The sequence below is a fragment of the Engystomops pustulosus genome, chromosome 2 (assembly GCF_040894005.1).
Source record: "Engystomops pustulosus chromosome 2, aEngPut4.maternal, whole genome shotgun sequence".
NCBI classification, from domain to species: domain Eukaryota; kingdom Metazoa; phylum Chordata; class Amphibia; order Anura; family Leptodactylidae; genus Engystomops; species Engystomops pustulosus.
This window is the reverse complement of record NC_092412.1, coordinates 34,993,162-35,111,752: the sequence shown is the minus strand read 5'-3', so window position 1 is coordinate 35,111,752 and position 118,591 is coordinate 34,993,162. Positions and strand designations below refer to the sequence as shown.

The 118,591-nt window shown below is 43.5% G+C and overlaps 1 protein-coding gene across 1 annotated transcript; it reads left to right on the top strand.

Annotated features, from left to right (window-relative positions):
* The first annotated feature begins 29,630 nt into the window (after positions 1-29,630).
* CWF19L2 (CWF19 like cell cycle control factor 2) lies at positions 29,631-108,233 on the top strand. Its single transcript, XM_072134227.1, has 18 exons — positions 29,631-30,059; positions 30,982-31,092; positions 31,744-31,863; positions 33,266-33,376; positions 35,919-36,038; positions 45,124-45,217; positions 46,744-46,859; positions 47,933-48,588; positions 56,215-56,311; positions 60,021-60,119; positions 68,076-68,201; positions 68,472-68,609; positions 77,000-77,212; positions 85,446-85,562; positions 88,361-88,516; positions 93,489-93,569; positions 107,324-107,425; positions 107,970-108,233. The coding sequence occupies exons 1-18, from the start codon at positions 29,967-29,969 to the stop codon at positions 108,108-108,110; spliced, it is 2,691 nt and encodes an 896-aa protein (XP_071990328.1). The 5' UTR covers positions 29,631-29,966; the 3' UTR covers positions 108,111-108,233.
* Positions 108,234-118,591: the final 10,358 nt, after the last annotated feature.

Genomic DNA, 118,591 nt, shown 5'->3' with positions numbered 1-118,591 from the left:
TTCTTAGCTGAAAGGAGTGGCACCCGGTGTGGTCTTCTGCTGCTGTAGCCCATCTGCCTCAAAGTTCGACGTACTGTGCGTTCACAGATGCTCTTATGCCTACCTTGGTTGTAACGGGTGGCGATTTGAGTCACTGTTGCCTTTCTATCAGCTCGAACCAGTCTGCCCATTCTCCTCTGACCTCCGACATTAACAAGGCATTTCCGCCCACAGAACTGCCGCTCACTGGATGTTTTTTCTTTTTTGGACCATTCTCTGTAAACCCTAGAGATGGTGTTGCGTGAAAATCCCAGTAGATCAGCAGTTTCTGAAATACTCAGACCAGCCCTTCTGGCACCAACAACCATGCCACGTTCAAAGGCACTCAAATCACCTTTCTTCCCCATACTGATGCTCAGTTTGAACTGCAGGAGATTGTCTTGACCATGTCTACATGCCTAAATGCACTGAGTTGCCACCATGTGATTGGCTGATTAGAAATTAAGTGTTAACAAGCAGTTGGACAGGTGTACCTAATAAAGTGGCCGGTGAGTGTATATATAAAATGGGAATGACTTTTTGTCTTCTCCTCTAGATTTCTGCTGCATTGGTCCAAGATCAGTCATTGTGACAAGTCTGAATTACAACTTTCTCTTCTACCCTACAGTTCCTAAAATTGTTTCAGGAAATGATCCTGTGCCCTGGCCACATGTTGGATTTGGTGGTTGGGGATGCATGAACTGCATGTAGGGTAAGAAGGTAGGTGTTCTCCTTATGGAGAGATTGCCAATTAAGGCCACCTTAAAGGCATGTGGAGACTTAAAGCCATAGATGCTCCACTAGGGAATTTTTGGAAGTATGTAAATATGTTTTCCAAGGTGTTAAATGGTAAACAATGGGGCACATTTACTTGCCATCTGCCGCGATTCATGAAGACCGCGTGCCCAATTTCCTGCGCGTGTCGCTTCCCCGATCAGGTCTGCCGGAGTTCACCATCTTCCTCCTGGTGTATGTAAGTGCAATAGCTGCGACACAAATTGATTTGTTAAATCCTGCTCGTTGTCCGAATCCGTAGGATCGTCTGTCGACCCGCCCCCCGACTTGTGTCGCATGAAAGCCGGCGCGATTGTGACACAATCTGATCGTGTGCGACCCAATCCCCGGCACAGTTCCCGAAAACGTCAGAAAACCCGACCGAAATGCGGCCGCGGGACCTTAGTAAATAAGCCCAATTGCCTCCTTTTGCTACCTTGAAAGGTAGCCCCCTTAACTCCAAGTATGACCTACAAGAAGTCTAAAAACATGACGTGGGATTAAGCCAAACCAGTATATCTATTCCATAAGGAACAGACTCCCAACTGTAGACAGCACTGTTTGAACCTGGTTGGGCTCCTCAGTACTGCGTAGGGTACTGGATTGGCTGTGAGAGAGGCTATAGACTTGGGTCAGATGGTAGGTGTTCCCATTTGAACTGCATGTAAGAATTGTTATATTGTCGGCGCAGCAGTTCAGGCCTACCTATGGGAAATCCTTGCATCATTTTACTGTGCACATCCTGTGCAATGTGTTCAGTCCATTGGGTCTGCAACACCCTCGCCGATGCAATGGCGAGGTAGTGCTTGCGAATACGTCCCACCTGTAGGTAACACCACATTACACTACATGATCCTTATAGGATCAAGGGGAAATTGCAGTGGTTAATCCTGCCTGGCACGGCAGAGGTTAAGTATTTTGTATAATGCAAGATGCTATTGACCAATGTCTGTGTTACATCCTGTCACTGTGCACTGAGAGGTAATTGGAGGAGCAGCCACCACCTGACCAAAGGGAGGTAATAAAACCCCCTAGCCCAGAATGTTCTAGAGGAGACTCTCCCCAGAGGAGAAGGAGAGAAATCTCTCTCAGGAGAGAGACCGGTCCTAGTCAGGCCCTCTGGGTCTGCAGGACACAAGCAGAGAGTAGTTAGCTGAGCAGCAGCTCAGAGTCTCTAGCATACCAGACCAGTGCAGGAAGAGCCTAGCCCCTGCCTGAAGTGGAAGATTAGACTAGAGCTAGTGTAGTGAGGAAAAGGGGTATCATCCTACCTTCAAGGGTGATACCTGAAGAGATCCAGGACCGAGCTGAAGCCTCCTCTAAGGACACAGCTGCCTCCCAGCCTGCCCTATACACCCAGGCTGGTGATCTACATCCTGTGGCTCCCTCCAAATACCTCTCCAGTACTCCACCTGTTAAAGACACGTTTTCTGCAGTTCCTGCCGGTTGCAATAAACGAACTGTAAGTTGTTTTCTTCAACTTCTGTCTCCGTCTGGTCCCTGCTACTACAACTACCCTCATCACCGGCACCCTGTCCATCACCCAGAGACTCACACTCGGGACACTAAGGGGTTGCCCCAGGGAGATCCGCTATAGCAGCCTCTCCCTCATCTTTTCTTGCCAACACCACCCTGCTGGAGACCTGCCAGGCTGTAGGACAGCCCTCCGGTTCCCCCGTACCAAGCACCGTGACAATAGCGTGCTTAGGCCGCAACCGCCAGCCACTCCGGTACCGCGGGCCCCGGCTGACTCCAGGCCTCACATCAAGGGCTAGGCCCCGGTGGGGGATGTTGCAAGTGGCGTCACGAACAGGATATTTACTTCTGTGCCTTATCCTGGCACTAAAGACTGTACTTTATTAAGAAAAAGACTGTGCTGCCTAACCCTGCTGCCATCCGGGTTTAGGCCCAAGTACTTGTGTGTTTCTGGACTGAACTGTGTTATACTGCTGCCATGTGCTGTCGAGCGCCGCTCCAGCACTCAAGAGGTTAATTCCTGCAAGAACTGTGTCAGCTCTGCTACATCCGGCGCGGCCGCGTCTGAAGCATTTTACCTCACGAAACTGTGGCGCAGCAAGTAATTCCAGCCCGCCAAAACTTTCACTGGCGGGAAACCCAGAGACATCGCTAAGCTCCGCCCCTGCGCGTATGGCGCGAATCCTGCCTCACCGCGCTGTGGCGCAGCAGAAAATTCAGCCCGCCACAACTCCTGGCGGGAAAGACTCAAGCTCCGCCCTCTGGCGCGAAACTCTCCCGCGCTGCAACGCCAGTGAGAGCCCACGAGGTACCTCAGAGTCAGCGCAGCCGCCATCCAGCATCAAAGAGGTTAATCGGCCATCTTGGATTTCTCCACGTGCTGTCTCCTGTCCTGCCGACATGCTGCACAGCCTCCGAGATGAAGAACCAAGTGTCGCATGGCCTGCCCACGAGCCTCGGGCACCTTCATCTGCTGCACCGCTTACTGCTGTCTCCAGTACGCAGTCTCCAATGGCGGATTCTCCACAGCGGCTGCCTCCTCCGATTCCGGACCTCCTGAGGACCACCACGGATGTGAGTACCATGGCCCCCAGGGCCTATATCACAGTGACTGTTACTATATCTCCCTTAGCCCCGGCTGGGGTACAGTCCGGCCTCCCTGCAGAGGGTCAACATCTCCCCATAGGAGGCCCGGCTATAAAAGGGACTCTCTTAAAGGGGCCTGACCCCTTATCTAATGCTGCTGATCGTCCTGCGGAGTATCCAGGACCACCTGCTAAGAGGCCCAGGCTGTCCGGTGAGAACGCCCTGCCAGCTACAGAGGTTACCACCGCCAGCGGAACAGCGCCCCCAAGAGCTACAGGTCAGTCCAGGAACAACAATCCTTCAGCTGTCAGCAGTGAAGAAGTTACAGCTCCTGCGGTCATCATCATGCGCTCCACAGCGCCCCGAGCTACAGAAGGTCAGCCAGAGAAGTGCCTGTCTCCTTCCTTTGCTGAGATGCCTGCCGCCGCAGATGACCTCCCTGCTGTTCCAGCTCCAGCTTCTGGGTGTCCCATGTCAGCAGTTCCAGTTTCTACCACCAGATGTCTTCAGGTGACAGATCTCAACACTGCTCTCTTCACCCAGGCTGATGATGTCCATGCTGCAGTTCCTGCTTCCATGCCTGCAGCCATTGCTCTTGAGCAGAAAGATTAACCCCTGATGGGCTGTAGCCCACTTCAGGTACTGCACTATGTACATATTGTGTATATTTCTGTCCTTACCCCAAAGAGCCAGAGACTTTCCTGAGACTCTTACCCTTATTTATCTCAGTCAAGAGATTATACACTGTCTTGTGCTATGATAGCACCCTTCCTCTGCCACAGCAGAGAGTTTCTTCAAAGGACACTGTCCCTCTACACAAAGAGGAGACCCTTTGTTTTCTTCATTGCACTTTTCCCCCACATCAAGGGCGGTACCCAGAAGATGGACTTTGTCATTAGAGACCTTCTGAGAGACTTTTGCCAGATACTACCAGGGAAAAGTTGCTATGTCTATTGACTTATTATTTTGCACTTAATGCCTTCCTTTTTAGGTACGGACATTCTGTTTGCACTTTTTATGCCTTTCCTTTGCAGGAAAAGAGACATTTACTATCGTGCTACCCTGAGTAGCCTATCTACTTCTGTAACGTTATGTTATAAGATGTGTACCCATTGGGCTGCTAAGCCAATGTGAATTTGCTAACCTGTTGCACACTGTCATATCTGCCAGTAGTCTGCATTAACCCTTTCATAGGCTTTTCAGGTTGTAGTGTGGCTGTGTCGGACCGTCTTTTTGTGTAAAACACTGACCGCTACCTGATCCCTCAAACTGAGGTTTGCACGTGGGGGTAGTCCGTAAACTGCGGGTCTTTAGGGGACCGGGGGTGTTACACAGATAGCACCTGGATGCCACTCATACATGGGTAAGGTTGTCAGTCAGGAGGTACTCGTGTCGCATATGCTCATGCAATGCAGATAGACACCATATAATTGCCGCCAGGGAAGAAGCGTTGATCAAACAAATATACAGGCCTTGGTGCAAGGAGTGGATTACAGGACATGACACCACACCTTTCCTACTGTACAGTTCGGTTTAATGGCGTCAGCGACCAACTGTCATACAGATCTTACATATTTTTGTCTTAGTCCGACACCAACCCAGGTGCCTGTCTCCAGGACCATGGGCGGTTTGTCCCTACACCTCACATAGCCTGCACTTCCTAGAAGTGCCTTAGCCCCCTCTGTGCCCCAAAACATCTGTAGTCGAGCCGAGGGCGGCTCTTTCAATTGCCCCCGGGGTATGCAACACCCTCGCCGATGCAATGGCGAGGTAGTGCTTGCGAATACGTCCCACCTGTAGGTAACACCACATTACACTACATGATCCTTATAGGATCAAGGGGAAATTGCAGTGGTTAATCCTGCCTGGCACGGCAGAGGTTAAGTATTTTGTATAATGCAAGATGCTATTGACCAATGTCTGTGTTACATCATGTCACTGTGCACTGAGAGGTAATTGGAGGAGCAGCCACCACCTGACCAAAGGGAGGTAATAAAACCCCCTAGCCCAGAATGTTCTAGAGGAGACTCTCCCCAGAGGAGAAGGAGAGAAATCTCTCTCAGGAGAGAGACCGGTCCTAGTCAGGCCCTCTGGGTCTGCAGGACACAAGCAGAGAGTAGTTAGCTGAGCAGCAGCTCAGAGTCTCTAGCATACCAGACCAGTGCAGGAAGAGCCTAGCCCCTGCCTGAAGTGGAAGATTAGACTAGAGCTAGTGTAGTGAGGAAAAGGGGTATCATCCTACCTTCAAGGGTGATACCTGAAGAGATCCAGGACCGAGCTGAAGCCTCCTCTAAGGACACAGCTGCCTCCCAGCCTGCCCTATACACCCAGGCTGGTGATCTACATCCTGTGGCTCCCTCCAAATACCTCTCCAGTACTCCACCTGTTAAAGACACGTTTTCTGCAGTTCCTGCCGGTTGCAATAAACGAACTGTAAGTTGTTTTCTTCAACTTCTGTCTCCGTCTGGTCCCTGCTACTACAACTACCCTCATCACCGGCACCCTGTCCATCACCCAGAGACTCACACTCGGGACACTAAGGGGTTGCCCCAGGGAGATCCGCTATAGCAGCCTCTCCCTCATCTTTTCTTGCCAACACCACCCTGCTGGAGACCTGCCAGGCTGTAGGACAGCCCTCCGGTTCCCCCGTACCAAGCACCGTGACAATAGCGTGCTTAGGCCGCAACCGCCAGCCACTCCGGTACCGCGGGCCCCGGCTGACTCCAGGCCTCACATCAAGGGCTAGGCCCCGGTGGGGGATGTTGCAGGTCCGTCCAACAAACGGGTCTATTTCCCAGGGTTGTGCATGTTCATCTGCAGACAGCCTAAAACTAGTAATAGCAAACAGCAACTTATGTTAAACACTGCAACCATAACCATTTTATTCTTTTACATGGCTTTATGATGTCTTGTTTGAAGTGTTGTTATTTTGGGGGGAAAGGGGTTCCTATAAACCACTTAGTAATTTATAACTCTGGGTCATGGAAGTGGATGACACAGGAACAAAGCTTTGTAAAAAGTGATTTTATTACACAAAAATTGTTAGTTATTCTGCATGGTGAACACTGCAAAATTTATCATGTAAAAAGCCAATACCAACATTGATGTTATTCTCATTACTCCCCAGAAATAGTTAACAAAATGTAATCCGTAAGTGTCATATATGCCCAAAATTGTTCTATTAAAATCTACAAATCGTCCTGCAAAAAACAAACCCTAATACGATAATAATAATTGATGGTAAAAGTTATTGTAAGGGAAAATTGGGGAAAAATATTAGCTTGGTCTTTAAGGCCCAACTAAAGGGTTTAGGAATTATTATAAAATGTCCCGGAATATCGGATGGTTATATAAGTATTTCTCCAGTGGATACAAGAAGGAATGAGGATAACCTGGATGTGCTCTGCTGCTTTCCTTTTCTGGCTGTCAGACATTCACCATCTCTGGGGACATCACACTAACCGCAGCCAACATCTTATTAAGTTCCTGGATTTTCTAGACGAGATTCTATTTTGTGCATTTTATTTTCTTGATGACTTCCAGATGCTGCCGCGACGTAACCGCCGACCTGGCGAGATCAGTCAGGGGAATCCATAGGGTGTTAATGATTGCTTGTTCCGTAAAAGCCAAAAACACTGGGAAATACGTCACCGTTTATAGTTTGCTTTTACAGTATGATAGGAGCAAAGATAACGGAACAATGAAGGTGAATGGCGCACGTTTACTTTGCTTTATATGACAAAATGTTAAATCCTCGGCATTTGGTGTAATATAATCAAAAGTGCGGAACTGTGCGCATTATATGACGGCCCATTGAATATGATTGGTAGCTGTAATATCTCATTTCCCCTGTGGTGGCGCTGCAGGGGAATTGAATATGTGCTCCTAGGCTGGAGCGTAACTAGAAGAGGCTGGGCCCCATGGCAGACTTCTGAATGGGGCCCTCTAACCCGGTTAAAAAAATACATATTTCGTATCCCATATACAGTAATATACTGTATCCCATATACAGCCCCCCAGCTTAGTAATATACTGTATCCCATATACAGCCTCCCAGCTTAGTAATATACTGTATCCCATATACATCCCCCCAGCTTAGTAATATACTGTATCCCATATACTGCCCCCCAGCTTAGTAATATACTGTATCCCATATACAACCTCCCAGCTTAGTAATATACTGTATCCCATATACAGCCCCACAGCTTAGTAATATACTGTACCCCATATACAGCCCCCCCAGCTTAGTAATATACTGTATCCCATATACATCCCCCCAGCTTAGTAACATACTGTATACCATATACAGCCCCCCAGCTTAGTAATATACTGTATCCCATACACAGCCCCAGCTTAGTAATATACTGTATCCCATATACAGCCCCACAGCTTAGTAATATACTGTACCCCATATACATCCCCCCAGCTTAGTAATATACTGTATCCCATATACAGCCCCCCAGCTTAGTAATATACTGTACCCCATATACTGCCCCCCAGCTTAGTAATATACTGTACCCCATATACATCCCCCTCAGCTTAGTAATATGCTGTACCCCATATACAGCCCCCTCAGCTTAGTAATACACTGTACCCCATATACAGCCTCCCAGCTTAGTAATATACTGTATCTCATATAGAGCCTCCCAGCTTAGTAATATACTGTACCCATATACAGCCTCCCAGCTTAGTATTATACTGTACCCCATATACAGCCCCCCAGCTTAGTAATATACTGTATCCCATATACAGCCCCCCAGCTTAGTAATATACTGTATCCCATATACAGCCCCCCCAGCTTAGTAATATACTGTACCCCATATACATCCCCCAGCTTAGTAATATATGTATCCCATATACAGCCCCCCAGCTTAGTAATATACTGTATCCCATATACAGCCCCCCAGCTTAGTAATATACTGTACCCCATATACAACCCCCCCAGCCTAGTAATATACTGTATCCTATATACAGCCCCCCCCAGCTTAGTAATATACTGTACCCCATATACAGCCCCCCAGCTTAGTAATATATGTATCCCATATACAGCCCCCCAGCTTAGTAATAAACTGTACCCCATATACAGGCCCCCCAGCTTAGTAATATACTGTACCCCATATACAGCCCCCCAGCTTAGTAATATACTGTACCCCATATACAGCCCCCCCAGCCTAGTAATATACTGTATCCTATATACAGCCCCCCCAGCTTAGTAATATACTGTACCCCATATACAGCCCCCCCAGCTTAGTAATATACAGTATCCCATATACAGCCCCCCAGCTTAGTAATATACTGTATCCCATATACAGCTCCCCAGCTTAGTAATATACTGTATCTCATATACAGCCCCCCAGCTTAGTAATATACTGTACCCCATATATAGCTCCCCAGCTTAGTAATATACTGTATCCCATATACAGCCTCCCAGCTTATTAATATTCTGTATCCCATATACAGCCCCCCAGCTTAGTAATATACTGTACCCCATATACAGCCCCAGCTTAGTAATATACTGTACCCCATATACATCCCCCAGCTTAGTAATATACTGTACCCCATATACAGGCCCCCCAGCTTAGTAATATACTGTATCCCATATACATCCCCCCAGCTTAGTAATATACTGTACCCCATATACAGCCCTCCCAGCTTAGTAATATACTGTATCCCATATACAGCCCTTCTAGCTTAGTAATATACTGTATCCCATATACAGCCTTTCTAGCTTAGTAATATACTGTATCCCATATACAGCCCCCTCCCAGCTTAGTAATATTCTGTATCCCATATACAGCCTCCCAGCTTAGTAATATACTGTACCCCATATACAGCCCCCCAGCTTAGTAATATACTGTATCCCATATACAGCCCCCCAGCTTAGGAATATACTGTATCCCATATACAGCCCCCCAGCTTAGTAATATACTGTATCCCATATACAGCCCCCCTGCTTAGTAATATACTGTACCCCATATACAGCCCCCCAGCCTAGTAATATACTGTATCTCATATACAGCCCTCCAGCTTAGTAATATACTGTACCCCATATACAGCCCCCCAGCCTAGTAATATACTGTATCCCATATACAGCCTCCCAGCTTATTAATATTCTGTATCCCATATACAGCCCCCCAGCTTAGTAATATACTGTACCCATAAACAGCCCTCCAGCTTAGTAATATACTGTACCCCATATACAGCCCCCCAGCTTAGTAATATACTGTATCCCATATATAGCTCCCAGTTTAGTAATATACTGTATCCCATATACATCCCCCAGCTTAGTAATATACTGTACCCCATATACAGGCCCCCCAGCTTAGTAATATACTGTATCCCATATACATCCCCCCAGCTTAGTAATATACTGTACCCCATATACAGCCCTCCCAGCTTAGTAATATACTGTATCCCATATACAGCCCTTCTAGCTTAGTAATATACTGTATCCCATATACAGCCTTTCTAGCTTAGTAATATACTGTATCCCATATACAGCCCCCTCCCAGCTTAGTAATATTCTGTATCCCATATACAGCCTCCCAGCTTAGTAATATACTGTACCCCATATACAGCCCCCCAGCTTAGTAATATACTGTATCCCATATACAGCCCCCCAGCTTAGGAATATACTGTATCCCATATACAGCCCCCCAGCTTAGTAATATACTGTATCCCATATACAGCCCCCCTGCTTAGTAATATACTGTACCCCATATACAGCCCCCCAGCCTAGTAATATACTGTATCTCATATACAGCCCTCCAGCTTAGTAATATACTGTACCCCATATACAGCCCCCCAGCCTAGTAATATACTGTATCCCATATACAGCCTCCCAGCTTATTAATATTCTGTATCCCATATACAGCCCCCCAGCTTAGTAATATACTGTACCCATAAACAGCCCTCCAGCTTAGTAATATACTGTACCCCATATACAGCCTCCCAGCTTAGTAATATACTGTACCCCATATACAGCCCCCCAGCTTAGTAATATACTGTATCCCATATATAGCTCCCAGTTTAGTAATATTCTGTATCCCATATACAGCCCCCAGCTTACTAATATACTGTATCTCATATACAGGCCCCCCCAGGTTAGTAATATACTGTACCCCATATACAGGCCCCCCCAGGTTAGTTATATACTGTACCCCATATACAGCCCCCCAGCTTAGTAATATACTGTACCTCATATACAGCCCCCCAGCTTAGTAATATAATGTATCCCATATACAGCCTCCCAGCTTATTAATATTCTGTATCCCATATACAGCCCCCCAGTTTAGTAATATACTGTACCCCATATACATCCCCCCAGCTTAGTAATATACTGTATCTCATATACAGCCCCCCCAGCTTATTAATATACTGTACCCCATATACAGCCCCCCAGCTTAGTAATATACTGTACCCCATATACAGGCCCCCCAGCTTAGTAATATACTGTACCCCATATACAGCCCCCCAGCTTAGTAATATACTGTACCCCATATACAGCCCCCCAGCCTAGTAATATACTGTATCCCATATACAGCCCCCAGCTTAGTAATATACTGTACCCCATATACATCCCCCAGCTTAGTAATATACTGTACCCCATATACAGGCCCCCCCAGCTTAGTAATATACTGTATCCCATATACAGCCCCAGCTTAGTGATATATGTATCCCATATACAGCCCCCCCCCAGCTTAGTAATATACTGTATCCCATATACAGCCCCAGCTTAGTGATATATGTATCCTATATACAGCCCCCCCCCAGCTTAGTAATATACTGTATCTCATATACATCCCCCCAGCTTAGTAATATACTGTATCCCATATACAGCCCTCCAGCTTAGTAATATACTGTACCCCATATACATCCCCCAGCTTAGTAATATACTGTACCCCATATACAGGCCCCCCCAGCTTAGTAATATACTGTATCCCATATACAGCCCCAGCTTAGTGATATATGTATCCCATATACAGCCCCCAGCTTATTAATATTCTGTATCCCATATACAGCCCCCAGCTTAGTAATATACTGTACCCATAAACAGCCTTCCAAGCTTAGTGATATACTGTACCCCATATACAGCCCCCAGCTTAGTAATATACTGTATCCCATATACAGCCCCCCAGCTTAGTAATATTCTGTACCCCATATACAGCCCCCCAGCCTAGTAATATACTGTATCCCATATATAGCTCCCAGTTTAGTAATATTCTGTATCCCATATACAGCCCCCAGCTTAGTAATATACTGTATCCCATATACATCCCCCCAGCTTAGTAATATACTGTATCCCATATACAGCCCCCCCAGCTTAGTAATATACTGTATCCCATATACATCCCCCCAGCTTAGTAATATTCTGTACCCCATATACAGCTCCCCCAGCCTAGTAATATACTGTATCCCATATATAGCTCCCAGCTTAGTAATATACTGTATCCCATATACAGCCCCCCAGCTTAGTAATATACTGTATCCCATATACTGCCCTCCCAGCTTAGTAATATACTGTACCCCATATACATCCCCCTCAGCTTAGTAATATACTGTACCCCATATACAGCCCCCCCAGCTTAGTAATATACTGTATCCCATATACAGCCCCCCAGCTTAGTAATATACTGTATCCCATATACACCCCCCAGCTTAGTAATATACTGTACCCCATATACATCCCCTTCAGCTTAGTAATATGCTGTACCCCATAAACAGCCCTCCCAGCTTAGTAATATACTTTACCCCATATACAGCCCCCCAGCTTAGTTATATACTGTACCCCATATACAGGCCCCCCCAGCTTAGTAATATACTTTACCCCATATACAGCCCCCCAGCTTAGTAATATACTGTACCCCATATACAGGCCCCCCCCAGCTTAGTAATATACTGTACCCCATATACAGCCCCCCAGCTTAGTAATATGCTGTACCCTATATACATCCCCCTCAGCTTAGTAATATACTGTACCCCATATACAGCCTCCCAGCTTAGTAATATACTGTACCCCATATACACCCCCCCAGCTTAGTAATATACTGTATCCCATATACAGCCCCCCAGCTTAGTAATATACTGTACCCATATACAGCCCCCAGCTTAGTAATATACTGTATCTCATATACAGTCCCCCAGGTTAGTAATATACTGTACCCATATACAGCCCCCCAGTTTAGTAATATACTGTATCCCATATACAGCCTCCAGCTTAGTAATATACTGTATCCCATATACAGCCCTCCAAGCTTAGTGATATACTGTACCCATATACAGCCTCCCAGCTTAGTAATATACTGTATCCCATATACAGCCCCCCAGCTTAGTAATATACTGTATCCCATATACAGCCCCCCAGCTTAGTAATATACTGTATCCCATATACACCCCCCAGCTTAGTAATATACTGTACCCCATATACATCCCCTTCAGCTTAGTAATATGCTGTACCCCATAAACAGCCCTCCCAGCTTAGTAATATACTTTACCCCATATACAGCCCCCCAGCTTAGTAATATACTGTACCCCATATACAGGCCCCCCCAGCTTAGTAATATACTTTACCCCATATACAGCCCCCCAGCTTAGTAATATACTGTACCCCATATACAGGCCCCCCCCAGCTTAGTAATATACTGTACCCCATATACAGCCCCCCAGCTTAGTAATATGCTGTACGCTATATACATCCCCCTCAGCTTAGTAATATACTGTACCCCATATACAGCCTCCCAGCTTAGTAATATACTGTACCCCATATACACCCCCCCAGCTTAGTAATATACTGTATCCCATATACAGCCCCCCAGCTTAGTAATATACTGTACCCATATACAGCCCCCAGCTTAGTAATATACTGTATCTCATATACAGCCCCCCAGGTTAGTAATATACTGTACCCATATACAGCCCCCCAGTTTAGTAATATACTGTATCCCATATACAGCCTCCAGCTTAGTAATATACTGTATCCCATATACAGCCCTCCAAGCTTAGTGATATACTGTACCCATATACAGCCTCCCAGCTTAGTAATATACTGTATCCCATATACAGCCCCCCAGCTTAGTAATATACTGTATCCCATATACAGCCCCAGCTTAGTAATATACTGTACCCATAAACAGCCCTCCCAGCTTAGTGATATACTGTACCCCATATACAGCCCCCCAGCTTAGTAATATACTGTATCCATTATACATCCCCCCAGCTTAGTAATATACTGTATCCCATATACAACCCCCCAGCTTAGTAATATACTGTATCCCATATACAGCTCCCAGCTTAGTAATATACTATATCACATATACATCCTCCAGCTTAGTAATATACTGTACCCCATATACAGCTCCCCAGCTTAATAATATACTGTATCCATTATACAGCCCCCCGGCTTAGTAATATACTGTACCCCATATACAGCCCCCCAGCTTAGTAATATAATGTATCCCATATACAGCCTCCCAGCTTAGTAATATACTGTACCCCATATACATCCCCCCAGCTTAGTAATATACTGTATCTCATATACAGCCCCCCAGCTTATTAATATACTGTACCCCATATACAGCCCCCCAGCTTAGTAATATACTGTACCCCATATACAGGCCCCCCCAGCTTAGTAATATACTGTACCCCATATACAGCCCCCCAGCTTAGTAATATACTGTACCCCATATACAGCCCCCCAGCCTAGTAATATACTGTATCCCATATACAGCCCCCAGCTTAGTAATATACTGTACCCCATATACATCCCCCAGCTTAGTAATATACTGTACCCCATATACAGCCCCAGCTTAGTGATATATGTATCCCATATACAGCCCCCCCCAGCTTAGTAATATACTGTATCCCATTTACAGCCCCAGCTTAGTGATATATGTATCCTATATACAGCCCCCCCCAGCTTAGTAATATACTGTATCTCATATACAGCCCTCCAGCTTAGTAATATACTGTACCCCATATACATCCCCCCAGCTTAGTAATATACTGTATCCCATATACAGCCCTCCAGCTTAGTAATATACTGTACCCCATATACATCCCCCAGCTTAGTAATATACTGTACCCCATATACAGGCCCCCTCAGCTTAGTAATATACTGTATCCCATATACAGCCCCAGCTTAGTGATATATGTATCCCATATACAGCCCCCCAGCTTATTAATATTCTGTATCCCATATACAGCCCCCAGCTTAGTAATATACTGTACCCATAAACAGCCTTCCAAGCTTAGTGATATACTGTACCCCATATACAGCCCCCCAGCTTAGTAATATACTGTATCCCATATACAGCCCCCCAGCTTAGTAATATTCTGTACCCCATATACAGCCCCCCAGCCTAGTAATATACTGTATCCCATATATAGCTCCCAGTTTAGTAATATTCTGTATCCCATATACAGCCCCCAGCTTAGTAATATACTGTATCCCATATACAGCCCCCCAGCTTAGTAATATACTGTATCCCATATACTGCCCTCCCAGCTTAGTAATATACTGTACCCCATATACATCCCCCTCAGCTTAGTAATATACTGTACCCCATATACAGCCCCCCCAGCTTAGTAATATACTGTATCCCATATACAGCCCCCCAGCTTAGTAATATACTGTATCCCATATACAGCCCCCCAGCTTAGCAATATACTGTATCCCATATACAGCCCCCCAGCATAGTAATATACTGTATCCCATATACAGCCTCACAGCTTAGTAATATAGTGTATCCCATATACATCCCCCAGCTTAGTAATATACTGTATCCCATATACACCCCCCAGCTTAGTAATATACTGTACCCCATATACATCCCCCTCAGCTTAGTAATATGCTGTACCCCATAAACAGCCCCCCCAGCTTAGTAATATACTTTACCCCATATACAGCCCCCCAGCTTAGTAATATACTGTACCCCATATACAGGCCCCCCCAGCTTAGTAATATACTTTACCCCATATACAGCCCCCCAGCTTAGTAATATACTGTACCCCATATACAGGCCCCCCAGCTTAGTAATATACTGTACCCCATATACAGCCCCCCAGCTTAGTAATATGCTGTACCCTATATACATCCCCCTCAGCTTAGTAATATACTGTACCCCATATACAGCCTCCCAGCTTAGTAATATACTGTACCCCATATACATCCCCCCAGCTTAGTAATATACAGTATCCCATATACAGCCCCCCAGCTTAGTAATATACTGTACCCATATACAGCCCCCAGCTTAGTAATATACTGTATCTCATATACAGCCCCCCAGCTTAGTAATATACTGTACCCATATACAGCCCCCCAGTTTAGTAATATACTGTATCCCATATACAGCCTCCAGCTTAGTAATATACTGTATCCCATATACAGCCCTCCAAGCTTAGTGATATACTGTACCCATATACAGCCTCCCAGCTTAGTAATATACTGTATCCCATATACAGCCCCCCAGCTTAGTAATATTCTGTATCCCATATATAGCTCCCAGTTTAGTAATATACTGTACCCATAAACAGCCCTCCCAGCTTAGTGATATACTGTACCCCATATACAGCCCCCCAGCTTAGTAATATACTGTATCCGTTATACATCCCCCCAGCTTAGTAATATACTGTATCCCATATACAACCCCCCATCTTAGTAATATACTGTATCCCATATACAGCTCCCAGCTTAGTAATATACTATATCACATATACATCCTCCAGCTTAGTAATATACTGTACCCCATATACAGCTCCCCAGCTTAATAATATACTGTATCCATTATACAGCCCCCCGGCTTAGTAATATACTGTATCCCATATACATCCCCCTCAGCTTAGTAATATACTGTATCCCATATACAGGCCCCCCCAGCTTAGTAATATACTGTACCCCATATACAGGCCCCCCCAGCTTAGTAATATGCTGTACCCTATATACATCCCCCTCAGCTTAGTAATATACTGTACCCCATATACAGCCTCCCAGCTTAGTAATATACTGTACCCCATATACATCCCCCCAGCTTAGTAATATACAGTATCCCATATACAGCCCCCCAGCTTAGTAATATACTGTACCCATATACAGCCCCCAGCTTAGTAATATACTGTATCTCATATACAGCCCCCCAGCTTAGTAATATACTGTACCCATATACAGCCCCCCAGTTTAGTAATATACTGTATCCCATATACAGCCTCCAGCTTAGTAATATACTGTATCCCATATACAGCCCTCCAAGCTTAGTGATATACTGTACCCATATACAGCCTCCCAGCTTAGTAATATACTGTATCCCATATACAGCCCCCCAGCTTAGTAATATTCTGTATCCCATATATAGCTCCCAGTTTAGTAATATACTGTACCCATAAACAGCCCTCCCAGCTTAGTGATATACTGTACCCCATATACAGCCCCCCAGCTTAGTAATATACTGTATCCGTTATACATCCCCCCAGCTTAGTAATATACTGTATCCCATATACAACCCCCCAGCTTAGTAATATACTGTATCCCATATACAGCTCCCAGCTTAGTAATATACTATATCACATATACATCCTCCAGCTTAGTAATATACTGTACCCCATATACAGCTCCCCAGCTTAATAATATACTGTATCCATTATACAGCCCCCCGGCTTAGTAATATACTGTATCCCATATACATCCCCCTCAGCTTAGTAATATACTGTATCCATTATACAGCCCCCCGGCTTAGTAATATACTGTATCCCATATACATCCTCCCAGCTTAGTAATATACTGTATCCCATATACAGCCTCCCAGCTTATTAATATACTGTATCCCATATACAGCCCGCCAGCTTAGTAATATACTGTACCCCATATACAGGCCCCCCCAGCTTAGTAATATACTGTATCCCATATATACCCCCCCAGCTTAGTAATATACTGTATCCCATATACAGCCCCCCAGTTTAGTAATATACTGTATCCCATATACATCCCCCTCAGCTTAGTAATATACTGTATCTCATATACAGCCCCCCAGCTTAGTAATATACTGTACCCCATATACAGCCTCCCAGCTTAGTAATATACTGTACCCCATATACAGCCTCCCAGCTTAGTAATATACTGGACCCCATATACATCCCCCCAGCTTAGTAATATACTGTATCCCATATACAGCCCCCCAGCTTAGTAATATAATGTACCCATATACAGCCCCCAGCTTAGTAATATACTGTATCTCATATACAGCCCCCCAGCTTAGTAATATACTGTATCCCATATACAGCCTCCCAGCTTATTAATATTCTGTATCCCATATACAGCCCCCCAGTTTTGTAATATACTGTATCCCATATACAGCCTCCCAGCTTAGTAATATACTGTACCCCATATACATCCCCCCAGCTTAGTAATATAATGTACCCATATACAGCCCCCAGCTTAGTAATATACTGTATCTCATATACAGCCCCCAGCTTAGTAATATACTGTATCCCATATACATCCCCCCAGCTTAGTAATATACTGTATCCCATATACAGCCCCCCAGCTTAGTAATATACTGTATCCCATATATAGCTCCCAGTTTAGTAATATACTGTATCCCATATACAACCTCCAGCTTAGTAATATACTGTATCCCATATACAGCCCCCCCAGCTTAGTAATATTCTGTATCCCATATACAGCCCCCAGCTTAGTAATATACTGTATCCCATATACATCCCCCCAGCTTAGTAATATACTGTATCCCATATACAGCCCCCCAGCTTAGTAATATACTGTATCCCATATATAGCTCCCAGTTTAGTAATATACTGTACCCCATATACAACCCCCCAGCTTAGTAATATACTGTATCCCATATACAGCTCCCAGCTTAGTAATATACTGTACCCATAAACAGCCCTCCCAGCTTAGTAATATACTGTATCCCATATACAGCCCCCCAGCTTAGTAATATACTGTATCCCATATACAGCCCTCCCAGCTTAGTGATATACTGTACCCCATATACAGCCCCCCAGCTTAGTAATATACTGTATCCATTATACATCCCCCCAGCTTAGTAATATACTGTATCCCATATACAGCCCCCCAGCTTAGTAATATACTGTATCCCATATATAGCTCCCAGTTTAGTAATATACTGTACCCCATATACAACCCCCCAGCTTAGTAATATACTGTATCCCATATACAGCTCCCAGCTTAGTAATATACTATATCACATATACATCCTCCAGCTTAGTAATATACTGTACCCCATATACAGCTCCCCAGCTTAATAATATACTGTATCCCATATACTGCCCCCCAGCTTAGTAATATACTGTACCCATATACAGCCCCCTCAGCTTAGTAATATACTGTATCCCATATACAGCCCCCCAGCTTAGTAATATACTGTACCCATATACAGCCCCCAGCTTAGTAATATACTGTATCTCATATACAGCCCCCCAGCTTAGTAATATACTGTATCCCATTTACAGCGGAATGGCGCTGTGTCTCTCCGCATATAAATCGCGCCTGTGCGCCTTTTAAAGAGACAGGCACGATTTATTTAGCCCACTTTAGAGCAGCGAATTTCGCCGCGCTTTACAGGGATCCGCATTCTGCCGCCTGAGGCAAGATTTTCATCTCGTCTCATGGCAGATGCAGCCCTGTATCTAACTATCTATCTATCTCATATCTATCTATCTATCTCATATCTATCTATCTATCTCCTATCTATCTATCTATCTATCTATCTATCTATCTATCTCATATCTATCTATCTATCTATCTCATATCTATCTATCTACCTATCTTCCATCTATTTCCAGAGCTCTTGTTCAGTTGTATGAACCTGTACAGAATGACAAGGTCCAATATTGCTATAGGACTGATTCTATATTATTGTCTACTTTGTGATACCTAAATTGACTTTGCCTTTTACACTGCTAAACGTAGTGTAATCTTTTGTAATTCCTTGCCAAACCCCGCTGACATAACTTGTCATTCTACTTGAAAGGTGTCTTGTAGAGAACAAAAAGGAGGGACAAAATAAGTGTGAATGACCTTTCCAGAGATTGATTGCAGACCAGAGCCCGGAGACCTGCTGTTCCATACGTTCAGAGGCCTGCTGCTGGTGGAGATGGCGTCTACAGCGGTGTAATAAAGCTTCAAGGCTTCTGCAGATAAATTACGCAGGTTAGAAATGACTAAAGTAAGGCTGTAGATTTACCGAAAATGCTACTTTATTCACTGCTAGTTATTTATAAAGTGTTGCTATACATTCTCCCATGCAGTACGCCAAGAAAGCTTGGACCTTGGTTGGAGTCAACATGTTAGTATAGCTAACCCAGCACTATAGCACACAAAGATATAAACTCCTATAGAAATATATTCTGGAAACAGAGAACAAATAAGTAAGATGCAGTGAATGCTTATTATAGGGTCGGCTCCAGGTTTCAGTAGGCCTCTGGGCGACAGAGCCTCAGTGGGCCCCGTTGCAGTAAACTCATTAAAATTTCTGAAACTCCTGTTCCCTAAAATATTTATTAGTTTAACATACTGTTAAGTCCCTCATGGGTATTTTTTTTCATCCCCCTCATGGTTATTTTATATAATGCCCTCATCACCCCTTATGGATTCATTACATACAGCCCTCAGCACCCCCATGAATTTCTTATGTAAGTCTAATATGGCACCCCCAGCAGCTCTGGGCCCTGGTACTTGCCCAGGTATGCCCTGTGCTGGCTTTCTCAAGCTTGTAGGCTTGAGAAAGCGCCACACAGGCGCGAAACGGCCCGTCGCTTGCCGCAGTCTGCAAGATGTCCACGTCTGTACTCTGCACACTTCAATAAATCTCCTGCACGAATTTGGTGAGTGCCGTCCTCTTACTTTCTTCATTATAGTGGTATGCCCTGTGCTGGCGCTGACCCTAGCCAGTGGTATCACCATTATTAGGATGTAGTTACTTAGAAGACCATTTCTCAAATAGCCCAAAGTAGATATTTTATCTCAAGTTCATGACTCTCATCTAGGGTAGAGAAGGTCTACAAAGAAGCTCTCACTCATCAGGACATGGCGTGTCTGTGCATTACATCAAGAACCCATTGATATATTGTTATGATCAGTTTATCATTGGATGTCCCGCAAAACATTGATGGCCTTTGGCTATTTAGCTATTGACTTCACCCAAATTTAAAACCATGTCTGCTCTAACACCAAAGTCCTTCCGAATCAGGTCTTCAACCTGGATAAACAGTGGCCACCTGCAGATGACATTGTTAATTGAAAGAAGGTATACATATTCTTCGTATGCTGTCGGCCTGGACCCTTGTCCCTGTTCCGAATTGTTCTACTCCTAGCCCAGCTCCTGACTGACTCTTCTAAGAAATAATGTGGGTTTTTTTTGCTACAAAATGTACTCCATTGTTCAATATTTGTCATAGTGTTGGTAGAAAATCAGAATGTTTTTGGATCACACATACTACATATTACACTTTCTTTCTTTTATACTAAAAGAGGTTACATTTTCCCTGTATATATAGAACGGAGTAAGTAAATCCAAGAAAAGAGAGAGATTTCCAGTTTGTGAAGGTCCAACATAATTCAGGCTGTGCTTAGACATCTTTTAAAGATCGATGAGTTACACGTATGATCGTCTACGCATTTCTGCCAGTTCCCTGCTCTTAATTGTGTCCCATGTACAATCTTTCTTATATTTTCTAATAGAGGAATGCAATACCACAGTTGTAGATTAATGTTCTAGTGTAGATGTTACCCATGAAATGTTATTTTTCCTCTGGCTTGTAGCCTATGAAATATTTGCTTGGAGACTTGTCTGTTGGCTGTATTGGTAGAGCGAATATGTTTAGCTGAAATGTGAAAAAAATATCTTTAGCCCTTGTAAATTCCCTTTTAGGTAAGTTACATAGTACATGTAGGGGATGGCAGCTTGTAGCGTACAGCAATGTAGATTTTCTACAGACGGTCCACTACTTAAGGACACCTGATGTACAAATGACCCCTGTTACAGACGGACCCCTCTGCCCACTGTGACCTCTGGTGACGCTATCTGGATGCGTTACTTTAGTCCCAGACTACAATGATCAACTGTAAAGTGTCTGTTTTAAAGCTTTATTGATAATCCTTGTTCCCATTACAGAAAAAAAAATTTAAAATCCAATTGTTACTGGGGCAAAAAATGTTTTTTTTCTGGAGCTACAATGATCAAATATACAGTTGTGACTTCCATACAAATTCAACTAAAGAACAAATCTAAAGAACCTATCCTGTACATAACCCAGGGACTGCCTGAAATAGTTTTTAACAATCAGTGACTATTCTCGAGACTTAAAACCTGGGTGGTTCTCCCACAGCAAGTTCCATTCCTCCTTGCAGGAATTAAGGAGGATCCATTATTCTTCCTACCCAATCTAGCCACTGCCACTGCCACAAATTTGGCTTGGTATCAGGAACGGAGGCCTCGTCCACAGCCTGGCAGGTCTCCAGCAGGTGGTGTGTGCAAGAGAATGGGGGGAGAGGCTGACAGAGTAGGTTTCTTCCTGGGACAACCAGGGTAGATAGGGATCCCTGGTGAATGCAGTATGGGGTGCATGTGATGGTGTGCAGAAGGATCCAGGGATCACTCAAAGGCACGTTGGTGCAGAATAACTTACAGCTCTTTATTGGAACAGCGAACGACAGACAACGGCCTTAACAGCAGCAAAGGTTCAGCTGGTAAGAGGTAGGTGGTTGGAGCAGGTCCTCAGGAAGGTCTGCACGCAGCCTGGTAGTGTAGCTTCAGGCTGGGCTGGTAGGGATGGAACAGATTCCTACTGTGGACCTCTGTTCTGGTCTGGTTTAAGGGCAGCTTGCCTCAGACACTTCTGATTCCTTGGCTTAGACAGACTACCCCGGTCAAAGACCTCCTGGCAAAGACCATATGCTCCCACCCACAAGTGGCTTTATAACCTCCCCTTCCCTTGTGAGATAGCAAGCACTTGTCCAACCAGCTTACTCCTTCCTTACAGCAAGTACAGAGCATATAATTGGACAATGCATTTAAATCATGACCTCCAAGGCAGAAACTTACATCTGCATTTACCAGGTTTCTCATGCTAGAGACCTCCTAGGGAGGTGATCAGTTTCAGCAGGCAGCTCCTGACACTTTTGCAACACCTACCTATCCCATGCATCGGCAGGGGTGTTGCACATGCAGAACAAGTGCAAGTCTTTCCATTATACTTTTTCTCTGTGTAGTAGCTGGAACTTGTACCTGCTCTGTGTGTCCTGCCTTACCTGGTTTTGGCTCAAAATAACTGAATGAAATAACTTATGACCTTGGCCTGTTCTTGGTGCGTTTTTTAACACAATGAAAATTCATGCTCTTTTGCATGTTCACCATGTGCTTGTCTGGTTTTCATCCATTTTTCTTACTTTCTCGAAGTTTAAGGTATTAGCATTTTCACACACACCAAGAACGGTTAAAGAACGCACCATATGACCGCATCCTAAGGTGTTCAGAATAAATATCTTTTACTTGTTCTACCTCGGCAGATGCCATAACTAGTTCCAACACCTCAAACATCTGATCCAAGTTAACTTGTTCAACTAACGGAAGAACTTGTGGTTACAAAGAGCAACTTCCAGCTTCATCTCTCAGTGTAATAACCTCAAAGATGCCTGCAAAACCTGAATTATTTATTTGCGGTAAAACATATTGGTCTGTGGTATAAAAGCAGCCTGTGATCAGTGAAAATTGCTCACTTAATGGAAACTGTTATGTGCAGGAGTCAATGACAGGTCACACCAATAGCCTGCAATGAATATTGGATGTCTCGTGGCAAGAAAAGCCGTTTCTCCAAATGATTTTTTACTGAAATAACAAGTGTGCTTATATTTATGTGTTCTTTTACAATATATTATCTGCTGTCAGGGCATGTGAATTGGGAGGCTTTCTGCTGGGATTTAGATTGTTTAGCTAAATTTGTTTTTGGAAGGAATGAGGACAAATGGCCGACTTTCCGCTGAGCAGTGGCAGAGATCGGGCAAAGGAAAAAAGACTAAAAGAAAATTGCTGATATAATGTGTTTCAGAGGAAGAGAAATACAAGTTGGTAACGTAAACAGTTTGAGGATTATTGATTGATTTTAGCTGGAGACATGCAATGCTTCACTAATACTACTGTATCGCTACCGGGAAATGTCTGCCCAATACAGCAGTGATATTGTAGATGCCCCCACTGACAAGTGGTCAGGACTGGCTTTAGATAAAGTATGGCCCCGGGCAAAACTACAATTGGCGCCCGAAAATAAAACTATTTTATCAACAGTCACAGTCAGTAAGAGGCTCCTTTAGCCCTGCACAATGATAACACTTTGTATGTTACACAAAGTAGTAGGTAAGTATCTGTAATATGGGACTGTAGGAGGATGTTATAGGAGAGACAGATGATAGGGAGATGAATGATATAGATTTAAAAAGACAAAAAAGGGGCACATTTACTTACCAGGTCCCTCGGAGTTCCCGAAAGTGCATTGTCCGCACTCTGCCGCGATTCACTTAGATCGTGCGCCCCAATTTCCTGCATCTGTCACTTCCCAGATCAGGTCCACCGGAGTTCACCATCTTCCTCTCGGTGCAAGCAAGTGCTTGGCTTGCAACACAATTTTGAAGTTAAATCCCGCGATTTGTCCGAATCCGTCAGATCGCCCGCCCCCGATTAGTGTTGCATAAAAGCTGGCGCAATAGCGCAAAAATCCGATTGCGTGTGCCAAAAACCCCTTTTAAATCCCTGTAGGCGGAAAACGGAAATCGTACTTCTTGCGTTCACCCAACATGGAGCGGTAGGTCCAATCATAACGCCCAATCATAATTACGGTCAATCCAATCAGACCCCCACTCACCAGACATGTCATTAGTGGGAAAGTTTCTTTATAGGTGAATTCCTTAGAGCAGTGGTGGCGAACCTATGGCACGGGTGCCAGAGGCGGCACTCCGAGCTCTTTCTGTGGGCACCCGGGCCAGTGCCCCTGCACACCAGACAGGACTCAAAGAATTTTCCTGCAGTTCCAGGCAACTTGGAAGCAAAGATGTTGCTTTCAGTCATATTTTAAAGTGACTTACTTGGCTACTTGGGAATGTAGGAAGAGGGAGAATGTGTAGACGGGGCCTAATTATATCTGAGGGACTTCCTGCTGGTCCCATGATTCTGTGTACAGAGGGACACTGGAAAGAAGCTACAATGATGCAAATTTTCCCTGCTTCTTTTTACTGTGTTGGTGTCCTTAGGAGGCCAGTATGATTGAACATTGTTGAAGAGCAGGCAACAATAAGTTACTGCTTTAATTTTCGGTTGGCACCTCCTGATAAATGAGGGTTTGGGGTTGCAGTTTGGACACTCGGTCGCTAAAAGGTTCGCCATCACTGCCTTAGAGACTGGCACCTTACAAACTGAAAAGGCGAAAGTGGAAAGGTTTGTCTCTAATACTTTATTATTGCATGCTTTTGTCTAGTGATTTGTCCTCTGTGAGTTGACTCCTTACTTCGTCCGGATTTAATGTCATTTTCCATTATTTTACCATTCCAGGAACTTCATTTTCCTTTTTAATTGGATTCTGAAATATTGTAAGATTTCTAATGGACTTAACCCTCTTCATATAACTCTATTATTCAGCTTCATTTTGCCAGCGACATCCACAGGGAGGAAAGAAACAACACAGGAACGTGTGATCTCATGTGGAAGGAAGAATCTCTCAAAGGTGACGACTTTATTGATTGCACTGGGCAGATTTAGAAGCGGCCGTAAAAGTGATGTATTAAGTCTAAAATGTCCTGGAGAAAATGGTGTTTTATCTGCATTTCTGACTAATGATCCTCAAATTGCTCAATCGCACAGCTTGAAATAAAGGTGGGGGGTGGGGGGGGTTTAGAGATGTGAAGGTTTGAGAGAAAATGCGTTATACACAAAAGATTTGATAAAAATCACTTATCTGGGATGTCTAGAGAAATATTTGATTCTTAAAGGAAATTGTTCAATGACAAAGCTATTTGCTTCATTATTCAGCGATTCAATGGAGGTTTCTCTCCTGTGCATTCTGTCATTTCCATAATAGCTGATGAACTGCGCCTCCGGATGACGGTGTGGACCTGTGCGCAGAGCTACGTCGCGATTTCATGGATTAGTTGAAAATGTAATGAGATTCCTTGGTTGAGGGACTGGGACATTGATTGTGGTCTGATATGTTTTGAATATTAAGCGAAGTCACGTTGCGCGCAAGAAAAAAAGAGGTAATTTGTTGTGACAAGTTGTGCGCCCGCCTGTCAGCACACGGCTATTGAGCACATTGTACTAGTGAATGGTAAGCTCATTGCGTTGTATCACCACTGAGGGATCCCATTTTAGCTTCTCTGACGTTGTACTCGAAGCTTTACCTAGAGAAGCTCAGCAAAATTGTCTCTAAAAATCCCTAGACGTAAAGAGGTCCTATATTAATAACCAAAATTACCCAAATTTTGTAAAAAAAATAGTTAACATACCTGGAGCCATCGCTGTTGCTTACTGTGGCTCAGTTGCTTTATTCACCTCCGCCATCATCTTTTTCCTAACATGACTTCTCTAAGCCACAATTGCGGATATAGATGCACGGTCACAATGTTTCTGTTCAGGGTTCGAATTCAGCCTGCGCAACCTGGATTTGTTGCCGGATTAGTGGCCAAACATCCAATCCGGCAAATTGCCTCTGCTAGCAACTAGCCATGGCTATTTATTGGCCAAAACCAATCCATTAATATGTCCGGGTCAACCCAAACCCGATCGATAAACAATGGGGGTCATTTACTAAGGGCCCGATTCGCGTTTTCCCGACGTGTTACCCGAATATTTCCGATTTGCACCGATTTTCCCTGTATTGCCCCGGGTTTTTGGCGCACGCGATCGGATTTTGGCGCATCGACGCTGGCATGCACGCGACGGAAATCGGGGGCGTGGCCGAACGAAAACCCGACGGATTCGGAAAAAACGCCGCACTTAAAAAACCAAAAGTGTCGTGGAGCTTGCACTTACCTTCATCCAGGATAGGCCGGTGTATTTGAGTGCGTTCCGATGCTCTTCAGCGCAGCAGCGCCACCTGGTGGATGTCGGAGGGACAACCTTAATGAATCCCGGCCGGACCCGAATCCACCGCAGAGAACGCGCCGCTGGATCGCGAACGGACCGGGTAAGTAAATCTGCCCCATTGTGTCCGCTCAACTCCAGTTGTCTAAAGACGTTGTTGACTATTGTAAAGGAAACCTACCATGAGGAATCAGAAGTAGATCCTGGAACCTAACCTTGTTAAAAAACTTTATTTTATTAATATGCAAATTAACTGCAGAGGCTACTAGGGCATGGAGTAGCCTTAGCTCCCAGTGCCTGGTCAGGCTAGTACACGCCCCAGTAGCCTCTGCAGTAAATTTGCATATTACTAAAATAAAGTTTTTTTAACAAGTAAGGTTAGGTTCCAGGAATATTAAATTAGAGACTAGGGCGGAAGCAGGCAGGAGGAATCTACCATCACATCTACTTCCTCATGGTAGTTTTCCTTTAAGAGAGACCTAACCAGAAGATGAATAAAGCAATGTAGGCACCAGAAACAAAATAAAGGAAACAAGAAATGTTGAATGTTTATGCCTCTTGTATATTCAAGTTCTTTTTTTCTGGATGGATAGTCGCTTTACATGAAAACCTAGCCAAAGATTAGGAGACTATGAAACAAGTCCTGAACATTTTTCCTTGCAATGTAATCCAGTGACCTTAGAAACAAATTTTGAATGAGGCCTGGATGTGTTTCTGGATAGTAAAAAATATGAAATGTTATGGGCTATAAATTTTTATGATGTTGACTTGATCAAATAAATAATTTTCTGTAGGGCCATTTCTAGCTTTTGGGCCAAATTAGAGTACGGTGGGAACCACCCTTGATAAGTAATGCTGGGTGCTACAGGAAATTAAAGGATAAGTCTCTAGCTCTTGAGAATACCAGGGATGGTCTTTTCCTCTGAGCAAGCAGTGGGAAAGTAAGAAGGCACTAAGTGGTTAAGACATTTAAAGGACATCTAACACCAGGATGAAGGATTATAAACCAAGCACACTGACATACTGGTGTGTATCCTCTCTGGCAGGACCTGCTCTTATTTAAGCTTCCTATGCCCTTGTTTTTAAGTAAAAAGGCTTAAAAAATTATGTAAATGAGCCTGGGGGGTTTCGGCCAACCACTTATCTTCAGGGTAACAAAGAAATGGAAATAATAAAAAATATTCTCAATCCTTGACAGAGGTGAATCAAGGGAGGCTCCATATACAAACGACAATAGGCTGATCCCAGTGCATCAGTGGCTACTGTTGACTTCCTTCTAGTGTTGAGCCCTTAAAAAGCCCATAGGTTCCCCCCACAACTTCAAAGGACATTGAAATCTAGCACAGGATAACTGGAGAGTTTGGGACCTTGTCAAAGATTTTGAGGAGCCTATAATTGGTGGCTAGAAATCTGCTCTTTGATGTTTAGAAGCCTCTAAGCTTGGGTATAATGCCCAGGATTTAGGTTCTATGCTGGAGTGCAGGACATTTCTTCAAAGCTTCACGGGTTCCATCCAAGGTATAAAGCTTCTATTGATTTATCATTTTCTTTTTTGTTATTTTCCCAGCATTGTGTGACCTTGACTTATCTGAGGAACATCACTTTACTCAACCTCCCGGGAGATGAGTGCAATAAACACGGTATTACCTAGGAGCATTTACACTACTGCGGTGATGAAGGGCTGTCCTATGGCCCCTTCCATATCAGAGTGCCACTGACATCAGACCGACTGATGAAACTTCTTACCAGGATTTTCCTCCCCTACAATTACCTCCTTCAGTTTCTCCAGTTCATTCATTTGGAGCTGCCATCTCCTGGATTTCACAGAATAATTTTCCCCTCCGTTGCACTTGACCCAAATTTCGACCTACATATCTCTTATTATTATCCTGCACTCTATACAGCATCACTATACTATGAAGAGTGTCAATGGGTTACATGTACAGGTATTGGTTTCACTTTTTTTTTTACATTTTTGTAAAAGTAGAAGAAAAAAATGTATAAAAAATAAAATAAAGAATACAAAATCATCATGTTGATTTCTAGGGGGTTAAAATTAAAGAGGGGGGGATTTATGTTGCTGGAGGACGGGGAGGCTGCTGGGTGCTGCCGTAGCACAGGCGAAGGCTGCCGGAGGACAGGAGGAGGCTGTTGGAGGACAGAAGAGGCTGGAGGTGGCTGGAGGACAGGAGGAGGAGGCTGGAGGACAGAAGGAGGAGGCTGGAGGACAGGAGGAGGAGGCTGAAGGACAGGAGGAGGAGGCCGGGGGACAGGAGTTGGAGGCTGGAGGACAGGAGGAGGAGGCTGGAGGACAGAAGGAGGAGGCTGGAGGACAGAAGGAGGAGGCTGGAGGACAGGAGGAGGAGGCGGCCGGGGGACAGGAGGATGAGGCCGGGGACAGGAGGAGGAGGCCGGGGGACAGGAGGAGGAGGCCGGAGGACAGGAGGAGGCTGGAGGTGGCTGGAGGACAGGAGGAGGTGGCTGGAGGACAGGAGGAGGAGGCTGGAGGACAGGAGGATGAGGCCGGGGACAGGAGGAGGAGGCCGGGGGACAGGAGGAGGAGGCCAGGAGGAGGAGGCTGGGGGACAGAAGGAGGTCAGAGGACAGGAGGATTCTGGAGGGGACTGTGGGACTGGAGGACAGGAGGCAACATTATGAGGAGGATAGAGAACAGGGACCACACCATATGAGGAGAGGTGGGGGTAGGAGTACAGATAGAATTATGTGTAAGTTTGGGGAGATAAATAAAAGTGGAAAACAAAATGTAAAGGGAGGATAAAATTAAAGAAGGGGTTTTATATGTTGCAGATTTGCATTAAGGGGTATTAAACAGGTCCATGGGGGGGTGGTGGCCAAAGTAAGGGGCATTGTACTATGTGGGGACCATCAAGGTCGATATTATACTATGCTTGTGGGTGGGACAATGGGCGTGGTTTAGAAAAGTGGGAGGGGCTTTTGTCCCTCTTTCTCTCATCCCAAAGTTGGGAGGTATGGGTATTATATGTCACAGAGTTGCATTAGGTATTGTGGGTACACAGGGGGGTTGGCCACAGGATAGGGGTATTATACTATGCAGGGGTCATTATTATACTGTGTTTGGGGATGGAGAAAAGGGCATGGTTCAGGAAAGAAGGGGGGCTTTTTGTCCCAAAAGTCGTGAGGTACTAGATTGATCCAATATCCCCCAGATATTTGTTGATTACGGTACTGGCAACAATTTCTTCTTGTTGACATAGTTATTGTTACATAATTATTGTTATTCTTTATTGATGACATAGTTGTAGCAGAGATGAAAACATGTGACGGGATGTGAGCTGTAATACACCGTGTAGAATACAGATACTGTAGTGGAAAACATTCCTTGTAGCGTGTAGGGTGCACCAATATGTCTGCTACGGGGCTTCCTACTACTTCCGGGTGTACACACATGACAGCGCTCGGTGCGCTGGAACGCAGCACTATGCGGGTCACATAGAGTGGTTACAGCCGCTGATCTTGCTTTACGGCAGCGGACTCATGGCGGCCTACGGGGGCAGTTTTGAAAGTGCGAGGAGTATAGAGGAGAAGAAGGATAGTAAGAGACGAGCCCGAGAGGAGGTGTTGGCACAGGTAATGGCGCAGGGATGTAGTGTTATGATTGTGCCTGGCACAGCTACACCCCTGCCCTGCTCATATATAGGTACATAGGTGCCGGCTACAGGTTCTTATAGTAAAATCTCGCTGTCCTAGCTGCTAGGGTCATCTGACACTACATGGTGTTGTCACTATCAACTTGCCACCCCCGGATTCTACGCCGTTGCCCGCTGGCTGCCCCCCCAGACTCTGTGGTGCTGCCAACGCTCGCTGGCCGCCCCCATCCCGGGCTCTGTGGTGCCGCCATCACCCGCTGGCCGTCCCCGAGCTCTGTGGTGCGACCATCGCCCGCTGGCCGCCCCCGGGCTCTGTGGTGACACCATCGCCCGCTGGCCGCCCCCGGGCTCTGTGGTGACACCATCGCCCGCTGGCCGCCCCCGGGCTCTGTGGTGCCACCATCGCACGCTGGCCACCCCGGGCTCTGTGGTGCGACCATCGCCCGCTGGCCGCCCCCGGGCTCTGTGGTGCCACCATCGCCCGCTGGCCGCCCCCGGGCTCTGTGGTGCCACCATCGCCCGCTGGCCGCCCCCGGGCTCTGTGGTGCCACCATCGCCCGCTGGCCGCCCCCGGGCTCTGTGGTGCCACCATCGCCCGCTGGCCGCCCCCGGGCTCTGTGGTGCCACCATCGCCTGCTGCCCTACCCCCCAACCCCCACCCCATGGCTCTGTGTTGTCGCCATCGCCCGCTGGCCGCCCCCGGGTTCTGTGGTGCGACCGACGCCCACTGGCTGCTGCCAACTCGCTGCTGTCCTGCTCTGCGCCGCCGGCTACATGCCCTCCCCCACCCACATACACTCCACTACTTGCTATTGGCTCAAGAATTGTGAGCGTCACACATAATACACCATAAGTATCCTGTAATATACAAGATGGGTGACAACCTCCTGTCTTCAATTCAGGCTAAAGAAGACTATGAAAGAGAGGAGAGAAGGAAAGAGCAGAGACGATTGCGAGGAGAAGACACCTGGATGCTGAATGATGTCACTGAGCGCCTGGAACAGATAGAGCAGGTGATGTAGACCCACATATCGATGGGTGATGGGTTATAAGTGTACGCTGTTATTGTGCCCCATCCCTTCTAATAAATTTTGAGACTAAAGTCCGCCAGCAGTCGTGACCATACAAAGCTGCAGACAGTGTTGTATATTATCCCTTGGAAAACTGTGTAACTATACTTTTGCAGCAGGACATTTATATTCTAGGATTGTAGCAGGACTATAGCACTGTGGTGCACTCTTTTGTTAGATCTCTTCTTTAAACATGGCACAGCCCCTTCCTTCTCTGTTTTTGATGCAGCCAGCATCTAGTTAGGTATTACAGTGGAAGGGAGGGGCTGGGGAGCATTTTTAATGTAGAGATCAAAGAACACTGTAATACAAGGAGATTCCCTTAGTGCGCCAAGTCTAGCTGCAATCCTGGAATATGAATGCATTTTACAAAATCCTGCTGCTACTAACGCACGCACGCACGCACGGTTACACACAAATCTCAAGGGACAATATCTAACACTGTAGCTTTGTACGATGAGACCTGCTATTAGACTTCATTTAAAGGTATTTTAAAAGTGATGAGGGAGACGTAAGTGACACTAAGGTCCTTGATGACTTCCCATTTGGCTTGTCCTCTGAGCTCATGCTCTCATGTACTATGTGTCATTCCAGGAGACTTCAGGAAAGAAGAAAAAGAAGAAAAAAGACAAAAAGGCTAAGAAAGAAAAAAAGAAAAAGAGTCGAAAACCCAAGTCTGAGAAAAATGAAGATTCGTCGGCCGGTTCCTCCTCGGTGAGCAACTATGGAGGGGAAGGGGGGGTCGGTGGAAAGTATTTGTGCCGTGTTCAGTTTCATGCTGTAATCTAATTTAAAAGCCCTAGAAGTAGAGAGTGCGGCAGAGCTGTGAGAGGCCACCATTATCCTGCTGTAATTTCTCCTTCCAGCACCATTAATCCTACTGTGACAGACGGATCCTGAATAAATAGGAGGAGATGCTATCCCGCCATAGCCGTGCTCCCAGGCCTCCATTAAGGAGATTATTTCTCTAGCAGCGATGCAGAACTATGTACCTGCAAATCTGCCAGCACGTGACCTTGTCTCTGACAATTAACCTTGTCATTTGTCTCCGTCCCTTATGTCTTCTTAATGTTCTTATCATTTGATCCAAAGCCCAGGAATAAAAATTGCTATGTGGCGCTGAACAACATAACCTCTGCCTCTATAGACCACGTGATCGCCGCATGTGAAAATGGTGAAGCATTGCTGCTGGGGTTGATTCCCCTTGTATTTGAGGCTCTTATATCTTTAAAAATTGCATAAACTTTTTTTTTTTTTTTTACCAAAATAAAACTGAAATGTACAAAAAAAAAATACCTGTAAGAGTCCTTGCAGAATGCCAGGTGCTCACCAGGACCAGGTACCGGCAAACACCGGAGGAGGTGGGAGGGGTGAGTGCTCTTCACCCCTCCTCTCTACATCGGCAAATGAGTGGCCGTGCTGCTAATCTGCTGAAATATGGGACTAGTCCTATAATTTGTAACCTGCTGCACCATCACCGTGAGCCATAGAAGTCTATGACTGTCCAAATCGGGCAAACGGATCATAACCCCCATAATGGCCGTCTGAATGAGCCCTAACAATAATTTTTAGCTAGTCTCAAAAAAAAAAAAAAAAAAAGCCACAAAAATGTTCAATGTTCAAATAAGTTATGGACTGTAAACGGATTGGTCAGTACGGATAACCCCAGTAAATCAGCACTAGTACCTTGTAAAGCATATCCACTTTCCAGCTACGACCTTCTTTTTTTCTCAGCATAGCAACGAGGTGGAAAAAGTACGGTAAATTTCAGGATGATGAGTGATAGGTCAAGCTGTCCCAACTTTCCTCAAATCGTGCATCTTGTATGTCTTAGGATTGGGACAAATCTTATGAGGACCTCCCAACATGGATCATTATGTTGTCTGAGAGATACTTGACTTATCTGGTAGCAGCTTTCTCCCCTCTCAAAAGACATGCACACCTCAGCTAAGTGTGCAGAGGTGCAGCTGGGATACTGTAGCTGTTGGCTTAGCAAATGTTCATGTTAAAGGCATGAGCACCCTCAGGGTGTTATACATTCGTATCCATGGTTATTGATGGCTGATGTTATTTAGGTGATGACCAGTCTTTTACCATGTTATTTCCCTCTGTCTAGGATTCGGAGGGTGCATGGGTGGAGGCAGGTCCTGCACAGCCAGTGACTGACAAGAAGGCTTGGAAAATCCAAAAAGAGTCCCCCGTGAGGGAAACCGGAGCAGATGTCCAGGTACGCCTAGATGATGCACGGGAAGTTGGGGAATGTTGTATGTTTGAGCTAATTTTATTTCCGCATTCCATATTCTTTATTTCTAAGGTCGTTGTCTGACTGAGGGGTATTCCCCTCTTCCCATTGAGACAACATGCACCCTTGATCATGAAAAGCATACATGTGTATGGGGATAGAAGGCTTCCTGATGGTCTATCATAGTAAAGAAAATGATGGGTTTTGATGGTAGATTTTCTTTAATGGAATAAGACTGCATCATGCTTATAGTCTGGTACCTTCTGTCACTTCCCTTTACTAATCAAACATGAGAGCGACAACTGGGGAGTGCAAAAACGGAACTTGATTTTATTGTGTACATGGAAGTTACTTGACCTCCTTGATTCTGCACCAACATTTTGTACAGTGTTAAAATACTTGACAGCCTTCTTCCAAAAAACGCACCACATGGGGTACTTCAGTTCAGTCTGATTTAATTTAGTTAAATTATTATGCATAGAAATTGTTTGTACAGCGCCGAGGAGCACGGTGGTGCTAAATTATAAACAGATATTAAAGGAGATGGCCACTCTTTATTACATAAGTGCCTTTACTGCCTTGTGGCTAATCCCTGATGTTCATGAAGTGATTCAGCAGTCCTGCTACTTACTTTTGTGCTGTGCAGATTCTGTCACATCTCTGAGCACTGATGAATAGGAGGAGCTGCAGCAGCACAGTGATGATTTGTACTGCCCCATCTCCCTCCCCTCTTCCTGTCTGTCAGTGAAAATTAAGACATGGGCTGAGGACGGGCTGGAGCAGCAAGAGAGAGGAAGCTGTGTACGGTATATATGCAGAGGGCAGCAAGTTGAGAACAGGGAAAGGCTGAAGCAAAGATACAGGTAGAAATACATACAGAGGTTTATTTAAAAGTGGACAGCCCCTTTAGAGGTGACAGAGCTTCTTTACTACGAGAACTGTCAATCTGTGGAATAGCTGAGCTCAGGCGCTGGTCACAGCAGGGACAGCAGAGAGCTTCAAGAAGGGTCTAGATGCCTTTTTACACCTAAGTAACATTGATGGTTATGTTATATAGAATTGTTTCCCCTAAATCCCTTCCTCATCCAATCCCTTCCCTTCCTTGGTTGGACATGTGTCTTTTTTTCAACTGTTTGAACAGTGTCTGAAACCTTCAGTGCTCAGACACTGTAAATATCTGCTATGATATGCACGGCCTGGCCTTAGTATTTCTTATTGCTCCTATGGTATATGTATGACATGAGTGTACACCGCTGATCTCTAGCCCTGGAGGCATAAAACGCTTGCAGCCCTGTACCTGCGTCTTGTCATTCTGCTTACATTGCTGTTTATCTCTCCTGGCCTGGATTGCTCTTGGTATCTCTGTCTGTCACAGCGCCGAGGCCTCATTACTGAATGTAAATGTCCTGATACAGAAAATGAAGTTTCTCAAAAAATTGTCAAGTTATGTGGGTGTACAAAGTCTGATATGATTGCAACAAATATTAAGACAAGGCTCCTCTGCTGTCTATTGGCACTGACTGCTATTACATTTGATTTATTTGAATTGAGCCGAGATCAGGCTCATGTTACAGCCCGGAGGGGTGCTGGTAATGACCCCCCCCCCAACCCTGCTGGCTAATAAGCATATTTTTTTAAAAAATCTGCAATGGCTCCAGGCTTCCTTGTTGCGCCAATATTTCTGATCAGCGGACTCCGTGGACCACCGGGGGTTATTACCCCTTATGTTGCCCCCACTGGGTTTTCCAGTCTTCTGAGAGTACTGTCATAGTCATCATGGGATATCCCTTGCAATGATCAGCAAGTTATCAGCTGTCCTATGGATAGAGAATAGTTTGTTAGCTTGGTCCATCTTAAGTAGCATAGTTTAGCTTAAAGGGGATGTTCCAGGCTAAACTTATTGATTACCCATCCAATGAAGAGGTCCTTAAAATCAGTTTGGCGCATGTCGAAAGCCCAGCAGCCACACAGATTACAATTCTCTTTCTATCAGTTACTGAGAATAGCTGAAGAAAGCAGATGGCGCCGTCTCTGTGTAGTGGTCAAACCAGGTTACTGCGAGTAAGTTCAACAGATAAGCTACAGCCACTCGGTTCAACTACTATACAGAGAGAATTTGGAACTTTTTTTCCTGTGGAAATGTCAATTTTTTTTTGCCAAAAAACAGCATTTTAAGGCAAATCTGTCATCTCTAGAATCAAAGATAAACATTGGAAGTTGATTAAAAAGTTAAAAAATTGCATTTGTCCCGCTTATGGGTAAAAGTTTTTTGCTATTTTTTGGGTAAGGTGATATTCTCCCTTCCAGTTTGTATGGAGTATTCTTGCGCCGTGACTTTGGGTTTGTACATTATATATGACGTGCTGATGGGACCGGTCTTAAGATGCAGGCTCTGTCCCGCTGACGCGCCAGTCACTTAGGCACCTGACACTTCTCTTATGTGCGGCCGGCTAAAGCGTTTTACCCAGAAGACCAGAGATTGTCTCTATGTGTTGTAATGCTAAATGAACCTGTGCTTCCATTTCAGAGGGACGAGTGGATGACCTTAGACTTTATGTCTCTGAAAGCGACATCAACAGCCGCGTTAAGAGCAGAAAGACAGAAAGAAAAAACACTGGAGCGTGAACAAGCCGAAGCTGTAGAAAAGGTAGGAGTCATTCATCTGAGAGAGCGTGCGCCGTCTGTGTATTGCATTGCAAATTTGTACGGCCAAGTGTGATGGCGCTTGTGTAGATGGTTTGTAATTTCAAGTACAAGTGAAATTTAAAGGGGAGATCCACTTTCTTATAAATAGGAGCAGTGCACACTTAGTCAGGAGAGCAGCAGAGGGCCCACGGTACTGCGATATTTACCTATCCCCACTTGCCCGAAGCAGCAGCAGTTCTCTTCAACTCTATGTAGTGGCTGGCTGTATGTGGCTCTGAAGCAGGCAGACTCTATGTGACAACAACATTACGCCTGCTGGCTCCAGGGCCACCTACCGCAGGCACTGGTTGGGCAGGCACTGTGACTATTGGCCAAAAAGGGGCTGTATGGCAATTGGCTATTGATTGACATTGTGTCTATTGACTGAAAGCAGGCATTGTGACTATTGCTACTTCGTGAGGGGACTGTGAATATTTACCACTGTGGGGGGAACTTATTGGCCATGCCCGTGTCTCGGGTTATTTGACAGTATATTCAGCTTTATGGTTGTCCTCAAAGGGCTTATGGTAATGTTAAGGCCTAAGTTTGTGTAAATTCTTCCTTATGCTGTATAAATGTAACTACTAAACAGCTCTTTTAAGGCATCTACAAGGTTTATGTGTTTCCCAGTGATCGTTTGACACGCCTGCTCTGCACGTAGGGTTATATTTTCTTAGACAGGGATTCTTTAAGATAGCAGAGAGATGCTTAGAGTTAAGTTTGTAAAAAAATCAGCGTTTTCTGCGTTCTCATTGCTTGCTATATTCAGAGATCGCAATAACGCCTCTACAAGCGTCTATGACGCATGCAGAGGCTGATTTACTCTCCAAAAAACCCATCAAGCGTATAAATACGCTTGGTAATGTAATTGTGTAAGCGCTGTCTGGCTATCAGCAGTAGCGATGTGTGTAAGTGACAGAGCGGGCAGCGGAGCTCAGACACAGAGCAGTCACGTGCCCTGCACACTGCCCCACTACACAGCGGAGATGTATCTGCTCCTCCCCCGCAGAAGAGGAGCTCAGGCCACGCCCCCTCAGCACGGAGCAGTCACAGTCTTCTCCCAACTGCTCTGTGTCTGTGTGATATTGCATATAGGGAGCAGTAGGGGAATCACATTACACAGAGGGCAAGGCACAGGCAGGAGGACAGGACATGTGACCTTTACTGGGGTCTCTGCTCCTCCTCCCCTCCTGACCAAAGGTGCATGTTGTCATCTGCTGTGGTGGTCCTGTGCCTGGTGTGGTGGTCCTGTGCCTGCTGTGGTGGTCCTGTGCCTGCTGTGGTGGTCCTGTGCCTGCTGTGGTGTTCTCACAGGTTTGTGTGACTGACCTATTCCCAGGTAGTTCAATTGATAAATAGTGGTTACCTGAGCCTGACATAAGATGTATTCAATAAAGTACAAAATAGTTATGATTGAAGTTATATGCATGGGTGGACTGCATGGGACACAGGAGGGGACAGTGCTTGTACAATGGTCCCCAGAGCTTACAATCTATGAGGAGGGGGACACAGGAGGGGGCAGTGCTTGTACAATGGTCCCCAGAGCTTACAATCTATGAGGAGGGGGACACAGGAGGGGGCAGTGCTTGTACAATGGTCCCCAGAGCTTACAATCTATGAGGAGGGGGACACAGGAGGGGGCAGTGCTTGTACAATGGTCCCCAGAGCTTACAATCTATGAGGAGGTGGACACAGGAGGGGGGCAGTGCTTGTACAATGGTCCCCAGAGCTTACAATCTATGAGGAGGGGGACACAGGAGGGGGCAGTGCTTGTACAATGGTCCCCAGAGCTTACAATCTATGAGGAGGGGGGCACAGGAGGGGACAGTACTTGTACAATGGTCCCCAGAGCTTACGATCTAGGAGGAGGGGGGCACAGGAGGGGACAGTGCTTGTACAATGGTCACAGGAGCTTACAATCTATGAGGAGGGGGGCACAGGAGGGGACAGTGCTTGTACAATGGTCCCCAGAGCTTACGATCTAGGAGGAGGGGGGCACAGGAGGGGACAGTGCTTGTACAATGGTCACAGGAGCTTACAATCTATGAGGAGGGGGACACAGGAGGGGGCAGTGCTTGTACAATGGTCCCCAGAGCTTACAATCTATGAGGAGGGGGACACAGGAGGTGACAGTGCTTGTACAATGGTCCCCAGAGCTTACAATCTATGAGGAGGGGGGCACAGGAGGGGACAGTGCTTGTACAATGGTCCCCAGAGCTTACAATCTATGAGAAGGAGGAGGGGACACAGGAGATGACAGCACTTGTACAATGGTCACAAGAGCTTACAATCTATGAGAAGGAGGGGACATAGCAGGTCATAGTGCTTGTACAATGGTCACAAGAGCTTACAATCTATGAGAAGGAGGAGGGGACACAGGAGATGACAGCACTTGTACAATGGTCACAAGAGCTTACAATCTATGAGAAGGAGGAGGGGACACAGGAGATGACAGCACTTGTACAATGGTCACAAGAGCTTACAATCTATGAAGAGGGGACAGGAGGTGACAATGCTTGTACAATGGTCACAAGAGCTTACAATCTATGAGAAGGAGGGGACATAGCAGGTGATAGTGCTTGTACAATGGTCACAAGAGCTTACAATCTATGAGAAGGAGGGGACATAGCAGGTCATAGTGCTTGTACAATGGTCACAAGAGCTTACAATCTATGAGAAGGAGGAGGGGACACAGGAGATGATAGCGCTTGTACAATGGTCACAAGAGCTTACAATCTATGAGAAGGAGGAGGGGACACAGGAGATGATAGCGCTTGTACAATGGTCACAAGAGCTTACAATCTATGAGAAGGAGGAGGGGACACAGGAGATGATAGCACTTGTACAATGGTCACAAGAGCTTACAATCTATGAGAAGGAGGAGGGGACACAGGAGATGACAGTGCTTGTACAATGGTCATAAGAGCTTACAATCTATGAGGAGGGGACATAGCAGGTGATAATGCTTGTACAATGGTCACAAGAGCTTACAATCTATGAGAAGGAGGCGGGGACACAGGAGGTGACAGTGCTTGTACAATGATCCAGGCATTTCAAGTAAGGTATAAAATAAATAAATAGCCCAAATACCCTAAGGCTGTGTTCACATTGTATTGATACTCATTCTATTGAACAAAATCCTCCCCGAACCAAAACACTTGTGCTCAGTAAGTAGCAACTTTACTTCTTGCTAGTTATTGAACGCAAGTGCATTGGTCAGAAGGCTTCTGTTTTTGGGAAGGACTATTGCGCGATACACTTTAGTAAAAAATAAACAGTGTAAAAAAAAAGTGTTATGCCCTCAACCCCCCAAAAATAAATGAAATAAATTTAGAGGCGGCAGCCACAGCCTGCTCAGTGTGGGGAGGTAGGGGGTTTGGGACTGCTATTAACAATGTATACGACAAGGAGTTATATATTTGTATTACTGAAAATTCCATACTCCTCCTCGGCTAAAAATACTCCTCAAAAATGGTGAGAGGAGTATTATTACCCTTCTGGAAAAATGTTAGTGCGACCTCTGGCTATATTCGTTTTACTCACCTAGCGCCTATCTATTCCACCAGAACCAACTATCCACATCAATGCCTCACTTCTTCACTTGCTTTTGTACACACTTAAGTTAGTATGGTTACATAAAGTAATCACGTGTTCTATTCTGAAGCAAGAAATGACTTCTTATAAATATCTGAATCATCTTTTGTTTCTCTTATTTATCCTTCCGCTTGCTGCAGGGGACATCTCTCCTGACCCAGGCCCACCTTCATTACATTTTAAAATTTTACACATCAACCCTGTTTGCTTTATCAAGATTCGGTGTATCCCTTCTTCTCCTTTTCCTCCACCCATAACCCTTTTTTAAATTTGCCCTATGGAATGCCCGCTCTGTGTTCAATAAACTAGAATCTCTTACCTATGTCCTGGCTATCACTGAAACCTGGGACCAGCATGACTCTGCCTTCCTCGCTGCTTTGTCTTATGGTGGCTTACACTTTTCTCACTGCTCCAGACCTGAGAATAAGCATTAGGAGGGGTAGGCATACTCCTCACTTGTACTTTCCTGGTAATTCCCCCTTTATGCTATCTCAGATTCCCATCTTTTGAGGTCCGCAACCTCAGACTTTTCTGCTCATTCTCTCTTCGGGTGGCTGTAGTATACCAACCTCCTTGTTCACCCTACCAGTTCCTTGACCACTTTGTCTCTTGGCTCCCTCACTTTCTATCCTGTGAGATTCCAACCATCATCATGGGAAACTTTAACATCCCACATCTCTCCTCCTGCCTCTCAGCTCTTATCACTAGATACCTCTATAGGTTGTTCACAACTCTACCACTCATTATGAGGGAAACATCCTCGACTAGGTGTGCTGAACGTCTGTGGAGAAAATCATGCACATCTGCAGACTTTATATACTTCAAATTTATGCTCAGAATCTTTAACCCCCTTAATGCCGAAGCCACTTTTCACCTTCCTGACACGGCCCATTTTTTCAAATCTGCCCTGTGTCACTATAAGTGGTTATAACTTTGGAACGCTTTAACATATCCAAATGATTTTGAAATTGTTTTCTCGTGACACTTTGTGCCTCATGTTAGTTGAAAAATTTTTGTGGTATGTTTTGCATTTATTTATGAGAAAATCAGATATTTGGTGAAAATTTGGAAAAATTCGCGATTTTTGAACTTCAAAATGTTCTACTTTTTCCACACGTGAGTCATAACCGCAAAATAATGTAATAACTAGCATTCACCGAATGTCTACTTTATGCCTCAGTGGTTTTTTATGCATACTCTTATTTTTGTAGGATGTTATGGGGCTTTGAACGTTAGGTGCGATTTTTCACATTTTCATAAAAAACGCTAAATCCTGCTATTGAGGGACCTGCTCAGGTTTCAAGTCACTTTGAGAGACCTAAATAAAAGTAATACCCCATAAATTACCCCATTATAGAAACTACGCCCCTCAACGTACGTGAAACAACTTTTATGATGTTTGTTAACCCTTGAATTGTTTTACAGGGGTTAAAACAAAATCGGATGCAATTTTGAAAGTAACATTTTTTTTGGCTAAATGAATGTGTTTTTCAAAAAAGGAACAAATTCTCGGACAAAATACCAAAACGCTCCACAAAATTTGATATCTCTCCCGTGTATAACAATAGCCCATATGTGGTGGTAACCTGCTGTATGGGCACACGCCAGGGCATCGAAGGGAAGCTGCGCCACTCAGAGCACATTATGCATTGTCACTTTTTATTGGCTAACACCAGGTATATACCAAGCTCCAGGCTTCTCTGCAGTCTCATTGACTCTGTATATAAGATGCGGCTGATGACTGGTTCATGCAGCAGCATTTGTTTATTTATTAAATTATTTTATTCCATTCCCTTATAAAGAATGGCTGGACTATTATACAAGTTATACCTCTTGTGTCACCCCCTCATCCTCATAGACTGTAAGCTCTTGTGTCACCCCCTCATCCTCATATACTGTAACCTCTTGTGTCACCCCCTCATCCTCATAGACTGTAAGCTCTTGTGTCACCCCCTCATAGACTGTAAGCTCTTGTGTCACCCCCTCATAGACTGTAAGCTCTTGTGTCACCCCCTCATAGACTGTAAGCTCTTGTGTCACCCCCTCATAGACTGTAAGCTCTTGTGTCACCCCCTCATAGACTGTAAGCTCTTGTGTCATCCCTTTATCCTCATAGACTGTAAGCTCTTGTGTCACCCCCTCATCCTCATAGACTGTAAGCTCTTGTGTCACCCCCTCATCCTCATAGACTGTAAGCTCTTGTGAGCAGGGCCTCACTCCTATTGTTCCATATGACGGTTTGTACTCTGTAATGTAATATTATATTTGTATATGTTCCTTATGATTTGTACGGAGCTATGGAATATGGTGGCGCTATATAAAATATTTTTATTTACTGTTAGAGCTGTGAGACTGCCTCTTGGTACTAGGTAGTAGATTGGGATGGGTCTTTGATCCTGGGATCGTGATCTGCATTTTAACTAAAAGCTCCAGCAAATTTGGCTTTTCTGCCAAACAAACGGGGCAGAGTCTATAGCAACTCCACCTAAAGTCAGCTTTCGCTACCAAATATTGTCAGATATATTGGACTATGCACATTTTACAGGTATTGCACGGCTTGCACAGGTATTTAACAAGTGTCTGCACTGAGATTGTGTCACACGCGATTCTTTTTTGGTGCGGTTGCGCTGGCTTCCATGAGACACAATTTAGGGGGCGTGCCATCGGACGATCCGACTGATTTGGACCGAGCGTGGGATTTAACATTCATATTGTGTCGCAAGTTCAAGCACTTGCATGCACCACTAAAAAGATGGTGAACTTTGTCGGACCTGAGCAGGGGAAGCGGAACATGCAGGATATCGGGCGCATAATCTTTGTGAATTGCGGCACAGTGCATTATTGTTGGACATGTGCCCCTCAGTGATTGACAGGGCTTGTACAGATTATCCCGCCCACCCACAGTGATTTACAGGGGGAACCCTTGGTGATCCCTGCCACCCATAGTGATTTATAGGGGGAGCCCTGGCTACCCCGCCCACCCAAAGTGGTTGACAGGGAGAGTCCTGCTTACCCCACCCACCCACAGTTATTGACAGGCTGAGCCCTGATTACTCTGCCCACCCACAGTGATTGATATGGAGGGTCCTGATTACTCTGCCCACCCACAGTTATTGACAGGGGGAGCCCTGGCGACCCTGCCCACCCACAGTGATTTGACATGGAGGGTCCCCCCCCCCCCTCCCCGAAGTAATTGACAGGGAGGGTCCTGATTACTGTGCTCTTCCCTGTCTCTATAACGTGTGTATAAGTTAGATGCCCCAGCATATTGTTTGCCTGTGAATATGTACATGCCCCATGTGCCGCACTAGGAGTTAACCTTCCCTGGCATTTCTCTGTTGTGCTGCCTGTGAGACCAGTGAGCTTTAATATTCGTGCTGACAATATTTGTCTCGGCTCTTTCAAGGTCGTGCATCACACAGCCCGAATATCATCCTCCCGCCATCAGACGTTCCTCTCTGTGTATTTATCTGTTCTATCTCCATAACAGCAAAGCCGAGTAGTATTGTCCTATTACTGGAGACAGAGCGCCAGGACTGCAAGATTTATGGCATTTAAAAAAAAGAATTTAAAGGCAAAGTAAATTTACAGAATTGTACAGATTCTCCTGAAAGTGGAAAGGTCCCTTCTGCAAAGCAATGTTGCAGAATGTTACAGCATCCAATCAAAAGCCTGCCACAGACTTTACTCAGAGCAGAGGGGAGGGGCTAAGTGCACTTTAGGATGATGGTACACCAACAAATTGCCAGCTTTCTGACTGCACTTCCCGTATAAATGAGCTTTTCTGGAAATTCTGGTAAAAAAAAAATTCTTTGGGAATATAGGCAGACCCTGGCACCTGGACCTAAGTTGCTCCAGTGCTTCTGAGTTTTAGCCCTTTTAGCTATTAGGCTACAGCCGTGTTAAGTGCAGATCTTAAAAAAATATATATGTGTGTGTGTAAACCAACCAGAAGTGATTTTAAAGGGAACCTGTCAGTTAAACTAACCCATGCTTACCAAACTTATCTTTGATATCCGCTGTTATACAGCAGTACAACTATCCCTATATTGTTCCTCCCCATGCCTGGAAAGTTCCACTGTCTGACCGTAAAGTTGTCTCACCATCTATGCAAATGACTGTGAGTCGGATCATTGTCTTTCCTTTTAGCTGAGTCTGGAATATTTGTGTACTTTTAGCTCAGCCTTGTCACAAGCCTCCTGATTGACAAGGGATGTGCTTTCTCTTCAACTTAGTGACTTGGCTCATCTACCTCATTCCCCCTTCTCTTTTTGGATTTCGAGAGATGATGTCTGTGTGACTCGCTGAACAGAATTCCTAAAAGGGGGAGAAATGAGCGAATCACACTCGGCCAGCATCTCTCTTGTTCCTGAGGGAGGGGACAATGAGGTAGCTGAGATAGCAGGCCTAATATTAACGAAAATCTGGAGGTGCGGCTGAGCTGGAAGAACTTTACGGACTGTAAAACCTTTCAGGCAAAGGGAGGAACAATACAAGGATAGTTGTACTGGTGTGTAATAGCTGTTTTCAAAGATATGTTTAGCTAATGTGGCTGAGGTTAGCCGACAGGTTCCCTTTAAAGAGTATTCCCCAAATCTAATTTGTGGTATGTTTATATGCACTAAAGCTGTAATACTTTAGGGGTTTCTTCAGAGCAGACAACACCTTATTAATGCAGCTTATTGAAATGGGGGTGCGTTATCACACTGTTGTGCTCTAGCTCTCTGCATTGAACTGCTTCATACTCCCCTCACCGGGGGAGACTGTAGTGTTGAACTCAGATTTTGTTATAGCTTTCACTCCGAGGAAAGGGTGTGGAACAACTTAAAGGTAAACTCTTTGGGCTGTTTGCGACCCAGAAGGCATGCTAACAGTTTAGTGGTCCCAAACATATTTAGCTCACTTCACCTGTTGCCACAAATTAGAGAAAACTGAGTGGGAAGTTGCCGGAGATCCACTGGTTTTGGAACCACAGGTTTAGTGCTCCCAAACTACTAGACAGCCTACCTTTAAGAGCACAGCAGTGTGAGGACTGTCCGAGTCTTTCAGCCTGAAGAGCTTTCTACTCTCTGCAATGAACTGTTCCACAGCCCCTCCCCTCTGGTTTGAGTGTAAGTTTCCAATCAAAATTCTTATACAGCTCTTACTCTTAGCAGAGGGGAGGGACAGTGGAGCAGCACAGTGCACAGAGCAGAAAGCTCTTCAGGCTGAAAGAGCCCTTGCATTGCTGTATTATAAAGTTTTTCATAGTCCTGTTGCTACTAACAATAAACGCATAGATATTGTTACACAGATCCTCATGGACAATACCGAATACTGTCTACTGCTGGCAGATTCCCTTTCAAAATATATTTATATATTTTGTTTAAAAATCCGCCTTGTTGGTGATGTAGCACGTCTTGTTCTCCGCTGTCTATAAGCTTCTTATAATGCGGTCTTTGTGTGTTTTGCAGGAGAAGTTGCAGGCCAGGGAATTAAACCCGTTCTGGAAAGACGGTGGTTCTGGATTACCACCAGAGGAGGGGGATGTAACCTCAGTTACCAAAGGTAAAAGCAATTTCCATAGAAGCGGCTTCCAACATTCAGCTGTCTGTCGGTATATTTCACTGTCACATTGGAGATCCACGGGAGCCTTGAAAGAATAGAAATTGCATTTCTGCCGCCATAGGAAAGGTAGCGCTTACATTTGTCATCCTACATTAGCTCTCTCATCCCTTTCTTCCAAAATACAGGGCATTAACATAGCCGTATTCATCAGGAGTAGTTATCCTGATCTGCGCTGCAGTATGCTTTGTTAAAGAAAACTTCTAATTCGGGGATAAAAATTTGACTCTGAATTCAATTAAAGGGGCTGTCCATCCAATTCTAAAGTTTCCATCCTGTCAAGTCTCTATCACTATATATTACGTTGGTGAGTGTTGCTCATCAATCATTAGATTATCTGGTATCATAGACTCAGCTTCTCCACAGAGGGGACACAAACCCCTTCCTATCACAGTTACTAATAATTAGACTGGTTCCATTCACACAGTTATTACTAAGGAGCTCACAGATTTCCTGACTGTATACGTATGGTATAAAGACTATAGATGGAGATAATATTCGCAGTGCACCAACAGCACAGATGTTTCTTGCTTTAAATGGCTGTGTGATGCTGTGATGAGGCATCATGGGATTGAAGGCAAAGCAAAAAGTAATATAATATAGCATAAAGATATGAACACAAATACTACAACATAAAAACATGCAGTTTAGTCAGTACATGAGTCATCTGGGTTGGCCCCTTTAGAAAAAATCTTTCCATTATATGTATATGTAGCTGTATCTTTGCCTCCTGTGATAGCTGCAGCCTTTCCCTGTTCTCCCCATGCTGCCCTCTGCATATACACAGCGTCCAGTTTCTCACTACTTCAGTGCGTCCTAATGGAGCCACCTGCTGGGCCTCTTTCTCTCAGTCCATCTCACTGACGTGGGTGGGGGGAGCAGGATGAGTCATAATCTCCTGCAGCAGCTCATACTATTCATCAGTGCTCAGAGATGTAAACAAAGATCCACAGAGAGTTTGCAGACAGCACTAAAGTAAGTAGTAGCAATGCTGAAGAACTTGATGAGCATTCAGGGACAGTTATTAAAGCAGTAAAGGCAGATCGCCAGTCATTTAAAAAAAAAAAAAAGTGGCCAACCCCTTTAACTACGGAGCAATAAATGGGGCGTTAAAACTTACCAGGTGTTCAGTAGGCTTTCTCTAAGGTGAATTTGTATTGGAAAACAAACATCCTTTTTCAAGTTGTAGCATTCGTTGGACTGTCATCAATATGGGTTGGCGAGAGTTCTGACTCCCAGGACCCAAACTCAGTGGAACATGAGGTCCTGCAGCACAGAACATTCTTTGCAGGAATTTAGATTGTGCAGTACCAGACACAGCCACATGGACAAAATGAAATTTTTTTTCTCTTTTCTGAAAATCAATTTATCTATTTTTACCCAGCAGGAAGAAAAGTTTAGGAAATGTAGAACTGTGTAGTGAATACATGGAATTTCTGGAATAATATAATATTTCTGACTCCCTCCAGTTCAGCATGTTGAAGATGGTGGACTGAGTTGGCTGAAGAAGTCACTGCAGAGGATGAAGGAACAATCGGAGAGGGAGAAGCGAAGTCTGGAGGACATTGTAGCTGAGAGATATGGAGTAAGGAATAATTCTTCTTTACAACAGGGACTCTTACAGTTTACGTTGCCCTGTAATAGCACTCCTAACAGTATAACTGTTATACACGCCCGGTAGCCTTTTTGTTCCGCCTACCAAAATCTTCGGCGCGCAGCTCGTTGTGGCTGCGCGCCCTCGTCCGATGATTCTTCCGTCTGCGCATGTGCAGAACAGCGGACCCGCGGCTGTGCGGTCATTGATCCGAAGCCGGAGTCACTGCGCATGCAGCAGGAGCATCGGACAAGGGCACGCAGCTACGACGAGCTGCACCGCCGAAGATTTTGGTAGACGGAACAAAAAGCCACCGGGGCGTGGAGTAGCCGCGACGTGTGGCCTCAGCTCCAGCTACTCCACGCCCCAGTAGCCACGTACGGAAATTTACATATATACTGAATAAAATTTTGCTAAAGATTGCAGGGACGTGAGGATTAGCCCTTAAAAGGGCTTTCCTCAAGTCCTATAGGTCCACCTACCACCCTATCTACCTTTATAGGTAGATATGTGGTGGTAGGTTCCCTTTAATAAAATATTACGGGTCTAGCCCACTACTCACCCCTTGAGGAAGCTAAATAAAAGTGCATGTAAACCCTGTACTCTGATAATCTAAACACATTGTCAGCCCGCAGCATTTCATAGAACAGAGGAATCATATAGTGATAGGAGCAAAAACAGTAATAAAACTGAATTAAATTGCAAAGTATGGGGGTTATAAATTATCTTTGTGTAAACATCACTAGAGGATTAAAATTTTACAAATTTATTTTATGAAATATATAAAATAAATAAATACCATTGGTGACTATATAGGAAAGTTGCACCGTTGTACATACCCCTGTTTGTATACTGTTTTGGGTCAGGAATAATTTTGGTATAAACTAAAAACCCAATGCACCAATTCTTGTATTTTGGCTATCCTACCGTGGGGGTTGGGTGTAAGAACTCTGGTTCCCCTTGCAAAATGCAATATGCCTTTTAAATGGGTTTTCCACTAAAGTCCTTTTTCTCCTATCTGGCACCAAATATTGTATATTTCTATATCTATTTTTTATTACTAGTCTATGGAAATCTTCCAAAGCAAATTGGAAGCTGCTGAAAAAGCCGCATCAAGGAATTTCAAGGGAGAAGATGATGACAAAAGAGAAAGGTGGAGAAAATCTAAATATCATCCCCAAGACACGTCAAGATATGCAAAACCAGAAGGGTCTAGCAACGACGGAAGAAAACATGACCACTACAATGAAGATCACAGATCTGATAGGTCCTCCTATAGACAGAGTAGAGAATATAGTTCAGAAAAATCCAAGGAAGAGGGGGAACCTAGGAGAGACAGACCAGAATCGGGTCGTAGGGAATATCTAGCAAGACGCTTGCAAGAAGCTACTGATGGAAAGGCTGCGTCTTCGAGACCTAAGCATCAGTTCTTAAAACCCTCTGAAGATAACGATGAATCTCATGGTATGGGATTTAGACCCCCTAAAAATGACTCTGATACATCATCTCAGAACACAACAAAAAGTCGCTTTATGAAACCTTCAGAGGATGAAGCCCCACCATTATGGAAGAGGGCAACTTCAAATCGTTCTAGGGAGGAGAAGCAAGGATCTAGTAGGGAAGACCAAGACACTGGCACAAAAAGTGAGAAATCTCTGGACGTAACCTCAACAGTCCAACACCAGCCTTCTCCAGAAGACAGTCCACCATCATCCTCACGGTAAGTCCTCATGACCTTTCTGAATGTAGTTGTTGAATCGTATATCATAGAGAAGTCTGGACAGAGATCAGTCCTAATGGGCGACTTTCTAGGTGGAAGATGACCACCCACAACAGGGATTTTCTGCAGTCCTTGACGATAGGTTGGATCTGGCGTCTGTAAAGGTGGGAGGTCCAGCCTAGGGTGTGTAATGGTGGTGTGAGATAATTAGTCTGTGGTTAGAAGGTGGAGCTGAGTTCGGTATGTTTTAGTTGGTCTGAGGTCTGATTTGGGTTATATATACTATAGGTGATCTGGTCTGGGGTCTATATCCATGATAGGGTTGTCTGGCCTAAGGACTGTATACACTTGGACTAGTCTACATCAGTGATCTTTAGGGTCTGTTACCAGGATTGTCTTATTTTATGGTCTACTTCTGGATGAGGTTTGATTTAGGAAGTCTAATCTGGCATATTGCATGTTTTTCTATGGCTTTGAAGGTGTTAGCTGGAAGTGACCATGCAGCTGTATGTAATCTTCATAATTCAACATCTTTGCAGAGGTTCAGGACAATCTAAGGTCCTAATTCTCCACTGCTTATGGCCATAACTAATATGGCCAAGGCTTTGTTTCCTCTGGGCTGATGTATAAACTAAATGTATGATCTTGTAAGTGCTGTGTTCCTGCTTCGCAAGCATCAATTTCTTTTGATATGCAAATAAGTTACACCATGGGTATGGCAGTGACATTCGTGCACCTCCTTATGTCCAGTTTTGACCCCTATACCAGTGGTGGCGAACCTATGGCACGGGTGCCAGAGGTGGCAATCGGAGCTCTTTCTGTGGGCACCTAGCACAGAATTTACCGGATAGGACTCAAGCCTTCCTCCTCCCTCGGTGCTATTTTAAAGTGACACCTACTTGGCTGCCAGGACTACAGGAGGAGCGAGAAGGTGTGGACAGGGATGGATTATCGTTGGAGCTCCTGATTCTTCCTCTTCAGGGGACACTGGAGGGAAGCTACAATCCAAATGTCTCCTGCATTTTATTGTATTGGTGTAATCAAGTCGCCAATATGATTGAAATATGTGTGATATAGCAGAGATCAATAGGTTACTGCTCAAATTATTATGTCGGCAGTTTGCGACATAAAAGTGGGTTTTGGTTGTAGTTTGGGCACTCTGTATCTAAAAGGTTTGCCATCACTGCCCTATACTTTCAAACTCCACCTTGATGGGCAATGCCCTGTTCCTCCAAATAAACTTTATAAGAAAGTGTGCACAAAACTTTGTGACCCTACCCATGGTGCACCAAAATGCTAATTTGAATAGGAATTGCTTGCCTACAAGATGTGCTGGTTTGTTTAAATGCTTCCACCTCTTGTTGGCTTGTGCTGCACATGTGGACAAACTTGGTACGCATGCATATTTTGGAGGGGGAGAGGAATAGCTTATTCCTCTGTCAGTTGTGTAAGATGTATAGTCAATCAGTTTGTTTTTTGGGAGTTCCCAAAAACCCCCTCTAAGGATTATCCTCCCAGCAGGTATTGGTCGTCATGTCCTGCAGTCTCGTCACGTAACGTCTTAATATTAACGTCCTCTGTTAACACGACTCCTTCTATTTATTTCTTATCTTGCTAGATATATATTTTTTTTATCTGGTATCATTTTTCCCCGTCGTTGTTTGTAATAATTTCGGTACAAAGTGCCTCCATTAATCCATGCTTTCTAGCGTGCGGCAGAGGTCAGGAAGTTCTCTTTTAAGACCCGCCATGCTCTGAATAGGTTAAGAAAACAGCATAAAAGAGGAGTGCAGCTGAAAGCTTTCCTAATTGATAACCTCCCGCTGCTTCCGCTGGTTTTGCAAGCCCAAATCTCTGAAACCGACAGCGAGGAAATATATTTTTTACTCTCCCTATCAAACCGTACGGCTTCTCTGCTCTCTAGTTTCCTGCGGCTCAGCAGAGCAGATCTATTAGGTTTTTATCTTTTCTTCTCGGTGTGTGCGCGGCACACACAGCTAGACCGCTCCTCTGATATTAGCGGCGGAAGAGACGCCGTATAATGGAAGTCGCCCCCACTCCGGCCAGTAATGAACTTCTCTCAGGACCCATGACTTGTTTTTCATTGTTTCGTATATTTTACAAATCGTGCAGTCCATGCCAAGGACTGTGTATATCCAAATATGACTGTGTATATCCAAATATGACCCCAGTCCTGGAAAATCCATCATTTTCTCGTATGACAACTTGAAGCGTATATGTCTAAAATGGTCGCTGACCTTTATATTTTTATGAAGAATTGATTCAGTTTTTCCCAGAGTGCTTGCAGCGTTTCTGAGCTCCCTGAGCTTCATCGCCACTCACTGTTTGGTAGATTCAATAGTTTTTCGGCAGTGTTTGCCTTGCTTCACAGGAAATTTACCACATGATGTAGTGCTTCTAAACAAAGGACACTAACATGCTGGTTTGTGCTTTTTTTAAACCTGATCCATTCTTCTTTTTTCTTCTAATAGTGTAGTTTTTGAGAAAAACCTCTCTTAAAATTATGTAAATTGGCCTCAGGGGCTCCTGTCTACCTCAAAGGAGCCCCTTATGGCTCCGTGGTCTGATTATTTGCCCCCTCCATTCGGGTGTTTCTGCTGGTCTCATCCCTCCAAATGAGAAATCTGAATGGAGGCGTGAATAATTATCAGATGACAGAACCAGAAGGGGCTTCTGTGATATAGATGCTCATTTGCATCATTTTGATAACCTGTTTTCTCAAAAATAAAAAAATTATAAGTGTTAAAAAGAATGGATCGGTTTCAGGAGGCTCACGCCAGCATGTAACTGTGGTTGGTTTAGAAGACAATTTTTGTAATGGGTATAACTTAACCAGACTGGGTGTTGGGGGTGGGGGAGATATTACATAAAAATGTGTCTTGTTTTGATGTGTAATAAACCAACTAATAGGAGGTGTAAAATAAGACTTGACCGTGTTAAAGGGGTTCTACAGGAATCCTATGGATCCTAACAGGATAACCAAAAAAGTGTTAAGAGTCGTGAGGAAATCCTGCACCTTGCTTTTACTGTTTGTTTTTAGTCCCTCATGGGAGTCATGCGACCCACTTAGTTAATGAGTAGCCACCAAAGGTCGCAATTCTTTTATTGTCCACAGTCCCGAGGAGGTTGCAGTGGATCACGACTCCCAGGAACTACCAACTGGGCTCCTGATTCTAGTGTTGTGACCGACTCCTGGTCATTGGCACTTCTGGTGTGACTGAAAATGGCAGAGGTTACGGGACCCATTTCAGGCAATCGGCAGTGTCAGAAGCAAACATAGAACCAGTGACACCCTGAGCGAGGTCCCATGACCCCTGACAGTGCCAAACATCGAGAGATGCTGAGGGTGCTGTAACCAGCGCCACTGGCGGCGATGACAAGGACACCTAGGACACAACCAAGGCTGTGATCCCTTTATCAGACCTGAAAAAAATCCTACGTGCCACAAGTTTATTTTGTGTCAAAGCTCTAGAAAAGCCCCAATCTGAGAGTGACCTTCTTCAATCTTGTAGTGCCTTGTCGGTCCAGACACTTCTCAGCCGTCTCTCGTTTTCTCTCCTGACGGTGGCTGAATATGAATGATGCGTCGAGTGTGCGGTGATATGTGGTCGCAGCTGTATCACGTCCTCTCTCCCCTCATGACGGCACTAGGGACTTCCTTATGTCACAACAACCATGTGTGAGAATCTGTGAAATATTAGAGAGCCGCGTTGTTATGGAGCCTCAGCTATGTCAAACGTTACAGCTTCTATTAAACCGTGACAGGAAATTTATGGAGTTTGACAGCTTGAAGTTCATTGTGACCCAGTTTAAAATCCCAGTTAATCCAGCGCCTGATTTATAGGCTATTCTCCTGGCTATAAGGCAGCAGTGCTCAGTGTTGTGGCTGGACCCTGTATGTGTCGGATAAGAGGAGTCTTGTGAATTTCCTCACACACACACACCGTTTTTTCCTCAGGTGATGCAGCCATGATTTGGGCCTTGTTTACCTCCTGTATTTCTATGGGCTTATACATACAGTTGAGGATTTGTCAGCCCCAGCTCTGAGCTTGGCTCCCTGAGGTAAAACTCGGAGCAGGACCTATTCTTGACTGCTTACGGTCTTTAGGGCTGTGACAAATATGGATGACACAAAACGGGGGAGATGTATTAATGCGTCAGTCTTTAGTTCTCTGCCGCGACAGATTAATACCTGTGTCTGATGCTGGGTGATTTATCTGGTGAAGTATAAGACTGGCGAGTCCAACTTTGCACCTTATATTAGTCGTATTGGATTTCCTGGCACATGGTCTATTTTCTGGCCCTGGTTACCGAGGGCGACCCCTTTTCCGGACAAAGTCTAAAAATTCCTTAAAACCTTCCAACAAATATGGCACAGCATTTCAGGTGCAGATTACTCCAGTTTAATGGTGTAGACAAATCAATAAATCTTCCCCAAAGTGTGTCATACATTAGGCAAGGAAAGAGGGGAGTTATTAGGATAGCATGGTGTAGGGGGAACAGTGTAGCGGCTGGTGAAGCTACAACATGGAGAGGCTCTGGTTACAGAAATACAGATTCAGTAAGGATTTTATTCTATTATGAGGGTTTTTACGGATTTGGTAATGCTTAGTATGTAACGTTTTTGTGGTGTATGATTTATACATAGGATGGTCATTAGGAGTATCTTCTTTTTTTGTGTGCACTTTTTTTTTTTTTATGTTTAATCTGTCCCAATGTGGGACATAAACAAGTGATCATCCGGTGCATTGTTCAATGTAATATACTGCCATACTTGTGTATCATAGTATATTATATTAGTCAGCCTATGCATTCTGCTTTCAGCACGATCAAACAGGCATCTACTGAAGGAATCCCTCGGGTCCTTCACAGGACCCCATGGCTGACATAGAAACGATCGGCACCCCATGTACTTCTCGGTAAAACATGACCGTGTCGTCTTTAGGGCTAAACAACGAGGGATCTCAACTATCACAATCCCAGTTGTTACCATCGTAGCCCGACTGTCAAATCTACTGGAATCCATTGGTGAACCCGCACCTTATGACGTACAGTTACGTCAGGGTGCAGGAAAGGGTTTAAAGGAGTAATCTGGGGACTTTTTTGTCTATCTCTGATTTTGTATCTCGCTGAAGTACAGGCCTAGTGTGATTTGAAATATAAGATTTGTATCTTTTAATAAGACACCAAAAGCATGTTTCTAAATATTCTAAAACCACAAATAGCATTGTCTGAATTGACCTGACTCCTCTCAGGCTTAGGCTACATTCACAATGCCGTTGCCTACCGTACTGGGCAACGGCAGCGCACGGGGAGAGGAGGAGATGAGCGCAGCTCACCCCTGCCCCTCTCCATAGGAAGATATGGCACATGGCGCCGTACTATGGAGAAAGATAGGACATGTCATATCTTTTTCCGGGGTACGGTGCCGTCCCACTCCCGTTGGGAGCCGTGCGGCCATTGCCATCTATGGGGGACGTATATCAGCTGTATATACGTCGGCCGTATACACGTCCCCCATACGGCAGTGTGAATGTAGCCTTAGACTCACTCTTTTCTGCTCATTTGTACTTAACTTTGGAAGTATTTATTTTTTTCAATAAGTAAACCGGTGAGATTTTACATAACAGAAAGAATTTTAGAAAGTACATTTCATACCCTACACGAGGGGGGTAGTAGTTGTCACTTTAATCCCACCCCTTTGATAGGATCCAATGATCTTTTCTTCTGGTTTTTATGTTATGGCTGGTGGCTTTAGATTTATGATGTGGGGGCACTTTAAATCTGGGTTCTAGGTGCTGCCTCTTGTTTAATAATTAGCTATTAGCCGAGCTATTAACCTTGTAATTTTTCTCTAATTTTGCTCATTTAGGCGGCTTGCTGGCCGCAGTCAGTCCCATGGGGGCGTTTCACACACAGATTCATTACACACTAATTTGTTTGCAGCATCTTGCATTATTTTTACTCCTTGACGAGTTATTATTTTGTTCAGACATCTTTACTGCTGCAATGGCCCTCGCCTCGTTTTCCATTAAAACAGATTGGTGGAAATTCATCAAAAGTGTCCTGAGAGCAAAACCGTTCTAGTTGCTTATGGCAACTAATCAGAGCTCAGCTGTCATTTCCCAACAGCAGTTTATAAAATGAAAGCTGAGCTCTGATTGGTTGCCATTAGAAACTAGAACAGTTTTGCGCTCACACAGTTTTGTTAAATAAGGGCTGTTGTGTAGAGGGTCTCGGACCTTAACATGACTCTCTCTAGTGAGGTGCAACGTCCTGTCCCTCCATTGGAATAGTTTTATCCAGTAAAGAGGTTGTACAACAAGGATATATATCTGATTGATGAGGGACCAAATACTGGCACCTTGCAATCTAGGAACCAATATGGGTGACTGAAAAGTAGAGTTTAGAATTTGTGTGCAATACTTTGACCATTTAACCCCTTCCCGCCGATGCCCTTTTTCGTTTTTGCTTTTTCATTTTTTACTCCCCACTATCAAAAATCTATAACTTTTTTATTTTTCCATGTACAGAGCTGTGTTATGGCTTATTTTCTGCGTAACAAATTACACGTCAAAATGGTGGTATTTAATATTCCAATCCGTGTACTGGGAAGCTGGAAAAAAAATGTCTACTTTATTCTTTGGGTCGGTATGATTACGGAGATAGGTTTCATAATGTTTTCATACATTTACAAAAATTAAAACCTCCTGTACAAATTTTTTTTTTCGATTTTGCCATCTTCTGGTGCTAATAACTTTCTTATACTTTGGTATACAGTTTTGGGAGGTGTCGTTTTTTGCGACTTTTGATGAAGTTATCAATGTTATCAATTTTAGGACTGTACGACCTTTTGATCAGCCCGTGAGCCCTCTCCATGCACCCGGCATGTGACGTAGTATTACGTCACATGTCGGTAAGAGGTTAAAAAAAAAAAAAACTCCTTGTAGTACACCTAAAACTTTATGGGCCTGTTAGCATCTGTTAATACTATACATGGAGTGTATTATGGTGCTAGGGGTGTTGGAGATTATGTTGGATGAACAAATCTGTTTTAGTCATGGTTAAGTGTCGGGAAGTAAGAGCTCTCCTTACGGAGACTTTGCCAATTAAGGTCACCGTGTAGGCGTGTCGAGACTTATAGACATGGACGCTCCTCTAAGGGATTCTGGGAAAATATGCAAATACGTTTTATAGAATGGGATAAGGAAAAACATGCTTCTTTTATCTACCTTGTAAGGCAGCTCTCTTGACAACAAGCATGACTTTCAGGAAGCCTACTGCCATGATAGGGGATCTAAACCAAACCAGTTTATCTATTCCAGAAGATAGAGATTCCCAACTGTAGACAGTGCTGTTTCGACCTGATTGGGTCTCATCAGTACAGTGCAGGGAACTGGTTTAGCTGAGAGCGGTATACTGGTTTGATTTTAATCTTGCATCATGTCATAAGGCAGGTAAAAGCCAGGAGGCTTCACATCCCATATCAAGATTTACCTAATATTCTGCCCCCCGCACTTACACACACATTACAAAAACATTTAAGGAAATGGAAATGTTGGATGGATATTTTCAGTGTCTTGACTGCATTATTATTTTATTTAGATCAGAGACCCAACCACAACCCATCCGGATACTCAGTGAAGAAGAGATGAACAAGCTCGGCGCCAAGCTTGTGAAGGCAGAGATAATGGGGAATACGGTAAGTCCTCTTATACAGTAGGAGTCTTTAAGATCGCTACATTTTGGTATATCAGTCCAACAACCATATATTTGAAAGGAATCTAAGCTTGGCTACCTCCTTGCTGGAGGCATCTGCGGATAGCAGACAAGATGTAATGGACCTGAAGGTGGCACAGGAGCTGAATCGGGAATATGGCTGAGAAGTAGGACAATGGGTATCTGGTGAACAATGTTAAGGGTGAGGCAAGGATGTATCAATATCGGGATTTATCAGCACTGGAGCAGCATGTAGGAGTTGGTTTACCCAAGGTAGGGGTGGTCAGGGGGGAAATAGAATATGGGGTGTGGAGCAGGATCAGAAGATGTGTCCGCCAGGGCTAGAAACTGTCCTTTGGCCTGTCCATATCCAATCAAAACGGGGTGTGGTGTTGGATCTGGATGAGATGAGTAAAATTAGAGAGGGTTGTAGTTCACTGGTTTGCCTGAAGAGGGAGATAGTGTCATGATGTGGTTCAATATGGCTGACCATACAGTAGAGCAACAACTTCCTGCTGCAAAGTCTAGTGGAACTTTTTGACCCGCCCTCCTGTTTTGCAGCACGGTTACACTTTTTATTTTAATTCTTTTAAGGCCACGGGGGCAGAAGAAGTGCCGCAGATATCAATTCCATGAGACACGGAGTGTCCTGAGTCTCTGCACTTTTATCAATGTTGTTATTTCCAGCAGTAATAAAGACTCACTAGGGTGCAATATAAACTAATAATGTGTGCTGCGCTATCCGCACATAACCGCAAAATTAATCGCTTAATTATATTACAAAGTTGGCAGTAATGAGTAGATCTGTTTTTGTATTATTGCAGAATATCAATTAACCGTCTGGAGATTGATTATCCGCTTCGTATATTAATTTAAATGATGTGTTTTTTTTTTGTTTTTTTTTGTATTGCGCACATCTATTTAGGCATTCGGAGCAATGCGTGGTTATTATGTGCGTGGTTTCTCTTAAAATTAATGGGATCGATCAGAATTTTAAAAACATTTTGTTTGGCCTTTTCATTAAAAAGAAGTTAGTTAAAGGGAAAGTATATTTGTAAGCTTACCTAGAGAAAAAGAGAATGGGGCAGATTTACTTACCCGGTCCATTCGCGATCCAGCGGTGCGTTCTCTGCGGTGGATTCGGGTCCGGCCGGGATTCACTAAGGTAGTTCCTCCGTCGTCCACCAGGTGGCGCTTCTGCGCTGAAGTCCGCTGAAATGCACTCAAGTACACTGGCCTATTCCTGGTGAAGGTAAGTGCAAGCTCCGCGACACTTTTTGTTTTTTAAATGCGGCGGTTTTTCAGAATCCGTCGGTTTTCGTTCGCCCATGCCCCCGATTTCCGTCACGTGCATGCCAGCACCGATGCGCCAAAATCCGACCTTGTGCGCCAAAATCCCGGGGCAATACAGGGGAAATTGGCGCAAATCTGAAATATTCAGGTAACACGTCGGAAAACGCAAATTGGGCCCTTAGTAAATGACCCCCAATGTGTCGCCTCCTGGGTCACATATAAACTAAACAGATTTCCTTGTAGGTGAAGTGTCCTGCATGATAAGCCCAATGCAGTGCGCCTCCCTGTCACCCCCCCCCCCCCCACTCCCAATGCAGTCTGGATGAAACTCCTTTTTTTTGTATTCAGTATTTACTATTAAGAAGTTGAGTAACAACTAAACTGGGCAACATGACAGTCCCTAAAAAAGATTTCCCACAGTGCAGGGATACGGATATGGCGGATATGACGCTGCCTAATAAGCAGATCTACAGTATACCAAGAAAACTGGTTGACAGCCCATGGGAAAGATGTAATAGCTGGAATATCGCTAGTCACACTTCTCTCCCAGTAGCAGACAAACAATAAAAAATACATGTAAAAAAAAAAGCTTCAATTTTTGAAAACCCATCAATGATGTTGGAGAGGCAGAGTGATGGCAGGTCCCCTGCTGATGTGTCATGTGTCTAGGCTGGAGGTATTTGGGATGCATCACTTTTACTTTTATCTGTTAAGTTATTAATATATTTATGTGATTTTTATTCTTTATTGTCTGGATTTACTTCAATGGACAAAAATAGAATTTTTTTTTTACTTTTTTTTTTTTTTTATACACTTTAGTTGTGATTTGTGGTTTCACAAGATATAACCCATCTTTTTCTATGAGAAAATAGCAGGGAAAAACAACAATCAAGAAATAAAAATTACTAAATTAAAAAGTTATTCTTTTTGACATCTGGTTTTAATGAGTCAAGAAACATTGGCTGTACATTCCCTTTAACTTGAAATGTTTCACAGTTTTCCAATATACTTTCTGTATCAATTCCTCACGGTTCACTCAGCTCTGATTACTCCCTGTGATAAAACGAGCCGTGCGTCTGTGTGACATCACATGACCAGGGATATAACAACCCGTGCGTCTGTGTGACATCTCATGGCCAGGGATATAAAGAGCCGTGCACCAGGGATATAATGAGCTGTGTGCCTGTGTGACATCACATGACCAGGGATATAAAGAGCCGTTCGCCTGTGTGACATCACATGACCAGGGATACAACCTGTGCGCCTGTGTGACATCACATGACCAGGGATACAACCTGTGCGCCTGTGTGACATTACATGACCAGGGATACAACAAGCCATGCACCTGTGTGACATCACATGACCAAGGATATAACGAGCCGTGCACCTGTGTGACATTACATGACCAGGGAGGGATACAACAAGCCGTGCACCTGTGTGACATAACATGACCAAGGATATAACGAGCCATGCACCTGTGTGACATCACATGACCAGGGATACAACCTGTGTGCCTGTGTGACATCACATGACCAGGGATACAACCTGTGCGCCTGTGTGACATCACATGACCAGGGATACAACCTGTGCACCTGTGTGACATTACATGACCAGGGATACAACAAGCCGTGCACCTGTGTGACATCACATGACCAAGGATATAACGAGCCATGCACCTGTGTGACATAACATGACCAGGGATATAATGAGCCGTTTACCTGCGTGACATTACATGACCAGGGAGGGATACAACAAGCCGTGCACCTGTGTGACATCACATGACCAGGGATATAACGAGCCGTTTACCTGTGTGACATTACATGACCAGGGAGGGATACAACAAGCCGTGCACCTGTGTGACATCACATGACCAGGGATATAACGAGCCGTGCGCCTGTGTGACATTACATGACCAGGGAGGGATACAACAAGCCGTGCACCTGTGTGACATCACATGACCAGGGATATAACGAGCCGTGCACCTGTGTGACATTACATGACCAAGGATATAATGAGCCGTTTACCTGCGTGACATTACATGACCAGGGAGGGATACAACAAGCCGTGCACCTGTGTGACATCACATGACCAGGGATATAACGAGCCGTTTACCTGTGTGACATTACATGACCAGGGAGGGATACAACAAGCCGTGCACCTGTGTGACATCACATGACCAGGGATATAACGAGCCGTGCGCCTGTGTGACATTACATGACCAGGGAGGGATACAACAAGCCCTGCACCTGTGTGACATCACATGACCAGGGATATATAATGAGCCGGGAAAGTATATTGGAAAATTGTATAACTTTATATTACACAAACAATATATGTTTGTTTGTTTTTTTTCGCTGAAAGTGGACAACTCCTTGAACTCTCACTCTATCTTAAAACAGGAGCTGGCTGCAAAATTCAAAGCGCAATTGGATGAAGCTCGTCAGCAGAAACTTAGCCAAACACAAGGCCCTGCGAAGGAGAGAGGAGACAAATCGGAGGTAACTTTCACTTGGGAAAGCGCTGTACACCACGTATTGGCGCTATACATTTGCCGTGTACACTGTGTGTATTCATAGTTTTAAAGTAGAGTAAAAATTCTCTTTGTGGATAGAAGTGGCACATTGACCCTTTTATCACAGAGGTTTTTATTTCCACTATTTCTGATGCAGCTCATGTGTACTGGTGCCTTACATGGAGGTCATGGGGTCAGACCCCACCAAGAGTTAATATTGAATTGATAGTTCTCTCCGTCCTGTGGGAGTTAACTCTTGATACTTGACTGGTATTCTGGATTATGCACCTGATTTTGTGCTGTGATTTACAGGGCACCATGGATGTGGGATCTTTCCTTTTTTAAGTCTTTTTAGTAAAAACTTTTATAACAAGTTTTTTTGTTCACTCTGGCCTGGAGTCATTAGGATTCCTGTGTGAGGATCCAGCCAGGCGTAGCCTCCCAGATTACAATTGATTTTTGCATTACCTTGTTAAATAGAATGAATAATGTAATGGTATCGGTGGCGGGGGCGGCGCTACCTGCACTAGGTTCATCTTGATTATTGTGCTTTGGTTTCTCAAGCGTTTGGCTGCGGATGTTGTGGATGAACTACAAGTCACAGCCTGGTAATCTAGTGATAACAGAGGGCTTGGGATTTTTGTTTACTGCAGCAAATGTGTAAAAGTAAGAAGGTGTAAAACAAAAACAAAACACAGTGATATTTACCCAATGGGCCCCCCTCCTCTATCAATCAGGGACGGTGTAATAATAATAATAATTCTTTATTTATATAGCGCACACAGAGCTTGCCAAATCAGTCCCTGTCCCCATGGGGCTCACAATCTAATCAACCTACCAGTATGTTTTGGAGTGTGGGAGGAAACCGGAGGACCCTCAGTAAACCCACGCAAACACAGACAGAACATGCAAACTCTTTGCAGCCTAGGTGGGACTTGAACCCAGGTCCCCAGCGCTGCAAGGCAGAAGTGCTACCCACTCAGCCACCATGCTGTATACACAGAAATTTCACACAACCAGTCTCTGGCCACAATGGCGAATCAGTCGCAAAGTGACAGCGATTCTTCTGACCAACAAAAGACTTTTGCAGCCCCCCACGCTTCTTACCTACCTGGGGTTTTCCATGTTTTCCCCTTTTAAATGCATCTATTAGTTTGGAGTCTTGCAGGGGCTGTAGCAAGTTTGCAAGATAATGCAAACCCAAAAAAGTCGCTAACCCGATCACTGTTATAGTCCATTAAGCATCTACTTTTCTTTTCTGGTTCTGGTTCTTTTCTGATCTCCAAAGCCGGGTCACGTAGAAAGTAAATGCAGGAGAGATGCAAAGCAGGAAAAAATCTTCTTTTATTGAACATCTCATATAAGCCAGCAATACTATTGAGTGGAGCCCACGAAGGACCATCGCGTTTCAGGTTTACCTAACAAGCCTTTAATCATAGGGATTAAGGATTGCGAAGTGAAGCTGAAACACATGGGTCTTCCCAAATGTATTGCTGGCTTTTATGAGAAATCCAATAAAGAAGATCCTGCATTTACCACGTTTGCAAGATAAGGTATACCAAGCTGATTGGGGAGGGTCTAACTACCTGGGCTCCCGCTGATCACTTGAATAGAGATTCCGTTTTCACGAATGGGTGGACCGGTAGATTAAAGGGAACCTGTCACCACATTTTTCATAAATACATCTACTGACAGGTTCCCCAGAGATATAAGCTTGCCTGGTATCCAGGGAAATGTAGAGCTAGTCCAGGGGGGGGGTGTGTGTGGCATGATGTCATGTGACCAGGGTGACATCATCTCAGGTCCTTTAGCTTCCTCACATTAGCAAACTGTACCCCATTCATATATATGATCACATGAAACCACAGCATGCCTCCATGCAGAGGATTAGAAGTCAATGGAGGCTATGATTTCATGTGATCAGATACATGCATGGGGTACATTTTGCTAATCTTAGGAGGCTAAAGGACCTGAGATGATGTCACTTTGGTCACATGACATTACTGCTGAATGCTGAGCCACATCCGGCCCTCTAAGTATCTCTGACTGATCCGCTTTGGACTGGTGAAAAATGTCCCCTAGTTTTCTTATATATTATTTTTTTAGAATGGCCTTTCCAAATTGTCCTATGTCCTGTTGGGGTACAGTATATGTATAATAAATTAGCAGAAAAGTCTTCCAATTTTAATGGTATCTCTTAGCCTTCTTTTTACACTTGGGTGGTCAAGTCAGTTGAACCCTTGAAATCACTTGTTATAGATGGATGAAGTATACAGCAATTCTTCTGAGTAGTCTGAAGTAGGCCCTCAAGTACCCTACTCCGAATTTTAAAGCATCTTCTTCCATATAAATGAGTTACATTTTTTTTTAAAGTAAATTAGATTCTACAATAATTACCTCGAGGCTTCATCCTGCTAAAAAATTAATGAATCAATTAAACTTGTCTTTCATCTGTAATTTCATTATTTATTAGCGTTTAAAACATTGTTCTTTCTGGCTTATTACTTAGAGAAAGTTTTTGAGTTTGTAGATTGTGAAGAAGGGAAACTGCACCCCTTAAAGGGATAGTATCCCCTGGAAATAGGATAAAGATATACATTTTTTTGACTGCCCACTATACAAGTTTCGCTGGTTGATGGGAGAGACTTTGTTAAAGGGGGTGAGACTAGCTAAAATAAGAACTCCTTAAAGGAAACCTACCGCCACGGATCTACCTATAAAGGTAGATCGGGTGGTAAGTGCATCTGTATGAAGTGACGATAGCCCTTTTAAGGCTGCGCAGGCACTGCTTCGAAACCAGAGCTGCGCATCCGTGGGCCTGCTATTCTGAGCATGCGCACTGAAAATTTCTGGTAGGAGGATCAAAGGGGCTACTGGGGCGTGGAGTAACCTCTTTAGAAAATTTGCATATTCGGGAATTAAAGGTTATTTAAAAGATTACAGGGATGTAAGGATTAGCCCTTAAAAGGGCTATCCTCACGTGCTATAGATGCACCTACCACCCGATCTACCTTTTAAAGTTAGATTTGTGCTGGTAGGTTTCCTTTTAAAGCAGTTGGCAACTTTACCTCATGTTTTTTGTATTGTGTGTGCAAATGTGTGTGTGGGGGGGATATTAGGGTTTTTACCAATATACATCTATAAAAGGTTCTTTCTTGATATGTAAAGTGAAGCCTCCTGTCTTTTACCTCATCAGCCCTACATTCCTGACCATAAAATGGCCGCAGATGGAGGGTCATGTGATCTGTAACTGTCCTAGAGCAATCGCCCTGCCATGGTCATGATGATCATGAATATAAGATTAAGGTTCCGGGCAGGGCAATTGCTCATGGACAGATAGAGATCAGAAGACGCTCCATCTGTGGCCATTTTATGGTCAGGAATGTTTGGCTGATGAGGTAATCGAACAGGAGGCTTCACTTCAAGTATCAAGAAAGCAGAACTATTAATAGATGTATAATGGTAATTACCTAATATCCTGCCCACCACCCTTATACACACATATTACAAGAAACTTGAGGTAAAGTTGGCAACCGTTTTAAAAACTTCAGGGCAGGGGTGACATTACAAAACAAAGTGTATTTGTCCTGATTTGGCTTTTGGTTCCTTATTCGCACCAGTTCTTCGGCACGTACACCAGGCCTGAAGTGTTGAGAGGATCATGGAACCCACTTCGGCCTATTTGGGTTCTCCTTAGACCATGGGATGTCACTTCTAATGTCATAAGTGGTCTGATGAGGACAATGGTCATGTGACTTGGAGTCCAGTGACTTCCATCACTTATGTACCAAAGAGTGGAAGCACTGGTGCGACGTAACAGGTTAAGTACACTTGTTTTTTTTGACACCTCCTCCATGGACTTCCAGTGGTTTCCAGAGTTCCTTCAAATCCCAATTAAAGCAACACCGGTGTGAAACACAAGGCCTCCAGGGCAAATATGGTCGACGGCCCTGTGTTATCCAGCCTGTCACCCTAATACTTCACTGGTTGGAAGAGCAGCATAGGGGCAGGGTGACTCGCCTTTCCCCACTCCCCCGCAGCTACTGTAGTTGCCTTCTTCTTTACTCCTGTGTGCGATGGCTGTCCACGTTGGCTCAGAAGATGACATCACATCACGTTTGCCAGCTACAGAGCCAGCGCATATAAGCTCTTGGGGCCACGGGAAAGGTAAGTTCCGGGAGTACATGCACAAAAACGTCCTGTTTCCTGGACTCCCGATTGGTGGCTTTGTGTGAAGGATTTGGGGAAGTGGGCAGGAACATTAAGCAGGTTTAGATTTGAGAGCACGTCAAGCCAGATGCCACTTCTTATTTTAGGAAAAGTGAATTATTTTCTTCCTTTTTTTTTTTTTTTTTTTTTGCGGTTAAAGGCAATTAAGTCCCACCATGGAGCACCACAATGTTAATTGCTTATTCCTTATTTTGTATCTCCTGGAATCGTCTTGTGTTCATGGCGTGCCAAGATATGACCAAAGTAATTTAAAAGCATCTAAAAATAAATCACCTGCACTGAAGCTATTAGCATATCATTGACAGTAATTTACTCCGCTCTGCTCACTCACTGGTCCTTTAAATTATAAACCGCGCCGTGTGGGGAGTATCGGTGTGGAAAATTAATTCACAGTAACTGAGACTCGGGCACCGAAGTTGCTTGGCCCTCATCATGGGCAGCCATGATTACTAGCTATATTTGCACTCTGTATCTGACAATGGCTCCGTCACTTATTTTTAGCCTTAAAATTTTTTAAAGGGGTCCTTACCCTTCAACAAACTTTGCAGCAATCATTATGGGGCGCCACAATTGTGCAGTGGTTAGCACTACAGCCTTGCAGCGCTGGGGTCCAGGGTTCAAGTCCCATCCTGCAAAGAATTTGTATGTTCTCTCAGTGTTTGTACGGGTTTCCTCTCCGGGTACTTCGGTTTCCTCCCACACTCCAAAAAAAAGTCATTATGTGAGAAAGAACGTAATGTTCAAATCTGCTTTTTTTTTTTTTTTTTTTTTTTTTTTTTTTTTTTTTTTTTATAACTCTGCCCCTTAAGCCGAGTTACTGTTTCTCGGCTGTCAACATTTTTAATAGATTTGAAATAAAGATTTTGTGTAATTTTTAGAGACGAGACACTGGTTTCCTATCTTTTCATTTTTGTATGTTACTGTCTGTAATTTGCAGTCCTCTCTGAGCTTCCATTAGGAAAACCTAGCTGCTGTGATTCTCTCCTTCCCCCTACCCTCTCCATAGCACTTCTATGTAATCTGGCACCGCAGGGAGTTTCTGTCTGTCTTGCTAGCAAGATGTACATTCAATTTTTGTTAAATTATGTAGATTAGGAGGGAGGCTGATAAGTGCCTAAGTAAGAGAAGAAAGAGTCACTTTCCTCTGATAAAATATATTACTTGTTTGTTGTATTTGCCTGTAAATTGATAGATTGAAACAATGCTTGTAGAGGCTGATTTACCCCCCCAAAAAACACCATGCATATAAATACGCTTGGTGGTTTTCTGGGTGCTTGGCTGCCGGTGCTTGCTGCCCAGGATTGCAGCTGGCGCCTGCACCACTCTGCAACACCCACAATTTAGTGCCACCCGCTCCTCCCCTGCCGTGCCATCTTGCGGCTCCGATGGAAAGTCATGTGACCAGAGCTCAGGTCACATGACGTTCTACATCGCCCGCGGGCTGGAGTAGTGAGTAGCCCATCCCCATGGTTGTTTGCCCTGGCCCACCCTGTGGGTGGGGACTTGGGCCGGCAGCAGCCCTGGACCTTTTTTAAAGCGACCTTTTTTCTTATTGTCTTGCAGCTTCACATTTTTAATTTTGTTTTATTTTTTAATAAAAATTTTCCTAAGGAAAAAGAGTGTTGCCCGTGAGGACCACCTTTTATAAGAAAATAAAAGCCATCTCGCTGGCTATTGTCATTGTTCTGACTGCGCTATCTCCCGTGTGTTCTAGTATCCTGTGGATGGTGTCTGCTTCCTCCTTTCCTTGCATACTAAACACCTTCACCGCTGCCGAGTAACATATGTTTGTTTCTATACTGGCTAGGCTTTAAGTCTGTTATTTGGTCCTAAAAAGACACATCCTGTCATACAATCAGAGGGTAGTTTTTCCTCCTTGTACAAGGAGGAGGAGATAAGCTGTGACATCATCTATTGTCAGTAGTGATGTAATGATGGGTCAGTGGTATCTATATAGAGGTTATTGTACAGGGAGGGGGAGGAGATAAGCTGTGACATCATCTATTGTCAGTAGTGATGTAATGATGGGTCAGTGTTATCTATATAGAGGTCATTGTACAGGGAGGGGGGAGGAGATAAGCTGTGACATCATCTATTGTCAGTAGTGATGTAATGATGGGTCAGTGTTATCTATATAGAGGTCATTGTACAGGGAGTGGGAGATAAGCTGTGACATCATCTATTGTCAGTAGTGATGTAATGATGGGTCAGTGTTATCTATATAGAGGTCATTGTACAGGGGGAGTGGGAGATAAGCTGTGACATCATCTATTGTCAGTAGTGATGTAATGATGGGTCAGTGTTATCTATATAGAGGTCATTGTACAGGGAGGGGGAGGAGATAAGCTGTGACATCATCTATTGTCAGTAGTGATGTAATGATGGGTCAGTGTTATCTATATAGAGGTCATTGTACAGGGAGGGGGAGGAGATAAGCTGTGACATCATCTATTGTCAGTAGTGATGTAATGATGGGTCAGTGTTATCTATATAGAGGTCATTGTACAGGGAGGGGGAGGAGATAAGCTGTGACATCATCTATTGTCAGTAGTGATGTAATGATGGGTCAGTGTTATCTATATAGAGGTCATTGTACAGGGAGGGGGAGGAGATAAGCTGTGACATCATCTATTGTCAGTAGTGATGTAATGATGGGTCAGTGTTGTCTATATAGAGGTCATTGTACAGGGAGGAGGAGGAGATAAGCTGTGACATCATCTATTGTCAGTAGTGATGTAATGATGGGTCAGTGTTGTCTATATAGAGGTCATTGTACAGGGAGGGGGAGTAGATAAGCTGTGACATCATCTATTGTCAGTAGTGATGTAATGATGGGTCAGTGTTATCTATATAGAGGTCATTGTACAGGGAGGGGGCGGAGATAAGCTGTGACATCATCTATTATCAGTAGTGATGTAATGATGGGTCAGTGTTATCTATATAGAGGTCATTGTACAGGGAGGGGGCGGAGATAAGCTGTGACATCATCTATTATCAGTAGTGATGTAATGACGGGTCAGTGTTATCTATATAGAGGTCATTGTACAGGGAGGAGGAGGAGATAAGCTGTGACATCATCTATGGTCAGTAGTGATGTAATGATGGGTTAGTGTTATCTATATGGAGGTCAAAACTTTCCCCAAAAGCTCTTGGCCGCGAAAGTGTAGTAGACAATACATACAATCCTCTGGTATAAATGTGCTCTTCCCCACTAGATCTATCCTATGATCTCTCTGTGTGTCTTCTCCCCCGGTGGTCACCATCTTCCACGTCTTCCCTGTTCCACTGCTCTTTTATTATACTTTTCTATCTTTTCCCCTCTCATCAAACCCCCTCCCTGACTGGCGAGGCCTAATCATTTTGTTAAAGGGCAGAAACACACAGCGAGATTCATTAGCAATAAATGTTAAACGCCTCCTGCACATCTGAATAATTTAATATCCACTTCAGAAAGAAAAAGTCCGGCGCTGCCACTTAAGTACTTTATGCAAATGTTTAGTTCAAGCCGTTCCAACACCTTGAAAGTTTTTTATTTTGAATTTATGGAAATGGAGAATCGTATTCATAATCAATCACTAATGGGGGAGGACTGCCGGAAAATAAGCTCATGGTGGGACATGGGTGGACGTGTCGGGACTGTCTATGGGGTTGTTGAGTTATAGAAAGAAGATGGTGAGTTGTTTATGTGGTCTTTTTATGTGTTTTATTGCAGAGGTCAGCTGTTGGAGAGGTAAAAGAAGTTCTCCTGGTCAAAACTGACCAATCTGGGAGAGCATGGCCCGTGAACTCCATGTCGGATAATCCAGAGCCTCGGGGAGGAAGGCGGAAGAGACAACTGGTAAATTTTTTGTGTATTTTTTGGTTTGTTTGAATCACATGTATAGGCAGTTCCTTACTTAAGGACACCCGACTTAAACGACCCCTAGTTACAGACGGACCTCTCTGTCACATCTGGATTCTTGACTTTAGCCCCCAGCTACAATGCTTAGCTGTAAGGTGTCTGTAATGAAATTTTATTGATAATCCTTGGTCCCATCTTTGGTTATCTCTTATGTTTATGATGTAAAGTGATGGTTTTACTTAGACCGTGCATTACCTTGTGTCGCAGGTGGAGACGCACGTTGATAAAGAGAGGGTCCGTTACTTCGAAGATGATGACCAGCAAAGTCTCCAAGATCTGGTCAAGAGGGAAAAGATGGGAACTGCCGAAGATCAGAACAAACTATACCTGAGAATGGCAAGCAAGGTAATGTAGAAGTATATATTATACTGTATATAATAATAAGCAGTAGCACTTTACAAATCATAGGGGACATATACAAATAAAATAAGACCTTACACAGTACACACTGTATATACATGCTGTATATTAGAGTCTACCCAAAGTTTCCTGGGGGAGTGTATCCCAGATCCCCCCTTGTATAGGAAAGCAAGCAATGTTTTTACGACCCTCACCATAGGTTAAGATTCCGCTGTATGATTTTCAATTACCGGTGAAGTAACCCTTTTAAATTCAAGTAGTTGGGCCTGTTTTTTCTCGACCGGTCATTGTAAAAGAAATGCCTGTACAGGCAGTCCCCTACTTAAGGACACCCGACTTAGACGACCCATAGTTACAGACGGACCCCTCTGCTCACTGTGACCTCTGGTGAAGTCTCTGGATACTTTACTATAGTCCCAGACTGCAATAATCAGCTGTAAAGTGTCTGTAATGAAGATTTATTAATAATCCTTGGTCCCATTACAGCAAAACATTTTGAAACTCCAATTGTCACTGGGGCAAAAAAAAAAAAATTGTCTAGAACTACAATAATAAGATATACCATTTCGACTTGCATGCAAATTCAACTTAAGAACAAACCTATGGACCCTATCTTGTACGTAACCCGGGGACTGCCTGTATTTTGTTTGAAAATCAGAATTTGTCTCGGACACTAGTTTTCGTTTTCCAAATAAAAATCGTGGCCAACAACGATGATTCCCATCCCCTTAGTAATATCTATGGTTTGCCTAGTGGACCATGCATGTGATTTCATTTGGGCAGAAGGAGATGAGCAGCTGCCGTACATCTGGTGCCAAGGAAATAATCGGACATGAAAACATAACCTGTGCAAGTGTCCTTTTCCCACAATGAACTGGAAAAGGCGGAAGCAGGACCTTCCTCAAAATCTGTATGGGAGGGTAGATGGAGACAGGAGGAGAGAGAGCAGAGCGCGGTAGTTATTGCATGTTGTAGGCATTTCTAAAGCAAATGGTTTGGAACGTGTAAGGCCATCGGAGTTTCCCGGTTCCAGCCGAACTGCAGTGTAGGACAGGGCAGTAGGCGCAAGGGCTCATGAGCCAATCGGTGGCCTCAGAGACACTGATAGGTCAGTGAGGGTTCCAGTGACCCTCTGCTCTTCCAGCCCGGTTGGCCATGTGAAAGAACAGATGATAGGCCCCAGGAATCCTGGAAAACCTCATTATTAAATTATCTTAAATTAACTACCATCATGTTCCTGAGATAACTGGCAAGCACAAGGACTCATTGCAAGGTCGGTGCCTGCTCCTCCTTTTCAGAAAGTTTCCGGTAGGTGAAAAACTGATTCAATATATAATATTAGGTTGGAAAAGTTCCGCTCTGGCAGATGGTATGACTTCTCCGCTCAGCTACGACATCCTCGATTTATTCCCATCTTTTTCCTTGGCACATTTTGATGTGAGCTCTTTTGTTGGAGTCTAGGAAACATCAGAATTAGGTGAACAGGACCTTGCACGTATTTTACGTTTAAGTTTGGTACCTCCCCTTGAACAATCGTCTGTAACCTACGTTCCGATCCTAATAGTTGTGTAATGTAGCCTTGTCGAGAGACGTAACAGGACGTTAGATGTGGTTCTGCCGAGTGCACGTCTCCTCGGGTAGCATCTGTGTGGTTGTTGCTTATGATCAGAGCGGAGTTTGGCTAATCTTTTCTGACTGATGCCAAATGCGTGAAATCATTACTAAGTACAGATGTCTGGCTTGTCATGCATTACCCCTCTGTCACTGGAACGTGTCACAAGGTCTGTGCATGGTTCTTACTACATTAAATATCTTCTCCGGCAACACGTTTAGCCGTGACCTGACCCCAGATCTTCATATTGTCCGCGTAGACCTTCGCCCCACGTCTGTCGTCTTGAGATGCAGATGACATGAAAACATTGTTAGCAATAGATTATTGTATAAATGACCAGAATAGGCAACCAAAACCAAACTGCGTGTGTGTAGCCATCCGTATTATTATTGTTGTGGTGGTGGTAATTGGACTGGATCAAGTTGTCGTGGCTTAGCAGCTGCTACCCTTGGCAATCAACTATTGGCGCCCACTCAATAACACTTCCGAATGCATGTAATGTACAGGGAGTCTGTCAAATATTGACCATGTTGGGCGGCAGGCCAAGCTCACACAAGTGCGATTATGTTTATACAGTGTCTTATAAAGGGAAGGCTCCGGGTGATCGAGAGGGTGGGTTGTTCATCCCTTAGTGCTCTTTTATAAGTTATGGGTGATGTTATATCTAGCAAGAATATATATTACACAAAATGAACAAAGTAAAATACATGTATTGGAGAACAAAAAAAAGCAGTGGCAAGTCACAACATCACAAAACCATCACAAAACTCCATCTTGGTGTCATTACGCACAAGTAAAACATAAAGTAATAGGCACACAAAAAATGTTTTGTACCGATTTAAAGGACTATCTCCTTAAATTAGTGTGTTAACAAACCGCTCTGTGGCTCAATCAATATGGTGCAAGCCCAACCCAAAAACTTACCATGAGGAATTAACCATTAGAACTAGAGTTGATGGTAGATTCCTCGTACCTACCTCTGCCCTAGTCTGTATTTAACTAATCTTGGAACCTAATAACTTACAAATTATTATGACAAAGTATTTTTATAAGTCACCTGCAGAGGCTTCTGTGGCGTGCAGTAACTTTGTTGGCTCTTATGGAGCATCCCCAGCTCCTGGGTACTGGGTAGAGTGAAGAGATGCGCATGCGCCCTGCGTACCTGTGCAGAGCCTAGTGTCTTTAACCCCTGCAAATTATGCCACTGCCTCCATTGACTTAAATAGCCATGTGTGTATGTATGTATGTATAAGGCATAATAGATCTCCCCCAGATCTAACTTTGCTTGAATCAATTTTAAAAGTGAATATAAGATTAGCTCTATGCAGAGGGGAGGGGAAGGAGTGAGTTACTGTAATCGGAACAATGGGCTTCCATTAATTTGCCTCTTATTATCCTGCCCCCATTTTTCTCCAAATCTGATGAACTCTCCACTGATCATGGATATCATGGATATGCTCACCGAAGTTTCAGATTTTATAGAAGTCTATGCTGAGAGGAGGGGGAGCAGCGAGACACAGTAGCTAGGTCTTATCAGAGCAATGTAGTTCTTTCTTCGATAAATTGGCTTTGATCACCCCTCCCTTTCGTCTAAGTCTTCTTTTCACTCACAGCTGAACTCGGTCTCCAGTATTCAGAGGTTTCACTGAAGTGTCAGATTTCATAGAAGTCTATACAAAGGGGAGGGGGAGCAGGTAGTCAAAGCAGCTAGGTCTTCACATTTTAGCAATAGGTTACAGATAAAAAACACAGAGGAGAGCTCCTAGTGAATCACAAGTCGCATTATTTATGTAGATGGAACATGATATATTAAATTTTATTCTATTCTATCTAGAACGGTGTTAACTCTAATGTATTGGACAACTGTAATAATTCTTCTATAAACAAAACTTGAAATTAGATGATATTGTGGTATATTTTCTATAGACCTTGTGTATATACAGCTGGGCGGTCAGGTAGACATATACATATATACACATCCATTTCTCTCCTCCATGTGGGTGTATAGACAATAGGAGCTCTGTGAATACACTGTGAGAGAGGCTGGAGGGAGCCATGCATCTCATAGTTCATCTTTTCCCCCAGATATTGCTTTTAATGCTCCTTTTAATAAGATAATCAGTTTCCAGCGCCCACACCTTCATGTGACCGCAGGCGCTGAGCACAAGGTCATCTGCAATTTGTGTGCATTACCATAGGCGGATGTCCTCCTGGTGCTGTTCAGCTATCTCCATAACGCTGTGGGTTCTCCACTTCCAGCCAAGCACACTGCTGCACATTTTACGCAGGTTGTGCTATGTATTGCAGCTTGGTATTCTCACTGAACCACAATGCAGTAGTGGGAGTCCTTGTATCTGTATTGCATAGCTACCCATTCAATTCAATGGTCGCCCTATTACTGCAGGAAAATGGACCCATCCTCTCACAGGATGGTGTTTGAAGACACTATATATGTTGTACTCTGTTCATATATTGTTTGAATATTCAGTCTCCTCTATATGTTTTGGTTTGTTTTTCTGCAAAAAGATATAAAATAGTGTTTATATGCACCACCCTGATGGAGGTCAAAATAAATTAAAACATAATTCACCTTTTACAGGTACCTTGTTCCATGGCCAGATGATTTATTAGTTCCCCTGTCTTGTAAATGAAGTTACTGAATAGATCTGAAAGCCATGCTCTTCTGCCCGATTTAAGTACAGATGGACAGATAAGGCCATCTAGGGTTGTTGAGTTTCAGACTGGTGTTGGGCGACGTCTGGTGGAGCTGGTGGTGGGCGACGTCTGGTGGAGCTGGTGGTGGGCGACGTCTGGTGGAGCTGGTGGTGGGCGACGTCTGGTGGAGCTGGTGGTGGGCGACGTCTGGTGGAGCTGGTGTTGGGCGACGTCTGGTGGAGCTGGTGGTGGGCGACGTCTGGTGGAGCTGGTGGTGGGCGACGTCTGGTGGAGCTGGTGGTGGGCGACGTCTGGTGGAGCTGGTGGTGGGCGACGTCTGGTGGAGCTGGCGTTGGGCGACGTCTGGTGGAGCTGGCGTTGGGCGACGTCTGGTGGAGCTGGCGGTGGGCGACGTCTGGTGGAGCTGGCGGTGGGCGACGTCTGGTGGAGCTGGCGGTGGGCGACGTCTGGTGGAGCTGGCGGTGGGCGACGTCTGGTGGAGCTGGCGGTGGGCGACGTCTGGTGGAGCTGGTGGTGGGCGACGTCTGGTGGAACCAAGTTGAATTTTTCAGGGTAACCAAGACCACTTTCACAAACTGTCAGAAGAGGTGCATGGTTGTTTTTTCAGCAAATGGACAGCTTGGATTATACCTGCTATTACCTTTTCTAAGTGTATACATAAATGTTCTCTTGGGAAAGTTCATCTCTTTGAATAACCAGCCTCGTGCTTGTTGGTTGACCTTCTGCTCAGAAGCCGTGTTCTTCCAAACCTCAGTACCTTTGAATGGACTCCTTACTCCAGTAAGCCTTGTTCTTGGATGAGGCTGTGGATAGCATCTGATTTTGATAGGTCAGGTTTCAGATCTCCAGCTGTTGTTCACTTCCAATATTCATGGTGAAACCAGAGACCAGAGGGGAGAGGTAGATATGGCTGTAGGTTCCCAGAACCGTCTATGGAAGAATGTAAAGAATCTGGACAAGGCTAATTGTTACTAATGAGGATGAGCTACGGTATTATCATATGATACTTGGCTCAGGCAGATAATGTTAAGGCCTACTGAGACATGTAGAGAAATCAATGGAGTCCTGTCGCCCCGATTCTGTCAGATAACATGATTTTGACCATGTTTTTAGGTGCAGTGAAGGACCGGTTCCAGGAGCAATAAATTGGACTAAGTGGTGTACTTTATTGTGTACCTTTTCTGGCTTATCTCCTAGTAAAAGCACTGCTGGAGTGAGGGGGAATGAACCGAACACCCCAGTAACAAATGAATGAGGGCCTTCACATTGTTCCATAGAGTAACTACAGCAGGACAATGACACATGATGTAGGCCATGTCGCCTCGAGCATCACAGCGCCACAGTCTAACCTTTTTGATTGACTTTGACCAAATGATCTTACCAGGTCTTTAGAGTTTATCCTTCGTCCTCATATCAGGCTGTCACGTTGTCCGTGCAAATCCATCTCTTCAGTATATTTGAAAAATAAAAATAAGCCATATGTTTTATACAACCCATCAACTCTTTCTCCCGGAAGGTTGTAGTATTGGTCATGGTCAGCGGATTCTCTCCAGGGGACCCCTGTGTGTTTCAGTTCCGTTCTACTTCTTACTTGGGAATGCCGCTGCTGTCAGGCATGTCCTTTACAGGAAGATGTGGCCCACAGGCTTCTCTTACTTTTAGGTGTGGGGATTGTCCTGTCATGCCGTGAAGTCCAATCCATTGACGTTTGCAACTGAGGGCCAAAGGCATTGTGAATTCATGGAAACATACTTGGATATATATTGCAGCTCTGTCTTTATGTGCACATTTTCTGTGTGTGTACAGATATAGATATAAAATAAACCAGGAAGCAAGTTGCAGGAGAAGCTAAGCCCAAGTTGTAAAACTCTGAGAAGGTCCTATTTCTGCATGTGTGGGTATGAGGGTACATGGAAGACATCTGTTGCGAGATAATAAAACCCTTTAAATCAGTGATGGCGAACCTTTTAGAGACTGAGTGCCCAAACTACAACAAAGACTCGCTTATTTATCGCAAAGTGCCAAAACAGAAATTTTATTTGTGATTTATACTCCCTTCTCTGTCACAGTTTTCATTGATACCAGCCCCTGAGGACACCAATAAAGCAGAAAATAGTCCCAGGTACAGCTGTCACTTTAAAATACCTCTGCACATCAAGTCCTGGGCTGTCTGGGATTGCAGCAATATACCTGGAGTCATCTCTGGTGACGGCCTGAGTGCCCACAGAAAGGGCTCTGAGTGCCACCTCTGGCACCAGTGCCATAGGTTAGCCATCACTGCTTTAAATGGTTGGGACAAGCGAGAGACTTCATTTGCCTTCTGTATTTTTGTGAATCCCCAAAAAATCTGCAATGAACTGACTTTTTTTTTTGTCAACGTTCCTCTTAGATGTGGATGTCAAACTGGTTACCAGAGGGCTGCAAAAACGGACTTTAGATCACTTTTTGCAAACATCAGTGTACCCGAGGCCTTGGCTGTAGCATGATAGTATGATAAAAGATGAATGACAATGTAATGAGCTGTTAGTAATTTACTGCATCATCTAGAATCATACAATACACAGTTCTCAGTGAGGAAGGAGATGAAGCTGCAGTTTCTCTTTGTGAGACGTCATGCTACGAGAGAGGTAGAAAGAGCTGACCTCTGATGAGACCTCGTGGGGCTACAGGCAGTCCTCGGGTTACGTACAAGATAGATTCTTTAGGTCTGTATTTGCCGTAAGTTGAATTTGTATGTAAGTCAGAACTAGTATTTTTTTATAATTGTAGCTCCAGACAAAATTTTCTTTGTCCCTTTGACAATTGGATATTTATAATTATGTGCTGTCTTGGCAACAAGGACTATCAATAAAACTTCATTACAGACACCTTAGTGCTGATCATTGGAGCCTGAGACGTATGGGGGACGTATATACCTCGCCGTTAGTTGTTTATGGTGCCCCGGTACCGTGCTGTTGGCCGCAAAGAAGATAGAGCCTGCGCTGTCTTTTGGCCGCGAGCATGGAGTGCGCCAATATTCTCTATGGGGAGAGGTGAGCAGCGTTTGCTTCTCCTCCTCTTTAGCGTGCCCTGCTGTAGTCGTGTGGGCACACGAGCGTGTGCATGCACCCTAAAGTAAAGCATCCAAAAAGCTTCACCAGAGGTCACAGTGGGCAGAGAGGTCCGTCTGTAACTAGGGTTCGAGTGTCCTTAAAGGGGTTATACGGTCCCCAAACCAAAAAAAAAAAAAAAAAAAAGTCCTGGGTGTGATAAATATACCCCCTACTCATACCAATACAGTGTTTTCCACTTAAATCATGTGGAAATCATCATTTTTACAATGGTTTACCTTTTTATTCCTGAATATCAGGATCGATGAATCAAGATGGCCGCAGCACTCCGCATGGGGACTTCAAGTCCCATGATACTCCGCTCCCACGGAGCAGTGTGCTTGTGCACAGAATGCACAGCACAGCAGCCATTGGCTGCTTGTACTGTGCGCTAGTATTGTGGAGCGTGCACGACCGCCGTGCACGCTCTGCAAGTTCCCCTGGCTCATTGTGGCTCCATATATGTAATGCAGCCATGTACGAGCATTACATTGTGTGTGGTACATGTGCGCGCACACAGGAGGCTGGCGCTTGTAAGTGGCCACGGATTGCTGAGTGTGGACCACGCATGCGCGGCCAGCGCTGCAGAATGTGTACCTGTCGTATCCCTGGAGATGGGTAAGTAGAAAACACTGCTGACCTTCTAACTTGCAATTTAATTATCTGTAAAACCCCCAAGAATCGTTAATAACATTGAATTAGTGTAGTCGGTGTTTATAGGTTATCTAGAAAGTGGGGGGCAATGTCTGCAGCCGTACAACCCCTTTTAAGTTGGCGAACTCCTATTAAATTAAAATTAAGTTGAAAGTCCCAATGTAATTTTTGGGCTATTTTTATCCTGACGCTTTCATAAAATAAAGCTTTTCTTAATGTCTGTTGTGTATCGATACATCTCGAGGATGAGCTTTTCAAGCTTTATTTTAGTTATTTTCAGCCCTTTTTTATGTTAGTTTTTATCGGTTTTGTGGTTCTAAATATTTTTTTTTTCCCACCCCCAGCTCAGAGAGAAGGTTGACCAGGATTATTATACTCTAGATGAAATGTTTGTCTCGAAAGCGGCAAATAAGGAGCGAGTTAATGAGGCGGAGGAGAGAGAGCGACAGCAGGCTATCGCAGAGCATCGGAGACTTGCTGCCAGGATGGAGAAATGTCCGTACTGCTTTGATAACGCCGAACTTCCCAAGCATCTTATCATTGCTATAGGAGTGAAGGTGAGAGACGACCATGGAATGATGTGGGGGAGATTTATCAGAAGTATATGAGAGAACAACTGTTCTAGTTGCTCATGGCAACAAATAAGAGCTCAGATTTAATTTCCCACAGCTGTTTATAAAATGAAAGCTGAGTTCTGATTGGTTTCCCATGGGCAACTAGAATAGTTTTACCTCAGACACTTCTGATAAATCTCCCCAATATGGGTGTGAAGCCTCTTGCAGCTTTGGCGTAAGTGGCCCAAAATAAAAATTCCTGTAAGGCTGTGTCCTCGTGATGGACCATACTAACTTTTAATCTTTTGAGCATTCATTGTACATACTTCAATACGACTCTGCAACTTCACATGTCACTTCATGAATTGTTAGAAGTCGAAATCGCCACTTAAAAATACTCGAAACATGTTTATCTGGAAAAGATGGGGAAATGCTACTTGGGACATTGTATGAGAAGTGCAGAAAAACTTGGGATAGTTCCTATTCTGGTGTACTCAAGGCTAGGTTTATTTCCGATATGAATTGAGTTAAAATGGGTATTTTCCAAGGCCAGGTCAAAGTTATTTATCACCTTTCCCTAGGGTGGACTATTAAGAGCAACACCATGACCCCAACCCTCTACAGTATATCTGTGATGGTGTAATTGTGAGGGTTTCATGATCGGTCAATATTAGGTGTTCAGTAGGGGTGCGACACTTAAGTATAAGCCTGGAAAAAGAGTTTGTACGTTCTCTCCTTGTCTGCGTAGGTTTCCTCCGGGTCCTCCGGTTTCCTCCCACACTCCAAAACATACTGGTAGGTTGATTAGATTGTGAGCCCCATTCGGGACATCGACCGATTTGGCAAGTTCTGTGAAGGCGCGCGATATAAATTAAGGAAATATTATTATTATTAACCTCTTGAATTTACCAGTATTAGTTTCATAGTTTCATAGTTTATACGGTTGAAAAAAGACACACGTCCATCAAGTTCAACCAAGGAAGGGAAGGGATTGGATGAGGAAGGGATTTAGAGGAAACAATCCTATATAGCATAACAATCAATGTTATTTAGGTGTAAAAAGGCATCTAGACCCTTCTTGAAGCTCTCTGCTGTCCCTGCTGTAACCAGCGCCTGAGGCAGGCTATTCCACAGATTGACAGTTCTCATAGTAAAACTAGCATTCTAGTTTTGACCTCTGCTTAGGTAGTAATATGACATGTCATGTGTCAATGGTGTTCAGAGATGTCACTATCGAACTGCCCAAAAGCCACATGCATTAGGTATTGCTACCGGTAGTATCGGAAGCGAGTTATGACCTTGTAATAAATTTATAACTCGCTAAGTGCTTGTCCCCAGATCATCCCAAAAATATACTTTTTTTTTTTTTATATTCCATCAAATTTGAGTGAGTGGGATTATAGGGATGATGGCTAGGGAGCGGCGCAAGGCTTCCCGCCAGCACGAGACAATAGACAGGAATGGATGAGTCAGAGAGAAGACGGCTTAATGTAATATATTCTTCTCAAGTATAAATATCAGCACACTTGGGTATTGTCTCAACACATTTTCTAAACAAGCCCCATTTCCCGGAGCTCACAACATGGATTTCTCTGTTTAGCATATGAAAACAATATTGTCTGCAGGCAGGGGGCCGGCGGGGAGGAGATGTGGAAAGTGTGTTCATTTTGGACTAGTGTTCGGGAGACTGACCTTTTACTGGCGAGGATTGTTGGTATAGAGCAGACCTTGTAAACTGATCACACACGGATCATATTAGAGAGCATCTGTCCGAGGCTGTAGTACACGTAGGGTGACATTTTACAGGAGGGCGGAGAGTGGAATTTGGTAGAACTATATCGAGTCTCGATCTCTCAACACTTTGACCTGACAGCCCCTTTCCCCTGTAATAATAATGACAATAATAATTCTTTATTTATGTAGCGCACACAGATTACGCAGCGCTGCACAAAGCATGTCAAATTGCTCCCTGTCCCCATGGGGCTCACAATCTAAACAACCTAACAGTATGTTTTGTAGTGTGGGAGGAAACCAGAGTACCGGAGGAAACCCATGCAAACACGGAGAGAACATACAAACTCTTTGCAGATGTTGACCTGGGTGGGATTCGAACCCAGGACCCCAGTGCTGCAAGGCAGAAGTGCTACCCACTCAGCCACCGTGCGCCCCTGTGAGGTAATGTTTGGGTGTTATGGTGGATATTTGGTTGCAGAAAGTAATGACTTGACCCTCTGATTATTTCACTATTGATGACCAATCAAAGCTGAGCAGTTTGGACATGTGACACTTTTTCTTACCACAATGGAGAACTTCATAGTCTTTTAGAAAGTACCAAAAAGTGCCCAGCACCAGATACTTTTTGCAGGGATTGTCTGGTTAGAAGATTGTCAGACATTATTATTTTGTCGGTTGATGGTTTTATCAAAAAAATTTTTATATCCGAACAATATCCTAAAATATGCTTGTACAGATACATATATCTGAGGTGTAGAGGTTTGGTTGTTATGTAGAAGGCGTAGTGAGAGCAGAGTCTGATGGACATTTGCCCAGTACCAATCCTAAATAAGTGCTCCACAAATTCCTTCATTGTTGTTTATCGGACAATTTGGCACGCCTAATTTTTGGATTGGTGGGAATCCCAACAGCCTGGTTCTGATTAATGTGATATGCTTTAGTGTAATATGGTGGCAGTTCTCTCTTTGACTTACCAAAGGTTTGCTTCCTGGTCTTAGGTTAGTAACGTGAACACCTTTTCGGTCTAGTCATTCGGTTACGGGAATAGGTAAATGGGTCTTTTCTCCATGTCCCTTTAGGATTCAAGTCCATCATCAGAATTTTTTCTCAGGCATAATTGATGAGATTACAATCGTAGATCTGGTAGCAGGTGTTGCCCTGCCCTGAGGGCCTCTCACGGCTGCTGCCCTGTCTACCCATAATGTAATTAAATTGCCACTTAGTGTCTGGTTAAATGTCACTTCTTCCCAGAATGTTAGTGTGGAAATCCTAGAGACGTCCATGTTATGTCGGCGGTCACACGTCCGTGGTGTGTGTTGTATTGTAATTGCCGTTTTGACAGGTGCACCGGCAGCATTGGAGTCTTGCGTGACCTCTGCTCCGGATGCATCGAGCGTCTCCTCGTTCCTTATGAAGTAATTAATCTGCACATTGAAGCTCTTCAGATCGCTTGTTGAAGTATTTTTGCCAAATTCATAATCTGAGCCGCCAATTGATTAAAATATTTCAACTCGCAAGTCATCGTTTTACGAGTTGCCAAAGAACGAGGTAGAGATGTGTGAGAAAGCTTGTTTCTCTGGGATTTGAGAATTAAAAAAAATAGAAATTAGAACTTAACTATTTAGAATTCTACGGATTATTCTTATCATTTTTTATATTTACCCGTAGAGTACGGGCAATGAGTGGTTTGGCCAAACAGAGACCTTGGCCTGTGGTGTAGATATTTCCTGGATAGACCTCGGCTTGGTAGAACTCAACTCATCATCGTCCATCATCGTTCCCCGATGAGCCAGCTCTTTTATAAATTACCCCCTTGTAGTTATGTTGGAGCACATGCCCAACTACGAAATCCACTGTCCTATCCTGGAATGAATGCATCATGGTGGTGCTGTACAGTAACGCAAAGCCTCATGAATCACTATATTAATGAGTTGACTAAAGATGAAGAAAATGCAACTACGACCACTAAGGCCGAATCGTTCTTAAAGTAGTGGTTTCAAACTTGTGGGGTTTCCTGCAGTTCCAAAACTATAACTCATGTGTGAGCAGATGTGGCTACATTATGGCTTCCATCTCTGTCTGTAGTGAGAAACATCTGACCCACCCATTGCCTGTTAAGGACCTATCCTAAAAGTTTGGGGGAAAACATTGTTAAAACAACAATTTTGTCTGAAAATGACCTATTATTAAAATATGAATATATAAAAACATATTTGGCTGTTTTCACAATTCAATATGTACACTGGGTCCCTTATGACATTTTGTTGTAGGATCGGGCTGTTGGATTTATAACATAATCTCTGTTCTCCGTGAAGAACAGACATCCGAGAGGTTTGTCAGCATTTTCTTTTAACTTCCTCTCTCTTTACAGTACATACATGTGTATGCGGGATGTATGGGCAACTTTAGCTTAATTATGGTCTGACACTTCCTGTTCTATAGAAATCACTTCTCATTAATATTATTCTCATTACAGGAAGGGTCTCAATGATGGGCAACTCCTCTATTGTATAGCTGGAGGCAAATAACACTAGACCAATGACTGATCAGAAGTGATGGTCACAGCTTTAGCTTAACAATAGGCTCACACTTCCTGTTCTGTAGAAATCACTTCTCAGTAATACCATTATCATTAGAGGAAGGATCTCAATGATGGGTAACTCCTCTATTGTATAGCTGGAGACAAATAACACTGACTAGACCAAGGACCGATCAGAAGTGATGGTCACAGCTGACACTTCCTGTTCTTTAGAAATTACTTCTCAGGAATAATACTATTATCATTACAGGAAGGATCTCAATAATGGGCAACTCCTCTATTGTATAGCTGGAGGCAAATAACACTAGACCAACGACTGATCAGAAGTGATGGTCACAATAGGCTCATACTTCCTGTTCTCTAGAAATTACTTTATAGTCATACCATTTTCATTACAGGAAGGATCTCAATGATGTCTAACTCCTCTATTATATAGCTGGAGGCAAATAACACTAGACCAAGGACGATCAGAAGTGATGGTCACAGCTGACACTTCCTGTTCTTTAGAAATCACTTCTCAGTAATAATACCATTATCATTACCATTATCATTACAGGAAATATCTCAATGATGGGCAACACCTCTATTATATAGCTGGAGAGAAAAAAACACAAGACCATGTACTGATTAGAAGTGACAGTGACAGCACTTCTTGTTCTGTAGAGATCACTTATCAGTCAGAATTCTGTTATCGCAGGCAGAATCGCTATGTCAGGTTACACCTCTATAGCTGGAGGTAAATAACACAGGAACAATTACTGAATAGAAGCCACTAGGGGTTTTGTAGTAACATAGTCCAATTCTTGTGAATGTTGATGCCTGACAATCGGAAACAGGGAGACAAAGTGAGGAACTTTTTAAAAAAAAAAATTATCTTCCCTTGGACTCCCAAATGTTCGAGAAAAGAGAAGACGGATGTGTATCAGTTTCTGTTTTTAATCTGTAAGACAAAATATTAGTAATAAGGTCCCTTGAAAGCTGCCGATGGCTTTATCAGTCCAAACACATTTTGGAAATGATTCTCCTTTGATATGAGATAATAACAAGCATTAGGAGCCATGACTACTTATTCCAAAATAATTTCCATAGAGAGAGAACCGAGAGCCAAGCAGAAAGACTCTCTAAGCCGATTACTCGGGGTTATTGTCAAGGTGGAGGAGACAAGAGGGGTCAGATCACAGATAATTTAGTGTATGAGGACAGGATCAGCGTGTCATCCAGAAGCCCGGTGCGGCATGATTGAGTTTATTAGGAGATGGAAAGAGGATGATGGACGGGAAGCCATCTGGTAAAAATTCAGATGTAAGCGGTCAACAAGGGGACCCCATTAAGTCCTATCCAAGGGAAATTAATTCTTACTAATACATTTCCCACAAGTCCATGTAGCGCCTTCACGAAAAAAAACCTTAAAATGGCAACATCGATTGCTGCAAAGTTCGTCATCCGGAAGTCTCGTTTTACTGCTTTTTTTAACCAAAGGAATGAAAGATTTAGCAAGAGGCAAAAAAAATTCTAGGTATGACGCTACGTTCTCTCCATTCCAGCAGATTACAGCAAGATTACTCTGTAGCTCGGAGTCATGGGGTGAATCAGGTTAGCGGGAAATTGCTGGACAATGAAATTCAGCACTAGCAGCGTAACCAGTACGGGGGCATTGTGGGTATCGGCTTTGGCACGGGATGATGAAAACTGACACAGTGTTCAAGGGCTTGTACATAAATGACTGTTGCCGCAACAGCGTCGTGATAGATAGAATCTCAGCCCCGGAAAACGTCCCCTTTATAGAGTGAAGATAACAGTATATGTCAGGACCTGTCAGGGTTATTTGCTTATTATGTGTCACATAGGAGCCTTTGGTGAAACGAATCTAGCAAATCTTTGTGCTAAAAATATACCTCCGAGATGTCAGATTATTTGGGACTGGTTGCTTCGTTGTCTTTTAAAGAGTTAGTCTTGCTGAAAAATAAATGTTTGCAATTTTATAGATTTTCAGTCATAAATTTTTCTGTGTTTTAAAGGGTTTTGCCCATGAAAGAAATTTTTAGCCCCTTACTCTATTTTACTGTTTTATTGCAGTTTTAGCTCCTTTCACTTTTGGTGTAAAATTCCAGAGTGTGGGCGAGGACTCTCTCTAAGCAGACACGTGATGATCCCTCTGTGCGATTAGACACTATATGGGCACATTTACTTACCCATCCATGGAGTTCACAGGAAGTGCATTGTCTGACGATAATACACTGTGCCGCGATTCACTAAGATCATGCGCCCGATATCCTGCAGGTGTCGCTTCCCCGCTCAGGTCCGACGGAGTTCACCTTCTTTTTCCTAGTCCCAGTGCATTGTCTTGCGACACAATTTGAAACTTAAATCCTACGCTCAGTCCAAATCAGTCGGATCGTCCGCCGCCCGATTTCTGTCTCAAGGAAGCCAGCGCAGCTGCAACACAATGCGATCGCGTGCAACACAATCCCAGCGCAGACACCTGTAAAAGCCGTGCAAATCCCGAAAACGTCAGAAAGTCCGACGAAAGTGAGCAGCACGACTCTTGGTATATAAGCCCCTGTGTGCTGCCAATGTGCTTAGATTATCAGGGGACAAGGTTTATATACACTTTTATTTGGCTTCTGAACATTCACTAGTGTCTGATGCATAGAAAGAAAGATGAGACCGATCAGGGATGAGGGATGAGATCCATATAGCACACAATTACATTCTCAGCTCTGCTACATCTCAGCCACAACATACACTGTCAGATCTGCTGTGCTCCTCATCACATTCTGACAATAAACCTACCTAAGGCCATCATTGTACTTATTTCCTAGGCAAGTACCTATCACCAGATTCCTTTTGGCCTGTTTACTTATATTAAGATCTTGGACAAAGTCTCTCTGCGTAGTACATCCTGACTATTCTGGGGACCTGAGAGGAAAAGCTTCTTCTGCTAGCTGAAAAGGACCTTCTTCACATTCCCTACCAGCTATTATGGATATTGTGCAGGAGATTGGCCATGAGTTTTCTGACCATTAACTGGAGTAAAGCTTCTTTCACACAAATGTGTGCTACACGCAGGCAGGGACCTTGGTGTGGCAAACGTTTGGCTAAATAGGTAGAGGAATTCTTGCTTCTCCCCCTCCCCTCTCCATAGGGACATCTGGTGAATGGCCATACTTACGGGAAAAGATAGACCAGCGATGGTACGGTAAGGGGACACGTATGTGCTCACTGTAGTACAGCCGGGCGCCATAGGTGTCCCCACAACTCTCGTGTGAAAGTGCGCGGTTTCCTTTTGATGGCTCTAACACTGGGACAGATTATGTAGTTTAGGTACCGGCCGATTAAGGAATTTTCTTGTTTGGTTTTTTTGCCAACTTTTGTATACGTTACACAACTCCTCGGTTTGAATCCGGTGTTGTGTTTTATTCTATGGACCAAGGGGTTGTACCCTGTACGCTAATTTGCCAAGGGGCCCCACCGGGACTTGAGAGGCTGCATAGGGGCAGGGTGGATACACAGTTTGGCTACTTTCTGACTTTCCAGCATTTCCATGTTGGAGCCTTCCACCAGCTAAAAATGACATTCCTGGTGACAGGTGCACTTCAAATAAAGCACTAAAAAACTGTGGGTGTTTCCCCACGAAACAAGTTAGGCCCTATCCTGTGGAGAAGGCCTAACTTGCTGATCGGTGGGGTCTCAGTGAACAAGAACGAGAGGTCTGATGGGGTCCCAGGTACCTCCATTGTGACGAGGGGTCCGATGGTGGTAGCTGGGATCCCATTGGACCTCTCGTTCTTGCAGATTGTGAGGGTCTCACTGATGAGACCCTCACAGATCACAAGTAAGGCCCTAACCTGTGGATAGGGCCTAACTTGTTTCATGGGAAAACCCCTTTAAAGTCCTGAAGGCAGAGGTTAAGGGCATTGGTTTATTATTTTTCTTAATTACTTTTTCACTTTTTTTTTATAGGTTTATTTGTGCCTTCCCAACCACCTTTCGCTCACAGAGGGACATTGCCTGATCGTTCCTATACAACACTTCACAGCGGCGACATTGCTGGATGAAGACATATGGAATGAGATTCAGGTGATCTACTATTGTTGTCTGTAGCTGGTTAGAAATATTAAAGGAGTACATGGTAGAAACTGGAAAAATGAAACAAGAATAGTCCTTTTGAAGTTCCAGGTCCAGTAGAGATGACTCAATTCCTCACAGGACCTCATTACTTTGGCTCCAGCAAAGACTAGATTGCCAGTATGGGAATGGTGTACAAATGGATCATTTATTTATTCTCCTACTGTGTCCTACCCGAAATGCTGTATTTTAGTTGGATTACCACTCTACTGCTTTATTGTAATATCTATTGTATATACTCCCCATGTACATGTACCTGCACTGGGACAAGCCCTTCACTTGGCATAATATCGTTCAGCTTCCTATATGAAGACCTCTGGTGTGTGTACACCACTTTCCTTTCCTGTGCCACCCAACCTGTCCGTATATCAGCTTCTACACTTTTTGTACCGTACATACCACTCATTTTTGTATTTTTTTTTTGCTCCCAATCCCATGATGCCTCAAAACAGCATTACTTGACATTTAGAGACTGACCCATCTCAGCGAGAGGTGTACTGAGATTTTCACACCTGCCTATTTATAACTTTGTGTAGGGAACCTGTGTAATCATTATTAGCACCTATGCTTTTTAACCCACCACATCAATCTCATGATGCCTGAGCACAGCATCTCTGCCAGTGAGGGTGCAATGAGAATATTCTCTCCATTTACTGATTTATAACTACGTGATGGGAACCTGTATGGTTATTCTTAGTAGTTGTGCTGTTAGTTTCTCCTCCCCCATCAATCCCGTGATGCCTCAATTTAGCATTACTTGACCATTTCGAATTTGAACTATCTCTGCCATCATGGGGTGCACTGAGGTTATTATTTCTATATGCCTATTTATAACTTTGTGATAGGAATTTGTTTTTATTTTATTTGTAGCTGTGCTCATAGTTTCTGTCCCATGATACCTCAGCAAATTTAGAGACTGAACCATCTCTGCCAGTGAGTGGTGCACTGAGCATATTCTCTCCATTTAGTGATTTATAACTTGTCTAATTATTATAAGTAGCTCTGCTGGTAGTATCTTACCCCTACCCCTCCCCACACCATTTAATCCCATGATGCCTCAGCATAGCATCACTTGTACATTTAGAGACTGAACCATCTCTGCCAGTGAGGGGTGCACTGAGCATATTCTCTCCATTTAGCGATTTATAACTTGTCTAATTATTATAAGTAGCTCTGCTGGTAGTATCTTACCCCTACCCCTCCCCACACCATTTAATCCCATGATGCCTCAGCATAGCATCACTTGTACATTTAGACACTGAGCCTTCTCTGCCAGCGTGCAGAAACTTAAGTTTCAGCTGGTGTACCCCTTTAAGATGCGAGAGAACTGGTATGGAGCGTCGCGGCTTGAATCCGCTTACCTCCTCGCTACTGCTAATCACACACAGAGAACGCTCCCTGCATCACATATTAGGAGACCTGTGTGTCATCTAAACCACTCTACAAAATGAGAAAAGTTCAGTACAAGCTGACAAGGACATCACTTTTTTATGAATTCATAGCGACTTTTATGTTATCTGGGTTATTTTAGGAATATGTTAAATGTTTTTTTTGCAGCAGCCAGAATGTTAATGACTTCTCCCCAGCATGCGGTGTGTGTTTTTTAAATTCTTTTTTTACCTGTCAATTCTATTCGCTATTATTCTCTAGTGCAGTGATGGCGAACCTTCTAGAGAGCGAGTGCCCAAACTGCAACCAATATCCACTTATTTACCATGAAGTGCCAACGTGGCATTTTAAGCAGTAACTTATTGCTGCCTGTTCTTCCACATCTTTCAATCGTATCAACCACCTGAGGCTACCTATACAGTTGAAAGAAGGAACGCAAATGCAGACTCTGGTTGTAACTTTTCTACAGGGTCTCTCTGTGGATAAAGAATGGTGGGTCCAGTAGGATGGCCTCCAAAGATAATGCAGTTCTGTCAACACCTTTTCGCTTTTCCCGCAGTTCCAAACAGACAATGAAATGTTGCTTTAAAACAGCGCTGAGAGCAGCTTCTCTTAAGTTGCCTGGGACTGGAGGTGGATTAGGTCCTATTTGGTGAACTCAGCCTGGACCCATGGTCTGAGTGCCCAAAGAAATGGCTCTTGTGCCACCTCTGGCACCCGTGCCATAGGTTCGCCATCACTGCTCTAGGGTATACAGTTTCCTTCCGAACTGAAGGCAGAGGAGCGGAACAGTTGGCCCTTGTTTTTCGGTGGCCCTCGCAGAAGGCACTCTTCACTTTCCGTTCTATTAGTTACATAATGGCGCCATTATTTATGGTGAACACTTATCTTTAGTAATGTCTTCTGTATTTCCTAATATTCTGGAAACTGTATAGTCCAGGTAAGGATGGACCTTGTGGGAACCTGAGGAGGTTAGTAACAAGTAAGCCTCCCGTACCTCCATGCTTCCCCTTATCATACCAACTAAGCATCCCCAAGTTCTGAATAGCTAGATGGTAATAGGCTGCTCCCATAGACAGCTGATGGACACTTATCAACAAGACTCAATTATGATGATACTGTAGTACTATTATTTTTTGGGAATAAAAATACTCCCAATACGGTATTTTATACGCCAGTCTTCTTTCTCATTATGCCTTGCCCCGTTCTTAGTATTTGCTTTCCTACGAACCATCGTGATCTCCTTATTGTTCCATGTGTTCATCAGCATCTGTCCACAGCGTCTACTCCATACCCGTCCCCTGGATATTTTGGCTCCTCTGCCGGACTCCACTCACACTAATTTGACCCCTCTGTTCTAGATGTTCCGTAAAACACTGGTCAAGATGTTTGCCGATCAAGGACAGGACTGTGTCTTTTTGGAAACCAACATAAACTTGAAGAAACGTTTCCACCTGGTCTATGAATGTATTCCTCTACCGAAGGAAGTGGGGGATATGGCGCCCATTTATTTCAAGGTTTGTTTATTTCCGCTATTGGTGGGATGGATCTGAGCATTAGGGTGTTAGATGAAATTCTGAGGTCATTGTAGGTATAGGGTTTTGTCACTTTTTTTTTTTGTAAGTGCAAATTGATGGAGTTTTCCCTCAACGTACACATTTATCACCTGTTCACGAGATGTATGATGGTTGGGGGTCTATCAGTGGGGTACCCGATGGTGACCAAGCCCCATAGACTGCTCTTTCATTCAAAATTCTCCTGAACTGAAGACTTTGGACTCAAGGTTCAAGTAATTGGCGGTGGCTCAAGTGTTCAATCAGGAACTGATCAATCCTATGGGGTATAGATATTCAATTTTTCGGTGGGGGGGGGGAGGGGGTGGATTATTCTTTATTTACTTCGAACCTTAATTAAAGGAAAAAATGTTTAATTATAATCTTTTTGCAGTAAAGGGGTTGTACCGAGCTAGGAAATTATTGGCTGTACAGAGGATAGGGGATGACAAGGCGATTGTGAGGGTTTTACTGCTGGGACCTCCACCAATTGCCAGATTGGGACCTCTCCCGGCAATCCTGAGACCAGGGGACCCGTTTTCACTAATGGGTTGAGAGGGAGAACACGTGTGATCTGCCGCTCCACCCAGTAAAAAAGTGTCAGAAATTGCAGAGCACAGCGATCAGGTATCTCCTGCACCCACTTAGACAGTGAACTGATAGCCAAGCTTCCATTAGCAAGATCAGGAACTCCCAGCAATCCAGAGACCAGGGGTCCAGTTTTCACTAATGGGTGGAGCGGCAGGTAGCGCTTCCGACCTGCTATTCCATTCAATATCATGGGAGTGTTAGAAATTGCTGAGCATGGCGCTCAGCTATCTCTGGTACTCAGACCAAAGCATTGTGCGACACTCCCATTAGTGAGAACAAGATCTGGTTCTCGGATTGCTTGGGGTCCACTTCCTGTGACCAGCAGTTGGACCCTCACCAATCAGGGGAGAACTTGAGTACTTGGTAAAGCCCCTTTAAATTAAATTAGTTTTTGGTTCTTATATATATATATATATATATATATATATATAATTTTTTTTTTTTTTGCAACCACAAATAATAAACTCTTCTATTTTTATTTCATCCTAGTTTTCTTTATTACTTTGTCACATTTCAAAGCCTCCACGTTGGTTTTTTAATTTTATTTTTTTGTGAGGAAAAATAATTGAAAATATTTTGTTCCATTTCTGACTAATGCAACTTCCCGCATTCAGCCTAAAAAGTTCAAGTTTCCCCAGTACAGAATTTCTGCAGTAAATTGAAGTCTAGTAACAAGCGGAGTAAAGATCACATCTTTTCAAGCAGACAACAGCATCGGTGTACGGAAGGATTTCCTACACACTAGTAAAAAACTCATTATCCCGGATTTAGGGGAGGTTATTGCAGACATAAATCACACCTCAATGTATTCAGCAGCAAAGGTGAAGTACGTTGCAAATAGAACTCGGAATAAGCAATTGTCACCGTGCGTCCGGGAACACAGTCTCTGAAATGACACCAAGTCCGGGCGAGATTTCATTAGGCAAAAAGCAGCCGACTTAACATTTTTACTCCTGACACTTGCTGCACTCCGTGCCTGCTCTATCGCTGCCATGCGTGTTATTTTATAGACTACATATGAGATGTGTTCCATCCTGCCTGGTGTTATCCGTAATAGCCAGCATATGGATAAGGCACTTCATAGGGGACTATAAGGATTGTCGATAAATATGATGGAAAAATTATGGCTCAATAGATAACAGTAGCACCAAAGTCCGTAGGAGAGTGAGTTAAGTGAGGTTTGTGAAGTTTAAGGTCTCATCTATCTAGGAGGGTTGGAAGCGTAATGTGCTATGCTATTAATATGGTACTCCAGTCAGCACAAGGTGCTAGTTTCGCACATCAAACTCGCTCGTGGGCATCAAGCCTAAGTCGAACAGAGCATGAACCAAGGTACCTGATTTTACCCCAAATCCTGGGAAAGTTTACTGACCCAAGTATAAGCCTTAGGTGGGGAAATGTAGCAACTACACTTTAATAAAATGTCCAGGAGCTTTCCCTCATCAATGAAATGTCCTGTAGCAGCAGCCTCCACTCATTAATGAAATGTGTTGCAGCTTACCCTCGTTAATGAAATGTCCATTAGACTCCCCTCATTAATGAAAAGTCCAGAAGTAGCAGCAGCCTCGCCTCATTAATGAAATGGGCAGCAGCTGCCTCCCCTCATTATTGAAATGTCCAGCAACAGCCACCTCCCCTCATTATTGAAATGTCCATCAGCAGTCGCCTCCCCTCATTATTGAAATGTCCATCAGCAGTCGCCTCCCCTCATTATTGAAATGTCCATCAGCAGCCGCCTCCCCTCATTATTGAAATGTCCATCAGCAGCCGCCTCCCCTCATTATTGAAATGTCCATCAGCAGCCACCTCCCCTTATTATTGAAATGTCCATCAGCAGTCGCCTCCCCTCACTATTGAAATGTCCATCAGCAGTCGCCTCCCCTCATTATTGAAATGTCCATCAGCAGCCACCTCCCCTCATTATTGAAATGTCCATCAGCAGTCGCCTCCCCTCATTATTGAAATGTCCATCAGCAGCCACCTCCCCTTATTATTGAAATGTCCATCAGCAGTCGCCTCCCCTCACTATTGAAATGTCCATCAGCAGTCGCCTCCCCTCATTATTGAAATGTCCATCAGCAGCCACCTCCCCTCATTATTGAAATGTCCATCAGCAGCCGCCTCCCCTCATTATTGAAATGTCCATCAGCAGCCACCTCCCCTCATTATTGAAATGTCCAGCAGCAGCCCCCCCCCCCTCACTAATGAACTGGCCAGAAGCGGCAGCAGCCTCCCCTCATTAATGTAATGTCCAAAGCCACAGCAACCTCCCCTCATTAATGGAATGTCCAAAAGCCACAGCAACCTCCCCTCATTAATGTCCAGCAGGAGCAGCAGCCACCCCTCATTAATGTCCAGCAGGAGCAGCAGCCACCTCTTATTAATGAAATGTCCAGCAGCAGCAGCCTCCCCTCACTAATGAAATGGCCAACAGCAGCAGCCTCCCCTCACTAATGAAATGTCCATCAGCAGCCACCTCCCCTCATTATTGAAATGTCCATCAGCAGTCGCCTCCCCTCATTATTGAAATGTCCATCAGCAGTCGCCTCCCCTCATTATTGAAATGTCCATCAGCAGCCCCCTCCCCTCATTAATGAAATGTCCAGCAGCAGCCCCCCCCCCTCACTAATGAACTGGCCAGAAGCGGCAGCAGCCTCCCCTCATTAATGTAATGTCCAAAAGCCACAGCAGCCTCCTCTCATTAATGAAATGTCCAGAAGCAACAGCAGCCTCCCCTCATTAATGGAATGTCCAAAAGCCACAGCAGCCTCCCCTCATTAATGGAATGTCCAAAAGCCACAGCAGCCTCCCCTCATTAATGGAATGTCCAAAAGCCACAGCAACCTCCCCTCATTAATGGAATGTCCAAAAGCCACAGCAACCCCCCCTCATTAATGTCCAGCAGGAGCAGCAGCCACCCCTCATTAATGTCCAGCAGGAGCAGCAGCCACCTCTTATTAATGAAATGTCCAGCAGCAGCAGCCTCCCCTCACTAATGAAATGGCCAACAGCAGCAGCCTCCCCTCACTAATGAAATGGCCAACAGCAGCAGCCTCCCCTCACTAATGAAATGGCCAACAGCAGCAGCCTCCCCTCACTAATGAAATGGCCAACAGCAGCAGCCTCCCCTCACTAATGAAATGGCCAACAGCAGCAGCCTCCCCTCACTAATGAAATGGCCAACAGCAGCAGCCTCCCCTCACTAATGAAATGGCCAACAGCAGCAGCCTCCCCTCACTAATGAAATGGCCAACAGCAGCAGCCTCCCCTCACTAATGAAATGGCCAACAGCAGCAGCCTCCCCTCACTAATGAAATGGCCAACAGCAGCAGCCTCCCCTCACTAATGAAATGGCCAACAGCAGCAGCCTCCCCTCACTAATGAAATGGCCAACAGCAGCAGCCTCCCCTCACTAATGAAATGTCCAACAGCAGCAGCCTCCCCTCACTAATGAAATGTCCAACAGCAGCAGCCTCCCCTCACTAATGAAATGTCCAACAGCAGCAGCCTCCTCTCACTAATGCAATGTCCAGAAGCAGCAGCAGCAGCCTCCTCTCACTAATGCAATGTCCAGAAGCAGCAGCAGCCGCCTCCTCTCACTAATGCAATGTCCAGAAGCAGCAGCAGCCGCCTCCTCTCACTAATGCAATGTCCAGAAGCAGCGGCAGCCGCCTCCTCTCACTAATGCAATGTCCAGAAGCAGCGGCAGCCGCCTCCTCTCACTAATGCAATGTCCAGAAGCAGCAGCAGCCGCCTCCTCTCACTAATGCAATGTCCAGAAGCAGCAGCAGCCGCCTCCTCTCACTAATGCAATGTCCAGAAGCAGCAGCAGCAGCCTCCTCTCACTAATGCAATGTCCAGAAGCAGCAGCAGCCGCCTCCTCTCACTAATGCAATGTCCAGAAGCAGCAGCAGCCGCCTCCTCTCACTAATGAAATGTCCAGAAGCAGCAGCAGCAGCCTCCTCTCACTAATGAAATGTCCAGAAGCAGCAGCAGCCTCCCCTCACTAATGAAATGTCCAGAAGCCTGCATTGGACAAGAAACAGACGGCATACAGATGTCTATGAAAGTCTGCTTGTGAGAAAAAAAATATGCCTGCACATATGTCACACCTGTGAAAAATAGTCCCATAGGAATTAATGGGTCAGGATCAAAAAACTGATAGCATACGGGCCTAAAAAAATGTCCGTCTGAATGAGCCTTTGCAATGCAGAATCCTTACAGGGAAACAATGGAGCACACAGAATTTATATTTTTCATACTGAGGTCACTTCTTTTGCACTGTGTTTTTTATTTTTGTTTGAAGTCTGCATATGGATGACTGAGGTTTCTGTTTTTGGTACAGAAAGCAATTATGGAATCTGATGAGGAGTGGTCCATGAATAAGAAGCTGATAGACCTCTCCACAAAGGACGTCCGCCGATCTGTAAGTACTGTAGTTTTCTGGTTGTATTACTTTTCTCTCCCTCAGTTATGTCTCCAGTTGACGATACTACGGGCAGAACTTCTGACTTACAATCGATCCTTTATATTCTGTTCCATAGAAATGTCGAATGAATTTTTTTTGAAGGTTTTTTTTTCTATTTTAGTAAAAGACATAGGGAAATGTTTTGAGATATTGATTTTTCTTTTGTTCACACTGGTTTCAGACATTTATTTGAATTGTTTAGAGATTGGGTTATTTTATTAAAAAAACCCTAATCCTGCAATACACTTTGTTACTACTTTATTATTTATGTTTATGGATGTCATGTTAAAAAATTAGGAAAAATTTTAGAGGTTGAGAATACTCAGCCCCCTGTATATATAATATTAGTGTCAAACATTTTGGATGTTTTTTGGACCCTGGTTTTATAACTACCTTCACCTTGCCAATAAATAGTACAACCCCCCTAGTTGTAGGGCCACACGTCAATTACAAGGGCTGAAACATTGATGGTTACACCCAAGCAGCTTTAGAAGATTGGTAGATTTTGGCCCAAATACACACCCCCTAGGATTAGATTTGAATGTATTGTTGAATCTTTCTTTATACAACCTCAAAAGGGAAGTTAATTCCTTAAAGGGGTTTGGTCAGGCGTTACAAAAAATGTATAGCAGGCCCGGAGTTGCCATAAAAGCAATGAAAAGGGAACCTGTCCTCAGGTTTAACCTAATGGCAGGCTAATGCCTGTTAAACCTAATGGCAGGTTCTCAGAGAATTCTTCTTACTTTTTAAGTTTTTATTATATAAATTCATAGCTTATATCTTTATTAAATTAATTTATAAAAGTAACCTGCAATTTGCCAGCAGACTCTGCTCCCTCATTTCCTCTCCCCCAGGAATGTTTTCTCTTCAGCCAAGTCAATGTGTGACTCTGCCAGCGTCTCTCTGCACTCTCATTTCTAAGGGAGGGCAGAATGAGGGAGCTGAGAGAGACGTTGGGTGAGTCATATAGTGACATGGGTTAACAGAAACATTCCTGAGGGAGGGGGGATGAGGGAGCTGAGAGAGACATCGGCTGAGTCACATAGTGACATGGGTTAACAGAAACATTCCTGAGGGAGGGGGGATGAGGGAGCTGAGAGAGAGACGTTGGCTGAGTCACATAGTGACATGGGTTAACAGAAACATTCCTGAGGGAGGGGGGATGAGGGAGCTGAGAGAGACATTGGCTGAGTCACATAGTGACATGGGTTAACAGAAATATTCCTGAGGGAGGGGGGATGAGGGAGCTGAGAGATGTTGGCTCAGTCGCATAGTGACAGGGCTGAAGAGAAACATTCCTGAGAGAGGGGGGGGATGAGGGAGCTGAGAGATGTTGGCTCAGTCGCATAGTGACAGGGCTGAAGAGAAACATTCCTGAGGGAGGGGGGGGATGAGGGAACTGAGAGATGTTGGCAGAGTCACATAGTGGCATGGCTGAAGAGAAAACACACCTCTTGTGGCTCAATGGGTCTCGTGGAAAGGTGCCAGCTACTTTTATTTTTATAAATTGATTTAAAAGCGCTACTGTGGGAACTTTTCATTAGGTTTAGTGGTAAAAATGTGATGACAGGTTCCCTAACACAGAGATCGCTGTGATGTGATGTTTACATACTTCCATTGTCTAAGAATTTAGTACTACATACTTGTCCATAAGGACACCCTTCCTTTAGTCAGCAATTCACCTCCCAGGGTGAAGGATCTCACATGTATGAGATGAGATGACAGGACAAAGTAACCCATGGACGTCCTAGGAGATGTCTTCTACATTGTGCTGGTTTGGATATCTGCATGTGATGCGAATAGCTCTGCTACATCTACTTGTGTGTCTCGTAATGTAATTTATGTGCGGCATTAATAAATATGCGCAGTATGCTCTAATTTTTATCACATTAATTATGCCGGGAGCGAAAATCATTTCAGTGAATTTTCTTCTGTCCCAAGAGTCAGCGAGTAGTTTCTGTAAAATTGACTGTGAATACTTAATATGCAGGATCTATCACTGATCTGTCTGCTGCTTCTTCTGCCCAAAGGGGGGAATTATCAGGGCACAGAAGCCCTGAAATCACAAATGAGAGCTGCTTGCTGGCACTTGCTGTTATTTTCCCCTTTCCCCTTTCCACCTCCTCCACACAAGGCGTGCGGTTATATTTTTACACTAGGTAGGACCTAACATAGAAATATATGCTGGGCATACACCTGCCGGATACATCCAAGGCCCCCATAGAGTGTATGGGCGATATTTATTAAAAATGTCCGAAGTAAAATTGCTCTGGTTGCCCATGAAAACCAATCAGAGTTCAGCTCTCATTTTTCCACAGCTGTTTATAAAATTAAATCTGAGCACTGATTGGTTTGGGCAACTAGAACAGTTTTACCTCAGAAAATTTTAATAAATATCGCCCATACACTCTATGGGGAGGGGGGGTGGGGTTTACCCGGCCTTGGATGTATCCGGTAGGTCCAGAAGCCGACACTTCTGATAAATCTTGTGTGTGTGTGTGTATATTCTCAACATTTTAATGTGATCTATCTAATATCTCTCTATTATCCATCTACCATTTGGAACCAGAAATTTTCATACAAAATTATTACCAACATTCTTTTATATTTGTCAAAAGCCAGAATAAAGAGAGAGAAATGTTTAAGGCATTTTTATTACTTTTGGCCAAGTCAAAAGTTTCCATACATTTGTATTGTATTTGGTACCATTGTCCTTATACTGTATGACTTAGGTCATACGTTTTGGTTATCCTTCCACAAGCTCCTCACAATAGTTGGTAGGAATTTGGGCCTATTCCTCCTGACAGAACTGGTGTAGCTGAGCCATGTTCGTAGCCTCCTTGGTAGCTTTCCCCATAAATGTGCAATAGGATTGAGATCAAGGCTTTGTGATGGCCACTCCAGAACATTGACTTTGTTATCCTTTAGCCGATTTTGTAACCAGTTTAGCAGTAATCGGATCATTGTCCATTTGCGCCCAAGTTTATCTTCCTGGCTGATGTCTTGAGATGTTGCTTTAGTATTGCCACATAATGTTCTTTCCTCATGAGGCATCTATTTTGTGAAGTGATCCAGTTAACACCGTGTGTCAGTCGGGATGGAGTTCTCAGTATTGCAAGCTTCTCCCTTAGTTCTCCAATCATGCCGATGGTCATTATGGCCAAACAATTAAATTTTAGTTTTGTCAGAACATCTCCAAAATTTAACGTCTTTATTCCTGTGCCTTTGCAAACAATAATCCGTCTGTTTTATGTTTCTTTCGGAGTAATGGTTTCTTCCTGGAAGAGTGGCCTTTCACCACATGTTGATACAGAACTAGTTTCACTGCGGGTAATGACACACTCTTACCAGCTTCGGCCAGCCTCTTCACAAGGTCTTCCTCTTTTGTTCTTGGGTTGATGTGCACATTTTGGACCAAAGTACATTCATTTCTGGGAAACGGAACCCGTCTCTTTCCTGAGCAGTATGATGGCTGGACATTCCCATCTTTGTTTGTACTTTTGTATGATTGGTTGTTCAGTTCAACCGATTGCATAAGTCTAGTTCATCCATGGATGCAAGTCCACAATTTTCTCCCTGATATTTTAGCTGATTTCTTTACTTTCCCTTGATGTTACACAAAGAAGCAGTGCGTTTCAGGTGTGCCTTCAAATACATACACAGGTGCATCTATAACTCAGATGTCAATCGTCATCATATGGGCTGTCCAAAATTGTTTAAGGGCAAAGTACTCTTGGTCTATGTCATATTTTGACTTTTCAGAAAGTCATAACTATGCATTAAATTATCTAATTATTCTGGCTCAAGTATAAGCCGAGGCTCCAAATTTTATCACAAAAACCTGGGAAAACCTATTGACTCAAGTATAAGCCGAGGGTGGGAAATGCATTGGTCACAGCCTCCCCAGTATATAGCCTGCCGGACCCTGCCCCATAGTATATAGCCAGCACCTGCCCCCCTAGTATATAGCCTGCCAGCCCATATCTCCCAGTATATAGCCAGCCCCCTACCCCAGTATATACCCAGCAGCGGGGGAAGCCAGAAAGGTGATATATTTTTTTTTACTCGAGTATAAGCCGAGTTTGGGATTTCAGCACATTTTTTGTGCTGAAAAACTAGGTTTATACTCGAGTATATATGGTAAATAATTTTGGTAATCCAAATTTACCTAAAATGAGAGGATTATTCTGATTTCCAGTTCAGATAGTGAGAAAAATATGCATGTATGTCTTTTTATATAGTGTATGGAAATTTCCGGTTTTAACTGTCTCTGCATTTTGGTAATACTGCACAGTAACACGTGTATTTACACTGCTATGATTTTCGTGCTGTACCTGTTCCAAATTGTCCTATATCTGTGATTACTTCGAATTCCAATTTATATGAAATTTGCACAGTAGAGTTTAATTCTCTCCCAGTTTCTCTGATGAGATTATATCAGATCTGATCATTTTCGGGGACAGATTAGGGTGTTATTCAGTAATGTTATCACTCATGTACATAGGCCACTGTGTAATCTGACCTTAATGCCACGACATTCATCTGTGGTAGCTGCCCAGCTTGCTCTATCTCCTCCTGCCCGTTCTACCTGGTGACAGCACCGTGTAGCGCACAGTGACATTCTGAATGTCAGATTTAATGTCAGCAAAGTCTAACAAAGACACAATTGCAGACTTTAATCTCTTTTTTTTTTTTTTTTTTAATTTTTTTTTAAGAACCGTTATTATGTGAACGAGTCTTTTATTTTTTTTTTACTGAGCAATTTTAATTTGTTTTTGTAAATTGCTGATAATTTTATCAATCGTTTGCTTATAACATTGTTTTCTACTTTTTTGTAGACACTGTAGTATATAGATAGTTTTTTTTTTTTTTAAACGGTCCAAACCGTTAAAGTAGGTCCATAGGCTGTTAAAGGGAACCTGTCAGCAGAAGTTGACTTAATAAACCACTTCCAGTATGTTGTCAAGCAGCTAAGTACTTCCAGATTGTGCTTCTTTCATGGGCCAGTGTGGTGGCCTCATCCAGAAAATCAACTTTAAAGTGAGATTTAAATTGGTTGTATAAAGTCAAGGAGGCGGAGATTTTAACACTGAAATGAAGCTCTTTCATCCTCAGAAAGCCCCTTCATTGTAATTGATGATCCTGCATCCAGAGACCTCACTAATCAGATCTCCTGAAGTCCAATTAATGATATTAATCACAGAGGGCGAGGCATTCATAGTTCCCCACCTTGACTTCAGTGCTAAACTCTCCTCCTCCTTGACTTTATACAACCAATTTACCTCTCACTTCAAAGTTGATTTTCAAGATGATGCATCATACAGGACCATGAAAGAAACAAAAACTAGAAGGTTTTACGCTCCCTGGCAATATTGTGTTAGTGGTTTATTAGGCCAATTGCTGATGACAGGTTCCCTTTAAAGGGTCCTGTTATGGGAAGAGAAGGGGGGGGGGAGCATTGCTTTATAACGACTTCCACTAGGGGAGATCACTGCATACGGTTGTCACAGTAGTACTGTATACCATATATTCTTCCAATTAGCTCCACCTTGTGATGCTTGTTTGTGGCAGGAATTACATAATTGGTCAAGTCTTAAGATATAATAAAGTTAAAGGAAATTTTACTGCTGGGTAAATAGGGCTACAGCTATTCACTGTGCTGTTTGGTGACATGGTATGGACCACACTCAACATGGACAAGAGAAGGCGAAGGAAAGAGTCGTCTCCGGAGCTTAGAAAAAACACATATTATTTAGAAATTTTTGATTTATGGGAATATAGCCAACCTCCCTGGACTTGGGCGCATGAGGGAAATTGATGACAAATCAAAGAGACAAATAATACAAATGGTAACGAGAGTCGCTGTAAAAATTGTTTCTCCAGCTCACCTAATTTGCTCTCAGCATGGATGTAAAGTCATCCAGCAGAACCTAATATTGACATCAAAGAAAAAGGATTGAATCCTCCAGCTCTGTAAAAAAAAAAACAGCTTGCTCCTTTATTAATCCATTTGTAAATACAGAAAACACATCAAGTAAAAAGAAACCAAAGAGCCCGAAAAATTTTCTTAAGAGGTGAACTTCAAGCTCAAGGAACATCAGCGTCAGATCGCACCATCCGTTGTTATTTGAGCCAAAGTGGACTTTATGGGAGACGACCAAGGAGGAAGTCGTTGCTGTTGCAGCTGTTACCAGATGCAGAGGCATCATGGTATTATTAGGGAAGCATTTAGTGATTGGCTTACAATGATATAAGTGAAAGTTGTCACGTTTCATGGACACAAAGTAGACGTTCTCCTGCATAATACGTTAATGCTCATCTGTAGGATTTGGACACATATCAAGTTTTAATTGGTGATGAGTCATTTTTAGATGAAGAGAATGGCTCCTGACACTCTGAGATGATTCGTTTTGTGCATTTCCTCTTCCCAATTTCTTCCCTCCTATATATTGAAGCTCATGACTGTTTGCTACATAAACAGAAGATTTATCAATGCTGTCATAGAGACGGGCCTTTGGCGCCATGTAAAATTGGCATTAATGGGAGTGATGTCTGCTACTTAATTTTGCACATCACACAGCGTTTGATAAATGTCTCTAGTACTAATGAATATTCTGAGGGAAGCGTAAGCTGTGTGCCAGCTCCGTACATTAGCCACGCTTTGAGGAGACTAAAGTACGATTCTAATGAAAAAAAATGTAATCTAAAGGAAATCAACCAGTTGTAAAAACACAACACAAAACAAAACAAGAAATACTCACCTGCGCTCCTCTTCATCTTGATCCCGGTGCATTCTTGACACTCCGTGCTGTGCAAATAAATTGGGACAAAGCAAAACAACACGTTTTTGAATATTTAATAATAAAATGTTATAATGCACTGTTACATACTCATTTTGTTAAGAAATATGACCTCCTTTAGCAGATGAGATTTAGCGGAGCAGATGAGATTTTCAGTGCGTTTTGGCATTGCTTCTACCGCACTACTATGGCACAGTTTATCATGTGTTCCTTGGTTATACAGTCCATTTTGCCAAGAAGTCTCTTCACAATGCTCCACACACTTTTCTATAGGATTTAAAGGGGTTTTCCCACCAAAGAAAATTCTCATATTTCTGTCCCCTAGTGATGTTAACACAATAAAGGTCATTTTAAACCCTTACTTTCCAATTTTACTCGGTTTTATTGCTGTTTTAGCTCCGATCACTCCCTCGGCTGCTCAATACAAAATGCCTCTAAGCCAGGGGTCCCCAAACTTTTTACATAGGGGGCCGTTCACTGTCCCTCTCTGACTGTTGGAGGGCCGGACTGAACTTTAACCCTTTCACGACCCGTGACGTAATAGCACGTCACGGGTCGGCCGCGGGTGCATGGAGAGGGCTCACGCGCTGAGCCCTCTCCATAGCCGGTAAGTCTTTGCTGCATATTGCAGCAAAGGCTTACCGGTAACACCCGCGATCGGTGCTAGCACCGATCGCGGGTGTTTTCACCTCGATCGCTGCCGGCAATGCTGCCGGCGGCTTCAAAAGCATGGCGGCGCGTGGGCGCCGCCATCTTTTCTGGGATCGCCGCTCCCCGTGACGTCATCGGGGAGCGGCGATCCGTCGCCATGGTAACCTCGGGTCTCGCGAAGACCCGAGGCTACTTCTGGTTAACCCATGCATTACAATGTGCTATCAGCACATTGTAATGTATGAGGAGTAAAATCCCCATATACTGCCATACTGTAGTATGGCAGTATATGATAGGATCGTGCAGACCCCCTAGGGTTAAAGTACCCTAGGGAGTCTGAAAAGTACTAAAAATAAAAATAAAAAAAAGTTAAAAGAAAAAAAATTATAATAAAAAACCCTAAAAACTCAAATCACCCCCCTTTCCCTAGAACTGATATAAATATAAATAAACAGTAAAAATCATAAACACATTAGGTATCGCCGCGTCCGAAAATGCCCGATCTATCAAAATATGATAACGGTTTTTCACTGTGTTTAATCCCGTAACGGAAAATCGCGCCCAAATTCGAAAATGGCACTTTTTTTGTCATTTAAAAAAATTAAAAAATTCTATAAAAAGTGATCACAAGGTCGTACAGTCCTAAAATTGATAACATTGTAAACATCATCAAAATCCGCAAAAAACGACACCACTCACAGCTCAGTACACCAAAGTATAAAAAAGTTATTAGCGCCAGAAGATGGCAAAATCCCCAAAAAATTTTTTGTACAGGAGGTTTTAATTTTTTTAAATGTATGAAAACATTATAAAACCTATACAAATTTGGTATCCCCGTAATCGTACCGACCCAAAGAATAAAGTAGACATGTCATTTGGGGCGCACAGTGAAATCCGTAACATCCAAGCCCACAAGAAGGCGGCACAAATGCGTTTTTTTACCAATTTCACTGCATTTGGAATTTTTTTCCCGCTTCCTAGTACACGGCATGGAATATTCAATACCATCTCTATGAAGTGCAATTTGTTACGCAGAAAATAAGCCGTCACACAGCTCTGTACATGGAAAAATAAAAAAGTTATGGATTTTTGATCATGGGGAGTAAAAAATGAAAATGAAAAAACAAAAAAGGGCCAGGTCCTGAAAGGGTTAAAATAAAAAAAAAATATAAGAGATTCCTTGAAAACACAGCGCTAGCTGTACATGTGACAGCATCCGTAATACCCCTTTGTGAACTATTTTATTTATTGGCCAAATTAATGAATCAATTGGGTCAATTAATTATTAAATATGCTGCTCCCCCCCCCATTAATTACTAGACTGCCCCTCATAATTAATTATTTCCTATGCTGCCCCTCATAATTAATTATTCCCTATGCTGCCTCTCATAATTAATTATATCTTATGCTGCCCCTTATGAGGGGCAGCATAGGAAATAATTAATTATGAGGGGCAGCATAGGAAATAATTAATTATGAGGGGCAGCATAGGAAATAATTAATTATGAGGGGCAGCATAGGAAATAATTAATTATGAGGGGCAGCATAGGAATGAATTAATTATGAGGGGCAGCATAGGAAAGAATTAATTATGAGGGGCAGCATAGGAAATAATTTATTATAATTAATTATTCACTATGCTGCCCCTCATAAATAATTATTCCCTATGCTGCCCCTCCATTATTATTTTCTTTAATGGCCCCATAATTCATTACTTTGTATATTGGGGTCGCCACACTCTTTCTACTGCTGTTTTTTTTTTTTTTTAAATTTTTTAAAACCTGTACTTACCTCTGGCTCCCACGTCTTCTTTCTTCTTCCTGCGGCCGGGCAGAAAGGGGTGAGCGGCCGCGTGATGACGTAATCACACGGCCACGCATCCAAGTTCAAGGAGCGATGTGCGCCGGGGTTGTCTTCTGGCCACATCGCTCCAGTTATAGTGCTCGAGCGGCCGTTTCCGGCCGCATCGGGCACTATACAGTGACAGGCAGGAGCTTCCTGTCCGGACGGACGGAGGCCCCTCCCCAACCGACGAAGCCCGCGGCCTAATCATTGACACTATTGATTGTGTCAATGATTATTCTATCCGGGGACCGGATAGAAACGGTACGCGGGCCGCAGTTTGGGGACCCCTGCTCTAAGCAGACACATTATGACACATCTAGTAATGTGGTGACATTATTAAGGTACAGGTGTATATACACTTTCATCTGGCTTCTGACATTGTACCAACATACTGACACATAGAGAGAGAGATGAGACAGATCAGAGATGCATGACATGAGAGAGATTCCAGCCTCTCTCTCTCTCTGCTCACGATCTCTTGGTAGGATGTGAATCTGTGAGTGTCTCTGAGCTCCGTGCAGGGGGCGTGGCTGCAGCTACACAGCATACAGACACAGAAATCTCATCTGCACAATATCATCCAAGATGACGGCCACCCAACCCCCAAATCAGAAGTTATAGGGTTGTGTCTAGAATGTGTTTTTTTGTTGGTACATATAAGAAACTTATCTTCGTGGGAATACCCCTTTAATTATGGGGAATTGCCAGTCTACAATTTTTACTTTTTATTTTCTTCCAGGATTTTCTTCACACACCTGGAATTGTGGCATGGAGAAAAATCTTATTGTCCTTTCAAATCATGAATGGCACATTAAAACATTTTAAAATGTCTATGTATTTTGCTGAATTCGTCATACCATCAACAGGAAATAAGATCCCTTGTACCATCAGCTGTAAAAATGCCACCAAACATCTGTTTTTGAGGGTGTTTTACAGTTTGTTGAATATGATCAACTCGCAATGGCTCATTTGTGCTTCTTCTAAAAACACTTCCTTTTTTTTTTCTTAGTCAGGACCTGTATGTTCATTAACCCCTTACTGACGTGTGACGGACTACTACGTCGCATGCGGGTGTATAAAAAAGGTAAAAGATTGAAGTATACATGTCATTTGGGGAGCACAGTGAAAGCGGTAAAAACCCAGCCCACAAGAATACTGCGCAACTGCAGTTTTTAATCATTTTCACTGCTTTTGGAATTTTTTCCCGCTTCCCAGTAAACAACATGAAATATTAAGTACAGTTACTATAAAGTGCAATTTGTTATGAAAAAAAACGAGTCGGCATATAGCTCTTTACATGGAAAAATAATAAAAAGTTTGGGATTTTTGAAAGTGAGGAGTGAAAAATGGAAACGCAAAAATGTAAAAGGGTCTCGGCGTTAAGAGTAATAATTCTAGACCTCTTCTGTGGAGTAATTTCCATTTTTCCAGGTAAAAATCACACAGAGTAAAAATACACTAAAACCACTCCTCACAGAAACAAGCTCTCAACTGAAGCGGAGGGGGCAGTTAGCTGTTATTTTCTGACTAAAACCAGTCAAAACACATTGGGGGTCATTTACTAAGGGCCCGATTCGCGTTTTCCCGACGTGTTACCCGAATATTTCCAATTTGCTCAGATTTTCCCTGTATTGCCCCGGGATTTTGGCGCACGGGATCGGATTGTGGCGCATCGGCGCCGGCATGCACGCGGCGGAAATCGGGGGGGCGTGGCCGAGCGTAAAACCTGACGGATTCGGAAAAACCTACGCATTTAAAACAATAAAAGTGTCGCTTGGGTCGCGCTTACCTTCACTTGGTCCGGCCCGGTGAACTTGAGTGCATTCAGATGCTTTTCAGCGCAGCAGCGCCACCTCGTGGACGTCGGAGGAACTACCTTGATGAATCCTGGCCGGACCCGAATCCACCGCAGAGAACGCGCCGCTGGATCGCGAACGGACCGGGTAAGTAAATCTCCCCATTTTGTTACTCAAGGTTGTACACTCACACCTGTTCAAAGAAGTTAGAACTGGTTTGAATCACTGACTGGTAACCAACTTAAGATTTTACTTAATGCTTTGTCCCAATTAATTTGCACAGCAAAAAAGTAGAAAATAAACTTCTAATTAGCTGCCTGGAGCACTCGGACAAGATGTCCGACGCTACGTGCTGCTAATTATGCACGTCCTTGTTCCTTCCAAGAGGGGGAGATGACATCACACCAATCGCGTAACATAATTTCACTCACCAATGCTCACAGCTTGGTAGCACAGCTAGTTGCATTCACTGCAAAGGCCTAAACATGATGTAAGGGGAAGTAAAGTTGGACTTGTAGCCATTTTGTCACTACTGGCCCATGTAAACAGAGCAAGTGACCTTCTCCTAAAGCATTAATTATTTGTTTAAAGGAAATCTACTGTCAAAATCAAGCTTGATAAACCAGGGACACTTACTGATAGATCCAGGCACTGTGACTGTGGTAATCTTCTTATATTTGTTATCCATGACCGCCTTACTTCTAAAATCAACTTTTATAATTATGCTTATGAGCCAGAAGAGCTCTGGTGGGTGTTACCGAAAGAGCCCATCAGTGCTCTGGCTTCACAGTTAGTCTCGCCTTCCCTCTCCCTCAGTAATTCCCCCTTCCTCTCTCTGCTGTATAATGATGGTATCAACAAACAGTGGGAGGGTGAAGTGCTCCTCAAGTGTAACAGCCTGTCAGTCTGAAGCACAGAGGGGCTCTGGTAACACCTTAGAGCCCATCTGGCTCACTCGAAAAAGAGAACGAGGAAGTGAGTATAAAGGTTTTTTTGTTGTTGTTTTTTTTTAAAAATAATAATCACACAATTTTAGAGACTTGTACACCGATCCATGGGGACCTGTGGGTAGTTTAGGGTCTCAAATCGCCATGACAGATTCCCTCAGTCATTTAATTCCTAACTCCACGCTTGCTGTACCATTACTTCCTTTTACCATTACTTCCTGTACCAGTACTTCCTGTACCAGTACTTCCTGGAGTTGCGGTCACCCAGACAAGAAGTCATTGCTAGGCAACAACCAGTATACACTGCTATCTTGCAGGTGTGTATGTATGTATGTATGTATGTATGTATATATCTGCAGAGTTATGGAATACTTACTAAACTAGAAGCCTGACTTTTAGCTTGTTTTTAATGTAACTAAACCAAAAGGAGTTTTAGGTTGAAATATCTTATATGATCAAAAGGATGTATTTATAAATCTTACTAGCAAATGTCGTCGGCACCGAAGGTCCTTTCTCAGGTCTCTACTTTGATCTCTCTTCTTTCCACTATAAATAACATAAAATGAGCAGATCCAATGTGGCTTATTAAAGGAGAGGGTGAAGATTCCCCAGCGCCGGATGGAATCGAGCTTCCTTATTTATTTATTCCCGACCTGAGATAAGAGACCTCTTCACCTTTTGGTTGACACCATATGGATTTTCTATCTTCCATTCGCATGTCATCAGACATTCGTTCCATACAGACTCTGTCTAATACAGTTCTGAAATGAAAGCCGGATTTGCAGATGTGACAGCTCGGGGTGTGTAAGATGATTTAACCAGGCTACTTTGTGTCTTGATCTGACTGACTCTTCATTTTACTTTTCTTAGAGGGGACCTGACACTAAATGACCTGTGGCTGGTTTAGAACGCTAGGGTGGGAACGCTAAAACAACTATCCAAAAGGATAGTGTATTTAATATCACTGACCAGTTCTTCTGAAAGGGGTTGGCCTTAATAATAATTCAGGAAGTGATTCAGCAGTCCTGCAACTTACTTTTGTGCTCTCGGTAAGTTCTCTGTGGATCTTTTGTTTACATGTCTGAGCACTGATGAATAGGAGAAGCTGTAGCAGGAGATTATGCATCATCCTGCTCCCTCCCCTTTCCCTGTGGGAGACAACAGAGAGAAAGACACAGTGGGAATTTCCATGAGACCGGACAGGAAGCTGTGTATATACATAGGGCAGAGTGATGAGAACAGGGAAAGGCTGAAGCACTCAATGTAGACATAGGTAGAGACATGTCATATATAATACATTTTGTGAACACTGACCAACCCCTTTAATGTTTATCCGGATTTCTTTTAGTTATGGTAGTAACTTTTAGCCCTACCACTAGCCACTTGACAAATGTTTTGAGATTTCACTGGCAACTGTCACAAGAAATGTGTAATTCTTCATTTCTCCTGTGGGGGCAGTGCTGATAATAATAGTACTTGTTTCCCCACAATCCATAACAGATCAATAGACATCCCAGAAGCAGCCCTTATCTGTGAGTAAGTCTTTAAACCAAATGGACATCCACAATTCATATTTATTTGTCTATGAAACCAGATATGTGACCTCTGATTTCTCTTTCAAACTCCCATAATGCATTACTCTATGATCCAAATGTATGTCATTTTTATTCTAGGTTCCCAAGGGCTTGCCTTATTTCTCTGTGGATTTCGGACTTCAAGGAGGCTTCGCTCACATTATTGAGGATCATCATAAGTTCCCACATTACTTTGGCAAGGTATCCTATGTTCTCACAGGGCCTCTTTACCATTGGTTTCTGTTGTGGCTTAATGCCTTGTTTTTGATGTGGTTAATAAAACATGTACTTTTGTTTTCCACAGAATATGTGTTTGGGGTTTATGCCCCAAAGGTATGGCAGTGCTGCCCTTCCCATGCCCCACAATTGCCCAACTTTGAACTAAACAAAAACAAAATTTTGTTAAACTTTTCATGTAGACCTCAATGCCCTTATGTTGGTGCATGCACAGTGAACCTCTCCTGGCCTTCGGTACACGTGCAATGTGCTCCCAAAGCCAAGACATGTGCAACCAGATTTACTTTACATGTACAAAGTTTTGGTAAATCTTGAGATGATGCTTATAGCTCTACGGGACATAATGCTAACCATAGGGGATTGTTTTGGGAATTGACTGAAGCTTGGCACAAGACTTATGCCATGGCACGAGAAGGGGCAGCAGTGTCGTGTACCTGACCGGTTCCCTATACCATAGACATCCCCTTTCCAGTAGAGAAGCTTAGTGATGAGATGTTATGTCTTGTAGGAAATCATCGGTGGCATGCTGGATCTGGAGCCCAGGGTCTGGAGGAAAGCCGTGCGTGAGAATTTTGACGACCAGAGAAAGAAGGTTCTACAGTTTGCCCAATGGTGGAAGCCCTTCGATTTCACAAAGACAAAGGAGTAACGTCTGTGTAATAACTATATACTGTACACATTCTGGGGGTGTGGTGCTACTCAACATCTTTTAAATGTGACCTAAACTAAAAAGAACTTTTAACTTTTTTAAAAATAAATATTGTAAAGGAAAGGTTTGAGAGAATAGGTCATTGTATTAATACTTGTAATATTTGTTGATTTTTGGGAGTTTTTCTTTGGGGGGGGGGTGGCAACAAGGAATATTTATTATGTCATGGAAGTGTCCAACTGGTGGGACCTCCCAAGCTCACAAAATGGAAGAGGCCATGAAGACATTACTGTATGTACACCTCCTCCGTCATAACCACTCCCAGATCAGTGGTTGGGGGAACGCAAGGCATCAGGACACCGAATGTCACAGAAAATCCCAAGTCCTATTAAGGAGTTTTACTTGCCCTCTTAAAGTTTTGTATTAGTGGCTAACCCCTTTTATATACATGTTTTACATTCTTTGCACTTGCAGAGGAAGAGGCAGTGGTTGCCAGGTTGGTGGCTTGGTGGTTAGCCAGGTTTTAAAACCCACCAAGGTCAAGAGCTGTATGGTGCTTGTATGTTCTCCAAATGCTTGAATGTTTTATTTTCTCTCCCGAAATACAAAACAAGGAATTGGATAGAGCCAGGAATTTCCAGAAAGAATTCTCCCACAAGTCATCAGTAGCCTCGCTGGATTTTGTAGGTCACAATTTAGCCAAATATGTGGAATTAGATAGTAGTTTATGCTTTTTGACCATATCCAATGTGCTGCTCTTCCCCTTCCCTTCCACCCTAACATACATCCCACTCTGACGGTGCCAGGTATCCACTTACTTGTAACCAATGCCCAATGTTTTTCTCGCCTCCCTTAACCATCCCAATCTGTCACAGTACTAGATCAGGACCTGGTCCACAACAGTGTTCTACCCTAAGCCAGGAGAAGATATCAAACTTTATTACACTCATGACCGTGAGATGTAGGATTCTTTTACTTTATCCAAAATTTATAATTTGACTAACTCTTCCGCTGCTGGCTACACTGATGGAGATAACTGGGTGATACCCGGCAATGTTCATGTTTCTGCTAAAGGGGTTTTCCCAATCAGACAAGCTTCTTAAAGGTACTCAGGATAACAAAATAACAAATTCACTGTTATTACCAAAAATACAGCATTTCACAAATATGATTCCAACCTGTCTCTATCAGTCCTGGTGTACACAATTTCAGTTGCCCCTAGACACGACCCTGTAACTTCTGACTTGGGGTCAGGGAAGCCATCTTGGATTTCTGTGTGATGGCCGTGGAGCTAAGTTTCTCTCTGCTCCCTGCACTCTAAACTGTCCCCTGCAGTCCAGGAGGGAGCTCACACTGACACTCACTTCCTCCCAGCATGTACACATTGTGAGGAGAGAGAAGCCGAAAGCTACAGGCAGATAAGTTCTTTATGTGGGTAGGGAGAACACATGTGTGTAATAGGCATCTCATCTCTGATCTGTCTCATCTCTTTCTATGTGTTGGTACAATGTTCAGAAGGTAAGTGTATACAAACCTGTACCCTGTTAATCTAACCACATTGTCAGCTCACAGAACTAGATAGATAATGTGTCTGTTTAGAGAGTCCCCGCCCACACCCCTGGGATTTTATACTGACCACCACTGACTGATAGCTAAAACAGCAATAAAACAGAGAAAAATTGTAAAGTAAGGGGTCAAAAATTATTTTTATTGTGTAAACATCACTAGGGGATTGAGAGGTGAGAATTTTCTTTTGTCGGAAAACCCCTTTAAGGAATATGTCTAAGATTATGTACACATGGCTGCTTTCCCTCAAGGACAGCATTGCGCCAGTCCACAAGTTGCGTATAGCATTGTATTTTGGCTGTTTAACTGAAAGGGCTATCTGAGATCTGTAAAAACACCACATGATGATGAATCTGTATACAAATGAAAAACAACTTGTACTCTTCTCCCTCAAAATACTAGTGGCTGTTCCTGGTCAACCAGACTGGAGATGTAAGAGTCCCTCCCAGGAGTATTGGTTTGTTTTATACAAAACCCGCCCCTGAGGAGTTTTTTTTTTTTTTAAGATTATTGAAAAACCCCTTGAATTGAAGCAGAGCTGCTGTGATATCGCCTCCCGTGGGCGGCCGTTTTTGAACCTCCATGTGTTATATAAAAATTCAAAGTGATTTGAAAACTTTATCGGTACCCAAAAGTCAAACATTTACAGATAGCTTTACTCTCTATTCCATTACCCCATACACCTAGGAAATGAAGGTTCTTAATCTCCTCTGCCCAAATGCAAAAAAATAAGATTAGAAAAGGGAATTCTCTTCATAGAATGAGACGTGTTCAGAAATTGTATGTCTGCGGATGATTACAATCTATTGTCGGGAATCCAAAACCTGTCCTTGTTATATTTTATTATTAAATTGTACATCTAAAAGCCCATCATTGCAGGGATATGTTCTTGGCTATGGAATGTATTTTTAGTTGGTTATTTATTGATTTTTTTATGTTTTTTTTTTTTTTTTTTTGCTTTCAGAGAGCGACATAAAGGCTTTCAATGCCTAGTTTTCTATGGGAATTAAAATGTACCTTAGGCTACGTCGTTTTCATTCGTCTGCCCTCCTTTTTTTTTTTTGGTTTTTTTTTTTGGGTTTTTTTGATGCACATGAACATGTTTTTAAAGGATCCATGTAGAGACGGCAAAAAGCTACGAGCGGGTCCTGTCCCTGCCCATGTTTGCAGACTCTGTCTGCCCATAGAGGTCTATGGGGAAATGAAAAAAAAAATGGACGCTACACACACAGTGGGTACGAAAAGTATTTAAACCCTTTGAAATCTTTGTTTTGTTGCAGCCAATTGGTAAGATCAAAAAAGTACCTTATTTTGCTCATTATCATACACTCTGCACCCTGTCTTGACAGAAAAAATGTGTTTTTTTTTTGCTAATTTATTAAACAAGAAAAACTGAAATATCACATGGTCATAAGTATTCAGCCCCTTTGCTCAGTATTGAGTAGAAGCAGCTTTGGAGCTAGTGCAGCCAGGAGTCTTTTTGGGAATGAGACAAGTTTCTCACACCTGGATTTGGGGATCTCATGCCTCTTCCTTGCAGATCCTCTCCAGTTCTCTTAAGAGATGCTCAAGAGGTTTTCAGGATATCTCTGTACTTGGCCGCAATTATCTTTCCTTCATTTGCAACCAGTTGTCTTGTCCCTGCCCCCATAGCATGATGCTTCTACCACTATGTGTCACTGCTGGGATTGTATTTGACAGGTGATGAGCAGCAGAAGCTTCTGACGGCAGACTCTGACTGTTGGAGGGCTGCGGTGATATCTCCCCACTGCATTGCTGGAGCTCAGCCACAGTGATCCTGAGGTTCTTCTCTACCTCTCTCACCAAGGTTCATTCTTAGTTTGGCTTGACAGGTCGAGAAAGACTTGTGGTTGTCCCAAACTTCTTCCATTTAAGGATTATGCAGACTACTGTGCTCTTGGGAACCTTGAGTGCTTCAGAAATTTTTTTGTAACCTTGGCCATATCTGTGCTTTGCCTCAATTCTGTCTCTGAGCTCCTTGGACAGTTCCCTAGACCTCATGATTCTCATGTGCTCTGACCTGCACTGTGAGCTTTGAGGTCTTGTATAGAAAGGTGTGTACCTTTCCTAATAAAGTCCAATCAGTTTAACCCCTTCCCGCCGCGGAACTTTTTCGATTTTCATTTTTCACTCCCCACATTCAAAAATCTGTAACTTTTTTATTTTTCCATGTACAGAGCTGTGTGATGGCTTATTTTCTGCGTAACAAATTACACTTCAAAATGGTGGTATTTAATATTTCATGCCATGTACCGGGAAGCGGGAAAAAAATTCCAAATGCAGTGAAATTGATAAAAAAAAACGCATTTGTGCCGTATTCTTGTGGGCTTGGATTTTACGGATTTCACTGTGCAACCCAAATGACATGTCTACTTTATTCTTTGGGTCGGTACGATTACGGGGATACCAAATTTGTATAGGTTTTATAATGTTTTCATACATTTAAAAAAATTAAAACCTCCTGTACAAAATTTTTTGGGGGAATTTTGCCATCTTCTGGGGCTAATAACTTTTTCATACTTTGGTGTATGGAGCTGTGGGTGGTGTCGTTTTTTGCGGATTTTGATGACGTTTACAATGTTATCATTTTTAGGACTGTACGACCTTTTGATCACTTTTTATAGAATTGAAAAAAAAATTTTAAATGGCAAAAAAGTGCCATTTTCGACTTTGGGCGCGATGTTCCGTTACGGGGTTAAACGCAGTGAAAAACCGTTATCATATTTTGATAGATCAGGCATTTTCGGACGCGGCAATACCTAATGTGTTTATGATTTTTACTGTTTATTTATATTTATATCAATTCTAGGGAAAGGGGGGGTGATTTAAATTTTTAGGTTTTTTTATTATAATTTTTTTATTTTAACTTTTTTAATTTTTATTTTTACTATTTTTCAGACTCCCTAGGGTACTTTAACCCTAGGTTGTCTGATCGATCCTATCATATACTGCCATACTACAGTATGGCAGTATATGGGGATTTTACTACTCATACATTACCATGTGCTGACAGCACATGGTAATGAATGGGTTAACCCGAAGTAGCTTCGGGTCTTCGTGAGACCCGAAGTTACCATGGCGACGGATCGCCGCTCCCCGATGACGTCACGGGGAGCGACGATCCACGGAAAGATGGCGGCGCATGCGCACCGCCCTCTTTTTGAAGCCGCCGGCACCTTTGCCGGCGGCGATCAGCGGTAAAACACCCGCGATCGGTGCCGGAACCGTTCGCGGGTGTTACCGGTAAGCCTTTGCTGCAATATGCAGCAAAGACTTACCGGCTATGGAGAGGGCTCGGCCAACGAGCCCTCTCCATGTACCAGGACCCCACATGTGACGTACTATTACGTCACATGTCGGTAAGGGGTTAATTAAACCCAGCTGGACTTTAAAATGGTAAGCATGCGAGTTAAATATGAGTGTTAAAGCAAAGGGTCTGATTACTTATGACCATGTGATATTTCAATTTTTCTTGTTTAATAAACTAACAAAAAAAGCTACATTAAAAATGGTACTTACCCCTCACCACTCCCTGCAGCTAGGTCCTCGCTGGTCTACAACACAAACAGGAAGTGCATGAAGAAGCCTCTCAGCTGAGTGGGGATGTCACTGCGGCAGCCAGTTATATGAGGCAACATCAGGAAGTGGAGAGCATCACAGACCCTCAAATTCACACTAACTAAATATGTATTTGAACAATTCTATTATACAGCACAACTATCCCTTCATTATTCTTCTCCATGTCTGTAAAGTTCCACAGTCCGTTTGTAAAGTTGTCTCACCAGCTATGCACAGTTCCAACTCAGCCGCACCTTCGACTTCCTGATTGAACAAGGGTCTTTTTCTTTTCAACCAGGTGAACTCAGCACTGCAACATCATTCACCGCTCCATCAGGTATTCTCTTCAGCACTCTCTCTCAAATTCCACATTTACTCCCCTAAAGAATTCTTCAGCAACTCTCATTCCTTAAGGAGGGGGGGATGAGGGAAATATGTGGCTAAGTAGGAGGGACATAAATATACTGGACTCTGCTCAGAGATAAAACAGTGATCAACTCACAAGTAGTCATATACATAGATGGTGACCTCCACAGTCTGTTTCTAAAAATGACCTACCATCTATCCATATTCATTTTCTTATAGGTCAGATGCGCCTCTAGCTTCATGATTGACGAGGGGCCTGCTTTCTCTACAGCTTTGCTACATCATTCACCCCTCCCTCAGGTATTCTCTTCAGTGCATTCAAACCCCTTATTCACCTTTCTCTCAGGAATTATCTTCAACAACTCTCATTCTTGAAGGAGAGGGGATGTGCTAGAGGCACATAAATATAACAGACTCATCTTAGAGAAGAGACAATGATCTTACTCGTATGGGGTAATTTGCATAGATGGTGAGACAACTTAAAGAATAGAATGTGGAACTTTCCAGGCATGGGGAAGAACAATATAGGGATAGTTGTACTGCTGTATAATAGCGGTTTTTAAAGCTTAGTTAGTTTGCGTTATTTTTAAGCAGGTGGGAATTGCTTCCCATGTTGGGCTGTTTTAAGGGGTTTGTCCAGGAATCCTAACTAATGGCAGGGTAGATTATGTGATTGTGAAGGACTGATACCCTCCTCCATCCATCTGTCACTTTTTGGGTCCATCATAAACAGTAGCGGAAGGTGTCACCACAACTGCATCCCCTACTTACTTTCCTTTTAGATCCACAACATCCCCTTCATGTATATTCCACCCCCTTGTAAAACATAGATTGGTCTAGTGCAGGAACTGGGAATGGGACCACAAGCTGCGGCGACCCAGTCATTTGCTCTGCAACTGTTGCTACTGCGGGACCTTAAGCAAGGGACACTAATTTATTACCTTACACAATATTTGATTTAACCCCCCCCCCCTCTCCCTCATCCTCAAACTGCTTAACCAGTATTTTTTTGTATGGTGTGATATAATATGTATGTGAAATTTTGGGCACATATACTTGTTACAATGTGGAGTAAAAAAAAAACTGCATTAATTCATGAAGTGTCAGGCATTTTTCACATCATCTCATTATGGGAAAATATTATTTTTATTGTCACAGTCATTCTGTCCTTCACTATCAATGCGTCGCTCTCTGCCTAACTATCCCCTGAAGCCATTCCACTTTTCTGAGCTTCACCAATAGAAAAACGTTTAATTTGTCCAAACCAAAGAATCGTTTTTTATCTGTTTTGCTCCATGTCGCCAAGATTTTCATTCCAAAATATGTTATGCTGGCCTGAAAGACTTTCTTTTATGAGGCATATCCCATGAAACCGAGTCTGGGAAAAGGACAGAATCTGTAGAGTTATAAATACCAGAAAATACTGAGAACCAAAGACAAAAACAATCCCCTGATGGTGGCCGCATCAGAAAAGATGGGGAATAAAATACATTGCAAATATTTATACAACAGCAAGTCACTGAAGGACACATGTTCAGGTTGAAGCCAGAACCAGGTGTGGATCATAAAGGGAGAAATGTATAAATGTCAAGGTCATGGTGTAGTCCTATGTGAATATATCCTAACATTGTATATATTATAAAGCACAGAATAAAAATGCATATGCGTTAATTGCAAAAGACACTGATCAAAATTAGAGATCACTTTTAGATACCTGAAAGTTATCGGTGTTAATCTGGCAACTGATGTGAATTTCCTTAATTATCCAACAACCCCTATTTAAAGGAAGTCAACCAGTGAAAAACCTCTGAAAAAAAGGCTACAAATACTTATCTCCGCTCCTCTTCACCTTGACAACAAACATAATTTGCAGCACGGAGCATGGGGCAAGATGTCCGGTGCTCTGGGCTGCTAATAATGCATGCCCCTGAACCTCCTTCTCTCATGCAGAAAGCATGGGAGAGCAAAATGATGTCATGCAAGAGGTGTAAAAGGCGTGTATGATTAGCACCCTGGAGCGCTGGACATCTTGTCCCCACGCACCGTGCTTTGAATTAAAAGTTTGTTTTCCAGGTGATCCCGTTGTGTCTAGGCTAGCGACGGACAGTGCCGGGACCAAGATGAGGAGGATCATAGGTGAGTATTTGTAGCCTTTTTTTTTTTCTTATTTTCAGTGGTTGATTTTCTTTAACTGCACCATACTTTTCAATTTTCATCTGAAAAAAAAGTGCCTGAAACCCTCTGGCAGTTGTAGCAAAAGAATTTGGTTGTTCCAAGTCTGTGATTTCTACAATATTGTATCTTTACAACTTGACAAACTCATTCGAGTCTGAGAGACAAATGCAAGAGAGGACAAGATAATGCAGATAATCTCCATGTGTAATTATTTTAACCCCTTCACGACTTGGCCTTTTTTAGTTTTTTCACTTCCATTTTTCACTCCCCACCTTCAAAAATATATAACTTTTTTATTTTTCCACATAAAGAGCTCTGTTATGGCTTATTTTCTGCGTAACAAATTGCACTTCGTAGTGACGGTATTCAATATTCCATGGCGCGTACTGGGAAGCGGGAGAAAAATTCCAAATGCAGTGAAAATGGTGAAAAAACACATTTGCGACACTTTCTTGAGGGCTTGGATTTTACAGCTTTCACTGTGTGCCACAAATGACATGTCTAATTTATTCTTTGGGTCGGTACGATCACGTGGATATCAAATTTGTATAGGTTTTATAATGTTTTCATACATTTAAAAAAATTAAAACCTCCTGTACAAAATTTTTTTTTTTGATTTTGCCATCTTCTGGCGGCAATAACTTTTTCATACTTTGGTGTACGGAGCTGTCGGTGGTGTCATTTTTTGCGACTTTTGATGGCGTTTTCATTGCTATCATTTGTAGGACTGTGCGACCTTTTGATCACGTTTTATTAATTTTTTTATATTTTCCAAAATGGCAAAAAAATTTTATTTTTGACTTTGGACGCTATTTTCCGTTACAAGGTTAAACGCAATGAAAAACAGTAATTATATTTTGATAGATCGGACATTTTCGGACGCGGTGATACCTACTGTGTTTATGATTTTTACTGTTTATTAATATTAATATCAGTTCTAGGGAAAGGGGGGTGATTTGAATTTTTAGGTTTTTTTATTATAATTTTTTTTTTTTAACTTTTTTTTACTTTTACTATTTTTCAGACTCCCTAGGGTACTTTTAACCCTAGGTTGTCTGATCGATCCTACCATATACTGCCATACTGCAATATGGCAGTATATGGGGATTTTACTCCTCATTCATTACAATGTGCTGATAGCACATTGTAATGAATGGGTTAAAACGAGACTGCTTCGGGCCTTCGTGGGACCCGAAGCTGTCATGGCAATGGATCACCGCTCCCCGTGACGTCATCGGGGAGCGGCGATCCGCGGCAAGATGGCGGCACCATCTTTTTGGAGCCTCCGGCAGCATTGCCGGCGGCGATCGCCGGGAAAGCACCCGCGATCGGTGCTAGCACCGATCGCGGGTGTTACCGGTAAGCCTTTGCTGCAATATGCAGCAAAGACTTACCGGCTATGGAGAGGGCTCGGCACGCGAGCCCTCTCCATGTACCGGGACCCGGCGCGCGCCGTACTAGTCGGGAAGGGGTTAACACTGCAGCTGGATTTGCTCGCCTGTTCAACACTTATAAGGATAAGGATCTGTCTTGTCATACAGTGTCTTGACATTTAAGAGCAGTTGGACTGAAAGCCCACTCTGCAGTGACCAAACCTCTCATTTAGTAGAAAGAATCAAAAAGCCAAAAGACTCCTTTGCTTTTGTGGTCCACAGTTCATTTTAGTGATAAAAACAAATACGGGTCTGATGGGAAACATCATGTTCACTGATAAACTGGGGACAGACCGAACCCAAAGTGTGTAAAGAAGTCAGTGAAAGGTGATTGAGGAAGTGTCGTGTTTTGGGAAATGTTTTCTTCAGCAGTAGTTGTTCCTCTCATACAGTTACCTGGCAGAGTGAATGCAAGTGTGTATCAGTACCTTTTTCAACAAGACGTGGTTCCGTCCTAACGTTTTTCATGCAGGACCATGCCTCTTGTCATACAGAAAAACAGGATCCTTGAAACAAAACATTGAAATAATGAAATGGCAAGCCCAGAGTCCGGGTCTAAATTTAATAGAAAACCTCTGGAAAATCCATGGTGACAAGGTTACGGCCAAGAAACCCACAACATTTACAGACCTGTGGAAGAGACTGGAAGGAGATTGGACTAGAATCCCAGCAGAGCCGTGTGAGAGACTAGCGATGTCCTGTGGTCGCACATGTGCTGAAGTCATTCACAGCAAAGACCGGTGCACTCCCGACTGATTTGTAACCTTTGGAATATTTAGTTATAATCTTTCTCTGTGCTCCAGTCATTGCTGTTCTCTAATTATGATTGTCACATTCTTTGCTAAATAAATTTGTTGCTACTTGATAATTTTTTAAAACACTGTTCTGGTGGCGTGATGTACCCCTTACAAAAATCCATCAAATGTTCCTCAATGGAGATTACATTATTTCTGTATAAAACAAGTGATCATAGATTGGTCTCTAATTTTGATCTCAATCTATGTGCATCACTAATATTTCTGGCCTCAAATAGCTTCAACATGCTTTTGGATTGAACAAACTTTGTTATAATTATGTGCCATATGCTAATTAGTCCCAAATAATCAATTGGTTGTTTCCTATAGTATTCACAATCTTTAAAGGGGTATTCCAGTAATCAGCATAATTCATATAGAAATGGGTCCTTAAAATATGAGGTAATGTGTAATTAGTTGTTATTTAAAATTTTGCTCCGCTTAGTAGAAAATGCTGGTGACAGACTGTAATGAAGAAATAAAATGCTACTGGTCCTTTAATCAGTCCGTTAATTTCCTCCGCGCGGTCCGTTGCAGGACAGAAGATGGCTGCTGGTCACATGTCCAC

Bases quoted from the DNA above. Each gene is read 5' to 3' on its own strand.
- CWF19L2 (XM_072134227.1), top strand. From the start codon at position 29,967: ATGGCGGCCTACGGGGGCAGTTTTGAAAGTGCGAGGAGTATAGAGGAG. The intron at 88,517-93,488 runs GTTTGTTTATTT...TTTTTGGTACAG, and splicing joins TGGCGCCCATTTATTTCAAG to AAAGCAATTATGGAATCTGA. The intron at 107,426-107,969 runs GTATCCTATGTT...TATGTCTTGTAG, and splicing joins TCCCACATTACTTTGGCAAG to GAAATCATCGGTGGCATGCT.